The sequence below is a fragment of the Gastrolobium bilobum genome, unplaced genomic scaffold (assembly GCF_033153095.1).
Source record: "Gastrolobium bilobum isolate Gb01-03AN ecotype WA unplaced genomic scaffold, APGP_CSIRO_Gbil_v1 utg1487, whole genome shotgun sequence".
Classification (NCBI taxonomy): Eukaryota; Viridiplantae; Streptophyta; class Magnoliopsida; order Fabales; family Fabaceae; genus Gastrolobium; species Gastrolobium bilobum.
This window is the reverse complement of record NW_026899081.1, coordinates 87,087-222,821: the sequence shown is the minus strand read 5'-3', so window position 1 is coordinate 222,821 and position 135,735 is coordinate 87,087. Positions and strand designations below refer to the sequence as shown.

At 33.4% G+C, this 135,735-nt stretch overlaps 11 protein-coding genes, 1 non-coding gene and 1 pseudogene across 18 annotated transcripts; 6 read left to right on the top strand and 7 right to left on the bottom strand.

Moving 5' to 3' along the window:
* Positions 1–213: 213 nt before the first annotated feature.
* LOC133287018 (kinesin-like protein KIN-7D, mitochondrial) lies at positions 214–11,958 on the bottom strand. The gene is made up of 25 exons (XM_061484557.1): positions 11,560–11,958; positions 11,310–11,407; positions 11,067–11,156; positions 10,759–10,811; positions 8,812–8,877; positions 8,068–8,121; positions 7,787–7,846; positions 7,134–7,212; positions 6,957–7,024; positions 6,607–6,663; positions 6,396–6,500; positions 6,115–6,219; positions 5,763–5,870; positions 5,533–5,664; positions 5,245–5,427; positions 4,372–4,575; positions 3,647–3,787; positions 2,702–2,821; positions 2,526–2,576; positions 2,269–2,316; positions 1,990–2,136; positions 943–1,677; positions 552–681; positions 346–445; positions 214–240 (listed from the first exon to the last, which is right to left on the bottom strand). The coding sequence occupies exons 1-24, from the start codon at positions 11,904–11,906 to the stop codon at positions 360–362; spliced, it is 3,267 nt and encodes a 1,088-aa protein (XP_061340541.1). The 5' UTR covers positions 11,907–11,958; the 3' UTR covers positions 214–240; positions 346–359.
* Positions 11,959–29,159: 17,201 nt separating this feature from the next.
* LOC133287056 (D-ribulose kinase) lies at positions 29,160–33,252 on the top strand. Its single transcript, XM_061484608.1, has 9 exons — positions 29,160–29,293; positions 29,395–29,594; positions 29,795–29,934; positions 30,037–30,289; positions 30,463–30,595; positions 31,024–31,112; positions 31,468–31,745; positions 32,387–32,456; positions 32,593–33,252. The coding sequence occupies exons 1-9, from the start codon at positions 29,221–29,223 to the stop codon at positions 32,806–32,808; spliced, it is 1,452 nt and encodes a 483-aa protein (XP_061340592.1). The 5' UTR covers positions 29,160–29,220; the 3' UTR covers positions 32,809–33,252.
* Positions 33,253–38,530: 5,278 nt separating this feature from the next.
* On the top strand, positions 38,531–40,189 carry LOC133287032 (uncharacterized). Its single transcript, XM_061484582.1, has 4 exons — positions 38,531–39,195; positions 39,477–39,611; positions 39,697–39,838; positions 40,007–40,189. The coding sequence occupies exons 1-4, from the start codon at positions 38,531–38,533 to the stop codon at positions 40,187–40,189; spliced, it is 1,125 nt and encodes a 374-aa protein (XP_061340566.1).
* A 10,105-nt stretch (positions 40,190–50,294) lies between these two features.
* Positions 50,295–50,366, bottom strand: TRNAP-CGG (transfer RNA proline (anticodon CGG)). The gene has a single exon. It is a non-coding gene; the product is annotated as a tRNA-Pro (tRNA).
* A 118-nt stretch (positions 50,367–50,484) lies between these two features.
* On the top strand, positions 50,485–52,743 carry LOC133287060 (uncharacterized). Of its 2 annotated transcripts, XM_061484613.1 has the most exons (5): positions 50,485–51,052; positions 51,816–52,028; positions 52,117–52,176; positions 52,260–52,347; positions 52,434–52,743. In XM_061484613.1, the coding sequence occupies exons 1-4, from the start codon at positions 50,492–50,494 to the stop codon at positions 52,335–52,337; spliced, it is 912 nt and encodes a 303-aa protein (XP_061340597.1). In that variant the 5' UTR covers positions 50,485–50,491; the 3' UTR covers positions 52,338–52,347; positions 52,434–52,743. The 2 variants fall into 2 exon arrangements, with proteins under 2 accessions (XP_061340597.1, XP_061340596.1); XM_061484612.1 differs by having other exon boundaries at positions 52,260–52,742.
* A 189-nt stretch (positions 52,744–52,932) lies between these two features.
* LOC133287058 (protein DETOXIFICATION 46, chloroplastic-like) lies at positions 52,933–60,762 on the bottom strand. 2 transcript variants are annotated; one of them, XM_061484610.1, is made up of 15 exons: positions 60,522–60,762; positions 60,270–60,491; positions 60,073–60,167; positions 59,550–59,658; positions 59,363–59,418; positions 59,002–59,057; positions 58,417–58,555; positions 58,160–58,297; positions 58,008–58,076; positions 57,787–57,897; positions 54,230–54,358; positions 53,759–53,836; positions 53,327–53,398; positions 53,198–53,257; positions 52,933–53,113 (listed from the first exon to the last, which is right to left on the bottom strand). In XM_061484610.1, the coding sequence occupies exons 1-15, from the start codon at positions 60,718–60,720 to the stop codon at positions 53,012–53,014; spliced, it is 1,635 nt and encodes a 544-aa protein (XP_061340594.1). In that variant the 5' UTR covers positions 60,721–60,762; the 3' UTR covers positions 52,933–53,011. The 2 variants fall into 2 exon arrangements, with proteins under 2 accessions (XP_061340594.1, XP_061340593.1); XM_061484609.1 differs by having other exon boundaries at positions 60,270–60,762.
* A 4,409-nt stretch (positions 60,763–65,171) lies between these two features.
* On the bottom strand, positions 65,172–73,237 carry LOC133287031 (protein DETOXIFICATION 46, chloroplastic-like). The gene is made up of 14 exons (XM_061484581.1): positions 72,784–73,237; positions 71,903–71,997; positions 69,378–69,486; positions 69,195–69,250; positions 68,819–68,874; positions 68,187–68,325; positions 67,930–68,067; positions 67,779–67,847; positions 67,556–67,666; positions 67,166–67,294; positions 66,635–66,712; positions 65,816–65,887; positions 65,668–65,727; positions 65,172–65,270 (listed from the first exon to the last, which is right to left on the bottom strand). The coding sequence occupies exons 1-14, from the start codon at positions 73,235–73,237 to the stop codon at positions 65,172–65,174; spliced, it is 1,665 nt and encodes a 554-aa protein (XP_061340565.1).
* A 1,910-nt stretch (positions 73,238–75,147) lies between these two features.
* On the bottom strand, positions 75,148–79,605 carry LOC133287059 (protein DETOXIFICATION 46, chloroplastic-like; annotated as a pseudogene).
* A 2,644-nt stretch (positions 79,606–82,249) lies between these two features.
* LOC133287016 (protein DETOXIFICATION 46, chloroplastic-like) lies at positions 82,250–87,222 on the bottom strand. 3 transcript variants are annotated; one of them, XM_061484555.1, is made up of 15 exons: positions 86,867–86,994; positions 86,695–86,790; positions 86,480–86,574; positions 86,135–86,243; positions 85,950–86,005; positions 85,606–85,661; positions 85,003–85,141; positions 84,747–84,884; positions 84,593–84,661; positions 84,374–84,484; positions 84,000–84,128; positions 83,746–83,823; positions 82,847–82,918; positions 82,701–82,760; positions 82,250–82,619 (listed from the first exon to the last, which is right to left on the bottom strand). In XM_061484555.1, the coding sequence occupies exons 2-15, from the start codon at positions 86,753–86,755 to the stop codon at positions 82,518–82,520; spliced, it is 1,275 nt and encodes a 424-aa protein (XP_061340539.1). In that variant the 5' UTR covers positions 86,756–86,790; positions 86,867–86,994; the 3' UTR covers positions 82,250–82,517. The 3 variants fall into 3 exon arrangements, with proteins under 3 accessions (XP_061340539.1, XP_061340538.1, XP_061340537.1); XM_061484554.1 differs by having other exon boundaries at positions 85,950–85,975; positions 86,114–86,243; positions 86,695–87,222; XM_061484553.1 differs by having other exon boundaries at positions 86,695–87,222.
* Positions 87,223–94,719: 7,497 nt separating this feature from the next.
* Positions 94,720–103,768, top strand: LOC133287022 (squalene synthase 1-like). Of its 3 annotated transcripts, none has more exons than XM_061484567.1 (13): positions 94,720–95,050; positions 95,144–95,186; positions 95,647–95,736; positions 96,062–96,137; positions 97,397–97,466; positions 97,910–98,053; positions 98,134–98,238; positions 98,476–98,622; positions 99,371–99,446; positions 101,246–101,334; positions 103,235–103,326; positions 103,403–103,448; positions 103,524–103,768. In XM_061484567.1, the coding sequence occupies exons 1-13, from the start codon at positions 94,856–94,858 to the stop codon at positions 103,590–103,592; spliced, it is 1,242 nt and encodes a 413-aa protein (XP_061340551.1). In that variant the 5' UTR covers positions 94,720–94,855; the 3' UTR covers positions 103,593–103,768. The 3 variants fall into 3 exon arrangements, with proteins under 3 accessions (XP_061340551.1, XP_061340552.1, XP_061340553.1); XM_061484568.1 differs by having other exon boundaries at positions 103,400–103,448; XM_061484569.1 differs by having other exon boundaries at positions 103,235–103,330.
* A 1,201-nt stretch (positions 103,769–104,969) lies between these two features.
* Positions 104,970–112,669, top strand: LOC133287052 (squalene synthase 13-like). Its single transcript, XM_061484603.1, has 11 exons — positions 104,970–105,250; positions 105,332–105,374; positions 106,026–106,115; positions 106,770–106,845; positions 109,086–109,155; positions 109,475–109,618; positions 109,699–109,803; positions 110,010–110,156; positions 110,858–110,933; positions 111,738–111,826; positions 112,562–112,669. The coding sequence occupies exons 1-11, from the start codon at positions 105,056–105,058 to the stop codon at positions 112,667–112,669; spliced, it is 1,143 nt and encodes a 380-aa protein (XP_061340587.1). The 5' UTR covers positions 104,970–105,055.
* Positions 112,670–114,318: 1,649 nt separating this feature from the next.
* LOC133287050 (SH3 domain-containing protein 2-like) lies at positions 114,319–118,009 on the bottom strand. The gene is made up of 11 exons (XM_061484600.1): positions 117,829–118,009; positions 117,194–117,316; positions 117,022–117,091; positions 116,779–116,930; positions 116,281–116,382; positions 115,927–116,127; positions 115,751–115,813; positions 115,476–115,628; positions 115,308–115,382; positions 114,718–114,849; positions 114,319–114,547 (listed from the first exon to the last, which is right to left on the bottom strand). The coding sequence occupies exons 1-10, from the start codon at positions 117,886–117,888 to the stop codon at positions 114,733–114,735; spliced, it is 1,116 nt and encodes a 371-aa protein (XP_061340584.1). The 5' UTR covers positions 117,889–118,009; the 3' UTR covers positions 114,319–114,547; positions 114,718–114,732.
* A 1,730-nt stretch (positions 118,010–119,739) lies between these two features.
* Positions 119,740–126,950, top strand: LOC133287069 (subtilisin-like protease SBT3.9). The gene is made up of 11 exons (XM_061484625.1): positions 119,740–119,941; positions 120,082–120,176; positions 120,451–120,548; positions 122,540–122,695; positions 122,778–122,889; positions 123,558–124,101; positions 124,803–124,900; positions 124,985–125,224; positions 125,454–125,568; positions 125,648–125,873; positions 126,333–126,950. Exons 1-11 carry the CDS (start codon positions 119,855–119,857, stop codon positions 126,899–126,901), a joined length of 2,340 nt encoding a protein of 779 aa, XP_061340609.1. The 5' UTR covers positions 119,740–119,854; the 3' UTR covers positions 126,902–126,950.
* The last annotated feature ends 8,785 nt before the right edge of the window (positions 126,951–135,735 follow it).

The window sequence follows — 135,735 nt, the reverse complement described above, 5'->3', positions numbered from 1 at the left end:
TGATATAAAACAAAAATCTGTTGTATCACATTAAAAAACACACATTGTGCATATGTACTTAGCGCTGTTTACACCCTTTCCTTTTCCTTTCATCCTTTTTTTCCCACCCCTTCGTCCATCCCTATTATACAGTTTCCAGCAGTAGATAAAATGAAAGAAGAAATTATCATATACCTTTGAAACAGTTTTACATACAAGCAAATAATAAAAGAATTGCCCGGCGTGAAATGAGAAAGAACCCTGCAAAAATTTCAACATCCAAAAATGAAAAACGTGTTATAATTTTGTACTTGTGCAGTATCTGAGCAAGGCCCATAAAAGTGTTATAAAAAAATTGCAAAAGACCTCTATTAAAAGCCTCAAGATGTAAAAGCAAAAAGCCTATCTGCAATATTTGTGCGGCATATTGGACATTCAGAGCAAGCAAGTGAACAAGATTTACACACTGCAAAAGCAAACAAGAGGTTGTAATTCAGACAAAGTAATTGCGAAACCAAAGGAAAAATAATATAAAAAATTTGAGACAGTAGATAAGTTAGGAAAAGACTTACAACAAAAATGACGGCATGGAAGAAGAATTGCTGCAGTTGAAGATTCAAAACATACTTTACAAACATGGGAATTGGCATCTCCATTGCCAAGGTGCTTGAGTTCTTTTTCCTTTATATCTTGCATGCGCGCCTGAAATCATAAATTACAGATCAGAAATTACCTCTGGAGATTTTATGTTTCACAAGTTCTAAGACTGCAGTAAAAATTGAAGTAATGGTATGCTCAATCAGATCCAATCACCCCACAAATTTAATATTTATCATGCGATGTAAAAGTGGCACTATTTAATACTCAGGATCTAACCCAAAAAAATATAATAATAATAATAATAACGAATTCAAAATTTTCAGTGATAAAGAAACATACAAATAACTGTAGAATTGGGGTTACCTTAAGACGAACAACCAAAGGTTCTTCCTTCGGAATTTCATTGTCTGGTTTTGATACATTCAAAACCTGCTCCTTGAGGACAATATTACTTTCAATGTCATTAGTTTTCATATCATCTGTATACTCTTCCCCATCACCATCTTTTTTATCAATGTTTGATTCTGGGTCAGAACCCCCTTCTTTCTTTAACTTTGCAACCAGGACCCACATATTTGCTAAATCATTCTCCAAGGAGGCTTCTCTTTTCTTGGCCTCTTCAACCTTTTTCCTGCACTCCTCTTCCACAAATTCCTTTTCAGCTAATGCAACCTCGAGAGCTGCCTCTCGTTGTTTCCTACCCTGCAGTTCCATCTTCAAGTCATCAATATCTAGACTCCATGACTCAAACTCATCTATACCAGCTCCCAATATTTCATTAGCACGACTAGAAATTCTTCCCTTTCTCCCAGGTCTTGCATCGCTGCACTTGCGGTTAACACCATTAACCGTTTGTACCACAGCACTGCGATTGTTGGCCAGGTCTCGAGCAGCCATCAATTCTTTTTCCAACTTTGCATTCTGCAATGAAAGTTTTGTCACTTCCCCAGCCAAATTCTTCAGTTCCACAGCAGCAGCAGACGCTAGTTCTTTGGCATATGAACCTTCTTCAGAGATTTTAAGATTCTGCACATGCAACCCACTATTCTCTTCTGACAAGTGAACTTGCTCTAGCTTCAATTTTTCATTTTCAATCTCCTGAAGAGGGAAGAAAAAATGTCAGTTAGGCAATCCAACCGAATCAAAACTGTAAACTGGAAAACAAGAATAACTCTATTGCAGACGGTAGTATCTGCAAATATTTAGTTCACGCAGAATCCTTAAAAATGATTTTAAAGAGTAATCCTAACAAGTGATTTAATCAATAATAACCAACAGACTGAACACGGGAAGTATATTGACAAGCAGGAACCAACCAAAGAAACAAACTAAAACCAATTGAAAGATAATTTCAAAAAGCACATAATCTTTTTAGGCATGCTACTTCAAAAGAAATAAATTCTGAGCTACCTGGGATTGTATTTTCCTTTTCAACTCATCAATGTTTTCTCCAGATAAACACTGATCAGTAAGCACTAGCGAGGTACCACTAGTAACTGTTGCTAATTGCTGCTCTAGCAGCTTCACCTTTTCTTGCAATTCTGTGTTTTCAGAACACTATCAACCAAACAAAATAAAAAAAGAATAAGGGAGGGTGTCAAGATAGACAACTTCATAATATACGTGGTTTTTGCAGCATCTTCAACTTTAAGGACAGGGAAGCAAACAGCCAAAAAGATAAACACGCACCTTATTATTTAACTGTTCTTGAAGGACACGGTTGTCTGCAGATTTTATCTACAGATGTATATTTAAAAATATATGTGGTTATTATAAGTGAATAATCAATGTAACTAGCACAATTTGCAAATTCACATTCCATATTAAGAACGGAAATTGTAAAATGCAATTTTCAAAATACAAGTTGGAAAAAATCATTGGGTTATGGAAATAAATCGATGACTCAAGATCAAGAAAAGCTTTAATATAACTAACATAGTACATACCTCCAGCTCAAATGCCTTTTCATTACACTGAGTCATTAATCTTGTGACTGTCTGTCATGAGAAACCCACAAAGAAAAACAAAATTATAAATGAGCTTTATTGAAGCATTTACATAATTATTATGCAACCTTCAAATCTAGAAGATCATAAAAGAACTTCAATATCAAAATAGGCACCTGCTGCATTTCAACCAGTGATGAGTTAGCTATTGAAGATTCACCACTCTCGATTATTCTTTGTTCTAAAACCCTCATCTGTTTCCTTTTTTCTTGGATCTCTTGTTCCAAGTTCTCAATCTGTAATAAGAAAGCATGCACATGTCCGGGATAAAGGACTTCTAACAAGAATTACAAAATGGCATTTCAATTACAGCTAGGAACTGCATCTTTTGTTATAGTCTTAACCACTTCAATTCCAAGGATATAATGCAAAACATAAAGGCAACTAGCTGAAAGGACTTCTTGGTTCAGGCAAACATGGAATACCATAAAACTGCTTGGCATCGATAAACACATGCAACAAACTCAATTGAAAATGTAAGTACATTTATAATTTAGAAGTTTGACATATACTGAAAAGATACGAGAAACAGTTACGGGTAGGAGCATTGTATCCAATACAACACAAAAAAGTGAATACTACAATTTTCTTAAAAATAAAATAAAATTAGGATACCGGTAAAGCAAAATATAAATTAAATAATGCATCTAAATTATAGTTGGATATGTAAATATAGATGTATAATTCATAATCATTCCTATTTTCCCAATTCAAAATTTATAAAACATGATTCTTATTTCTTCGTCATTTCTCTTCCCTCAATTTTCCCTTCCCACTTCAAAGCTCCCTCCTTGGGTTACAAAAAGTTCATTTTGATGTATCCAGAAAAAAAAAATTACCTACAAAATAGTTAAAAAATATAAATATCTAAAAACTACCACGGCATCCGTATATAGAGTACAGGATACGCATTTGACTTGCGTACGCCACCAACTTTGGCATATCCTTGCTTTGTTCTAAATGCTTTATGGAAAGATTAAGTATCTTAAATATTTCATTAACTCTCTACACATCTACCAACATGTTTGAGTTCATCACAGTTTGACAACAAGGCAGAATACCTGAATTTTGGAGCTTTCAGGATCATTTATAGACTGCTCCATCAAGCGCTTCAGAGTACTGGTACTGAAAGCAATATCTCCAGCAAGCATTTTGACTTGCTCAACAAGAAGATCCATCTGATCAGACATTGTCATACCTCCCTACAATTCAATAAGCAATAAAAAAAATTAAAAAAAAAAAGCTTTAATAATAAGGTATATAATAACCAACCACTTTTAAACTTCTAAGAATGAAACTACAATGAACTACAACTATGACTAGTCAGCGTCCACCAATACTCTAATTAAAACATCAGTGCAACTTCAGTACAATGGAACTGTAATTCTGGACTGAAAATGAAGGTGATAAAATTAAATTTTTAGGCGGGGGCATTTTCAATTATTATTGCTATCAATGGTGATTTCATCAGTATTTGCATATAAAGGCAAGAAATCGTGCATGTGTAACAAGGGAACCCATGATTAGGTCCTAAAATAAATAATTTTTGTTAAGATCAGTTTGGCTGAGATATTGGGAAAGTACCCCCTTATAATACTTGAGAAATTCCCCAGCTAGCTTTTGGGGTTGCATTAGGCCAGTCCATTCTCAACTCTAATAATTTTTATGCACTTTTTTTTTTGTCAGAACTGTCACATATTGCCTAAAATGACGCATTTAACATGCAAATTATGAAATGAGATCAACGAACAGATATTGTTGAAGGGGAGGAGGAACATGAATCTACCACAGGTAGCCTTGTTCTGCTGATCAGTTCACCAGCTTGTGTTGATTCAGTAATAATACTGCTAGTTGGTGAGAGATCTTCATTCCATCTACTAGACGATCTTCTATGTCTAACATCATGAGAAAGATCAGATGATACTGTTGAAACATCTTTTTGACTCTCACTTTCAATCAAAACAGATCCATCATGTTGGGCATCATGTTTCTGGGGGAAAAAAGGAATAAGCTAGGTTTACATAATATTTAACATGTTCTACAAGAGTATAGTCATACAATGCAAGTTTCATTTGGAGGGAACATATCCTTCTGATAAATGAGAACATAGTTGAATACATATAGCTAATCAATCAAGAACCAATTCAACCTAAAGGCTTAAGCTTTTGGGTGGAGGTCAAAGAATGGTTCACATCACATACCCCCTCATAAGAACAATCTTTGGGCCCGAAAATTGAGAATGCTCAAACTTGTTTTACCTTGTGTTATAACTTAATTATGAAGAAAGGGACAAGGATGAAATACTAGACCAATTCACCAAAAAGGCTTTGATATATTGCCAAGAACCAACTCAACCTAACATCATAAGCAAGTCGGGGGGGACTGGAGAAGGACACCTAATGATTTATATATCTAACATAAACTACAAAAAGTACAGGCTTACTATTAATTCAGTGACAGAGGAAACAAACCGACTACCTAGCAGTCAACAACAACAAACTTGTCAGCTATGGAGATTTAGAATAAGAAAAGAAACTCAATCTGGTAATAATATTACAGCCAATAACAATGAGAAGTTCAAAGTACTTGCACTTTCAGAATGAATATTAAGAAGGATGGTAGAACACACTCCACACGGATTGAAGGAGGAGGAACTCACATCATCCTCGCCAACAGAGAGACTTCGATGGTGGTTGGGAGCATCAGTTAGATATCCAGGAATTGCATTCTTTGATGATACCAGAATGAGCTTGGTTAGTCTCTGGATCCTACTCATAAGAGCGACCTTCGCTTCTTCCTCTTCTTCCAATCTTGACTGCATTTTCACTTGACCTTCTTCTAACTACTCATATATCAGTATAGAATGAGAAGCAGATCATGTCACATAATCACAAAAAGTCTGCATAAAAATGAAAAAAATTAAAACAATGCGGGGGAAGCTATAAACCTTTTGCTTTAAGCTCATAATCTCCTCATGGTTGACACCGAGTAGCACCCCCTTCTTTAGCTGGTCAAGTTCTTGTTTGAGGACTGAAATTTCTCTCTGGTATTTCTTAATTAGAGATTTTTCGTCAATAATCTGTTTTAAAAAATAATTCAAGAATGAATCAGGAACCTCTTCAAGTACATGCTGATAGAGATCCAGTTATGTGGCTAATTAATAGCTTTATAGGAGACCTTATTGCGTGAGGCATATATTTCTACTCGTTTTGCCCTGCTTGCAAACTTCAAGGTATTATGAGTTTCCTCCATATTACTGGATGCTGGAGTTACAGTGCATATAAGCTGAAATTCCCATGTTAGAGCCAACGTTAGCATGGTGCTTGTGAAGACATTTTAACATATTTCATTCCAATATATTCATGATCCGAAAGAATGTGAAAGGAAAGTAAAGAAAATAAAAATTCATAGGCCCATTTAAGTGGCCTATTGAAGTAGAACAATGACTCGGCAATTGTGCAAAATAAAAGGGACAACAAATACAGTTAACAATTTGATCATTAAAAGTGTAGTAGAATCAGAAACTCACAGAAACATGGCCATGCCCACTAAGTGAAGACTGCAGGAGGCGGGTAAGCTTTGAGTCTCGATATGGAACATGAGATGCTTTGCCCTCGCTTAATTTTCCTATAACCTTTAAATTGAAACCACAAAATCAAGACCATAGGAGGCAGGCTTTCTGATCTTTTGCAAAGATATAAATTGCGAATTATCCAACTGGTGATCACAGCTCTCAGGTCCAAACAAAATGTCATAAGTCATAACAAAACTTCTTCATATCCAAAAATATAGGAAATGTAAGGCACCTACAGTTCCAAGGGTCAGAAGACTTTTGTTTATGTATGATCCTTCTTTTCTTCTTAATCCGGTTGTTTCAGTTTTTGAGCTCTCAGATCCAGCCAGATCAATTAAGTTCTGATAAAAGAAAACAAGCAAAAGAATGAGAATAGTCAACCAATAATGTGTGTGTGTGTGTGTGTGTGTGGTAATGTCTGAAAACTTGTAAATAAATTTCACATACAAGCTGAGAGAAGATCACTCCATCATAATCATCACCATCGGCACTGCTTTCAATCATCTGCAAATGTATTAGATAACAATAAAGATTAGATGTAAAAGAATAGTTCACCCAACGAGGTCCAGGAAAAAAGCCAAAATACATTAACTGAGCAATAATAAACATTTAACCAGCATGTAGAAAAGGCAAGTACAACCATCTCCACGAGCACATGTATGCATATGCCACTTAGCTATTTAAAAACTTAAGGCCTCAAGCTGTGATATAAATATATTGCCTTTGACAATTGGATGAAATGTAGAATGGGGTGCTTTGACACGAAATTTCAATACTACTATTCCAAGAATGCTTACAAGTGTAAAAATCGTGTGACTTCGGCTGCTGAACAGATTAAAATTGTTTGATCCAACATGACGATGCTCTGCCATCAAACAACATGCTTATTAATAATGTTTCTAAATCAACAACAAACCCTGAGTGCTTCATTACAAAAAACAATTGGGCAAAAATACATCATTATTAACATAAACCTTCTCCAGCAGCAATAAAGGAAAGCGCATGTCCAGGAGACAAAACAACTTCTTCCTTTATACCCTCCACATAAGTACCCTGAAATACAAGCCAACATAAATCATACGTTATATATCATACTAGTCTCAAGGAAACAAGAAAATTGTTTCAAGAGTTCAAAATAGACAATAGTTGTCTAGATCCTCTTCCATTAACAAATGTGGTCATTGAATATTTATTTTTTTTAATGGAAATTTTCACACATAATTTTAACATAGAAATGAATATTGTATTTACAAACACAGAAGACGATTTTAATTTATTAAAAAAAATGAATAACACTTCATACAATGAACACCAATGCACCTTCACTATTGCAATACAACCTTGTAAGGGAAGAAAGGAGGGATAAAAGAAAGAATGAGAATCAACCAAAAATAACCAGAAACCAATTATCATCAATCCATCAGTGTCCACACACTAAAACAGGTTTTAGTTTTAAGTTCACATATACATGCCAAGCCACATTCCAAATACAATTAGAATTTATAAATATCTGTGTCCGTGTATTGAGAACAGATTAAAAAAAAGTTCGTGGAAAAACATGGAAAGAATGAACCCAAAATTATACATAAAATTTCAATTTCAATTAAAATAAGAATAAGTAAGAAACCTGTGCATCTTCTCTAACACGCAAGTTTTGGCCAGTTGGATCAAGCAAGTCATTGATAACCTGATACCAAGCAAAAACAGTCAAGACATATCTTTTAAAAAAAACAGAAAAAGAAAAATTAGACAACATAATATGTCATGTGACAATAAGTGCCGCAGAGTGGCAAATGCTGGGAAAATTTAGTTGGGGTAAGGCAGAAAGTGTTGCAGTATAAGTATGAACTAAAGTACTCAATCATGTTCAGAACACAGATGGTAGAACACCAAATGCACTGTATTTACCTCATTGTATATTTCTAGATATGACACTCGGAGTAAGTATTCTCTTCCTGGAGTCTGCAGTAATCATATTTAGTCATTCCAAGATGGTTATAGTAATATAAAATTAATCAAAAAAAAATGGGATACTTCCATGATCATGCCAAGTTGAACCAGTAAAGATGACATACCAATCAAGATATAGATCTCAATTATCCTTGTAAGTTGTGAATAACTATCGGCGCATAAAGTCATTAAAAGAGCAAAGAATAATAATGTGTGTGTAAAAAACCAATTCAACCAAAAAGCTTAATTTATTAAGTGAAAATCAAATTTATGGTTCTATATCATATCTCTCTAATATGCCCCTTCATAAGAGCTCATTGGGCTTGAAGGGTGGAAAATGCATCAGGCTCCGTCTCCCTGTGATAAGAAACTCGACAACATTTAATTTATTATTTTTTTTAATAGAATGGAGACGGTGAAGATTGAACTTGTGACCACTTGGCAACTAAAGAACTAATTCAACCTAAAAGCTTAAACTGTTAGGTGAAGGTCACATTAATGGTTTCACTTTTATATTATATCTCTCTAACAATGTGAAAGACAATTAGAGGGCCAATTATCCACAAATACAAAGACAGTGCTTGTATTTCAAAGCATAAGATTTATAATGAAAATCAATGGCACAGTACTGCAAATTTTTCAAAATAACCAACATATAACAATGACGTAACCAACATTTACTAAGTTTGCACGAAAACTCACATCTTGGATAATGCTGAAAACATCTTTTATAGCCAGTGGTATGATACCGGGAGAATTTTGGTCTCCCTGCATATATCATTATTGAAAAGCAAATCAGAAACACCACATCTGAAGGGATCACATCAATTTAGAAAAGTGTACCATAAAGCAGTTTCTAGGTAGTAAGTGATTTGAAACAAAAACAATAAATATGGTATGGGAAACAGTGGTAAGAACTGCAAGTTAACCAAGCGTTTGAATGCTAAATTATGCTACTATAACTCCAACTTTGACATATGAAGTTGCAATACCGAATTAGACGACATATGTTGAAAACCATGTCATATGTCGAGATCAAATCAAGCTAACAAAAATAGTCTGCAAGTTAGATGTAATAATTAATGATCTAGTCTAAAAGTAAATGATTCAATTCAACTGTTCAAGTACAAGATCCTTATACAAAGTAAACTGGCATTACAATACAAAAAATTTCTGCTTTGTCTTAATGTATATATAAAGTACCAATTCAACCCAAAAGCTTAAGCTGTTAGGTGAGGCTACATTAATGGTTTTATATATCTTTGACACGCCCTCTCACACAAGAACTCAATGGGCTTGAAGGGTGGACAATGCACAGGCTCATTTACCTATGTTAAGAAACTCTACAAGACTTAATTAATTATTAACTAAATGGAGGGCGGTGAGGATCGAACTCATAATACTGAAGCTCTGCTACCATGTAAAAAACCAATTCAACCCAAAAGTTTAAACTGTTAGGTGAGACTACATTAATGGTTTTATATATATCTAACAGTATTGTACTTTTGTATCACTAAAACAACTCCTTTTCAAGTTTTTAGAATCATATTTTTAGTTACATTTCTTTTAATTCCACCAGTACTACCTATGTCTCTCAAGTCCCTTGGAAATTTTAGGTTTTCTATAAGAATTATCTTAATCCAAGAAAATTGTTGCGTTTGTAAAATGATAACTAATATAGTGCTCAATGGGTATGTAGTTCACCAAGATTGTGTAATATATGAAACAAGCAAATTGACTATCTTTGTCATAATAAACAACTATATCAATTGTAAGTAGGTCCAAAGGCTGAAATTGCTCCAGAAATTTCCTATAAGTTACCTTAGCCACATAATCATCAAACAATAGCTGAAAAAAACTTCTTATCTACATTCATCTCGAGAATAATATAAAAAGTAAATGATTATAAGAAAGTTGCTCTCATGTGCCATATCTACTGTTGTATTAGAAAATTGAGATCAACAAAAAAATTAATAACCTATCAAAAAGACCTGGCAATTGACAAATAACCTACACCAAATGATAACTACTCACTCTATTTCAAAATATATGTCATTTAAGGTTATGCACTAAGATTAAGAAGACTATGATAACAACAGTTACAGGAAAATATTACGTCATTTGATTAAATTACCCTGCATTGCGAGGCTAGAGCAGTAATAAAATTGCTCCAAAAGGTCACCATTTGAATCCGGGAAACAAACTCTTAGTAAATATGTAAGGAGAAAAGGCTACAAGGATCGCTCTCACTCCTATCCTTACTAGTCGGTGTGTAATGGAGTGGTTTAAATTTTAAATTAAATTAAATTACCCTTCATTAAATACTTACTATTACTCCATCAATGCTTTTTATCACTCTATTTCGTAGACATACCAACAGACAAAGATAAAGTTGAAAACATATAATTAATACTTAATTTAATTGACCAAAAGATAAATTGAAACAAAACAAATTTTCTAAAGCGCCAGATATTTTGAAACGGAGTGAGTAATAATCTAATAGCCTGTAATAAAAATCTGTATAATCTAAATGACAAACTTTAAGTTGCAATATAATGAAGAGGTAAAACACAACAATTTGACTTTCAACATAAAAATCCAAATAAAAAAAGATAAAAATCAATACACTAATTTTAAAGTGACACTTACATGCATAGTATGTGTCTTACCACTACTCGTCACACCGTAGGCAAACACAGTTCCTGCAATGTTTACCATAAGTTATCTTCCAAACTCAACTAACTCCATCAGCCACTTTAACACTAAATCGTTAACCAGTATATATTAACCATTGCAATCTATTTATTCAAAATTTCAAATAGATGCATCAGTTGAAACAAAAGCAGCATTCATCAATGCAATAGAATGACTCGGTAGTTGGTACTAAGTTTGACACTGCTAAAACATCGAATTCCCATGTTGATATAGTCTTGAAACCAGATAGTAACATTTCATACCATTGACCCCTTCCATGGCAGCTTTCACTACAGGTTTGGCTGCTACATCATACACCTCGTCGGAATTTGTATGTGGTCCAAACACTCTATCTGCCGCAAATCAAATCAAAATTCCAACATCAATAACCATGATTCTACAACAAAGCAAAATTATTGCCAACTTCCGAGCAGAAACCTAATCACTATCCTATCCATCAATTCCCCAAAAAATAACGTCAAAAAAAAATTAATCGAAAAAAATACCAAATGCATAAGCAGTAGCTGGATGATACTCGTTTCTCACAATCTTATCACCGTCCGCATACCACGCAATCTCGTCCCCTCTTTGGTACTCCCTATCACTGCAATCAAACGACACCATAACAACAACCGAACTACTCAGTCACATTTGATCTCAGATAACACAATGCCTAATAAAAAACTGAACGATTCGGTTTTACTCAATTGCACATCGAATGGATCTGAAACACTAACAGCCGATCTAAGCATTTACCTCAATGGTCTGAACCGAATCGTCACTGAAATGCTTTCCGCAGACCTGGATGTATCCAGAGGCTCCGCTATCACCTCCTCCATCCCGAACTCCACCGGCGAAGGACTATCATAACAGCTAGCACCGTAAACGGTTGACTCGCTGCGACCGCGACTCGGAGTCATGGATCGGCCACTGAGTCCACCACCACCACCGGAGTTAAAAAACGACGACGTAGAAGAAGAGCAGGAACGAGGCATTAACCTTCCGTTCATGAAAGAAGAAGATGAAGAAGCAGAAGAGTAAGGAGTGGAAGGTTTCCGGTGCGAAAATGGCGAGCTGCTCCTTGCTCGTGAGGACGAGGCCATTGAGTTGACTCGCCGAGTTAGTGAGTCAAGCAAAAATAGCAAAATATGAAGTAAAGAGAGGGGAAGTAGAGAAAGGAAAGAAAATGTGTCAGAACTCTCACATGGAGATAGGATCAAAAGCGAAGAACATTAAGTTCTATTTCTTTTCTTCTTTCTTTTTTGTCTACTTTGACGCTTTCAGTTTCGTCTTCTCGAAGACAAGTAGAGTTGCAGGGAAGAGAGAGACAGAGAGAGAGAGAGAGAGAGAGAGGGTTAGGTGAAGAAGAAGGTTAAAAAGTGGTGAGAGAATGTAGGAGATGGTCTAAGGGTAAATTTATTTACTTAATTGTAATATTGAGTTTTTTATGGGAACGATTTAAAAAAAAAAAAAAAAAGATTTAGTTTTTCCAAGTGACGACGTGGCCGATGAGCAGGTTGAGGGGTTTTTAAACTAGTGGAAGCGCCCGCGCAATAGTACAAGAGAGGAATGGCTTTGAAAAGTTAAGCCTGAGATTGAGCGGGAGTAACAATGGTCTACCATGTCAACAAATCGAAAAAGAGAAATACTCTTGGGTATTTAGTTGAGGAGAAATTTTTTAAATACTAGGAAAATGTAATTATTAAGGAAATGGTTGAAAACTGAGTTTGGTAGGAAAATGTAAAAAAAGTTGTTTGGTTGACCGAAATATTACCAGGGAAATTTATTTAAATTTGCAAAATCTATGTTCGGGAGAAACTTCGCACCTGTTTTTTCACTTTCCCAGTTATCTCAAAATACCACATCTCAAGTGGTATTCTGTAACAGTGAATTTCATCCAAAAATCAACACAAAAGTCATTTCCCCATCTATCTCATTTGCCTAGTATTTTTTTGAAAAAACCTGAACCAAACGTGGTATTCTCCAATATCCACTTACACTTTCCCATCAATCCCAAAATAATCCTTCGACCAAACACTACCTAGAATCTATAGTTACCCATGTTGTTAATTATTTACAGGGTTTAATAACATAAATTTTTTCTTTTATACTGACAAATTTTTGATATATCATATATATTCAATTGAACATTTATTTATTTTTATATTTGGAAAAAATTTACTATTTTTGAAAAGAAAATAAATTCCACATTGAAAAAATTTCTTTGAAAAAAAATATACCTAATTGGATATATCTGATACACCAAATATTTGTTTGTTTTATACATACATAATAAAAGTATACGAAGTTCATATTTTTTTTATCTTGTCCTCGCATAGATCTTATATTTTCTCTTTCTCTATTCTCCTCATATGGATTCACATAGATTCCACATATTTTTATGTGTATATATTTTATCTCTTATAATATGAGAAATAATATACCTTTATTTAAAACATATAATATTAAATAAAAATGTTAAAAATTTAATGGTTGATATATCAAAGAATCAAATAAATAAATTCAATTATTTAGATAGGAAACTATAATTAAAAATTAAATAATTCCTCCAGTTAATTTGTTCGTTTGTTCCAATTAAATAATATAACCCTTCTATCAAAAAAAATATATATATAACCCACTGTTTAAAAAAAAATTAAAAAAATAATAATGATTTGATGTGTCAGTAGGAGAATGTTTTTTTGTTCCTTTCACTTAACCCATAATTGAATGTGGTTATAAACGATTATATCTTTTTGTTATTAGTGCATATCCAAATGAATATATTTACTCAATAGTTATTTTTTTGGTTTGTTTGTTTTATTTTTTCTGGGCTTACGCTACTCTCTGTTTTATCAAAAAGAAATTATCTTTACAATTAGATAATTTTAGACAAAACTTCCATGACTATTTAAAAAATCAATCAAAAAATTTATAAATATCTAATTTCTAATTATGATAAAAAGTATTTAATTTTTGTTTCTATATTTAAATAAATAAAACACTAATAAAGAAACAATATTATGTTATCGATACTTATTAAGAAGTTTTTTCGATAAAAACACTTATTAATAAGATGCTTGAATAAGATTTTCTTTAGAGAGCGTTTCGTACGCGGTATTTTTTAGGATTCTCGAAAAATTGAATTTTTTAAGTTTTTAATTTTTGAATATTATCTTATACTTAATGTTTTTATTATATTTCTGAAAATTGAAATTTTTGAATAAAAAAAAATTATTCTCTACTAAACGCCTCCTTAATGTAATCATGGAAAAACATGTATATCAAAAGGATCTATTTGTTTTGCTTTTATCAAACCTCAGTTTATTTGTTTTGCTTTTATCAAACCTCAGTTTATAGTGACCTGGAATTAAAACAAATATGTCATGCTAGGGTGTGATTATTGGGGTTTACAAAAGTTATGTTGTAAGAAAAGTTATTCTGTAATGTTATAGAGATTCGTTTTGTGTGCCTTGATTTTTTTGTTTTTTTTGTTTCAAAAAAGCGAATCCCACAAAATATTTTGTGGGTAGAAAAAAATTATGTCATATGACATGATAGATACAAATCCATGATTATCATGCTTTGAGTAATTTGCTTATGGGCGTTAATTTTCCTATATTGCATATGATAAGGAGTAATTTCTGTAGATACATAATACACGGGTCCCATCATTTTTTTTCAAAAACAAGAAACAAAAATAAATGCACAAGTTTCGATTTATGTGCAGGAATTGTAATATATTTTGCTACAATAGATGATGATGTTTTCCCATTGCTTATATGTGATTATTCGAAGGTCGCTAAAACAAATTAATAACAATAAATGATATTAAAAATAAAATCAATAAATATAATCAATTATGCACATTATCGTTTAAATTTTTTTACCGGGTGAAATGATATAAAAGCTTTTATAACAATATCAAATGGTAGTAACTCAATTGGCGCATAGGAGCTAAGCAGGTGAGAGTGAGAGTATTTACAAAAAAAAAAAAAAGAGTGAGAGTGAGAGCATGTGTTTGAATCTTCCCATTATTATCTTTTGGAGGCGTTTAAAATCTTAACCCTGAATCCACCCCAAATTAAATTAATTGCAAAGCAATAAACGAATTGGAATATTTCAAAAAAAAAAAAAACTTTCATAACAACCTTCGAGAATGACAGAATTTAAAACACTTATTATCATGTCTCGCAATTCATTTGTGTGTAAGTGGAAATTCATACTTTTTCAATTTTCGTGTTTATTCGGGACAAATCAAATATGTTGAAAAACAAAGAAATGACACGGCAAATCACAAAAAAAAAATAATACGGTAAATATTTTTAAAAAAAGATAAATAACTGTCTCTTATCTATAACTTGTCTAATTTTTTATTTTTATTTTTGGTAGACATAACTTGTCTAATTTTATTTTATTTTTGGTAGACAACTTCTCTAAATTTACTTTGGGGTTTAATAGTCTCATTTAATAGGAACAATCTTCTCTTCAGCATCACTCACAAACTAACAATGGGACCCACACCAAAAAAAGAGAAAAAAAAAATTAAATGAACCCTGTAACATTTTTAAGTCAAGAGGAAAATATGCTTGTTTCCTTCAACACGAGAATAGTCAAATCCATTTACTTTTATTATTGAGTGATTCAAAAATGATTTTTTTTTTAAGTATATGTACTAATGCACCGCGCTTTTTTAAATCGTGCTCTGTTAATTATGTGGAATTCATAATTGTACATTATGATTACAGAGACAGTTTTATTGTATGATATATCTCATCTCTTTCTCTTTTTGCTAATTATGAAATATCTCTTCTTACGTACGAAAATTAAGGTATATTATGTAAGCAACATATATATATATATATATATGGCTAAAGGCTAAAGCACCATTTTAAAATTTTTGAGCAAAAGAATTGCTCAGTTAAAATTGATTGGATAATTTTTTTTAAAGTAATGCAGTCAAACATGTCACATATGCTGACGGGACTAGTCCCGTCACTGACACTGACGGGACTCGTGTCACGTCAGCGTCACGTAGGCAGTTTCATTATTGTAAAACTTCGGAAAGTCATAACATGTGGCTCGGGTATCCAAATCAGATGATTTTTTTTTATTTCACATAAATTTTGGAGATCTACGCAATAACATCTAATTTGACATATTTTATCTCCCACAAACATAGTTTGAAGATCTTCTGAATTTAAACGCGTGATTGTGGTACAATTGTTACCAATTCAAATTATGTTTGTGAGAGATAAAATATATTAAATGATATGTCATTGCGTAGATCTCAAAAAGTTATGTGAAATCAAAAAAAAAAATCATCTGATTTGGATACCCGAGTCACAAGTTATGGTCTTCTGAAGTTTTATGGTAACAAAACTGCCTACGTGGCGCTGACGCGGCACGAGTCCCGTCAGTGTCAGTAACACGACTAGTCCCGTCAGCATATGTGACATGTTTGACTGCATTACTTTGGAAAAACTTATCCAATCAACTTTAACTAGGCAATTATTTTGCTCAAAAATTTTAAAATGGTGCTTTTCCCACACATATATATATATATATATGGGAAAATTATTTCTCCAGCAACTTGAGATAAGTTTATCTCCGACCACTCCAAAACTATGTCGTTTTATTTATTTATTTCCTTATATTAATTGATTCACCTTTGAATGGTTATGATTCCTTTTTTTTTCTCTTCTTTTATCATCATTGATTCATCTTTGTACGGTTATGATTTAGTAGCCGGAGATAAGATTATCTCAAGCAGCTTGAAAAATGATAAGCCTTATATCTCAAGCAGTTTGAGATAAACTTATCTCGAGATGCTTGAGAAATATTTTTCTCATATATATATAGGATATTCTTACACCAGTGTAAGAATTAGAAGTCTCACACACAATCTTGAACATTGATCAACTTGTATCCAATGGCTCAGTTTACTAAAAAATTAGAGCACTTTATATATAAGTGAAATCAATAGACAAAATTGAGAATGTAACTTATACTAGGGTAAGATTATCCTGACCCACACACACACACACATATATATATGGGAAGGTTATATTTACAAACTTATTGTTTACAAATTCTCACAAACTACACTGAATATGACATGTCATGCTTCAATCAAGAGCGTATGACCAGTTATACTTAGTGTAATTTGTAAAAAAAGTTTGTAAACGGATCTTTCCCCATATATATATATATATATATATATATATATATATATATATATATAGAGAGAGAGAGAAAGAGAGAGAGAGGTAGGATCCTTTGACACCGGTGTCAAATTTAAAGTTTGACACCGGTGTCAAATTTAAAGTTTGACACCTCGTCTGAGAGCCGTTAGATCAAGAAAGATCAATGGTGTCACATGCTTACAAATCAAATTCGTTGATTTTTTTTTATCTAACGGCTCTCAGATGAGGTGTCAAACTTCAAATTTGACTCCGGTGTCAAATGATCCTACCTCATATATATATATATATATATATATATATATATATAGAGGATCATTTGACACTAGTGTCAAATTTGAAATTTAACACCTCATATGAGAATCATTAGATCAAAAAAGATCAATGGCGTCACATGTTTAAAAACCAGAGTCGTTGATCTTTTTTGATCTAATGACTCTCAGATAAGGTGTCAAATTTCAAATTTGACATTGGTGTCAAAGGTCCCTGCCTCATATATTATATATATATATATATATATATATATATATATATATATATATAGAGAGAGAGAGAGAGATGGAGGTTTGAAGTTTGTCCTTTTAAAAATGTTATAAAATTGTGTCATTTTTTGTTTGGTAAACAAAAGGCCTAAGCCCAAAAGAAACAAAAGAAAACAACAAAGTTACTAACTCCTACACATCATTGCCCTATACCTACTGACAGTGGTTAAATTACCAAGAAGCAAATGTTGAATACCAGGTGGAGGATCCCACCATATTTGATATAGAATATGATCTTCGGTATCCATAATAGATTTTGCCATCCAATCTGCATATAAATTCCCTTCCCTATATGTATGCACAAGAGCCACTGACCAGCTTTTATTAATCCATATCCGTATACGAGCTATCAAACGACACTCACGGACTGCTTCCGCTTTATTGGTAAGCACAGTGATCACGCTAGATGAATCACTTTCAATTATGATATTGCAATGTCCTGCACTCCAGGCCAATTCCAAACCCCGAAGGATACCCTAAAACTCCGCCTGGAAAGAAGAACAAAAGCTCAATTTGTAGGAGAAACCCCCCAAACCACCTCCCTTGAGAATTGCGCATCAAACCTCCACACGCAGCTAGACTAGGATTACCTCTAACAACTCCATCAATATTAATCTTCACAACTCCATCACTATGGAATTGCCAAGCAATATCAGCCATCATCATTCTCTTGGCTGGCATTTTATTAGCTACATGGCTCCAAGCATCATGAACATCCCTCACTAAATTGCAAATTACACTTCCCTTCGCAATAGGCAAGACATCACCATGCAAAGTTTCATTTCTCCAACACCGTCTTCCAACAAGTAACAAAAAAAAATAGACAACCATCCCCTACCATGAGCAGTCGCCTCAATATCCATATTAGAAGTTATCCACTGATCAACATCACCAAGGAAAAAATTACTTATCCTATTAGTAGGCACAAACTTAAGCAAAATGGATTTCACTTCTTGACAGTCTCGAAGCGCATGCAACAAAGTTTCTCTATCCTTCAAACATATAGGACATATATCAATACCATTACCCCAAAGAGCAGTACGGCTTCTGGTTAGAAGTTTCCCATGAAAAACTTTCACATAAAAATTTTCATCTTTTGCGGCTCATTCCATTTCCACAGCCGACTCCATTTATAAGGATTAATATCAAAACACACATCCTGTATTGAAAGCGCGTTGTAAATAGCCTTTACCGATATAATATTTCCACCATCCAACTCCCAAGTCTTTGTATCAGGCTCATCATCAACGACAGGTGGAAGAGTCCCTTGAAATATATCAATGATATTCCTAGGGAACCAATGCACAAGAGAAGCAAAATCCCACTCACCATCTGGCTTAACTAAATCAGCCACACGTTAATCTGCATTAAAAGTGGAACCCGTGTTGTTGGCTAACTCCTGTAAAGGTTGATCCACAATAAGCCATTTATCATTCCAGAAACAAATATCCTTCCCATCACCAACTTTCCATCTAAGTCTCCCCACTATCTCCCTCCAAATCCTGCACATATTTCTCCATAAAGCATAATCTCCATTATAATTCACAAAACAACCACCTCTCTTATTTCTGGATTCATATTTAGCTTTCAAAACATGAACCTAGAGATGATTTGGCTTATTCGAAAAGCTCCAAACTCTTTTTGCAAGTAAAACATCATTCATTACTGCTAGACGCTTGAGTCCAAGACCCCCATTCTCCTTAGGTAGCGTTAAGGTATTCCAATTAATAAGACGATGAGTTCTTCTACCTTCTTTATCTCTCCAAAGAAAATTTCTTTGAATTCTCTCTATACCATTACAAACAGTCACAAGAATCTTACAACTTTGCATTTGGAAATAAGACATGGAAGCCAAAATCAAATGAGACAAAGTAATCCTTCCTCCTTGGGAAATAGTTTGTTGCTGCCAAACATTCAGCTTTTCTTTTATCTTGTCAACTATCCTTGCATAAAGATCCTTTGAAACTCGACCATGTTGCATCATAGACCCTAAAAATCTACTCACATTCTTCACATGCTTGAACTTTAGATACTGGAATTATTTATTTTAAAAAGTTTTTTTATTACAAACTTAAACTTACGAGTTGTAACATTACAAAATTTCTTTTATTAGGATAAAAGAGTCCACCAAAATCTTATACTTAACTTTTCAATGTAAAAGAAAAGCATTTCAATTCTGCCATCAAACACATATATAAGTGCGCATTAACGTGACCAGTGTGATCTAAAGAAAGTTAACGTTTAACGGTTTAAGCGTGGGTGTGAGACATATGACTACGCAATGCCCTACTTAGATTTCATGTTGGATTCACGGCATCACTCTCTTGCGGTCGTGGTTGCACACACAAATGTTTAAGCGGAGCTCTTATGGATCAACAAATTCCGAGACACGTATAGCAGAGACCGATATATCATATATGTAAGATGAATTATTAATACCGGTGGTTAAAATCAAATTCAACTACCTTAGGTACCCGCTCGTGAATTAAAAACTCGCCCATGCATGTGATTTGTTGAGGTAGACCTTTCTCTGTGTACATTAAGAGTTAGGTAGCATTGGATATCTCAAATCCAAAGTGTATCTGTTCCGATCCCTTATCCCCTCCTTCGCAGTTATTATTTTTATCGGAAATCATATTTTCTCGTGTCAAGAATAATTTTCTCTTGTAGATGAGATAATATCACAAGTGAGATTCATAACTAAGAGTAGAGAGAAAAACAGATGTGAGATAATATAATACTACTTTTATTTATGAAAAATTAAGAACTTAAGTTCATATGCATCTTAATATTTATTTATTAAATAATTCTAAAAGCGATTTAATAAATTTTAAGTTTTTTTAATAATCTGAAAGTATCTCAATACAGCCTCCTTAAGCCACCTGATTCTCGGAATATGACGTCTAAGACTAACCTCTAAGTTTAAGTGTATGAAAGTTGGAATTATCCATAAACGCACAGTAAATTAAGTAATAAATAAGTTTATTTTATTATGTATTTAATTTTTTATAAGAATTTAAATATGATAAAAAATATTTGCAAAGGAGAATTATTATTTATTTTGGAGTTTTGATCGAATCGGATAGGATCATAAAAGCGAAAAAAAATTTCTATTAAGTTTTTAATACAACTACATATCCAAGACTTGAACTCGGAAAGAGGAAAATTATTTGATACAACAACCGTTAGTCTTATACTTAATAAATGTAATAAAGACTTGACTGAACCATAAAAAGAGTGTTTTTTTTTTCGGTAGTAAAAGAGTGTTTTAATTGATTAGATTTCCAGCCCTTGAACAGTACATTAGGTAAATAATAAGAGTACGCATGGCAAAAAAAATTAATTTATTGCTTTTCTAATAAAAAATTACGAATAAGTATTCGTTTTGAAATTAATTACGAAAATATAGCAGTCAAACACGCCCCATAGGGGCGTGACCGGTTAGAGAGAGACACGCCCAATGTTGGACGTGACCTAAGCGTGACTCACGCCCACATGGGGCGTGATCAAATTGGAGAGAGACACGCTCAATGTTGGGCGTGACTGAGGAGAGAGACACGCCTAATGTTGGACGTGTTTCACCAGGTGCTGCTACGTGTCACAAAAGTCAATAATTTGACCGTAAAACTTTGGAAGTCCATAACTTTTGACTCGGGTATCCGAATTAGGTAATTTTTTTTTGATTCCACATAACTTTTCGAGATCTACATAATGACACCTAATTTGACCTATTTTGTCTCTCACAAAAAAATTTGAATTTACAACAATGATACCATAATTATTAAAAACGACATGACTTTGTTACCTTATAATTATTACTAAAAATAATCTAACATCTTTATAATCATGAACGAAAACTTAAAAATCAAAATAAAACGAAAAGCACTCACTTAACTTTTTAATATAAATTATTCGATATTATGTCACCGACAGATGTTAACTTTTATTAATTATAAATTTCATAAAATTCTTCATTCAAAATTTTAATATATATCTCAATAACTTACATAATTAACCTTATCATAACTTACCATAATCATAAGGATCTTTATTATGAATGTTTCTAATCATAACAGTGGTTTTCTGTCCATTAATTTTTGTTTAAACGTTCTTATGGTATCATTATTGTAAATTCAATTTTTTTTTGTGAGAGACAAAATATGCCAAATGAGGTGTCATTACGTAGATCTCGAAAAGTTATGTGGATTCAAAAAAAAAATTAACTAATTCGGATACCCGAGTCAAAAGTTATGGACTTCCAAAGTGTTACGGTCAAACTGTTGGCTTTGTGCCACGTGACAACACCTGGTGAAACACGCCCAACATTGGGCGTGTCTCTCTCCTCGGTCACGCCCAACATTGAGCGTGTCTCTCTCCAACCGGTCACGCCCCTATGAAGCGTGTTTAACTGCTATATTTTTGTAATTAATTTCAAAACGACTACTTATTCGTAATTTTTTATTAAAAAAGCAATAAATTAATTTTTTTGCCCGCATGCATGTAGTAAATAGAATTCGGATATTGATTCAAGTAAATAAACTATAAAAGTTTTTTAACAAATGATGAGTTTAAAAACCTATAATCAGTTTTTGCTTTCCATAAGAAATAGGATTAAAAAAAAAATCATCGTATTGCATAGCTTAGTATGTATTTAAATAAATTTATTGTGGATTTAAAAAAAATCAAGGTGTGTGTTTTGGATTTTTTTTGTATAAAGGAAACTTATACCAAAACGGTATTATATTTTGGTTAAAGTTTTTGAGGGATCTTTAAAAGAAATAAAAATTTTAAAAATAATCATTTACTTATATTATCGATCCAACCACAAAGCTAGAAGTTATATATTAGAAACCGTCAAAAGTTTTTTTATGTTAATTAATAGTCAGTATAACAATGAAAAACGAAAAGGAAATTAATAATGATACGTGACTTTGTTGACGATTGACTATCGAATTAATTAACCCTTAAAGTTCATCTTTTAAATCATGAAATCAATGTTATTTAATTGTGTATAAAAAGATGTTATTTAGTTATTACAAATGCCTAATTTAATACTTACATAAATAAAGGACAACCCTAAGGGTTGGGTAGTAGCAGGAGTGGATCAACGTGTGTGCAATTGTCTGCACTTGCAGACATAAATCTGTGACAATTTTTTTTTATCACAAGGGGTTTAATTTGTTTATAAACGGGAGAGGTGACTTTTTTTTTGCAAAATAGAAAAGGAAGTTTTGTTTTTTTAATAAAATATTAATCCATTTTACAGGGCTTTTGTTTTTGAATAAAAAAAATTTAAAAATAATTTGTTACTCAATTTTTTTATTTTTTTCTTTGTATATATCTAAAAAAAATTTAATTGATTATATCCCTTTCATTTATTTAATTTTGAAATTATTTGAATTTGGTATTAAATGTTAACATTAACATGAAAAATAATTGCAATATTCAATATATCATAATAAATAAAATTTGTTTTTCTATATAACCCTAACCAGCAAAGGGACCCGTTATACCTAAGAGACTCTTAATTACTATTTTTTTTACCCTATGTTGAAGTTTTTTTTTGTTATTTCTCTTTTATATTCTTTTGTTTCTTAATACATTTAAATTTTTCTTTACAAAATTTTTTTGAGGGTATCGCCCCCGAATCCCTACCCCTGAATGTGCAGACATAAATAAAATTCTTTAGGACCGTCACTAGGTAGTGGCAATATGAGCCCCTGAATAATTTATAATATTATGAAAGAGGACAACGTTTGTTTAAGGTGACTTTATCTGTGAAGTGAGTAAGTAAATATATATCTACCATTCAATTAATTTAAAGTGCATCCGAAATTTAACTCACTAAATTCAAGAATAAACATGTATTTAGTTGCTCACTTTATAAATAAGTTTTTTTTAATTAAGAGAGCAGTGAGATACCAACAGTGTTGTTAAACTCGACCCGGACATCGACCCGGTCGGAGTACTGGGTCACTAGTTGGACCAGTTGACCTGGATATATATAGATATATAAAAATATATATAAATATGAACATATAAATTCAATTATATTCTTCATATCTAAAATGAATTAAACAATGTTCACTGAATAAGCTCAAAAACATGAAGCATAAATAAATAAAAATGCATGCTATTACTATGTCAATTTAAAATGCAACTCAAAATTCTCATAAACATACCTCTCAATAACATTGAACTCATATTTTTCAAATTCAATTACACTAAAATGACATATGTTACATTCTCTAATTTATTATTCCACAAATTGCTTCAGTATTAGAAACTAAGAGGTCACTGTAGAAGAGTATACTAGCAAATAAAATTACAAAAAGTTTTTAAAATGAGTTTTACATTTTTTTATAAGATGAAACAATTTTTCTTTTTAAAAAAAATGCATGACCCAACCGGGTCGCCGGGTCACCGGGTTCGGCCGGTTTTGTCCGGGTTTTGATTGGGTTTGACCGGGTCGATGCATGACCGGTCCAATGCTTGTCCTGAACCGGTCTGATGACCGGTTCACCGGGTCCCAGGTCGGCTGAGTTTTAAAACAGTGGTACAAGGCATCAGTTAGCGGAGATTTATTTTGGCGCTCCCAGCCCACAAAATATTGGGTGGGGCGGAGGAGAGAGAGAGTGAAAGAGAGATTGAGGAGAGAGAAAAAAAATTATGTGTCACCCCTTAATGAAAGACTACTGATATGTCCATGAAATGTGACTTAAAACATAGGGTTGCTAATATGAAAATATGAGAAAATAATACCTTTTGTATAATACTAACCCAATTACATTCAGCTGAAGTTATTTGAGTGAAAAGTAATGGCTATGTTTCTTATGTTTCAGACCCACAAAGTCAAAGGAAATGAATGGTTTACCAAAGCAGAAAAAATAAAGAGAAATGGGTTGTGGAGTTCAAATCAAAAAGGCCCAATTGACAGTCAAAAAGAAAAATTGGAAGAAAGAGATGTGAAAGGCGTGAACCACATTTGGAAAAAATAACCTAAAGCTAGCGAACCCTAACCCCCCATCATTCAAACCACCCATCTCACTTCAAACCACCAAGCCGCTCCAATCGGCCTTCCAGCTTGATTCTTACTGTCCATCTAACCGCAAAAGCCTTCCTTGTAGCGATTCACTCGACCATTGGTCTAGAAGTTTGATTCTAACCATTGCCCCTTAAAAAGCAAACACTGACCCTAACCGAATAGTGACCTGGAAGTTGTTACAATCGGCTAGTGGGATTTCTTTTGGTGGAGCGCTTGAGGAGAGCGTGGAGCAAGGAGTGCTCGTGTGACTCGCAGTGAAGGAGCGCGTGTAGAGACTATTGGTGAAAGGGCCCAAAGCCCATGCATGCAAATGAAGGAGTATAATAGCGAAAGAATAGCTTATTTAGGGGCTCTCTTCTTCTGCAATATCTCTTCCCCATTTTTTAGAAGTTTTATTTTAGCTTATGGTACTGTAGTAGGTTTTAATTGGTTTTGTTTTGTAAGATGAGCACAATGACGAGGCTATTTCTGTGAATAGTACTCGTACTGTAGAGTTTATATTTTTGCATTTTTATGTTCTTTGCATTTTCATTTATGTATTTAAGCTCTATCCTTATGGATATGAGCTAAATAGTGGAGGTTGGGTCTAGGTGATCCCCAACCATCAACGTTGTGTGGATATTTTTCTTTACATGCACTGTGAATGTTAAGTTCAGTTATTTAAATTTTGTATTTCTTTGTTGAAGAATTTTTGCATTTCGGCCGAGTGTAGAAGCTTTCTAGAACTGAGTTGTTGGAAAACAATTCTTTTCTGACCATGGTTAGAACGCATGGACTTGAATGAGGAATTATTCAAGGGTTTAATTTAGACATGAGTCAATCCACCACGCAACTAAGGCTATGTTCTTCAAGAACCCAGGTCCCACATGCATAGGGTTATGCTTGTGGCTGATTCTGGGTAAAATAACTTTTAAGGGATTAAAGATCAAACGTTAAGCCAGTTAGTTGAAAATAGGTGTTGAACATTTCGTTAAAAGAATTTATCCAGTGCAATGTTGTAGGAAGGGGTGAACCAAAGCCCAACCCAACTTTCTCATTGAAGTTCTTAAGGGGGTGTTTGGTAGAGGAGGAATTTTTTTTACTAGATAACTAGAATTACTGGAGAAATTGTAAGAAAGTGAGTTTGCTGGTAAAGTTGAAAAAAAGTTGTTTGGTTCGACAAAATATTACCGGGTAAATTAATTAAAACTCTTTCAATTCTGATTTTTCTTTGGTCATTTAAACTTTTAATAATTTTGTGAAAATATAATCAAAAAAGAAAATTCCAAAAATATTTTCCCAATTTATTTTCTACCTTCCATTTTGTGTATTAATCAAGTACCCTCAATTTTTAATCAGAAACCTTAAAGTTAACATTAACCTCTAATTTCTATTACTGTCTGTTTAACCAATTTAATTTTAATTTCTTTTGAAATTTAGTTTTGAGCAATTGTAATTTTTCTATTGTACTTTTTCGTCAAAAGATCTGTGTGGGAATAATATTGGAGTCTTAAATATGCCCTATATTACTCGTGTCTGCGTATACTTGCATATATCTTACATACTCTTTAGCAAGGCCAATAATTACGATAGTCCACCAGCATGTTAAAAATTTCCGGGCTAGCGGGGCATTTGCCGTCCCCACCGTGACTAATGTTCGTTTGGCATATATTTGAAGCTTTAGGTTCTGTGTTCACCAACAACTGCCCTGGGATGTTTTCATATGCTTTCCTTAGAAACACCCCTTTTTTAAAACAATAAGGGTGGGGGTGGGGGAAACAAATTCCTTCAGACACGTGGTCGTGATCAAAATAACTAATTGGTGTTGTAAAACAATAGAGAAAAAGAATAATAGGGGATAAACGACTGTGAAAGGGTGAAACTTAGCGTCATACTAGGTACCATTTTTATTTTTTTTGGATTATATCCGGTACAGCTGATAACCATGAGACTAATCCCTCATCTCGGATCAGCGCACAAAGCGGTAAATAGCTGACCACGGAATACTTTCCGTTCGCAAAAGTTGGGGTTCGAACCCCCAACCACTTACTTAAGGGACGAGATGCTAAACCATCACGCTCACCCACGTGGTTCCATTTTTATTTTTTTAAATTCAATTAACATGATTTTTTTATTATTATTTTTTTACCATTTTTTATGATAATCTTCCACTGGGACACCTCGGCACTTTCGGGGCAATAGCTCTAGATGAAAACATAACATATCCGTCATGTTTGTTTTACAGCTATAAAAGCCATTACTCATTCTATTTGGAAACAAATATTCCTTGTTAATTGTACACCATTTTATAACAATAAATAAGTGCAACCACCCTTTTTAGCTACAATGTACTAAAATTTCAACAAGGGGTATAATTAATAAGATATTCATGTTACAGTTCGATTAGTTTAACAGGTTAACTTTATAATTAAAATATGACTGAACCGAAGAACTGATTCATGGTCTCCACTAATTCAATTCAATTTTTAAAATAACAATTGGTACATTCTCCAACGAGTTGTGATCCAATATCTGATAAACTCGTCAATAGTCAACAATGTTCAATACTTTTACTCATCCGTTTCCTTTCTTTTTTGACAAACACGTTAAATTGTGTTCGGATCAGATACACTGACTTAGTCGGAATGGAGAAATGTTACGTATCACTAAGATATTAAAGATATATGGTATTTAAATTGTCATTCAATTTCTATGATGGCAATCAAGTTCGTTCATAAGAAGGGAGAGGAGGAGCGGATGAATGGGAAAAGAAAATGTGGAAAGATGATTTATTTTTGCTTCCAATTTAAAAGACCATCAATCAATTTACCAAAAAAAAGACCATCAATCATCATCCAGACGGTGATTAGTAAACTTAAAAATGAGAAGATATAAAAAGGTAAGGTGTAATCGTGGGGTCATCTCAAAGGAAAACAAGTAAAAAAGATGGGTTTGTTTCAACTAACCAACAACCGTGCCTGCACCGGTAACAAAAATAATTTAGTATAGAAGCGAAAGATAAACGCCAAAAACATTAGGCATTGTTGCCAATTCCGTGGTCGAATGATTATTCTTTTTCATCATTCTCATATATGTTGGGTACGATTCTTATTTGCAGGCACAAAGAAAGGTTCTCTGGCTTATTTTATTTTTCTGATAAATTAGGTTTTGGCATATAAATAGCTATTGTTATTTATGATTTCTAATTCTATTTACATTTTCCTTGAGTGCTATAATGTTTGCGGTGAGAATAATATAATGTATATTACTGAATATATTTCACATTAAGTGAATCAGGATAAATATATGTCTTCACTTTTCTTCCCTTCCTATCTTTTATGATTTACGATGGTGTGTGTGACTGTTTCAGTTCCAACAATATATATTGCGTATGAAAGAGTACAGGCGAAGAATAAAAACAAATGATTTCATTTCACTTTCGTAGACTCCCTTGCGTGGATGTTGTTAGCTTTATGGCACATGCACGAGGCAACCTTTTTATTTTCTAGTGGTCCTCTTTTTGGTGATGCTTGTGATTGAGATTAGAAGCAAGCTACAAGCTGTCACCTCCACTTCGAACCACACTAATAACCAGTGACTCACGTGCAACTAGGGACACCTTGAGTAGTTATGTTACTGCGGGATCCAAATTCCAATCCCAATTTTCATCTTTCACGTTTGAATGGCAATAAGGGTTTCATCACGCAACATCCCCCTTACCTAGGTATAATTTATTGCTCGATTCATAGCTCGTGGGAGTCTAACTTATATTTCCTTGATGGCCTTTTCAATATATTTCACCTGGAAAACCCATCCCTAATTAAAAAAACTATACACTTGTTAGCATTAATTGTTTTCTGCTTTTTCTAAATATGCTAAATATAACTGTATAGGTACAAAATATGCTAGCATTCCAACATCAATTGGAATATTATAATCACGCATTAATTAATAATGAGCTACAAATCAATTTGGTTATAGCCCCTCCTTATGGACTCTGTCTATCCCGACTGATAATAGTATCAAAGTTGTCCAATATGATAAAATTTACTATTAGTTATTAATGAGTTAAATGAAGTTCATGTAAGTGAGAAGACTCGTTAACCCAATATCTTAAGGTTTTGAATTGAAATTGAAATATGATATTAGATCCACTTGTCGTGTATAACTTAGCCCATTCATGATAATCTCCTGTTCTTTCTGAGAATATGTTTCTTTTAATATTTCTCTCTATGCTCTTAAAAATTGGAATATTAAGTGGACCAAGAACATATAGGATTCGTGAAAAACACACCATGGGCTATTTATTTTTTTCCTGCACAATTTTTTCTTCTAGTCGTCAAGTATTTTGATTTGATATCTTAAAAAGAAATAGATATAGAAATAGATATCGGCCATGGCCCATGGTCTTACATGAAAAATTGCCCAATGGGCTGATTCATGTAACAACCGGCACTACCCCAACATAATGATCCTATAGAGAGAAAATGGGCCTTTGTGGGAGCGGATAATTTCTCAAGCCAGCCCGCATAATTTCCTCTCATGATTTTTAACTTTCCGTGAAGTGACTTTGCCACCATTGTTCCTCCTCAAGTACCTTATCCGTGGGGAATGGGCAGAAAAAGCTAAGAGCTCATAAGATTGCAATATGTTAGGCGGTGTTTCAGTGACCCACCCAGCAAGCACCGTTTTATTCTCTTGGACATCAAACCAAAAATGTGGTATCTAACCAACCTTTCATCATTAACAACTGCTATTCTTTATTTTTATTTTTTTTCCCCTTTTGCCTCATATTCTAATGATATTTTGAACCTATTATCAGGAAATGGGTTATGTAATAAGGTAAGTAAACCAAGGGCAATATCAATGTCTCTCGGAAACGGAAATAATAAGAAGGGTGTTGGAGCAGCTGAAAGGCTCTATCTCGGGTTGGACTTTGGCACATCTGGTGCCAGGTTTGCCATTATTGACAAGGTTGGGACTATCCAAGCTGAGGCCAAGAGAGAGTATCCTCTGTACTCGGTATCATTTTAATTTCCTTTTGCCTTTTTTTAAGAAATTATTGTTGCTCAGTGTTCTTAATTTCACACCACAACATTCGTCTTATGTGCTACGAGTTCCACTGAAATAACAAGATGCATGCAAATAGTAATTTTATAATTAAATGCTATTAATGCTACTGCCAAGGTATACTGATATTCCTGTTTCTATTGTCTAGAAAGAGTGGAGAGTCACGTGACTGGGTGCGCTCATGGAAGGAGACACTTTTTTCGCTGCTTGAAGATGTTCCTCGTGACCTTCGCAAACACATTGTGTCCATTTCTATTGATGGGACTTCTGCAACTACAATCATTGTTGATAGGTGAATGATTAGCAATTTTACAATATTCTTTTTGTGTTAAATTATGATTAACTTAACACTACTTCTGAATTTTTAAGTAGGAATATGAATCTGGTGTTGCAGTGACACAGGAGAACCGTTGTGGAGACCTTTTCTTTACAATGAGAGTTGTCCTGATGCACTACCAATGGTAAAATCTATTGCTCCTCCAAACCATACTGTTTGCTCAGGTTCTTCAACTCTCTGTAAGCTCGTCTCATGGTGGAATTATGTTGGTTCAAACAAAAAATCTGCTCTGTTGTTGCACCAAGCCGATTGGCTTTTGTGGCTTCTTCATGGAAAGCTTGGAATTTCAGATTATAATAATGCTCTGAAGGTATCATTCATTTAATAAAGCGCTAGCATCTTCTGTTTTTTTACATCTAGGACATTTTTGTCTCCACCGACCCCAATTAATTTGGGATAAAGGTGTTGTTGATGTTGAGAACGTTTTTGTCTGTGTTTCCATTTTCAAGTTGAAAAATTTAACCGTTGTTTCATGTTTTGCAGGTTGGCTATGATCCTGAACTGGAATCATATCCATCATGGCTAGTCTGTCAACCATATTCTCATCTTTTACCTTCAGTTGTTGCTCCGGGAACTCCAATTGCTTGTTTAAAGGAGGAAATTAGAAATAAATTTGGTATGCTTTTTTTTTTATATCAATTACAATTGTAATGAAAATCCTACCTAGGAACCCTTTGGCCTTAGGGGTTATATTCAATTTAAGAGAGCCTTCCAAAGAATCAAATCAAACTTAAATGGTTAAGTTTTAATCCCTAGTTTGTAGTGTCACCGTTTATTAATATTGTTTTACTCCTTCCAATTTGATTTGTGCAACCTTATGTCAGTATTCTCTTCCCTTTGGATGATCTCCATCTTGAGAGTTGAGACACAATGCTTTTTCCAACTTGGCCACCAATAAATTTGGTGCCCAAGTAACGCAATTTTTTTTTTTTTGTATCTTATTTATTGTTGTGTTGTAATGGCATCAGAATTTCTTTAACTTCCTGGTGGAAATCTTTGCTGCTATGACCTTGAAAATCATATGTATAGTGCATATCCTTTCAGGTTTTCAAAAGGATTGTGTTGTATGCACTGGAACCACTGACAGTATAGCTGCATTTCTTGCGGCTCGTGCTACTCAACCTGGGAAAGCTGTAATTTTTTACTAAACTCAACTTTCTTTAATTATTAAGTATTTACAATGTATCATATCTCATGAGATACAACTTTAGATTTTTACAAAGTAAACTGAAATTTATGAATCGTTGATTAAATTAGAGGTTTTCTATTTTTCCAAATTTTGTATTCGGTTTAGCATCCAAAAGGAATGTTTAGCTTCAATAATGGAAACTTTGTTGTGCCATTATTTACTCTATTATGAGTTTGCATAGAGTTCTTTCTAACGAACCATCTGTTTCGAGATACCAAGATCCTGTTACTTATCTACGCAACTAAAGCCTGATTATCTTTTTTTACTTGTGCATTTCTCATAATGCCCTTCTTGATTAGGTCACTTCATTGGGTTCAACGCTTGCTATTAAACTATTAAGCAACACAAGAATTGACGATTCTCAGTTTGGGGTGTATAGTCATCGCCTTGATGATAAGTGGCTTGTTGGTGGTGCTTCAAACAGTGGTGGAGCTGTTCTTAGACAGCTGTTCTCAGATGATCAATTAGAGAAACTGAGTGAACAAATCAATCCCTCACAAACTTCTCTTCTGGACTACTATCCTCTGCCAAGAGCTGGTGAAAGATTCCCAGTAGCGGATCCAAATTTGGCTCCAAGGTACTAAATCTTTTTGCTTTCCGCTGGAACACTCAATTTTGTGAATTCGGATCCCATTTCACCATAGCTTGTTTGGAATCTGTTTTATGTCATTTTATTCTTTTTTTTTTCTTTCAAATAATTGAAATCCAGTCATTTGTAGGCTTTAAGACCTGGGAATTCATTTTGTTTTTTAAAGACTATTTTCTCTCTGCCATTTTGTTATGTTCACAAAGTATCATGTGAAGGACCAATAGCCAGCATTGAGGTTGTCTTCAAAACATCATTGTTGAAATATGTGATGCTTTGTAATCACATTTTCCATTATATGCAAGTTCATTCTTCTGAAAGGATTTAGTTTGTTAAAATGTATTTAATTTCACATGAACACTTGATTTATTTGGCATTCTGTCTGTTCATTTTGTCTTTTTTGTGGAGGACTGAGCTAATTTTTGTAACAAAAAAAGGACGTCTCAAGTTCAATATAAAGAATCAGCTTTAATGATTTCTTTAATGGTTGGTTCATTTTTGGGTTTTATGACCAAGCCAAATTTGGTTCTGCTGGCTATGCCACCGTAACCAAGGAAAACCCATGGTGCACACGCCACCACTGACAAAGACTTATCATTTTGCATAACTGATGGAGCTTAATTTTTTGGCAGGCTACTTCCACGTCCAGAAAATGATGTTGAGTTCTTGCATGGGATTTTAGAATCCATTGCGCGTATAGAGGTAGAAGTCTTGTTGACTCTCATCTTACACTTTGATTCATAGTTTTGCTTTTACACTTGGGCTGAGAAACAAGTAGGAATGCACTCATTTACTATAACCTAATGTGATTGTGAAGTACTCTTGAATGGTATTTTAGGCAAAGGCATATGGGTTGCTAAAGGAGCTAGGAGCTACCCAGGTAGACGAAGTTTTCACAGCAGGTGGAGGAGCCAAAAATGATAAGTGGACAAAGATACGAGAGAGGGTCCTTGGTTTGCCTGTTAGTCGTGCAAATCAAACAGAGGCTGCCTACGGAGCTGCATTGTTGGCAGTAAAGGGTGATCAACAAAATCACCACCATCTGTTTGGTTAAGGTGACAGACACTATCTCATCTTTGCGATGGTGAGTTTGAAGAGTAATTTGTCATTCATAAAGAGGGTGGAAGAATGTTTCAAATGGTGTTACATTCCCGAATTTCGAATCCAAATCATATGAACATGCCACTTAACATGCCTTTGAAGTGTTGGTCTATATTTGAAAGACAAAATGAACCTAACGCAAACCAGTTTTTGTTTCGTTTGCGATGGACCAGCCGGATTATGTTAGATTGATTTGTTGCATAAAGCCGTAAACACTTGGATTATGATTGGATAGATGGAGGTGGAGTGCAGTGATTAGTAATGTAGTGGAATGGTTAAAAGAGCGAAGTCCCTTGCTTGGCAGTGTTTAAGGATAGCTCATCTGATCTAATATTTAATAGGGAGATAGATTATTTGACTCTAATGTTTAAATCTTATTTCTCATATTGATTTTCGTTCATCCAATCGTTATAAATTAAAAAGTTATATTAATTAATTAATTATTAATTACATTACAAATGATAATCGTTGATTTTCGTCCACCAACAATTGAAATAAAGAATAAAATTTAAGAGTGATACTTTGGAGTCAAACGAATTCTCCCCATTTAGTATTATGTAAAATATAATTTTTTTCTTCCGGGTCTCGTGTCATTTAATCACAAAGACTTTTTTATTATTTAAATATCAGTTTCTTTTATACAAAATTATAATTAATTAATTTTTTCATATTAATAGGTTACAATTATCAAATCTAATTATATGTTTACTTTAATGGTTTTTGGTTTTAATGTGCATATATAAAATTTGAATTTCAAATCATTATATAAACATGTTTAAAATGTTTACCTTTCATTTTTTGCAATTTAAATTTTTTGTTCAATTTTTTTTAATAAATATTTATTTCCAATTTTAATCCAAAACTTTTCAACATATTTTTATACCTACGGCTATGGATATTTGGAAAGTTTTGGATTTTATGTATTATGTTTGAATGGTGATGATAGAACGTATTTCCGCGACGATAAAGCTTTAGAATGCTCTTGGAAAAAATATAGCTGTTTTACTTTTAGCATTGTCTTCGTCATTTTAGCTACTGTCACTCTGTAGGTCCTTCTATTTTTGGATTGCAATCCAATACTTAGTTAGCTAGAAAGTTATTCTGCCTTTTTGATATAGATGTTTATAAGAAGGATAATATATTAATTTAATCTTATGCATAAATAAAAAAATTAAAATGGAATCTATTAAGAAAAGGAGAAAGAAAGTAAAAAAAAGTCTCGTTTACTTTTTTCTATATACATAGGATAAAATTATTTTATGTAACATAATAGGGTAAAATGTGTGTCATTTAAAGAATATAAAGTTGTGTTATTCTAAGAGAGAGAAAAAGATAGATAAAGAAGAAAAGAAAGTTGACAAAAAAAATAAAAGTGCATGTCTCACTTCTTTGTGAGAGTAAAGAAATATTAGTCATGTCATTTAAAAAGATAAACACTCTTTCCAACGATAAATGCGAAATGTATTTCCTTTCCTGACATGAAAGTGTTTTATTTTTTCTTAGTTGTTACTTAATTTTAGGGGATTAATGTATCCGTTGCCGCGCTGGTGAATTATTCACGCCGCCGGCACCAGACCAGCCAGCCACTCCACTTCACGCCGCTTTGTCACGTGTCATGCAGCAGCTTGTCCTTGTACGCTGCTTGGAGAAGCTCGTCAGATAAGCCGCTGAAGGATATGATCATATCATACGTCAATCAAATCAAGCGGTGTCTTCTCCGAAATTAGTGCTTTTCCTTTGATTGATTTCCCATTACGATTCTTATTTTATTGGAAAAGTTAAAAAATTTCATGTGGTATTATTTTGAATTATTTATATCTCTATATGTTTTTTTTAATCATTTAACTTCTAAAAGTTTTTTCCATCTACATTTTTCATTAATATTGTTAGAAAATTTAAAAATAAAATCATTATGAAAATTTAGAACACTTAATAAAAGATTAAAATAAAAAAAATCAAATGTGTCAAAATAAAAAAAAAATAGAATAAGAAAAAAATAAATAGAAGAAACCAAATGTTATAATTCAGTTGGTGACGAGAGTGAGCAGGTGACGGTGAGAGCATGTGTTCGATCCTCTCAATATTGTCTTTGGAAGGAATTTAAAACTTCAATTGTGAATTCGTCCCAAACATGCTTGCCTCCCTTATAGGATAAATATGGTTTGTCAAAAAAATTAAAAGAAAAAAATTTGTATCACATTAAAAATCGCAACAGTGACACAGAAAAAAAATTAAAATTAAAAAAATGAAATTAGTTCAAATAAAAAAAATACTTAAAAGACAAAAAAATAGAAGAAAAAGTTAAGATAAAAAGAAAAAGAAAAAAAAGAAGTAGAATAAAAAAAATCAGAGTTTGAATTTTTAATATGTTTAGTTTTATTTTTCTTTGTTTGTGGAATGCAACAATGATTAATTTAGTAGTAAGCAGTGTTATTAAAACCGGACCGGCCGGTCCGACCGGTTGGCCCGGTAACCGGCCCATCAGCCGGTCCGGTTCTGACATTGGACCGCCTAAGTATTTGATCCAGTGGCCCGGTGATGAGCCCCGATTCAATCGGTTGAATAAAATACTCCATTTAATATATTTATTATATAACTATTAAGTTAAGAGAATTAATTCAAAAATTGCATCCAATAGGATTCAAACTCGTACCATTCAGGATATACAACATAGCAAATACCACTAAACTACATCAGGTTATTGTTTAGATGACACCATTCAAAATATTTATTTAAGTATAAAATATAAATTTATATATATATATATATATATATATATATATATCCGGTTCATGCAGTTCAACCAGTGACCCGGTACCTCGGCCGGGTCAATGACCGATTCGGTTCTAATAACATTGGTAGTAAGAGTAGTAAATTTTTTCAGTAGTAAGTATAATTATCCTCATTTATATATGTAGAGAAAAATATTTATCATTCTAAAGAATATATCTTTGTGTCATTTAGAGGAAACAATGTCATTTTGGTGCATAATTGATAATTTTTTATATTCTATCTCTTCGATAAAATTAGGAAGAGAGAGAAAGTGAAGAAGAGAGAATATAAAAAATTACCAATCATGTATCAAAATGATGTCATTCTATCTAAAATGACACACGTTATATTTTTTAAAAAGATAAACATTACGTAGAGAGAGAGAGAATTTGAGAGTTATAATTTTTAAGGAGAATAAAAATTTTGAACTCAAAATGAGATTAGTGGAATTTGATGGATTTTGGATATTAGTTGAAATTTATAAAAAAAAATTCTTTTTACATTAAATTTAATAAGTAATACAAATGAATTTTTTTATTTATATCTTAAACATACAAAATTTTAATTAATACATAATCAAATAAATTTTTAAATTTTGAATTCCATTTTCCTTTTTTAATTTTACACACTTTTTAGGTTTTTATAACATTTTTAAATATTAATATAAATTGATGTATATATCATAAACACTAAAGTTTTTAAGCATATTTAATAGATTTCAATACAAATTTTATTTAAATATTTATGACAAAATATATGTTTTATAGAATAAAATATTTTTTTAAATACTTTTTATATTCATTCTTGGAAATCATTTTATATACTTTCTTTATCTATAAAAATATAATATAATTAAAATCTATTTAAAAAAAAGTAGAAAATGTCAAAGTAGAGTAGAGTCAGCTTTATTAGCAGGCATTTCAGTTGTGTTTCGTTTGATCTGGAAAGTGCTACGAGTTACACCGATAACACTTTCTGGCTTTCTGCCGCGCATCCCCAGGGGCGCTCGTTCGAAGTTCACTGTTTGGTACTTTAGAGTCTTTGAACTTGATATGATAATATGATATGATAACTTAATTGCTCTGAATCTTCTCCTGATACTCACAATCACATGGGTCCCATATAATCATGTTTTTCTCATCTCTGTTACACTCCTCGCCGGATCTTCAGAATGAGCCGTGTAAGGCCAAACAAATAATAATAATTTTTTTAAAAAAAAAACTATTTCCATTTATTCAATGAATCAATAGACTAAATTATTTAAGAAAAATATTTTTTTTTGTTGGAGATGAATTATCTTATGTAAGTAAAATAAATTATAAAAAAATTCACAAATAATTGAAAAAAAATAGAAATGGAAGTCACTTTTATTATGTATATGTAAGAATTTAATTTATTTCATGTTGAATAAGATAAATCTAATCCATTATATATATGTATATATTTAGGGTTAAGATCATTTTACACTAGTGTAAGTTACACTCTTAATCTTGTCCACTGATCTTATTTATATCTAAGGGCTCAAATTTTTTAGTAATGTGAGCCATTTTATACAAGTGAATCAATGGTCAAGATTGAGTGTAAGACTTCTAACTCTTACACTAGTGTAAGAATATCCTGTACCATATATTTATATATATATATATATCGATGCTTTCGTAATTATAGATTTTAAATTTTCTTAACTATTTTAAATAATAAATAATTTAATCCATTCAAATATTTTATATAATTTTCTATGAGTATTTACCTCAAGCACAAAGAAGTGTATTTTATTTTTTATACAAACAATAAATTTAATATAGAACCAATTGTAAATAAATAAATGATAATTTGATTTAATAATTAATTAATAAAAAATATAACACTACTTTAGAATGATAGTTTTGAAATATTTTATGTGAATATTTTATGAGTATTTATTCTTTCTAAAAAGATTTATATCTAGTGAGTGAAAGAAGAGATAAGTATTTTTTTTTCAGATAAACAAAATTTAATTTTGAGCCAATTCAAAATAAAAAAATGATAATTTAATTTAATAGTTAATTAATAAAAAAATTCGATTATTCTATGTAATTTTTATACGAACTTTTTATGAGTTATCCTTTCTAAAAAAATTTAGATCTCGTGAATGAAGGCACAGTAAATATTGTTTTAATGTTTTTCATACAAACAATAAATAATTTAGAACCAATTGTAAATAAACAAATGATAAATTAATTAATAAAAATATAACTCTATTATAGAAAAGATAGTGGAACCCCAAAATTTATATTTATGTACATATTATTTTATATTTACATAATTTATATAATTTTATTATGATTAAGTATATTTTACTTTTCTATGTGTAATTATGCATACACCATAATTGTATCACATAGTAAAATGCAAGAGATACATGAATATAACTTTTTAATTCTTTCAATGTACACCGAAACTGACTTACATCAAATCCATGAGCATATTTTGGTATTGCTGGAGTACGTACTCCTTTACTAAAAGTAATAAAGGGTAATAGTTTAGGAGAAAATAATCCTACAAGGAAAGATAAAATAGTAAAAAAATATATTGATGTACCGAATTTTCAATACTACCATAATACTAAAGATATTTCCCAAATCCATGCATTAAATGCTAGCATATATTCGTATAATCATTACTCATATGTATTCCTTTTCCTTTCCCATTCTTTCATTTTTAGGGGCAACCAACAGTCTCCCTACCATAATAATCCCTATTCCCATTCTTTGCACGTTCTATGTCTCTCTCTCTCTTTTTAAATTTTCCTTCCTCAGAAGTTGAAATTGAAGTTTTCATATAATCAGCACTTATCACTGATCAGCGTCCTCAAACTTCAAATTTGAGGTAGGGAATTGAAGTTGAAGTCTCCTGTTGAAACCATGGTCCCTCGAGAGAGTTTAAATCCAGAAGCTCCCGAGTTCTTTCCGAACTTGCAGGTGCCATCGATTTCTTGGCCTAGTTTTCCCACTTTACTCTCTTCTCAACAGTACTACTTCTTCTTCTCTTCTTCTCTTTCACAAGAACTTCATGACCCACTCCAACCCCTCTGTGTCTATTACCCCGCTACAACACTTCCACCAACTTCCGTTATCCCTAGCCAGCTATTTGGCGCTCCTTTCTCGCCATCGTTATCCTCTGAAGCTGAACCAACTCGTTTTATTGACATGTCTGAAGATCCTAACCCTCTGAAAGACCATGTAGTGCAACAACAACCTAAGGAGGAAGTGGTGACTGGGTCTAAAGTAGCTGATTCGAAAGGACTTGTTCAAAAGAAGGTTTTTAAAGCGTTTATAAGTTGTGGAAGAAGAATTGATCGTTGCCGTTCAGATGAGTTGAGATTACAGGCTTACACATGGAGGAGGAAGGGAAAAGACATCGTTGAAGACAACAAATGTGGCCATTTAAAGAACCAACGGTTGTTTCATCCTCAAGATCAGTACTTTAGGTCTTTACGTAGGAAGAAACCATGTTGTCCTTTGTTGCCCGTGCGCGTTGATGGAGAGGAAACCACTGTTATGATTCGAAACATTCCTAGCAAGTACACGTATGTCTCTTTACATCCAATGACCCTTCATATTCTTAGTTTTTTGGTTCAGTGACTTTTTGTTTTTTTTTTCTTTCTTAAAAAAAGGGGTTAATCTTTAAAGCTTTGAAGTTTCTTTCTCCAAGCATAAGACGGTTTAGCTACTTAAAATTCTTGAGATTAGCGCATATTGTTGTTCAATATTCAATTTTAGCCATCATTTAGTTGCATTTACATTTATTAATGGTTAGTAGCATAACATTAGTATTTATTTTTATTTTTATTTTTCCTGATTCTCGCAGACGAGATATGCTGGTAGAGTTCTTGGACAATCACTGTATGTTGGAGAATCAAAGAGATAAAGAAGCTGAAAAAGAGGATGGCGAACAACACAATATTTTAGCTTTTGATTTCGTTTACTTGCCTATAGATTTCAAGTACGCTACAAGTACAAATATCTTATGATGTTCAGCTAGCTCTTTTTTATAGTGTGAACTTTTGATCATGATAATTTTTTTGCAGAACCGGGTTGAACAAGGGCTACGCGTTTGTTAACTTCACAAACCCCAAGGCAGCTTGGAAGTTTCTTTTAACAGCCTCTAATATGAAATGGGACATGTTCCAGTCACACAAGATACGTGAAGTTGTTGCTGCACGTCTCCAGGTATGGTCGAATGGACTAGACTCAAAATCATCATCATTGCTAATAAACCATAATTTTTTTATTTTTATTTTTATTTTTATTATTATTTTTTAATGAAACGGGTACTTTGTTATTTGCTTTTTTGTTTGGGATTAATTTATTGGACTCAATTGAAATGTGATAATGTAGGGAAAAGAGGAATTAGAGAAGCACTTCGAAACTATGCACTTTCCCTGTGATTCCGAGCAAGTGTTGCCTGTGTGCTTTACACCACCTCGGGATGGTGTAATCAAGGGAAATGAAAGGACGATAGGGAAGCTTGTCAAGCCTCAAGAAGTTTCAAGTGGAAGAAGAGGCTCCTATATCAGATAAGCAACTTTAAGGGGTTGTGTCATGACATAGCTTCCGTCCCTGGTTGATGACTTTTTCTATTTTTCTTGTGTTATCATCTGTAGCTCGGTTTATGTTCTTCTGTTCTGGTTGCTGTTAGTTACAAGGTTTTACTACCATTTCATATGTTGCTGTTATGAACTCTGTCACGTTTTATGTTGTGTACCATGCCACGAATAGTTGGGTGGAGCTTGGCCACCTGATCCTAAGATCCACTGGATCACCGAGGTTATGTGGTGGGGTCCACCCTTCTCGTGGATAAGATCGAGCCTTTTTAGTGCTAGGTGATGGATCAGACTATTCTCTATATGATATATGTGTGTGTGTAAAACCTTTTAGCTTGTACCCTATGAAATCTGCTTAGCCTGGTTTAAAGCTCAGGGAATAACTTTACATTGTGTTGTGTCATTTTTGTTTCTATTTCTGGCTATGTCGTTGTTTCTCGCAGTAGAATTTCAAATATTTGGTGCAAATTTGTGATTTCTAGCGTTGTGGAATCTTAGTCAGCGCCTGAAGGCATGGCATATGCCCCTAAGTCAAAGGTCTCCGTGTCTGAGGGGGCCGGCTGCTAAGTACTTCGATGCTTTATGTTCTTTTTAAGGATTGTGCTTGTTGGGTCAAAAGATTTTTGCCCTTTTGAAGCATTCAGAGTAAGTGGTCTGCCAAAAGGGTGTTTTGCTGTTTCGAAGTTGTACTAAAATGGTGCAAAATTGGTTGTATATAATCTCTGAAGATGGCCATTTGGAAAGTAGAGCTTGTTTGTCTTCAACTCTTCGACATATGGGAACCTTTTCATGTTTATGTTTCCGATAAAAAGGAATAAGGAGCTGAGCCTACACCTAGCTTCAACTCTTTATGTTAATGTTATTAAGGCGTGTGTTTGTCCTTAAAAGACCTGGGGGAGTTGAGATTCAACTATCTAAGATCTAGTTCCTGCAAATTACGAGAGGCGTCCATATGAGTACTATTGTCAACGTCAACTACACGTGAATGCTATATATGTCTCACACTCGAAAGTGATGGACTTTCCTTTTGATCGGTAATAGCTCAAGTGAGCATCCAATAAGTAAGAGGATTCATGAAATCTTTCATAATGGGTCAAGTGAAGATCAAATAAATAAAAGAGTCTACGAATTTAATGTCTTAGGAAAGATTAACTCGGTCCATTATAGGGGTGTTTCTTAGTGGTATAAAAGATATAGTTGATTGGCATATGCTGGATGATTTGCTGAATTGAGTATTTGATGGGCTCGCTCATGATGGATAATTATTTAGGTTTACTGATGTAGTGGATGGTAGTGTTTCTAATTTTGGGCTTCGGGTTTGCCCCGAGCTAATCAAGAGTTTGGCTGAAGGTTTCATCGAGGGGATACAGTGTATTAATGTGATTTTAAGGTTTTAGGATGTGATGTGTTAGATTAATTAATGGTGGATTGTTGTTTAAACTCATTGTTGTGTGGATGAATGGATCCCTTAATTTGAACTCCTTTGGTTGCATAAGAATGGTATTTAGGTTTATAGTGAATGGAGCATATTGATGTGGCTTTAAAATAGATATGGTGTTAGATTCATTTATGATTTATTGTTGCTTAGATGTGTGGATGATAGGTTTTTTTTTTTTTAAATTGGGTTTTTCTTGCAGTGTAGTAATGATATCATAGACGAGTTTGGCGTGTGCGAGTCAAGTGTTTGACTAGAGATTTCATTGAGGGATACATATTAATGTGAGTTTCTCATTTAAATGGGAGATTATTGAAATATTCAAGAGTGATTGAATTAATTTAATTTGATTGAAAATAAACAAGGTGCAGACCTCATAGATGGAAGTCCTAAAAAGTGGAAGAAATTTTGAACTCCCATGTCTTAATGTTCGGGATTCAGAATGGTCTCAGAGTTTATTTGTAATGGTTGAATTAACTCAGTCCATTAGGGATGTCTGGTGGACCATATGGCACCATATATATGGCAAATATACGGTGGTGGAGATTGAAGTTGATTTCATTAAATAAATAAAATAAAATAGATTATTCAGAATCAGAAATCCTACTTTCAGGGGTCTCGAATGGGTTAGGTGCGTGAATCTCACGCGTGCGATTTTTTCTCTCTGTTAGGGTTCAAAATGATGTCATCGTTAATTTCTCACGGTGGTCCTCCACCGATTGCTGCTGGTGGACAATCTCTCTCTTCTATTTCTCCTGTTAATTTGCGAAAAAGTGTGAAACGATCCAAGACTGGTGAGGAGTTCTCACCTGATGCTACGAACAGAGGTGCTGGTTTGAGGTTTCTCTCAAACAACCCCGTAGCTGGAACTCATCGATCCTTTGCTGATGCTCTCAGGAAAGACGAATGTCCTGCGGGGGAGGAGGCTTGAGGGATGGAAGATTTTATGGAAGATTTGGGTGAATCTCTTGATCCCCTGAAAGGGGAAATTTCTGACTGGGGGTTTCAAACAATTTTGGAAGCGGATGGTTCTGTTAGAATCCGGTGTTCCGATGAGGCTAAACAGAGGATGAGAAGCCCATGGAAAAATGCCCTTATCGTGAAGCTCCTAGGTAAGAAAGTTGGGGTCATGTATATGAAGAACAAACTCGAAAGTTTGTGGGCTAAGTCAGGATCGATTGTGGTTGCTGATCTGGGGAATGACTTTTTCTCAGTCAAATTTGCCAATCTGGAAGATCTCAGTATTGCTCTTACGGGTGGTCCATGGGTGCTGATGGGGCATTACCTTGCTATAAGGAAGTGGGAGCCAGGATTCAACCCTCAAAAGGCCAACATCCATAGAGTAGCAGCGTGGATACGTCTCCCTGGCATTCCACAGGAATTCTGTGAGTATCCTTTCCTGAATCATTTAGGAAATATTATAGGTAAAGTTATAAAAGTAGACAAAAATACCTCTAATGGTGAAAGAGGTAAGTTTGCTAGAGTCTGTGTTGATCTTGATCTCTCCAAACCGTTGAGAGGAGAGTATTACTTGGAGGATGATATTTTCAGGATTGAATATGAAGGTCTTTTTCTGATTTGCCTGAAGTGTGGTCGGTATGGCCATAATGTGGATAACTGTCCTGAGTGTGTTAGGCCAGTGGATGTTAATATTGGTCAAGACATCAGGAAGGAGGAACCAGAAAAGCCTGAGATGAATCAGGGAGTTGGCCCCTGGATGGTAGTTCAGAGGAGGAAACAAAAGAATCAATTTGCTGCTTCTAAAGGAAATGTGGGTCCTAGAACCTTTGGAGATAATATCACAAATATGAATAAACCTTCTCCCACAAGGAGAGTTTCTGGGAAAGGAAAGGACAGTGAGCAGGTGAGGGAGTATAACATGAAACCTGTTTTTGGAGGGGGTAATCCAAAACCCAAGGAGATAAAAAATAATTCCTCTCAGCATTCCTGCTTGAATGGCCGTGTGTATAAGCCAGTTTCTACTCTCAGTAAGAAGAAAGGGAGTAATAAAAACAATGATGAAACAGGGAAGACCAAGGAGGCTACTGCTGATTTTGTTTTTAATTCGGAAGCATCAGGTTCGGGGTCTAAGGAGAAATCAAAGGTGGTGCCCTCCATTCCTAAGGGGAAGTTGAGTGCTAAAAAAGGTAAATCTCCCAGTGGTGCTCCAGTGTTTGCTTGTGGTGCAGAGCTGGAAGCCCTTTCTTCTGTTGAAAAAAGTATCCATGGCCCTGTTGTGGGAGAAAAGTGTGAAGCTTCTGCTAAGTCCATTAGCAATTCTGGGCAGGAGCAGTCTGCATCTGATGTAGCTGGGAAAGACATAGGTGAGGATGTCTCTTCGGGTTCAGTCATTAGGATGGAAACATCTAGTGTTGAGATCATGGTAGGTATGGAAATGGAGAGAGATACAGATTCTGAGTTCTGAACAGATGATGGAGAGTAACCAGGAACTTAGTAATCCTGGTGCAAACATGATTTCTCAATGACTTGTTTAGTATGGAACTGTAGGGGGGCTGCTAAGAAGCAATTTAAAATAACCCTCTGCAATTTTATTAGAAAACATAAAGTTGGTTTGGTTGCCATCTTGGAACCAAGAATAAGTGGTGTTTTAGCTCAGAAAAAAATAAAACAGATTGGATTTAAGAATGCTGTGATTGAGGAAACTGTTGGTTTTTCTGGGGGAATTTGGTTGTTATGGAAGGAAGACTTCTGCTCTATTTCTCTCATCGAGAAAACTAACCAGTTCATTCATGTGAATTGCTATCTTAGTTCTGGGCTTTCTTTTTTGCTGACTATTGTGTATGCCTCTCCTAAAGAGGAAGTGAGAGAAGGCTTGTGGAGGAACCTGATTAGAATTGGTAGCTCAGTGGTGGGTCCCTGGATGATGATGGGGGATTTTAATGAGATTGCATCTACAAGAGAAAAAAGAGGTGGTGCCCCCTTTAATCTGACTAGGTGTTTGAAATTTTCTGCTGTTCTGAATGAGTGCAAGGTCATGGACATTGGTTGCAGAGGGTCTTGTTTCACTTGGAGAGGCCCTAAATGGCTGCATCTAAACAGAGTGTTTAAAAGGCTGGATAGGGTGTGTGCTAATGTGGAGTGGAGAAATAGTTTTGCTGATGCTTTTGTCAGAACTCTTCGTAGATTGAATTCTGATCATAGCCCTCTCTTGTTATCTCTGTTTCCTCCAGTGGTTAATAGGAATAGTAGACCTTTTCGGTTCATAGCTGCTTGGCAGGATCATTCCTCTTTCCCTCACTTTCTGCAGGATGTTTGGTGTTTAGATAAGCCTATTATTCACAGCCTATCTAATTTGGAGGACCAGTTGAAATCCTGGAATAGAAGGGTTTTTGGTTGCATTCAGATAAGGAAAGATTTCTTGCTGAAAAAACTTAATGAAATCCAGTTGAACAGTCTGTGTGATCTGGATGATACTAATGCTGAGTTGGAAGTAGCCATTCAACAAGAATTGAATCTGGTCCTTGAACAAGAAGAATCACTATGGTTTCAGAAGGCTAGATGTAAGTGGATAAAGGATGGTGATCGTAATACTTCCTTTTATCACACTACCACAATCATAAGGAGAGCTAGGAATAAAATTTTGGAGTTGAAAAATGATGCAGGGCACATTGTGAGAGAGGAAGCTAATATTCTCAATATAATTCTGTCATTTTTTGTGAAGCTGTATACAGAAGAGTGCTCGGACAGACCTTGGATCTCCACTAAGAATAGATGGCTAGAGTTGAATAGTGATGAGTTGGAAGGGCTGAAAAGGGGATTTTCGGATGCAGATATTACAAAGGTTTTCTTTTCTATGGGTGCTCTAAAAGCACCTGGACCTGATGGCTTCCCAGCTCTGTTCTTTCAAAAAAATTGGCAAATTGTGGGTAAGCAGGTTTGTGAGTGTGTGAGAGCCTGCTGGTCTAAACCAGAGAGGATCAAGGAGCTGAATAAAACTTTTTTGGTGTTGATTCCTAAGATCATTAAACCGGAAAAGATCTCACAATTTAGACCCGTTGCTTTGTGTTCAGTTATGTATAAGGGCATTAGCAAATTAATGGTGAATTATCTTAAGCCTCTCCTCCAGAAATTAGTATCTCCATATCAAGTTAGTTTTGTGCCCAACAGGCAGATTCAGGACAACATTGTCATTGCTCAGGAGATGATTCATTCTATGAGTAGGATGAAAGGTAAAAGGGTTTTTTTTGCTATAAAAATAGACCTTGAGAAGGCTTATGATCGAATTTCTTGGAGTTTCATCAACAAAGTCCTGAAGGAGATTAATTTGCCTGAAGCTATTATTCATATAATCATGTGTAGCATCACCTCTACTAATCTGGAGATTCTTTGGAATGGAGCTAAGGCTGGAACTTTCTCTCCTAGTTGAGGTCTTAGGCAAGGGGACCCCATATCCCCTTACATTTTTGTTCTTTGCATGGAGAAACTGTCTCACATTATAGCTGATGCAGTGGATAGAAGAGAGTGGAAGCGTATGACTGCAGGGAAAAATGGTCCTATCATCTCACACCTTCTTTTTGGTGATGATTTGCTTCTGTTTGCAGAAGCATCTTCAAGTCAGATAGCTACTGTTATGAATTGCTTGAATTCTTTTGGTGAAGAATCTGGTCAAAAGGTGAGTATGATGAAATCCAATATATTTTTTTCTAAGAATGTCTCAAACGAGCTAGCTGAGGAGATAGTGGAACAGAGTGGATTTACTAGAACAAAAAATATTGGTAGATATCTTGGTTATATGATGAAACATGGTAGAGTTAGCAAGACTCACTATAGTGATATCATGGGAAGAGTCCAGAGTAGGCTCAGTGGTTGGAAGACACAGTGTTTATCCATGGCTGATCGTGTTATTCTAGCCAAATCTGTAATTTCTGCCATTCCTATGTTCAGTATGCAGAATAGCTCTCTTCCGGTGGCTCTTTGTAATGACATTGAGAAGATCCAAAGAAGTTTTATTTAGGGAGATACAACCAATCATAGAAGTCATCATTTGGTTGCTTGGGAGCATCTGCAGCTGCCTAAGGAGCTAGGGGGTCTGGGGATCATCAACCTAAAGAAACAAAATGAAGCCTTCCTGCATAAGAGTATCTGGTCTTTGATCAATGCTCCTTCGCAACTTTGGGCTCAAGTTGTTTTGGCGAAATATGGTAGAAAGAAAGATATTGCTAAAGAGGTGAGTGCTAAACCTTATGACTCCCATTTTTGGCGAGGGCGTTGCAAAATCTGGCCTGCTGCACTGGAAAATTTGGTATGGCAGATTGGCAATGGTCAGAACATTCTTTTTTGGCTGGATAAGTGGGCTGGTCTTGATCACAATTTATTATTTTATGCTAACAAAGCCCCTGATGTTTCTGATTTAGAGCTCAAAATTGCTCATAGTACTTTTAATTCCTTAGAAGGTTGGAATCATGAGTACATTAGCAATTTTTTCAATCCAAAAATTTGTAATACCATTCTTGCTATTCCCAATCCGAAGGCTGAAGAGGAGTCAGACTGCTTATCTTGGAAAGATTGGAGTCCTAGTTTATCTCTTGTGAAGATGGCATACAACAGATTGATGGACTTCCCCCAAAATAGCATTGATGGTACTTGGAGAAGAATCTGGAATTGGAGTGGTCAAGAAAGAATTAAGCTATTCATGTGGAAATTAAATCATGGACGGCTTTTAACTAAAGAGAGGACTGCAAAATGGGGGAACAGCTCTGATAGATGCACCTCTTGTCCGGATAGAGTGGAGACATGCCTTCATGTGGTTCGAGATTGCATTAAAGCTAAACAATTCTGGTCTTTGCCATTAGTACAGCCCCTGCCATCTGGCTTCTTCAATGATATGGAGTTCAAAGATTGGATGGTGCTCAACTTGAGTCAGCACAAGGTTTGTTCCTTCGACTGGAGAGACCCATTCTTTTTTATCTGCTATTATCTTTGGATCTGGAGGAATAAAGAGATCCATGAGGAGAATTTTGTTAGACCTGGAGATCTTTCCAGTTTCCTTTCTAGACTTTTTGAGGGAAAAAACAACTTGAGCAGATCAAATAATAGTAGAACACAACTTATTGATCCCTTGCCCAGCTTGGCATCTTGGTCTCGGCCTATGGAGGGAGAGTTAAAGCTCAATGTAGATGGTGCAGTGGTGGGGGAGAGAGCAACCTGTGGTGGCTTGTTGAGAGATAGTCTTGGCTGTTGGGCTGGTGGTTTTTCCTTCTTCTTGGGTTCATGCTCACCTTTAAATGCTGAGTTGTGGGCTATCTTTTGTGGTTTGGAGGTCTCTTGGAACCTTGGTTACAGAATTATTACAGTTGAATCTGATTCTCTACAAGCTATTAGCTTACTTACTAATGATAGTAAGGTTACTCGAAAGCTACCTCTAGTGGCTAAGATTCGAGCATGTCTTCGAAGAGATTGGAGTGTGTTCTTGACTCATATCTCTAGAGAAATCAACAAGTGTGCGGATTGGATTGCTAAAAAAGCTGTTGATGATGAGTATGGTCTAAAGCTTATCTCCTCTCCTCATCCGGATCTGGCTGACCTTATGGAGGCAGATAGTTTGGATCCTGGTTAATGTGTCTCTTTATGTTTTCTGTCTGTCTGTTTAGTTTCTCTTTTAGTTTCTGTTTTTTGTTTGTTCTTTTGTTTTGGGGTTATGCCCCTTATATGTACCAAAAATAAAATAAAATAAAATAAAATAAAACTAACAAAAAAACTATTGTACATCCTTTAATTCATCTTTCGAACCCAGATGCTGGACCCTAGCCTCAGTGCAATGGTGTGTGGTTGTCGCTCTATAACTTGTATGCAAATCAATCGGATAATTAAGTTTGACGATATGGTTATGTAACATGTTATACATGAGATTATTTATAGTGAATCAGGACCGCTATTTTTTAGGTGGTTCTTTAGTGTAAATAGGAAGGTAAAATTGAAAAAGAAGGAAAATAATAAGGGTAAAAAAAAAAGAAAAAAGTAATAATGTGAGAGGGAGCACCAAAATATTCAATGATCCTGGACCATACTAAATATTTCCGTTATACAGAAGTAAAATGTAATGTCCGTTGTTTAGAACTATCCGTGGCTTTCAAATGATGTCACGCGTCAAAATTGGGAGCCAAATTCTTTCCGGTATTACATTCTCTCTTTTTTTGGTGTGGCGTATTACATTCTTTAAATTTGATTAATGTCTCAATAAACTCAATAGTTGTAAGTTGTTCGTTACTTCAATTAATTCATCAATTATAAGCAACCAATATTTTATAGAGTTTATTAAAGCCAAATACATATGCTTCAATAATACGAAAATATTTTCAATGTCGCTGATGTATCTACTTTATACTTCCTTTATTAAATATGAAAAAAAAAATTATATTATTTATACTTTTATGATTATTTTCCCTTATTTTCTTTCTTTTTTAGTAAAAAGTATTGAAAATATGCTCCGATAATACTAACTACCGTACTTTTCCTACGAACTTTTCACTTTCTGAACGTACAATCTTCTTTTACAAAATGATGAAAGTTAACTGCTCTTATTTATGAAAATATTGACTGTTTGCAAAAATAAATTAATAATTAATTATTTTATGGCAAGTTTGTAGGAAAGTTTACCACTAAAAGGAAATATTATTGCTTAATGGGTAGAAAGAAACGGGTGAATAGAAACCTAAGGATAGAATAATATACAAGAAGTAGTTTTTGAAATTAGAATAATATACAATAAATCAAAAAAGTATGAAAGACATTAATTTTAGAATAAAATATACAACAAGTAGTTTTTAAAATTAGAGTTTTGCCAAAGATGAACCGAGTGTTTGCTATATGATTAGAGTGAACATCTGCCACGTAGTCGATCGAGGTACTTTAGTCGGTGCTCTGCCATGTGTTATGATGAAAAGGTATAGTATAGTGCATTTACCTGCATCATCTCTAATGTTTAAGTTAGTATATGCAAGAGGTGGAGAGTTAATTAATTGCATTTGTAGAAAATATCACTAAATTATAGAGACAACTAGACAAGAAATCCAGACATTTGGAATGATCAAATTGAGAGCAGCAAATGAGGTAGTTCTATATTTTAATATTATTCATGTAAATTTAAGAGTAAATATCTTTTTTGGTCCTCAGCAAATTTTACGATACCCGCTTTAGTCCCTAGCAAATAAAAAGGTTAATCGTGGTCCCTAAGAAATTCAAAATGGATCCATTTTAGTCCTTTTAGGGACTAATATGAGTCTTTTTTGAATTTGTGAGGACCACGGTTTCAACTAATTGGGTCCATTTTAAATTTCTTAGGGACCACGATGGACCTTTTTATTTGCTAGAGACGAAAAAGGACATCCTAAAATTTGCTGAGGACCAAAAATGATATTTACTCTAAGGGTTAGCTTTTTCTACAATTAATATAGATAACCTATCTACATTAAGCCCAAAACGACATCGTTTTGAGACGAAAATCAAGGTATTTTTATAATTATAATAATCTTTTTTATTATAATTTTTTAATTTTTCAACCCAAAACAACGTCTTCAATTTAAAAAGTTAAAGCCTTACTCTAAATTTAATAACATTGAGCTTAAGGCTACTCCTTTTTAACATTATATTTTGATGACAAAAAATAAGCAAATTAATTTGAAAGAGAGGGGTGTTGCGAGAATCGAACTCGCGACCTCTCGCACCCGAAGCGAGAATCATACCACTAGACCAAACACCCTAACCACTGAAGGTTTTCATGGAGAAATTATATTTCATAAAAATAGCTAATCTTATTGTGCCAACTTCATAATTGAGCCAAGCCAATCCTAAAACCCACTAAGATAATTGAACATGAAAACAGAAATGGCTGTAACAGCAGCAGCACCAACATGTCATCTTCGGCATTTTCTTCATTCGAGACCATCATCACTATCACTCTCTTATTCTTCTTCTATTTCTTTTCTCAAACCTCTAACTGTTTCTTCTCCCATTGCTCTATCTACGCGCCTTAGACAAATCCATGTTCCACCGCTTCGAAAAACCCTTTTTCCCTTTCTCTTCTCCATCTCCACCTCCTCTTCCTCTTCCCTTACTGCTGTTGAAGCGGAAAAATCCGCAGAAGACGATGATGCAATGGAACAATACGGTGAAGAAACAGAGGTTGCAGAAGATGAATTGGAAACTGAAAGAGGCGATTTTGAAGATACCCAAATGGATTCAACTTCGTCTCCGTTGGAGAGAAATCGTGAGGAGAAATTGAAGTTGGAGCTGCCGAGTCTCACTGTGAAAGAAAGGAAAGAGCTTGTGTCATATGCGCACAGTTTGGGAAAAAAGCTGAAGACCCAGTTGGTTGGAAAGTCTGGTGTTACCCCTAATGTTGCAACCTCTTTCATTGAGACCCTTGAATCAAACGAGCTTCTCAAGGTATCAATTTCCTTAATTTCTCTATGCCAATGGTTACCGTATTTCAAGGGGTTGTGTTCTTTAAAATAATTCCCCAATTTTCCTTGCAAGTTGCAACCTAAGCTGGTAAATGTGGTTTTATTAAGCTAGTATTTCATTTTTTTGCTATGCTTCCAATTCATAAAATTTATTTCTCTTGGATTGTTTGTTTAACTTGTTGACTACTTCTCAAAGTAGTTTTCTCATGTTTAAAATCTTTACCTTACATTTTAATTACTACGTGCTTTTATGTTGTGATTTAGGACTTTGGACAGTTGATGGTAGTAGCTACTGATTCTTGCTTGAAGTTGCTAATTATTACAACTTTGGAACCATAAAATGAATTCTAAAGTAACTACTACCATCAACTGTCCAAAGTCCTAAATCACAACTTTGCAAAGCATGGACATACACACTGTGTTTGACAGCTTTCCTTTAGCCTCTGGTTTGCTGATTGTTACTGAAATGGTTTTTATATTGAGTGCTGGTGATTGCGTTACTTTGCATGCCTAAAACAAAATGCGGGATTGACTAATGTATTGGTGGATTTTAACTCGTATAACCACTACATTAGGTTGTTGTAGACTGCACAGAGTAATTTTTGTAGCGATTATAATCTGTCTATTGTGCCTTTATCTTGTGTATCTTCTTTGGCTTTCTAGCCATGTAAAATGTAAGAGTGTGAACTTGTTCGAAAACTGGGATCCTATTAATTTATGCATGCAATTTTGAATGGCACTTACAGATTAAAATACACCGGAGCTGTCCAGGTGAATTAGATGATGTGGTGAAGCAGTTGGAAGAAGCAACTGGTTCGGTGGCTGTTGGTCAGATTGGTCGAACTATGATTATATACAGGCCTAGTCTCACCAAATTGAAGGCAGAAGAAAAGAAGAAGCAAGTTCGTGAACGTTTTCATAAAAGAGTACTAAAATCAAAACTGGCAAAGGCAAACAAGGTGAAGATTGTGCCTTTGGTTTTTTTTTTTATGCATAGATTATTTTGGTCACTTGCTATGTTTTCCTAATATTCTTATGAAACTGCAGAGTACGGAACAAGCACCCAAATTATTTAGGAGAGGTTCATCATGGAATCATATAAACAAGGTAAAGGTTGCGCCTTTACTTTTTTATGCATAAATTATTGTGGTCACTTGGCACATTTCGCTGATATTCTTATGAAACTGCAGAGTAAAGAACAAGCACCCAAATTTTCGCGGCGTGGTTCATCATGGAACGCGAGAAGCAGTAGGTCAAACACAACATAATTTTGTCGAGGTTTGTTCTGGTGCTCGGCCTATACATGCTTGATGCTTTGCATGGAGAGAAACCAATGCTCAAGGTACTGGATATTTTATTGGCAGGGGAAAACTCTGTTGAAGATCATTTTGGATCAAGGAGCTCTTGTATACGATGACGGAATGTGCTTCTGACCTCAGCTGGAGAACGTGACATGTCTTGAGCTGTGTTTTGTTTGGTTTGTTGAAGGACCAAACAGTAGATTCTATTGCGATTAATATTTAGCATTTTGCAATTATTACTAAATCTGAAATCTTACTGATTACATTTTTTTTTGTCACTTTGAATTTTGCCTGCTTCCAATGTGCAAAATATCAGAAACCCTTATTAACTATGCTTGGTTCCAAGAACAATCGTTTTTTGGCAACGAAGGACTTAGACAATCTCTTTGTAATGTAAGAAAAAGATAAAGCAATTCCTGATTGGCATGCTGCAATTAGTGTAATTGCATTCTGTGTCCAGTTTACAAACGTTAAAATACATGACGAAGATTGAGGCAGTACCTTGCTGCACTGCATCGTATAACAATGTAGTTGTAATGTAATGTATGCTGATTTCCTAATACTGATTTGCGAGCAACTAAACGTACTTCTATCCTCGTAATGTGTGTCATGGACTATAAACATAAAACCGAGTTCCTAAACTAAGAAGTTCTTAGATTTTGCAGCTTATGCTGGTCTATATCTTCCGAGTATAAAATGCCATTGGGAGAAAGAAGGCGCTGGAGGGCCATTGAGAACCGAACCTAACAACCATTAAAGAGTTGCAAATCAGAATATTTCAAGAACTAATACCTTAACTTGATGCAAGCTCTGGAGCTTATTCTTACCCATTGAAATACTGCAAGGGCAAACCAACAACCTTGCAAACCGTATCTGCTACTCAAGATCTGGGATCACGACAAAATGGGTCAAGCAATATTACTAAGTACACCAGGAGATCAAGAAAAAGTCGTTACCAGTAATACTAGTGCACCCACGCAAAAGCATCCACTCATTGATAAACTTATAAATCTTAGATCTCTTCCAGCCTGCATGAGTAACGATACATCGAAGTTACAATAGCAGTTGTTATATAACACATGCAGGTGCCCTATTTTGAATGAGTAATTCCACATATCAAGTTAGGCTGTTGGTGACAAAGTTAAATTGTCGTGAAATTATGCATTAATTACCATATAATGGAATAATATCATAGTATCCGCTAAATTTCACTTATGTTCAAACAACAGAATTTAGTTGAGCAAGTTTTACGCAACAGAAAAAAGTAGAATATATGAGCCATTCCATGGATAAAGTCCTTGAACATCCTAGGACATTAAAAGCTTGTGAGAAGCAATAGTACTTCAATATGCCTACTTTCATATTTATAGAAGATGAAATGAACATACCAGCAACGTTCCCTCTAGGCTGTGAGTAGGTGGTGTCACAGCCAGTGCCACAAAGTATGGAATCAACACCTTATGCATCTGCATGGTTACAAATACAGTAGTTAACAGCTAACAATTGCCTGAATTCCATAACTACGTTAAAATTCCTAAAAATCTCTGCATTTCCCATTTGTTTTCTCTGTTGCTTATTTAGAGCTCGTTATGCAGACTACGATTCAAAGGGCAAGTTTTGGGACAATGGTAAGATTGCTCCTTTGAGACTCGAAGAGTCTAGGAAACTGCATCTTTGTAAAAATACAACGGTAAAGCTGTGTACTAATGCAGACTATGATTTAAAATAATAAGCTCTCAAGGAACAAAATAAACCAGGACAAATAACATACTGATGTTATTGATGTTTTGAAACATAGTTGCAAAGGATTAAAAATGAAAGAGTAGAGCAAACGAAGTTAAAAAAAAGAAAGAACTGACCTCCTGGATGACCATCTGATCAGAGGTAAAAATGTAGGGAAATAAGCAAGGAACTGATGTTCCAACAATCCCTAACGAAAACCCAAGTGTAGCTCCAATTATCACAAGAGACCTGAGAAGTAATCGGGCCTGTTGATATTAAATAAATTCAAAAAGAATGACTGAGAAATGAGAATTGAATATCATTTCATAAGACAACACTGATCAGCAAAGAGAACAGAATATCATTTTATAAAACTATTCTTCCCAACTAAGAGGAGAGCCTTGGAGCGCGGTAAAGTTGCTCCTTTGTAATCTGAAGGTCACGGGTTCGATTTTGGCAAATAGCCTTTTTGCAAAAATGCAAGGGTAAGGCTGCATATAATAAACCCTCACTCCTATCTTTTCAAAGTCGGGGAGTCTTGTGTACCAGGGTTTGCCCTTTTATCTTTCCCAACTAAAAAAATGATCCTTTTATATAACATGAACGTCAAGTAGGAATCAGAGAGATCAGAAACTAGAGATATGAGGACAGGTGTAACACCCCGTTCTAGAACCGGTTTGTTAACATCGCATTATGATATTAAGCGCAGTTACAATCACATGGGTTCAATTAAAATCCGGATAAATTTTTCATTTTAAAACATACCGAACTTATAATACCCAATATCGTGATCATAACCATATTACCTTGCGGAAACAGATAAATTAAGCTTAACATCATGTTCATTTTCCATTTTTAAACCATTAATTTACTTCTTATTTATTTCACAACTTCTACTATATTGTAGGTTTCTTCATTAGCTACCCGTGGCTTCAAACCGTGCTCAAATCGGAGCACTGTAGCCCAAGTTAGGACAATTTGAAGCAACACAAGAGAGTGTTGGTCACAGGCCCCGCGCGCTTCAGCGCGCTACCGGGCGCTCAAGCGCGCGCTACCGGGCGCTCAAGCGCGCGCTATCGGGCGCTAAAGCCTCCATCTGGGCGCTTAAGCGCACGGAGGCAGTAAGCATCAGGCATTCCAGTGTGGATGGGCGCTTAAGCGCGCATCAGGGCGCTCAAGCGCGCTATCCTGGGCGCTTAAGCTCCCATTGGGACGTTTTAGCGCGCAGAGTCAGAAGCATCTCCTCCTTCAGTGGCTAAGGGCGCTCAAGCGCGGACCAGGGCGCTCAAGCGCGCAACCCTGGGCGCTAAAACACGAGGGGACAGTAAGCATCCCAACTTTCTGCAGCAAAGGGCGCTTAAGCGCACGCCAGGGCGCTCCAGCGCGCAATCCTGGGCGCTTAAGCCCCCACTTGGGCGCTCCAGCGCGAGGAGGCAGAATGCATTGGCACTCGCAGGGGCAGCAGGGCGCTTGGGCGCGCTGCCAGGGAATTCCAATTCCCACATTTTTCAAGTCCAAGCCTAGGGGAAGATGCATCCCCATTACAAACCCCAATTGTCCATGCCCCAAAACTAAATCCTAGCACTCATCCAACCTCTCCTCATGAGATTTAGCTAGAATTTGGGCAGCATGACCTTTGTTTTCTCATCGTTTACCAGTTTAAACAAAAGGTACCTAATTGATTCTCAGCCCAACCAATTCAACAACTCAATACATAACAAGCATGCATATATTGAATTTCAAGTAGGCATCATTTACATTACATATCCTTTACAAATCATAGAACTTAGCTTACAAAACACTATGATCATTCCCTTGGCTCCCATCAACAAAAGGTGTAACTAAAGGCATGAGCATAGGCTAAGTTCATCCAATGAATCAAGATATACAAATGACCATGGGCTTTCAAAATAAAATCCTATACATGTCAACTACAAAAGGCATGCATAATCTCAAAGAAATGCCATATTTCATGCATAATCCAGATATGGCCACTTGCCACCAGAGGCTCCTGCAGCATCCTTACCTGAAAGGGGGTCCCCACAACACGGGGTGAGATATACGAATATATCCAGTAAACCAGGGGTCCTTGGAGCATCTCTCCACCCTACAGTTCCATATCAGTGTAATAGCAATAACAATAATAATGCAGTAAATACATATCTATGCAAAGTGCAATACATCTCCAGGAGAAATCCCTCGAGCTCTCAAGCTGTCCTAAGGAAACTCAGATGCAAATAGTCCTACTAGCCAGCTAACTACCAAGTATGATTTACGCATCGTCATGCAACATACCAACATAGGGAAACACCATCCTATGCCACACCAAATGCATACACATACGTATAACAAAGCATTACACTATTTTATTGCATTTATATACACAATCACAACCTCCACCCTTTCAAGGCTTGGTAGAACAGTCAAGGGAATTACACCCAAGGTCCGAAGGCTTACCTCAAGCTTCAATTCGACCTTTGTTCACCACCAATGTCAACAATACTCTACTCCAAAACCAACACCTACACATGGTGTAATGCAATCAACACATTGCATCCAAGAGTATTTCACAATCAACCATCAAATACTCAATTCAAAACACCACACAAGTGTGAGCTTACCAATTCCAATGAGCTACTCAAGCTCCATAGCTTGTTCAAGCGGTTGATCACTCACGGTCGGTCCAAATGTCTCAATCCTAGACATCATTAGGACACAATCAATCATTCAACTCACCAATTGTTCAACATGCTAGAATACTAACCAATCCAAGCATGAACTTTCCAATATTATGAACAATTATCAAATGACTATCTAGGCTCATTTCCACCGATTAAATGTCATTCCTAGCATTTCTTACAACATGCACTAAATCTCATTCTTCCTAGAACATAGCAAATTCAACTACATTTCATCAAAATCCCAATTTACTATTCATAAACCCTAACTCATGCAAATTTCAAGGAATCATGAGGTTCAAGGGTTAGAATCTTACCACCAATGGTCACACAACCAAGGATTGATGGCTCCTCAAGCTTCAATGGAGAGAATCACCCCAAAACCCCAACTCTCACCAAAAGGGGCGAATTTTGGAGGGTTGATATCTCTCTCCCCAATAACTCCCACTCAAAACAAAGCTAGGATTATGAAAGAGGGCGAGATTCTAAGCGATTTAGGCTTTTGAATCACTCAAATCGGTTAAGGTTTCCTCTCTCTAGGTTTTCTCTTCCTCCCTTTCCCTCCATCTCCTTCTCCTTCCTTTCTTCTTTTCTATTTCTGGCGTCGACGGGGAAATGGGGGGATTTGGGTTCTTTTTGGTTACTTTATCACTTAACATAGGTTAAGTGGTAACATGTGGGTATTGGTTCGTCTATCTACTCAACTCCATTAATTACCAAACTTTACCCAAAAGTCTGGAATATTATTCTAGGAATATTACTATTTTTATTTTTATATTTTGGGCACTTTCACCAGTACCCATTTATACCCCTTAATTTTCACTGAGTACACTTTTAACTCCAAAGTGACTCAGATTCATTTAATTAAGCATTATACTTAATTTCACTCAGTACAACATGTTTAATTAATTAATTACACTTGATTTACTAAATAACTAAGATGGGCTATTATAACAGGGGAGAAATCTTTGGGCATCTAAGTAAGTTTTGTGACAATGTGAATGAGAAACACTAACCTTGGACAAACTTCGGTTTGCTCCATATATCAATTCGGGCATAAATGATTGAGCAGTTTGGGAGAGAGGTTCACCCCATACTGTACACATGCTAAAAGTTTGGAGCATGACCTGAAGTAAGCGTTACTTATCACTGGCCTTGAATTTGGTTTTCTAAAAATGCACAGAAAGCAAGCAAAGGAAGGAATATGTCACAAAACAGGAGACAGAGTAAAACTAACTTGATGAGCAGCCACTGTATGCGTACCCATTGATGTAGCAAAATATATAAGTAGTGAGTAGAAAGCCACCTGAACATCAGAACTTTAAATTACATTAAAATGTTAGACTACTCCACATAAAGCTACAAATCCAGTAAAATACTAGATACAACCTTGGACATCATTGTCATAAATACAGGAGCAGCAAGCCCAAGTATCATCACAAGTTCCTTCCCCGAAGGAATGGAGAAGGCAAATGCATTGTATCCGTTCATGTTTAGAGTTTGAATCATCATATAAGCAGCAACAATCTAGAAGCAAAAGGGAAAGGAAAAAGCAATATATAATGACCTGAGTACTTGGAAATTAGCTGGAACCATATACAGTACAATTTAATTTATTATGATGCATAAGAATTTGTTCAGCATACTTGTGATGCCATTGTAGCCCATGCAGCCCCTGCAATTCCATAGCCTAAATAGGTGCACAAAAGTATATCACCAATGCCATTTACAACACTAGCAGCAGCCAAAGCCTTCAAGGGTCCCCAAGAATCTTTCATACCAAGACTGAGGAATGCGAATATTATTCAAATCATACAAAGCAAAGTTTGAGACTCCGTATTATATTAAGCTCTGCTAAGGGTAAGAGTAATTTAAAAAAGATTGCTCACACAGATAAAAAAATGTTAGGTAAAACCAGAAAGAGGAAAATTCATACTTTCATTTGAAATATAAGAAACAGACAGGATATCTTCGACATATGGCAGGAACTATTGATAAAATAACCTTGCTATCTCAGAAATGTCAAAGCAAGGAAATTTTAGCCAATAATTTCTAAGTAAATATCAAGACAAATTCTACATTATATTGAATGGCATTTCAACAAAATTGATATCAACTGCTACATGAAATAGAATGTCAAGACTCAAAAGCAGTATCTCAGATTTGACATCAAAATTTGCAACCTCTCACTTCATAGAATCACACATTAGAAAGCAATAGCATATTTTCACCTTGCACTCTGAGCAACCCATCCAACAAGTAAAGCAGGCCATGCCAAGCCTCGAATCTAACATAAAAAAGGACTCATTGTAACTGAAAAGTCATTGTCGTAAATCAAGCCAAGGAGAAAAACATAGCTTGATCATTTTCAAAAATAAATGATTAAGAAACATAAAGCAGAATCTTATTTACAAGCTTTGATCCATTCATAAAAAAAATGCTGTTATAATACCTTCCATCTCCATTTTCAAGAAAATGGAAATTGACGGAGCCTTAAATTACTTTCCTCCATAAAATGTTAGGTAGCTTTTTGAATTTATAAAACAAGAATAGCAGCCGTATAAAAGGATATATAATTGCATAAAAACAAACCTGTACATAAATGTTAGCTGCGGATACTATATGTACATTCTTTGGGCCAGTGAAAGCTGAAAAAGGCATCAAAAGCAAAACCATCAGCTACGGGATTGGCTCCGCCTACGTTTTCAGCACAAGCGAATTCTTGTTATCCAAAATGTATTGAAGAACACAAATGGCTAAAGCACTCAATTTTCAATACCAGTGAGTGTTGCAGCACCAAATAGCCTTGTGAACAAAAGCATCACAAAGCCACAAGCTAAACCAATAAAAAGCAAGACAGATATGTGATGCTGCACTTCTTCTCTATCCTGCACAAACATTTGTATTCGTGAAAAGCAATGTAAGTCCTAAAAGTGCACAAAGTGGTAGATGTGAAGATTGCAGTCTACATGATCAAGTAGATTTAGTCAAATCAATTAAGTAGGTAAAGCAGTGATAAACACATTACCACATATTTAAGTACAGCAGCATTGAATGTTAAGTTGTAAATATTAAGATTATAACGAAATGACATATATCAACCAACCTAGCTGACTCATTACTGCCTATACATGTTATAATACTGTGTTGTCCTCTCACACACGTTACATATAAAATGAAACATGTCATAACATTCATGAACAATTTTTTCAATTTGAAAAAATTGAAAAAAGTTTTTGCAAGAGCTAATCACACATTAATTTGACCACTACTAAACTAATCAATCTTTTTGGGAAACTAACCTGCTTGGCAAGGGCAGTAGCAACCATATTTGAAGTAGCAACTGATAGAAACATGAACACGTAGCTCATGTAATCACAAACAACTGTAGCTGGACCTGTTCACGGTAAATTAAAGTAAGATAACTCTGTAATTATCCATTGTTAAATGATAATCTAAATAATGTGAAATGATAAATGCGATTTATGAATATCAATACCTAAAGCAGCAAGTTCAATTGAGCTTCCCTGACCAATAACTGCTGTATCGATGAGACTCATTAGGGGCCCACATATCCAAAGCCCAGTTGCAGGTCCAGTAAACATGACAATTTCCTTCATCTGACTCCATATACCTTGCTTTGCTAGTTCCTTTTTCTCACCATGCCTAACTGTTTCTTCATCTCTGTCTTCTTCAGAAGCCTCACTGATTTGGCCTTCATCTTCGGTTGAAGTTTCAATGAGTTCTTGACCTCGAGTTGTGCTAGCGATAACGAACCGAGTGCGATGAATTGTGGACGCTGAGAGGCATAAATTTGGAGGAAGGGAAGGTGCAAAGGAATGAAGAGGAGGAAGATGATGGTTTGAAAAGGTTGAAGACGTAGAAGGTGAAACGATATTAGGGTTTCGGCGAGGGCGAGCGAGAGCCATTGATTGGAGTTTGAAAGCCATTTTTGTTCTCTGGTTTGGTGGAGGGAAGGGAAAGCCAAATTCTCCCTCCTACAAAATTCACGGCGGACAAACGTGACGGTTTTACTTTTCCTCGTTAACTTAATAACTTTTTTTTTTTTTTTGTGTAGTTAACTCAATAACTTTAATTGAATGAGAACTTGAATTTAATCCACATTAATGTAATAACATTAAAATCTATTAATATGTTCGTGTATCATTTTTTTATTTCAAAAAAGATAGGAGACTGTAACAATCAATTAGTATTATTATCAATGTTACTATCAATCAATTTTATCGTTATATCGATTATGTTGATCCAACGATTATATTTATTCCTATCTTTGTATAGTTATGATTTTTTATATTTAATACTTTCGCATTAAATATGAGAAAATCATTAAATATGAGAAATCATAACCATACAAAGATGGAAATAAATATAACTGTTGGATCAACATATCGATCTAACAATGAAATTCATTGGTAGTAACACTAATTGGTTGTTACAATATCCTTCCCTTTTAAAAAAAGCTATACTTCTTATTTTATAATAATAATAATAGGTAGTTTTAGTTTACCAAAATAATAATAATAGGTAATTTTACTCAAATACATTAAATTAAAGGAATAAGATATGTTACCAAAAAAAGAAAAAGAAAAAAGAAAAAAATATTATATCTACCTTTTTTCATACCTATTCTAAAAATATAGGTAGAATATCTTATCCCTAAATTAAAATACATTTTTTAGGATAATTTAATATCTTGATTTATTTATCGTTAAACAATAATATATGTTATTTTTTTTAAAACACTTAAACTTTATATCTTCTTTATAATTAAAATACTTATTAAAGAATTTATAATTTTAAATATTTTGTAATATATTTTTATATTTCACCAAAATTAAAAAAAAAATTGTGTATAATACATAAGATACTTACTTTTTTTTTTTTGAATAATCTGAAGAATGAGTGGAAATCCACTTAATCAAATAATAAGTTTTCAATTTATCAAAAAAAAATATATATATATATATAAGTTTTCTACTGTTACTCCATTAAATTACTTCGTAAAATAGAAATTTAACCTATGTTTTTTATACAATAATGACACTTGAATTTGAATTTATAACCTCAAGCAATTTTTTGAAGTCCCTTGTCATTGGTTTATTTATAGAGGTTAGAATTTAACCCATATTATATGATATTAACTTGATACCAAATTTTATGTTGCCACATCATTTAAAGGAAATGTTATACTTATTAAATAATATAACAACACATTTTTAAATAATCAAGTAATTCCTTATATTTATAAGAATTTTATCAATCAAAATTAAATCGACTTCTTTATTAAAATAAGAAATATAATGAGAGGGATACAAAACCTATTAAATCCCTTTGTTACAGAGAATTTCACTTTAACATTTTCTCCATTAACCAAATAAGATAATAATAGGAGTGTTCGCGGTCTGAATTGGATTGATTTTAGAAGTAAAAATCATCCGATCCATTTATATAATCATTCATTCGGTTTGAAATTTTTTTCAAATCCGATCCGATCCAATTTTGAAAATCCTAAAATTTGTACGATGATTATTATGTAATCTAGAAGCATTGTATAACAATAAGTTAGATTATCATCTTTTACTTTCAACAAAAAATTTATAATATGATTGCCTGACATACGAAGTAACCTAAATTTTCATGCTGTATAATAATAACCTATGTAATAAAAATATATTATATATCTTACCAAAAAAATAAAAAATAACATAGATCAAGCACAACCCACCTTCTCCAACATGATGAGTTAATGAGTCTTGGATTTAAAATTTTACTATATGGTTTTTGGGATATGATTGAGGAAAGGCCCAAGTAGGCAGATGGTAAAGTTGGAAAATAATTGGATCGGTTTGGATTAGTTCAGTTTTCAGCAACCCATCCAAAAATTAATCCAATCCAATTAAATTTTGCTATTTTTTTTCAATTTTTAATTTGTCGGTTCGAACACCACAGTTCGAATCGGTTTGGATCGGTTGATGAATACCTTTAGATAATATGTAAGCAGATAATTTAGGGGTCATTCATTTTTTTTTTTTAGTCAAAAATTCAAAAAAATTCTATTGTTTTGCTTTGAATCACTTATCTTTCTTGCTTTTTTTTTTGTGAGCAGTTATCCTTCATGTTTATTTTTTAATCACTTACTCTTTATAATTTTTTTCCATCCAAATCGATTGTTAACACAATTAAAAATTTAACTAATCCATCTATTTTATCTTCTTAAAAAATAAAATAAAAATAATAAAAATATGTTAAAAACTTACAACACTTATAAAAATGACTGAAAGTAAAAAAATAAAAAATAAAAATATGTTTAAATAAAAAAGAAGAAAATAGATCGAGGACAAAAAAAAAGAATAAAAGAAAAAATAAGGCCAAATATGTTAAAAATTTACAGTAACCTATGTAGCACCGATACAACACGCGACACGTGACACGACACGACACGACACTCCGACACGTCAATCCTAAAAAATTATAGATTTCGACATGTTGGGACACGTTTTAATATTAAATAATATTTTTAATTTATATAGTGTATATTTCATTTAATATTTAATAATTTAACAAAAAAATGAAACTAAATTAATAATACTCATCAACACGTTATAAAGATGGAAGCTTTAATAAAAAAAATAAGAACTGGGATGAGAGAGATATAATATCAGATAGAGAGATCAAATCATATTAGAGAGAGATCAGAGAGAAGAAGATACAACAAGAGCGTGATAGAAATTGACAACAATGATGCTGAGATAATCTCTTATCTACTTAAGGGAAAAAAAGACAAAAAGATAAAATTGATATGATCATGTGGAAGCTTTATTAATATATTTTAACTTTTAAAAAAAATAAATTTTTTAAAAAAAAAAATTTAAAAAAAATTTAAAAAATTACGAAAATGTCATTTGACCGTGTCGGACACGGTCAAATTTGCGTGTCGGAATGGTCAACGTGTCGGAAAAAGTCAACCGCGTGTCCGACACCGTGTCGGAGCGTGTCGCCGTGTCGGAGCGTGTCAGACCCGACTCTTCCTGTTTTTACAAGTGTCCGTGCTTCCTTAACAGTAGCGATAGAAAGAACTAAAAGTAAAAAAAAAAATCTGAATCAAAAAAGAAGAAAATAAATTGAAGACAAAAAATAAGATTAAATATGCTTAAATCAAAAAGAAGAAAATAGATTGAACATTAAAAGAAAAAAAGGAAAATAAGACCATACATGTTGAAAACTTACAAAACTTATTTTTTTTTTTCTATTTCTTAATAATGATAGAAAAGATTAAAAGTTAACATAATTAAAAATAGAAGAAAAAAGACCAAATATATCTAAGTAAAAAAAAATAGAATGAGAAAAAAAAAACCGAATATGTTGGAAACCTACGACACTGGTTTTTTTTTTTGTTCTATTACTTTTTTATTTTATTTTTTTTGTCTTATTTTATCTTCTATTTCTTTTTTGTCTTCATTATATTTTTCCTTTTTATTAAGATTATTTTGTATTTTTTTACTTTTAATTTTTCTGCTACTTTTGTATGTTTTATCTTTGATCTTATTTTTTTTTTCTATTATTTTTTTTAGTTTTAGTATGTAAATGTTGTAAGTTTTCAATATATTTGATTTTATTTTTTCTTATATTATTTCCTCTTTTTTCATTAGTTATATTTTTTTTCAAATAAGGATAAAATAGGTCGATTAGTTAAATTTCTAATGTTGTTAAGAATAAATTTGAATGGAAAAAATCATAAGGATATAAGTGATTGAAAAAATATATAAGAGAGTAAATGATTCAAAAATTTTGAAATTTTTTCATATTTCTAACCATAAACTTTTCATGAGTGGAATGGCACAAAACGCGTGTAAAAATTTCTTTTATGAGTAAAACAATGAATTTGAAAGAAACTGGCTGTCAATCACATTATTTGTCTGCATTTCAAACTGAAATTTAAGCTCCATAATCCATAATAATGCAGCAGATGACTTTATTTATTTTATTTTTTTAAATTATATCCTGGTAATTCATTCGTGATCTAAATCCATCACTTCGAAGGAGATATAACTTTAGGCATAAACTAAATTTTGAAATTTGAAACGATGATAAGACTTGGAAAAAAAATTTAAAATGTTATTTCTTGCCTTTTGTTCCCATTCTTACTATTCCCTTCAACCAAATAAGAGAAATTCTTAAATTATGTATATTTTTTCTTTCCTTCTTATTTTCTTTCACTCAACCAAAACAAAGGGATGAAAGAACTCCACAAAATGAAAGACATTGCTAACAACAATCGAAATGGGTGACTATTTTGTAATATACATCTAAAACATTTGCAAGCAACAGACAACATGCTTCTATCGTCTGTATCATGAACTGTAAATATTAAACGGAGTTCCTAAACTAGACAGTCCTTAACTTTTGGCTTATACTGGACTAAATCTTCCGAGTATAAAATGCCATTGGGAGAGAGAAGGCGCACCACTGAAGACCGAGCCTAATGACCATAAAAAAATGACATTACATAATATTTTCAAGAAAGAAGGGCAACGTTTTTCTCATATTTCAAGAGAAAATATTGTACAAATATAATTAAGTGGGCTCCATAATTATAAAAAAAGAAAAAAAAAATATTAGCTTGGGCTTCGACGGTTATATAGAAAAATTTTCTCGGTCATTTCCCAAATATAAAACCGAGTTCCTAAACTAATTAGTCCTTAGCTTTTGAAGCTTACGATGGACTATATCTCCTGTGTATAAAATGCCATTGGGAGAAAGAAGGCGCTGGAGGGCCATTGAAAACCGAGCCTAACCACCATAAAAAGAATTGCAAATCAGAATATTTCAAGAACTAATAATTTTAACTTGATGTAAGCTTTAGATCTTAATTTTACCCATTGAAATACTGCGAGGGAAATCCAACAACCTTGCAAACCGTATCTGTTACTCAAGAGCTGGGATCACCAAAAATTGAGTGTTCAGGCAAAATGGGTCTAGCAATGTTACTAAGTACACTAGGAGATAAAGATAAAAGGTCGTTACCAGTAATACCAGTGCACCCACACAAAGGCATCCAGTCATTGACAAACTTATAAATCTTAGATCCCGTCCAGCCTGCATGATCAAATATACATTTGAGTTACAATTTACACAACACATGCAGATGCCCTAATTTGAATAAATAATACCACATAGCAAGTTGGGCTGTTAAGTTAAATTGTCGTGAATTTTTTCATTAGTTACCAGCGAAAAATATTGTAACAACCAAGTTGTGTTACCACCATGTTACTACTATGTTATTACCAATCAATCTCACCGTTAAATCGATTATGTTGATCTAACGGTTATATTTATTTCCATCTTTGTATGGTCATGATTTCCCAAATTTAATATTTTATATTTATTTCCACCTTTGTATGGTTATGATTTCCCATATTTAATGCTTTCACTTTAAATATGGGGAATCATAACCATACAAAAATGGAAATAAATATAACCGTTGGATCAACATAATCGATCTAACGGTGAGATTGATTGGTAGTAACATAGTAGTAACATAACTTGGTTGTTACAATATCCTTCCCCTAGTTACCATTATGATCGAATAACATCAAGTTATTGGTTCAATTTCATTTATGTTCAAACAACAGAAATTAGTTGAGCAAGCAGAAATTAGTTGAGCAAGTTTAACGCAACACAAAGTAGAAGTAATGAATTTACAAAAAAAAAAAAAAAGTAGAAGTAATGAGCCATTCCATGGATAAAGAGTCCTTAAACATCCCAGAAGGTTAAGTTTATGAGAAGCAATAGTACTTCAATATGCTTACTTTCCCATTTATAGAGAAGATGAAATGAACATACCAGCAATGTTCCCTCAAGGCTGTGAGTAGGTGGTGTCACAGAAATTGCTAAAAAGTATGGAATCAGCACCCTATGCATCTGCATGGTTACGAATACAGTAGTTAACAGCTAACAATTGTCTAAATTTCATAACTATATCATAATTCATAAACATTTCTATTTGTTTTCGCTGTTGCTTATTTGTAACTCATAATGCAGTGTATGATTTAAAATCAATAAAATAACCACTCCCCATTAAACTAGCGAGGGTAAGGATGAGAGCAATCTTTGTAAGCAGTTTTACCAGTGCATAATTACAAAGAGAAGGTTTTTGGGATTCAAACTAGTAACCTTTCAGTCACAAACCACTGCTTCAAGTTTGTCCTCTTTTTCTCAATGAATAAAATAAACCAGGAAAATAGCATACTTATGTAATTTTTAATAATTGATTCACACTGCCCCATGATTTGAAACAATGTTGCAAAGGATTAAAAAATGAAAGAGGAGACATTGCAAATGTGTAATCTGAAGTTTAAAAATGAAAGAACTGACCTCCTGGATGACCATGTGATCAGGTGTAAAAATGTAGGGAAATAACCACGGAAGTGATGTTCCAACAATCCCTAAAAACAATCCAAGCGTAGCTCCAATTACCACAAGAGACCTGAGAAGCAATCTGGCCTGTTGACATCATAAAAAATCAAAAAGATGGATTGAGAAATGAGAATTGAATATCATTTTATAAAACAACATTGATCAGTAAAGAGAAGGGAGTATCATTTTATAAAAAAAATCCTTCCCAGTTAAAAAAATGATCCTCTTATATAACATGAACGTCAAGTAGGCATAACATAAGAGATATCAGAAACTAGCCATATGCGAACAGGGAAATCTTTGGTCATCACAGTAAGTTTTGGGACAATGCAAATGAGAAACACTAACCTTGGTCAAACTCCGATTTACTCCATACATCAATTCAGGCATAAATGATTGAGCAGTTTGGGAGAGAGGTTCACCACATATTATACACACGCCATAGATTTGGATCATGACCTGAAGTATTAATTGGAGTTATCAATGGCCTTGAATTCGGTTTTCTAAAAATGCGCAGATAGTAAGCAAAGGAAGGAATAGTCACGAAACAGGAGACAGAAGTAAAACTAACTTGATGAGCAGCCATTGTATTCGTACCCATTGATGTAGCAAAATATATAAGTAGTGAGTAGAAAGCCACCTAAACATCAGAACTTTAAACTACATTAGAAGGTTAGACTACTACAGATAAAGCTAAAATCTAGTAAAATACTACATGCAACCTTTGACATCATTTTCATAAATACAGGAGCAGCAAGCCCAAGTATCATGAGAAATTCCTTCCCCGAAGGAATGGAGAAGGCATATGCATTGTATCCCTTCATGTTTAGATTTTGAATCATCATATAAGCAGCAACAACCTGGAAGCAACAAGGGAAGCAAAAAGCAGTATAAAATGACTTGAGTACTTTGAAAATAGGTGGAACCATATATAATACAATTAAATTTATTAAGATGCATAAAAGTTTGTTCGGCATACTTGTGATGCCATTGTAGCCCATGCAGCCCCTGCAATTCCATAGCCTAAATAGGTGCATAAAAGTATATCACCAATGCCATTTACAACACTAGCAGCAGCCAATGCCTTCAAGGGTCCCCAGGAATCTTTCATACCAAGACTGAGGAATGCGAATATCAAAACAATAATTAAGTAAACAAGCCCTTGCTTAACATATTATTCAAATCATACAAAGCAAAATTTGAGACTCTCTATTATATTAAGCTCTGCTTAGGGTAAGAGCAACTTAAAAAAGGTTGCTCACACAGTTTAAAAAAAAAAAAGTTAGGTAAAACCGGAAACAAGAAAATTCATACTTTCATTTGAAATATAAGAAACAGACAAGATATCTTCAATATATGGCAGCCACTGTTGGTAAAGTAATCTTGCAATCTCAGAAAGTCAAAGGAAGGAAATTTTAGCCAAGTGTTTTCTAAGGAAATATCTAAGACAAATTCTACACTATATTGAACAGCATTTCAACGAAATTGATATCAACTGCTACATAAAGTAGAATGTCAAGACTCAAAAAGCAGTGCCTCAGATTTGACATAAAATTTTACAACTTCTCACTTCAGAGAATCATACATTAGAAATAAATAGCGTATTTGCACCTTGCACTCTGAGCAACCCATCCAACAAGTAAAGCAGGCCATGCCAAGCCTCGAATCTAACATAAAAAAAAAAAAAAAAGACTCAGTGTAACTGAAAAGTCACTGCAGTAAATCAAGCAGAGGACGTTCACCATAGCTTGATCATTTTCAATAATAAATACTTAAGAATCATAAAGCAAAATCTTATTTACAAGCTTTTATCCCTTCGTAATAAAATGCTGTTATAATACCTTCATCTACATTTACGAGAAAATGGTAATTGATGAAGACTTAAATTATTTCCCTCCGTTAATTGTTACGTAAATTCTTGAATTTATAAATCATGAATTGCAGCATTCATTTAAATAAAAGGATATATAATTGCATAAAAACAAACCTGTACATAAGTGTTAGCTGCGGGTACTATATGTACATTCTTTGGCCCAGTGAAAGCTGAAAAAGGCATAATTAGCAAATTCATCAGTTGTGGGATTGGCTCTGCTACCTTTTCAGCACAAGTAAATTCTTGTTATTCAACATGTAGTGACGACAAACGGCTAAAGCACTCCATTTTCAATACCAGTGAGTGTTGCAGCACCAAACAGCCTTGTGGACAAAAGCAGCATGAAACCACAAGCTAACCCAACAAAAAGCAAGACAGATATGTGATGCTGCACTTCTTCTCTATCCTACACAAACATTTGTATTCATCACAAACAGTACAAGTCCTAAAAGTGCACAAAGTGGGAGATATGAAGATTGCACTCTACATAATCACGTAGATTTAGTCAAATCAAATAAAGGAAATAAATTTAAAGTGAAACTATAATATTTCACTATAATATTTAACAATAATTTTTTATTTATTTTTTAATTAATTAAATATTATAATAAAGAGATAGAATCCCTTTACAAATTTTTTTTTGCAAATTACACTATGTACGACCGGTCGTACACTGCATGATTAAAGTATGACCGGTCGTACTTAGTGTAGTTTCTAAGAATTTGTAAACAAATTTTTTTTGTAAATATAACCTGGTCTATAATAAAATACTGTATTTCACTCGTAAGGACACAAAGTTATAAACACTTTTTCCCATAAAATAAATAGATAAAGCAGTGATAATCGCATTACCACATACTTAAATACAGCAACATTGAAGGTTAAGCTGTAAATATTTAGATTCTAATAGAATGACATATCAACTAATCTGGCGACTCATTACTGCCGGCACATGTTATAATACTGTGTTGTCTTTACATGCAAATTACATATAATGTCAACGACATCATCACCTTTATCCTGATTAATCGGATCGGCTATCAATGAACCCATATAAAAACAACAACTAATTAAGGAAAAATAAATAAGAAATAAAAAAATAATATATATATATAAGGCAGGATCCTTTGACACCGGTGTCAAATTTGAAATTTGACACCTCATCTGAGAGCCGTTAGATCAAAAAAGATCAACTACTCTGATTTGTAAGCATGTGACACCATTGATCTTTTTTGATCTAATGGCTTTCAGATGAGATGTCAAACTTCAAATTTGACACCGGTGTCAAAGGATCCTGCCTCTCTCTCTATATAGATATATATATATATATATAAGACTTATTGTTTCTCAAGCTGCTTGAGATAATTTGATCTCCGACTACTAAATCATAATCGTACAAAGATGGATCAATGGTGATAAAGGAAGAGAGAAAAAAAAAATCATAACCATTCAAAGTTAAATCAATTAATATAAGGAAATAAATAAATAAAACGACGTAGTTTTAGGGTGGCCGGAGATAAACTTATCTCAAGCTGCTTGAGAAATATTTTTTCCATATATATATATACATATGAGAGGTTATAGTTACGGCCTCTTCTCTTTATTACTTTTTACTACTAAATCTTAACCATTGATTTTCGTCAATCTAACGGTTGTAATTTATTAGGTTATACTTATTAATTAATTATTAATTTTTAATAAATTATAACTGTTAGATTGACCGAAATCAACGGTTAAGATTTAGTAGTAAGAAAAAGAGATAATAACTATAACTTCTATATATATATATATATATATATAGAGAGAGAGAGAAAGATATACTTACCACAAAAAAAGTTTACCACCTTTACAACCAACCTAATTATCATTAATTTTCATCAATTTAACAGTTATAATTTATTGAAAATTATTGGGTCGCATATATTAATTAATTAATAATTTTTAATAAATTATAATTGTTAGATTGACGAAAATAAACAGTGATTAGGTTGGTTGTAAAGATGGTAACTTTTTTTGGTGGTAAATATATCCTGTCTCTTTATATTTATATATATATATATATATATATATATATATATATATATATATATATATATATATATATATATATAAGGTTATAATTACTATCTTTTTTCTTGGTACTTGTTATTACCAAATCTTAATCGTTGATTTCCGCCAATCTAACGGTTATAACTTATCAGAATTAATTAATAAGTGTGACCCAATAAATTATAACTGTTAAATTGACGGAAATCAACAATTAAAATTTGATAATAATAAGTAGTAAAAAAAAATAAAATAATAATTATAACCTCTCTCATATATCACCCAATAAAATTCCATTTTGGGTGGTAAATGTCGCCCCATTCCCTCACATTCTCTCTCTATTTTTTTTTTATCCTGTTTGACCATTCTAGGGTCTTTTCACCCACCCAATAAAATTCCATTTTGGGGTGGTAAATGTCGCCCCATTCCCTCGACATTCTCTCTCTATTTTTTTTTTTCCGGATCTTTGAGAAAAAAAGATAGAAAAAAGGAAAAAAGGGCCAACCAGATTGTATTGCAATCTGATAGACAGTGACACCCCACGTTCCCAATCACACACACGCACGTGATCTAGTAGTGGTTCGGCAATTTTTCCAATCACACACGTGCGCCCGCACATGTACCCACACACAATAATTTAACTCAAGATTTGGATGGTGTACTGTCAATCATAGATCTTCTGTGTTTTGTGCATCAATTTTTTTGTAAGAAGACATGCATCTATTCACACATTACATTGACCAATACTAATCAATCTTTTTTTTCCAGAAACTAACCTGCTTAGCAAGGGCAGTAGCAACCATATTGGAAGTAGCAACTGATAGAAACATGAACACGTAGCCCATGTAATCACAAAGAACTGTAGCTGGACCTGTTCACGGGAAATCAAAATAAGATCACTCTGTAATTATCCATTATTAAATGATAATGTTAATAATGTAAGTGTTTTATTAATATCATGTCACATATATATCATGGTACGAGATTATTATGACTACAAGATCCAATCAGATTATAGAGCAAGATTTGATAAGCACTAGTCAACAAATTAAAAATTATTTATCAACAGAATTTTTTCTTCCATTTGAGCTCATTATCGCGAAAACGTTATGATGTGATTAATTTTTCATAAAAATATTGAATTGTTACAGGTAAACGATTTGTGTGGGAAAAGGTAATCATCAAACTTTGACCAATGTACCTTGTGGCTCAGATTGTTTGTTAACCATAATTCATAAACCTAGTTACTATGAAAAATACACTTGCTATTGCTAGTACTGGTACATCTGAGAATTCTTAATGGATTAGTTTAAATAGTCCCGGATTGCGGAACAAAGGAGTATCCCAAACCTATAAATATTGATGACGATTCTCAAATATCGCAGAACACAATGAGAAAAGATGAGTTAGAACACAATAGAAACAAAGATAAGGGTAACGGGTTCCCTACTCTTAACGGTCAAAGAGAATCCCAGAAGAATAGTTTTCTCTTATTATAGATATAATCATATATGAGATTCACTTATTTATAAAAAAATAAAGATTGAATTATACAGAAATCAATAGATATCTAGGAAAGAGAACTACTTTCCTAATAACACTAGAGTAGTTTTTCTCGTAATGTAAAATGATAAATGCGATTTATGAAAATCAATACCTAAAGCAGCAAGCTCAGTTGAACTTCCCTGACCAATAACTGCAGTATCGATGAGACTCATTAATGGGCCACAGATCCAAATTCCAGTAGCTGGCCCAGTAAACATGACAATTTCCTTCATCTGACTCCATATACTTTGTTTTGCTAGTTCCTTTTTCTCACCCTTTCTCACTGTTTCTTCATCTCTGTTTTCTTCTTCAAAAAGCTCACTGATTTGGACTTCATCTTCGGTTGAGGTTTCAATGAGTTCTTGATCTCGAGCCACACGAGCTGTTACGAACCGAGTACGATGAAATGTGGACGTTGAGAGGCATAGATTTGGAGAAAGGGAAGGTGCAAAGAAATGAAGAGGAGAAAGTGAATGGTTTGAAAAGGTTAGAGGCGGAGAAGGTGACATGAGATTTGGGATTTGACGAGGGCGAGCCAGAGCTATTGATTGGAGTTTGAATGCCATTTTTTGATCTCTGGTTCAGTGGAGGGAAAGAAAATCCAACGCAAGATGCAGAACTGATTTAGAATGGAAGCTTTGCTTTTTCCTCGTTAACTTTGATTATATAGAACTTAGATTTCATCCACATTAATGTAAGTGCATTAAAATCAACTAATGTGTTAGCCTCTCATGAATGTTAAACGTTCATATGTTTTTGAGTTTAATATCAATGTATTATTAGTGTACAATTTTTTTATACTATTATTAAAGAAAAAATTGTTTCTCCTTTTGAACGATATATCATTTCACTCTCACAAAGAGGTAGGATCCACATCTTTATATTTTTTTGTCCATTTTCTCTTCCTTTATCTATCTCTTTCTCTCACTTAAAATGATATACTTTACATCATTTTAAATGATACACATTTTTTTCATTATTAAATGATGTGTTGTCAAATTATTTAATAAATTTGACAACTCACAAAATTTTATACTCACTACGACACATCACTAAACAATCATGTAATTTCTTTTAGGGTATATCAAAATAAAATAAAATAAATATGATTTTTATTAAACAAAATTATTAATATTTTATAAAATGTAAGAAATAATGTGATGTGTAACAAGAGCTAGTAAATCCCTATTTTTACGGAGACTTATGCTTTAACCTTTCCTCCTTTAATCGAATAAGATGATCTTAGTATACTGTAAGCAGTTAATTACGGGCTTCAACTTTTAGACTCAGTTATTATTTCTCTTAACCATAAACTTTTCATGAGTTGAATGGTATAAAATGCGTGTAAAAATTGCTCTTTCATGAGTAGAACAATGAATTTAAAGGAAAGTGATTGCTTGGCGGCTTAAATCTTTGAGTCTGAGGCTCAATTACATTGCTTGTGGTTCCGTTTGATTTCAAATTGAAGTTTGAGTTTTGTAATATCCAATTAAAAAAAAAGGTCAACAACAAAATGACAACGTATTTGGAATGGTGGCATACCAGCCTTGAATTCTTAATTCTTTCTTTTTTTTCCCACGAGCTAGACATGGCAAATATAAAATTAATGAATTATTAAAAAAATAGCCATGAGGGTTACGTGAATTAGAAATAGCTGTAGGCAAATGATTTGGCGTAAATGCTATTGAAAACCATAGATTGAAACAAGCAATGAGGAGGGTGAAGAGAAATATAAAAATAAATTTTGGGGATACGTTACTTTTGTTTCGGATTCTCATGACTTCATGATTTGTTATTTTTTTATTTTTTTTAGTACAACATGATTTGTTACTTAGTGTTGAGTCCCACACATTATTCATATAGGTAAAAGTTTAAATTTTAAATTGTTATTATGAACTTTGAAAGCTTTATATGTTTTAAATATAGAGTTATTATATATGTGTATGTGTTTTGCAACCTCAAAATAATATTGTTTTAGTGTTTGAGAAAAAAAAATCAAGGATATTTTAATAAAATTTATGATATAAAAATAAAATAAAATATTTAAAATACCCTACATTTTTTTTTCTAAATCTAAAATTAATTTTTTTTTTATCTTGTATTGCTGAAAAATACTTTTCCCATATACATTGGAAAAATATTATTATCAATACATATTAGTTTATCGAAAATCAATAAAATCTAATTAATTATATATATTTTTATTTCGATTGGATCGATTCGGTTTTAAACACCCCAATGACACATCCCTTGATCAAAAGGGGTTATGGTGTTCAAGGTGGATTGAGTCCCTATTGCACGAACAAATACTCAGTGCAAAGGATGTACTGAAAATTTGTTCTCTATTATACGTACCCGTCACTTAAATTCATATGTGTGACTATTTTATAATACAACTAAATCATTTGCCAGCAACAGACAACATGCTTCTATCTTTACATTGTATCATGAACTGTAAATATAAAACGTTCCTAAACTAGACAGTCCTCAACTTTTGGCTTATACTGGACTAAATCTTCCGAGTATAAAATGCCATTAGGAGAGAGAAGACGCAGAAGGGCCACTGAAAATCGAGCCTAATGACCACAAAACAACCACATGTCATAATATTTTCAAGAAATAAGACTTGCACTTTGTGTAAGTTCTCAATCGGGTCTTACCCACTGAAATCCAGCAAGGGAAATCCAACAGCCTTGAAAACCATATCTACTGCTTAATATCTGGTATCAGGGTTAATTGGTGTTACGGCAAAATGATTCAAGCAATATTACTATGTACGCCAGGAGACCAAGAAAAAATTCTTACCAATAATACCATAGCACCCAGACAAAAGCATCCACACGTTGACAAACTTATAAATCTTAAATCCTGTCCAGCCTGTATAAGCAAATACATAATTTACAAACTTACAATAACAGTTGTTATGCAATGCATTCAGGTACCCTACTTTGAATATGAGTAATAACACAAAGCAAATTGGAGACAAAATTTAAATATTCATGGTTAGGAGAATAATCCTTGTTAACCCATTCTTCATAATTAAGTAGGCATATTTCAAGACCAAAAGGTTGTTTCCCGATGGAACGTATTAAATGTATAAAACCATTATTGAAACTCCATCCTCAGCCAAACAGTTTAAGCTTTTCAAGAGAATCGTTCTTCGACACTCCCATTTACAGTAAAAAATGTATGTCAAGTACTAATATCAACTAATACAAATCCGACCCCATAAGATTACTGACATATGAAAACTCCTTAAACAATTCTAACATGAATATACCAGCAATGTTCCCTCCAGGCTGCGAGTAGGGGGGGTCACAGCTAGCGCTATAAAGAATGGAATCACTGTCCTATGCATCTGCATGATCACAAATGTAGACGTTAACTGCTAGCTTAGGCCTAAATTCCACAACTATTTTGAATTCATAATAATATCTGCATTTCCATTTGTATATCTTGTCACACACTGAAGACAAAAGCGATTGTGAAAATTTCCAAGCTAAAGTTTTAAAATGCAAGAACTGACCTCATGGATGACCATCTGATCAGGTGTAAAAATGTAGGGGAATAACCAAAGAACAGATGTTCCAACTGTCCCTAACAACAATCCAAGCACAGCTCCAATAATAACAAGAGACCTTAGAAGGGATCGGGCCTGTTGATATTATAAAAATTCAGGGCACTTTTGAATATACAAGAGAGAATCTGCAATGCTGATTAGTAAGGAGAACAGAGTATCGCTTTATAAAACTACCCTTCCCAACCAAAAAGAAAGACCCTCATCCTGTATAACATGAAAGTCAACCGGGCATAAAGGAGAGATCTGAAACCATATATATGAGGTGAGGGGAGAGATCTTTCGAATTCAGAGTAAGTTTTGTCATTTGCAATATAACGAATGAGTAACACTAACCTTTGTCAAACTCCGATTTACTCCATACATCAACTCAGGCATAAATGATTGAGCAGTTTGGCAGAGAGGTTCGCCCCATACTGTACACGCCATGTAGATTTGAACCATGACCTGAAGTAAGAGCTGAGTTATCACTGGCCGTGAATGTGATCTTCGGAAAATGCGCAGATAGAAAGCAAAAGAATGGAGTTATAAAATGAGAGAAAGGAGTAAAACTAACTTGATGAGCAGCCATTGTTTGTGTGCCCATTGATGTAGCAACATATATGAGTAGAGAGAAGAAAGCCACCTAAACATCAGAATTTTCAGTTACGTAAAAAGGTTAGACTACTCCAGATAAAGAGCCATAAATATAATAAAATACTTGATGCAACCTTTGATATAGACGTCACATATACAGGTGCAGCAAGACCAAATATTGTCACAAATTCCTTCCCTGAAGGAATTGAGAAGGCAAACGCATTGTATCCCTTCTTGTTTAGAGTTTGAATCATCATACATGCAGAAACAACCTAGAAACAGAAAAGGACAGTACATTCTTATTTTAGTATATTGAAATTAGGTGGAACCATATATAATGCCATTATAAATTTTTGCTTAGCATACTTGTGATGCCATTGTAGCCCATGCAGCTCCTGCAATACCATAGCCTAAATAGCTGCACAAAAGCATATCGCCAATTCCATTTGTAACACTGGCAGCAGCCAAAGACTTCAAGGGTCCCCAGGAATCTTTCATACCAAGACTGCAAGAGCAAATGTGAATACCAAGACAAAGAATTAATTGAGAACCCAATGCTTACCATATTATCAAAATCATAAAGTTAAAGGTCTACTGAATATTACATTAACTCCTCTCATGGTTAGAGCAACTTTAAAATGGTTGCACAAACAGCATAAAGAAAAATTTAGGCAGTAAACCAGAGAAAGGAAAATTCATACTTTCTTTTAAAATATAAGAAGCATGAGATACCATCAACATACAGCAAGCAGTATTGACAAAGGATCCTTGCTATCGGGGAAATGTCAAAGCAAGTAAAGTTTTAGCTAAGAGTTTCTAATTAAAGACAAACTCTATCACCAAATTGAACAGCAAACACCAAATTGAATGTCAAGAGCAGTATCTTAGATTTGAAATAAAAATTTGCAACCAATCACTTCATAAAATCACAAATGAGAAATAAATAGCATATTTGCACCTTGCACTCTGAGCAACCCATCCAACAAGTAAAGCAGGCCATGCCAAGCCTCGAATCTAACACCAAAAAAAAAAAAAAAAAAACTTAATGTAACTATATCAAGCAGCGGATGTCACCTTTCCTTAATCATTTTCAACATATATAAATAATTAAGAAACAAAAGCAGAATCTTATTTGCGACCTTGTGTACCTTCATTTAAAAATGTGTTCTTATAAAACCTTTATTTGCTATCACAAGAAATAAAAATGGAAATTACTTACTTCCCTCCACGAAATGTTCTATGATTGATTGATTTCTTAAATTTATAAAACATTAATTTCAATTTTCAGTAAATTTGAAGGATATAGAAATAGAAGAAAACAAACCTGGACATAACTATTAGCTGCAGGCACTACATGTAAATTCTTTGACCCAGTAAAAGCTGAAAAAGGCATAAATAGTAAATTCATCAATCATGGCATTGACTCTACTACCTTTCTTGCACTAGCGAATTCTTCTTATCCAAAATGTGTTGAAGAGCACAAATGGCTAAGCAGTCATTTTCAATACCAGTGAGTATTGCTGCACCGAATAACCTTGTGAACAAAAGCATCAAAAAGCCACATGCTAACCCAACAAAAAGCAAGACAGATATGTGATGCTGCACTTCCTCTCTATCCTACACAAAACATATTTACTCATGAAAGACAGTGTAACTGTGTAAGTCCTAGAAGTGCTGCATGCAAAAAGTCATAGATATGATAAATAACAATAATAACAAAAAGTTTAGTTACATTATCCAGTGGATATAGTCAAACAAGTAGTTATAATTAGCTAAATCAAGTAAATAATTTGATAAAACGGTGGTAGCAGCATCACCGCATAGTTAAATTTTAGAGACATTGAAGGTTAAGCTATAAACATTTATTCATTAACTGAATATGAACCTTTTTTACGCCAAAATAAATAAATAAAGGAAAAAGTTCACCAATATCCTTGTGCTTTTACTCCAGAATCACTTATGCTACGGCGGTTTTTTTTTATCACATATGTCTATGTAGTTAGCAAAAAGGTATGTTTTTTATCATATATATTCCTGTGATTTTTTACTTTTTTATAACCCACAGAAACATATGTGATAAAAAAGACCATAGGAGCATACGTGATTCTGAATCAAAACACACTTGCTGAACTTTTCCCATAAATAAATAATAACCTGTTTAGCAAGAGCAGTAGCAACCATATTGGAAGTAACAACTGAAAGAAACATGAACGTGAAGGTCATGTAATCACAAACAACCGTAGCAGGACCTGCTCATGGGAAATGAAAATCATATATTATTATCCACTTTTAAAACGATAATAATTTAACTTAGATAAAAAGTGTACAATGAGATTAGAATATACCTAAAGCAGCAAGTTCGATTGAGCTTCCGCGACCAACAACTGCAGTATCGATGAGACTCATCAACGGATCACATAACCAAAGCCCAATTGCTGGCCCAGTAAACATTACAATTTCCTTCATCTGATTCCACACACTCTGCTCTGCTAGTTCCATTTCTTTATCTTTTCCCACTTCATAACCCTTATTTATTTGAGCTTTTTTGTCTTCGGATTCATCACTGAGTTCGTGACCTGTGACTACGCGAGCGGTTACGATCCCAAAACGACGACGTCTGGACCCTGCGAGGCATTGGTTTGAAGGAAGAGCAGCGTTGTTGAGAAGGGAAGGTGGAAGGAAACGAGGAGGCAAATGATGGTTTGAATATGTTGTTGATGGAAAAGATGAAATGAGGTTGAGAGAGGTGCGATTCAGAAGCAGTGAGAGTTTGAGTGCCATTTTTTGCTGTGTGGAAGAGGAAGCCAAACAGTGGTTCCAATCAAATTGAGCGTTAAGACAGAAAAGACGAAAAAAAGTGAGTTTGCAATAACGACACGATGAGTGAGCAATGATTGATGTTGGCCATTTGAAAGGAACGCGAGGATCCCCGCTCAAAGCTCCTGTCAATGACCGAATGAATTTCAGTTGCCATTATTGTTCTGCCCTTACTTCCCGCTACAGTATTCAAAATCGAATTGGCAGGTAAGAAAACAAATAAAGAATGTGTGTCACTTTTTTTTATTTAAAAGGTGAGTTTCTTATCATGTAAAATTTATTTTTCTCATCGAATATATACATATAAAGAATAGAAAAAGATATTGTAACAACCAATTAGTATTATTATCAATGTTACTATCAATTGTTATATTTATTTTCATCTTTGTATGGTTATGATTTTTCATATTTTATATTTATTTTTACTTTTGTATGATTACGATTTCTCATATTTAATGGTTTCACATTAATGACGGGGAATAATAATTATACAAAGATAAAAATAAATATATTAATCCACATAATCGATTTAACGGTAAAATTAATTCGTAGTAAGATTCTTATAAGAGTTTTATAATTCTCATATTGAAGGAGAATTGAAATCTCATGTTGTAGAGATAAAAAGTATGTGGAACCCATGTGTTAGAAAAAATTATATATAGGACTCATGTCAGCACAAAAATCGAAAGATGTGTAAGAAAATTGTAATTCTCGTGTTAAATGAAAATTATAAAACCTTCTTAAAATATCCTTTGCCGACAAAAATTGGTTTTGATATTTCTCTCGTAGGAAATTTTTTTTATCTCCGACAAGTGAGTGGGCCCTATTCGATTTTGAAGACTGTAGCGGGAAGAAAGGGCAGAGCAACAATGGCAACTGAAATTCATTCGGTCGTTAAACAGGAGCTTTGAGCGGGGACCCTTGCGTTCCTTTCAAGTGGCCCTACTTTTGTCGTGTCTCAATTTGATTGGAACCACTGTTTCACTGTTTGGCTTCCTCTTCCACACAGCAAAAATGACACTCAAACTCTCACTGCTTCTGAATCGCACCTCTCTCAACCTCATTTCATCTTTTCCATCAACAACATATTGAAAATATTTTGTTATCATTCTTTTCCAATCATGTGAACATTATATGTATAACAAGCAAACTTATCATAATCCCTCTCTGGCCTTCAATATCATACCAAAATTATGTGAATCTTATCGAGAATCACGAGACTCGTCAATGAACAAGGAATCCGAGTATGTTTCTTTTTCTAATACAAATCCGAGAGTATGTTTCTTTAATCAAGTTTAGCTGAGAAAATCGCGAACCGTTACTTATTGCGTTTACTTATAGAGGTTAGAACTTTGGTACAGCTGATGACATCACAAACAATGGTGAAAATCCATTTGAAGTCTCAGGATAAACACTAAGAAATAATTATGATAAACTGGCTGATTCTTCAAGAACTGAAAAGAAAACGCCGCAGAATTATTTTTGGGAAGTGTAATCCTATTGTGGTTGGATTGTGGGGAGTTTTTTTTTTTTTTAAAAAAAAAAAAACCTTTTAAATTTGTGAATAAAAAATTTATAATTAAAACAACGTCGTTAAAAATAGTACATTGATCTTATTTGAATAAATAAAGGAAAATGTTATATTTATTAATTTTTTTCTTACTACCTCTTATTATTTCCGTCAATCTAACAGTTATAATTTATTAAAAATTAAGTGTGACCCAATATATTATAACCGTTAGATTGATGAAAATCAACGGTTAAGATTTTGTAATCAGAAGTAGTAAAAAAAAAATAATAAATATAACATAAATAATATATTAATCTTTTTATTATGAAAAATATTTCTATTTCTTTATTTTTTAACCATTTATAATAACAACTTAAAGGTTATGAGTACATTACTTTTTTTTTTATGATTTGAATATTTTTCTTAAATTGCTTATCACTATTTTGTAAGGTTACAAAGTAAAATCTTGTTAAAAAATCTAAAACTTTTAGAATGAAATACGCACGCAAACAATTTCAAAGTTGAGTGCTGATCTGAATTGGCGCGCCCTTACACTTAACTATATTTTTTATAATTTAAAGAAAAATGTTCTACATCATATTATCTCTATATAGAAAATTTTATTCCATGTCTTTCCTACCATTAAAATTCTCTTCAAATACTAACTTAGAGAATATTACAATTACTATTTTTTTTTATTCATTCTACTTTTCAATTACTTATACTTTTAATTATATAAATTGTCCTTCATAAATGTATCTCTGTAATTAATCAATTCTTTTTTACTATTTACACTTACATACTTGATTTGTTTTAACAAATATTTTTTTATCAAAATAAAATAAAAACATATAATACTAACAAAAGCATTATCGTAAAGCAAAAAAAAATTCGAAATAATATTTTTCCTCATTTCCTCTATGTTTTATATTTAATTTATTAAAGACAAATTTGTTGTGATTTTAAATTCTTCATGAATAATAATCATCTAAATACTTTTAGAGGAATCGCTTTAATAAAATAAAATTCAACTTAAACCAAAGAAAAATATTAATGTTCTCACTTCTAAAAACAAATTATTATCAAAGTAATGTTCCAAAGTATTTATACATGTTTTTTTTTTCCTAATTTAATTTTTGCTATGTACGAATAAAATATACTAATATGATATAGAAACCAAAACCTAAAGTTCTCCCCACATGGATTGCAATAGGAGTCCACATTACACGTACCAGTATTTTTCTTGCACTGCATTGTGTTAACATTGAATAAATGTAATGTAATTGTAAGCCGTCACTTAATTTGAAATGTATTACTATATTGTAATACATTTAAATGATAGGCAATAACTAACATGATTCCAAAACTAGGCAGCCCTCAACTTTTGCAGCTTATACTGGCCTAAATCTTCCGAGTATAAAATGCCATTGGGAGAGAGAAGGCGCAGAAGGGCCACTGAAAACCGAGTCTAATGACCATAAAAGAAATGCACGTCAGAATATTTTCAAGAAATGATACTTGCAATTTAAGTCCTAGATTGGAGTCTTACCCACTGAAATCCAGCGAGGGCAAACCAACAGCCTTGCAAACCATATCTACTACTTAAAATCTGGTATCAAGGTGAATTGGGTGTTACGGCAAAATGGGTCAAGCAATATTACTATGTACACCAGGAGACCAAGAAAAAGTTCCTACCAATAATACTAGAGCACCCAGACAGAGGCATCCAATCATTGACAAACTTATAAATGTTAGATCCCGTCCAGCCTGCATGAGAAAATATACATTTGAGTTTCAAACTTACAATAACAGTTGTTATATAATGCATTCAGTTGCTCTACTTTGAATATGAGTAGTAAAACAAATCAAGTTGGAGACAAGTTAAATTGCCATGACATCGTGTGTAAGTTGCCATTATGGTCTAAAAATCTTGAAAAGAAAAACACACACAACCAGAGAGTTTAGCTGAGCAAGGTTAATGCAACCACAAAAAATAGAAGCACACAAGACATTCATTGGAAGAAGTCCTCAGACATCATAGAAGAGAAGCTTGTGAGAAGCAATAGCACAGCCATATGTTTACTTTCCCATTTAATGTGGAGAAGTTGAATTGAACTGTTGAAATCAGTGGGGCACAAATAGTAAACAGTATAAATAATGTCATATGATGTGAGATATATCTTGTAAAACAGTAATCTAATACTCCTTGTTATCAATATAAAACCAATCTTGGTAACAACTTAAACTTTTAGGAGAATTGATCTTTGACAGGATACAGAGCCACCAAGTGGTTAGGAGCTTGATTCTTGTTGCCCTTATTTTTCATAATTAGGTAGGCATGTGTATTTGTCAACACTTCCAAATCCAAAAGGCTATTTCACGATGGGATGTGTTAAAAGATATAAAACCATTACTGAACCTCTGCCAAACAACTTAAGCTTCTTAACAGATTGGTCTTTGACACTCACATTTATACAAAAATTCAAGGTCTAGTACTAGTATAGTGCAATTAATACAAATCCAACCGAAAAAGACTACTATCATGAGAAAACTCCTTAAATAATAAGAATCCTAATATTCTAACTTGAACATACCAGCAATGTTCCCTCCAGGCCGACTGTTGAGGGTGTCACAACCAGCGCTGCAAAGAATGGAATCAGTATCCTATGCATCTGCATGATCACAAACACACAAGTTAACTACTAACTGAGTAACTCGGGCCTAAATTCCACAACTATGTTTATTTCATAAAAATCTCTGCATTTCCATCTGTATATCCTGTCACACAATGAAGAGAAAGGAGATGGTGAAAATTTCCAAGCTAAAGTTTAAAAATACAAGAACTGACCTCCTGGATGACCATCAGATCAGGTGTAAAAATGTAGGGGAAAAACCAAGGAACAGATGTTCCAACAATCCCAAATAACACTCCAACTATAGCTCCAATAATTACAAGAGACCTTAGAAGTGATCGGGCCTGTTGATATTATATAAATTCAGGGGCACTATTGAATATACAAAACAACGTATTGAGAGAATCTGCAACACGGATTAATAAGGAGAACAGAGTATCATTTTATATAACTAACTTTCCTAACCAAAAAGAAAGATCTTCTTCCTTTATAACATGAAATTCAACCGGGTACAAAAGAGAGATCTGAAACCCATATATAATAGGGGAGGGGAGAGATCTTTCAAAACCAGTGAATGTGTAACACTAACCTTTGATAAACTCCGATTTGATCCATACATCAACTCAGGCATAAATGATTGAGCAGTTTGGGAGAGAGGTTCACCATTTACTGTACATGCCATGTAGATTTGAACCATGACCTGGAGTAAGAGTAGAGTTATCACCGGCCTTGAAATTGGTTTCTGAAAATGCACAGATAGAAAGCAAAGGGATAGAATTACAAAATGAGAGAAAGGAGCAAAACTAACTTGATGGGCAGCCATTGGATGTGTACCCATTGATGTAGCAAAATATGTAAGTAGAGCGTAGAAAGCCACCTAAACATCAGAATTTTCACTTACGTTAAAAGGTTAGATTATTCCAGTTAAAGAGTCACAAATATAATAAAATACTTTATGCAACCTTTGACATCATCGTGACAAATACAGGAGCAGCAAGACCAAGTATTGACAGAAATTCCTTCCCTGAAGGAATTGAGAAGGCAAACGCATTGTATCCCTTATTGTTTAAAGTTTGAATCATCATATACGCAGCAACAACCTAGACACAGAAAGGGAAGAGAAAAGCAGTGGACACTGATTTCAGTACATTGAAAATAGGCAGAACCATATACAATACCATTAATGCATTATGATGCATAAGTGTTTGCTCGGCATACTTGCGATGCCATTGTAGCCCATGCAGCTCCTGCAATACCATAGCCTAAATAGCTGCACAAAAGCATATCGCCAATTCCATTTATAACACTGGCAGCAGCCAAAGCCTTCAAGGGTCCCCAGGAATCTTTCATACCAAGACTGCAAGAGCAAATGTGAATACCAAGACAATGAATCAATTGAGAACCCAATGCTTACCCTATTATCAAAATCATAAAAAGTAAAGGTCTACTCAATATTACATTAAACTCTGCTCACAGTAAGAGCAACTTTAAAATGGTTGTACAAACGGCATAAAGAATAATTTAGGCAGTAAATCAGAAAGAGGAAAATTCATACTTTCATTTAAAATATAAGAAGCACGAGATAACATCAACATACAGCAAGCAGTATTGACAAAAGAGCCTTGCTATGGGCGAAATGTCAAAGACTCAAAGCAAGTAAAATTTTAGCCAAGAGTTTCTAATAAAGACAAACTGTATCACCAAATTGAACAGCAAACACAAAGTAGAATGTCAAGAGCAGTATATCTCAGATTTGACATAAAAATTTGCAACCACTAACTTCAGAAAATCACACATGAAAAATAAATAGCATATTTGCACCTTGCACTCTGAGCAACCCATCCAACAAGTAAAGCAGGCCATGCCAAGCCTCGAATCTAACACAAAAAATATTTGGTGTAACTAAATCGAGCAGCAGATGATACCTTTGCTTGATAATTTTTAAGATAAATAATTAAGAAACAAAAGCAGAATCTTATTTGCTAGTTTGTGTACCTTCATTCAATAAAAATGTTGATATAAAACCTTTGTTTACTCTTACAAGAACTGAAAATGGAAATCACTTACCTCCCTCCATGAAATGTTCTATGATTTCTTGAATTTATGAAACATTAATTACAATCTTCATTTAAATTGAAGGTTATATAATCAGAAGAAAAACAAACCTGGACATAAGTATTAGCTGCAGGTACTAAATGTCCATTCTTTGGCCCAGTAAAAGCTGCAAAAGGCATAAACAGAAAATTCATCAATCATGGGATTGGCCTTGCTACCTTTCCAGCCTTAGCGAATTCTTGTTACCCAAAATGTGTTGAAGAGCACAAATGGCTAAAACATTCATTTTCAATACCAGTAAGTGTTGCCGCACCAAATAACGAGGTGAACAAAATCATCACAAAGCCACATGCTAACCCAAGAAAAAGCAAGACAGATATGTGATGCTGCACTTCCTCTCTATCCTACACAAACATATTTACTCATGAAAGGCAGTGAAAGTCCTAGAAGTGCTGCATGCACAAAGTCATAGATAATTAGATATGATAAATAACAATAATACCAAAAAGCTTTCTAACATGATCTGGTAGATACAGTCAAACAGGTAGTAATTACCGCACAGTTAAATTACAGAGACATATGCTTAGTAATAAAGATGACATTAAGCACCATTTTATTGGAAGTGGCAAAGCCAACTAACCTGTTTAGCAAGTGCAGTAGCAACCATATTAGAAGTAGCAACAGACAGAAACATGAACGAGTAACTCAGGTAATCACAAACAACCGTAGCAGGACCTGCTCAAGGGAAATGAAAAATCATATGCATCATATATTATATTGCTCACTTTTTTAAAACGACAATAATATAACTAAGATAAAAATGTGCCTCGTGTCGTATCTTTGAGATTACGATACCTAAAGCAGCAAGCTCAATTGAACTTCCTTGACCAACAACTGCAGTATCGATGAGACTCATCAGTGGTCCACATAACCAAAGCCCTGCTGCTGGCCCTGTAAACAAGACAATTTCCTTCATCTGAATCCATATACTTTGCTCTGCTAGTTCCCTATTCTCGTCATTTCTCACCGTTTCTTCATCTTTGTCCTCTTCCGAACCCTCGCTGGTTTGGTCTTTGTCCTCTTCGGATTCATCAGTGAGCTCGTGCTCTTGAACTGCGCGAGTGGTTACGAATCCAATGCGACAATGTCTCGAAGCTGCGATGCATAGGTTTGAAGGAAGAGTAGATTTGTTGAGAAGGGAAGGTGCAAGGGAAAGAAGAGGTAAGTGATGGTTTGAACTTACTGGAGAGGGAAAAGGTGATGTGAGGTTAGGGTTTTTGACATGTAGTGAGAGTTTGTGTGCCATTTTTGTTGCCTGGAAGGGGAAGAAGCCAAACTATCCTCCTTCCACTAAAATTGTGGATTGAGGATAGAAAGACGAAGAAATCGAGTGGTTTGTATTTGTATGGCTGAAAAAGGAAACATTTTACATGTTCATGAAAACTTGGAAGAATCTTGAGTTGCATCAATTTGATATTTTGTCTATTTTTTTATTGACTACTTAATTAATTATTTTGAAATTTGATGTTTTTTATTTTGCATATTGATAGAACGAATATTGTTTCCATTATATTGATTAGAGTTATTTTCAAATAAAATTATTAAAAAGGGTATGGATTTAACATTGCTCTGTTTATTTAAACTTTTAAAAATACTGAACCCTAATTTTTATTTTTATTTTGGTATGCAATACAGAACCTAATTAAATATTCATAATTCAAAAAATATATAGGACAAAATATTGGTTATTATATATGGGAGTGTTGCTTTAGCTACTGTATTGATCATTTAAGAATTAGAAAAATTAAATGAGATACTATTTGTAATATTCAATAAAAATTATCGATTCCCTCCATTTTTATAAACTTTTTTTATTAGTACTTTAGGTCTCTCCTTTAAACATCAAAGCAGTGGGACCATCAGAATTTTAAAAAGAAAAATGATAGCACACCTTTTAAATTTTAATGGGTCAATAAGAAAAAAACCTTATATCCTACATATATGTATTTCCCTTTTTATTATATATATTTATTGGTATCAATAAGTTTATTGCGCATACATGAACTCTTAGGGTGTGCATGACAATCATTTTATTCGTTAATACTATTTTTGAAAAGAAATAATTCTTTTTTATTTCTGTGTCTTGGAACAGTTTCTAATTAAAAAAAAATATGTTTGATAACATGTTCTATTTTTATTTCGAGAATGGGAATAGTAAACACAACAAATAATATAGTACAAAATAATTCATATTAAATATAAAAAAATTTGGATTATCACTTTCCTTTCCATATGGTGTGATTGTGGTGGTGGGGGTGGTGGCGGCGGCGATACGGTAGTGGTGGTAGCAATGACGTAGTGATGATAGTTGTGGTGGTGGTTGTAATGGCAGTGGCTGCAGCGATGGCGGTAGTGGTGGAGATGGTGGTGGTGGAGGTGACAACAGTGGTTGTGGCGATGGCGGTAGTAATGGTCGCGGCGGCGGCGATGCGGTGAGGATGGTGGTTGGTGTTATTGGTGGCGGCGACAATGGTAACGGTGGTGTGATAACTCAAGAAAAATAATAATAACAATAATAATAATAATAATATTGTGTACCCTTATGTGTATAATTATATCATGTCAGACATGTTGGGTTTAGCATTAAGTGGTGTTATAAACATTGATATATTTGGTTGACATTGAATGTTAGTTGTTATCATTTAATTGGTAATATGAACAGTTATTTTCATTTAAATATTACCATTACAATATATTAAGGATAACTAACATAATTATGATGACCATTGATATTACTTGCAGTTTCAATAATTGAAATAAGTATGATAACTTTTGATATTACCATAATTAACATCTTAGTTACAAAACTTCAGCTATAAATAGGGGCTTAACCTAACAAAATCAAATCACTTTCAATCCTCAACATTTCCACATATTCTCTTATTCTTCTCTTTCTTCTTATTTCAAATTTTTATTTTGTTATTATTATTCTGGCTACCGACCGTGCTTCTCTTCTCTAATTGCTTTTTCTACTATAAGCCATCAAACACGGAGACCAGGTAATCCTGATCCCTAGGTGCTTTTAGGTTAGTTTTATATGGAATTTGTTGGGTATAACCCTAATGCTTTAGAAATAATAGATTAACTTTTATCAGAAATCTTGTCTAATGTAATCCTGATCCTTAGGGCATCTTAAATTAGTTTTAGATGAAATTTGGTATGTGTAATCCTCTTGGTGATCATAGGATAAATTTTATATTAAATTTGTTAAATGTAATATTAATCCTTGGGAAATTTTAGGACGTTTTCATATATTATATGTAACTCTTTGAGTATTTAAAATAAATTATTTTAACCTTTAAAAATTAATTGGATTAATTATTGGACTTTGGCTTTACTCTAATAGATGTGAATATTTGAATTATGATTTGGAAAATTATGATATAATGATTGGATTTGGGTTTTACTTCGGTAGATATTGAATATGAAAATTATGATATACTTGGATAATGAATTTGAAAATTATGATGGATTTGGAAACAATGATATTCTTGAAAAATAGAATTTGGAAATTATACTCTTGATTAAATTGATGTGGAAATTATGAAAAATATTTGAGAAAATTTTCCAATTATAAGGGTTGTGGCAAGATTGAATTTTATTGATTGTGTGAATGTAATAAATAATAGTGGAAAGATAGCTTTTGGGATGGTACCTCCTGAAAGTGATGAACACAACCTTTGGGCTTTATGCCTTCAATATTACATGATGTGACAATGATATTTTCCGTTCTTCTCAAAGTGGTATCTGACAACATGGTTTCCCGGGATACTAGTAGCAACTTTGGGAAGAGGTGTGCACATTAGGATTTGATATTTTGATGATGGCCAATTTTGATTATACGTGGCTGACAACAAGATTTCTCGGGTCTACCATGGTTCTCTTCCCACTAAATAGACTAAATTAAGATTAATATAATTAATATCGAGTTGATACTTGATTTGAATTTTTGAGTTATATTACTTGATTTGATTATTATGAGTTATATTTTCATTTTTTTTGTATATTGGATTGGGATTACCAGCTTTGCTGACTGTTTGTGTTTGTTTGCCTGCAATGATTCTTCGGTGGAGCAGATTTTCAGTGAAACAAGTTGCAACGGATGGGGCTAGCTGTGGGCAGTGAGGATAACGACTCAGATATTTCTAGCTAGTTCCTAAGTTTAGAAATGTTATGAGATTTAATAAATGCATAAGACATATTTCCTTTAGTTAAAATTTAGTCTTTGGTTTTGTTTTAATGTAATAAATTTAGCCTTGCACTTGTGCATAGTACAAGTGCGGTGGTAACATTTTCCAAATTTGGTTAATTTAAATTTCACAGTTATTTATGATTTTATAAATTTCATGTTATTATAAATTATTAAAAATTTGGGGGTGTTACAGGTGGCATGGTGGTGGTGGTTGTGATGGCATCATAGTGGTGGTGGTGGTGATGGCAGTGGCTACGAAGGTGGTGGTAGATGGCGATGATGGTGGTGACGGTAGTGGCTGCAGCAATGGTAGTGGTGATTGTAGCGGTGGCGTTGTGGTGGTGGTAGTGGTGGGGATGATGGTGGCAGTGGCTTGGTGATGGCGGTGGCGACAGTGGTTGCAATGATGACGGTGGTGACAGTAACAGTGATAGTGGTGGCGGAGGTGACGTTGGCATGGTGGTAGTGATGGGTGGAGGAGGTGGTGATGGTGGCGGTGGCATCGTGGTGGTGGGGGGTGCGACACTAGTGGTACGGTGGTGGCGGTGGTTGTGTCGGGATGATGGTGGTGGTGGTGATGATGGTAGAGGTGGAGAGTGATTGAGAGAGATAAGTGTTTCTCATTTTGTTGTGCGTGTGAACAATAAAGCTGAAATTTTCGAATTCTTTTTTTTGTTTCCCAGCACAAAAATTAAACCGGATCATCCCGGGAACAAAAAAATAAATCGATTTTACTAAACGAGTTTTCTATTCATTTTTGTTTCCGAGAACAGAAATTAAAAAAAAAATTGATTCCGGGAAGGTTGTTATGCACACCCTTAGGAAAGCTCGTGGCACGGATGCTCGAGTTCAAAGGCGGAGATATATGGCGAGCTCGAGTGGCCCAAATTTCTCTAAAAAATGGTACTGGGGAGGATCAAACACATGCTTTCACCTAGAGGTGTTAATAGGCCGAGCCGAGTCGAGCTTTGATCTTAAGAGTCTAAGCTTGTGTTTAAATGTGTCAGCCTGACCAGGCCTGTTACCTGTTATGAATATAACTATCGGCATGTGGCCTAGCTTATTTACAAAAAATGAAAGCCTGGTTTAGGTTGTTTAAAAAAAAATAAGGCAACAAAAATTTATCCAAACAAAAGATACAATCAACAATACTAGTAATTTCATAAATATCCATAAATTCAATGTATATCAAAAAAGCATAATATAGAACAAAATCATTCAAAAAGTCTGTTTAACCAATAAAATGAGGCGAAATGGATTAAGGAGAGAGAAAGAGAGGGCTATTACAAGTAATATAAAAAATATAAAATAAAAATAAAAATTAATATACTAGGCTAGCCTGAGAGGCTCTAAGACCAAACTTTTCAATTGGAGCCTGAGACCTTTTTATTAAACGAGCTTTTATACAAGTTCAAGTCTGGTTCCAACAACCAATTTTAGACATGTAAGCTCAGGCCTTCACAAGCCGAGTCAAAGGCCCCTATTCGTTTAGCACCCTTACTTTCAGCCCCACCTGCTCAGCTCTCATCATCTCATGTGCCAACTGAACTATCATAAGTTTTTTTTGTTATCTTTAAAGAACTAATATGATTGACCTTATCTATATACAACCATAATAATTATTAGGGGCCATCTCAAAACAAAGATTTATATCTAAAATTATAATTTTGTAAAAATTCTATAGGAGACCTAATGAGATTTGTTGATATTTTATAAACAAGAAAATTATATACAAATAAAATGTATCTCTTTAATTATTAAAATTATCATTATTATTTTTTGCTATATTTTTAATGTTTTGAGATAGCATATATTTAATAAAACAAATTAAAAAAATCTTATATTGCAAAATCGCACATAAATTTATCAGGCAATCAGTGCCTCTAAGAGCTACCAATATCCCTTGATGTGAAAAAGATCTTGATATTTTGTCAATTTCATAAAAAGCTCTAAAGTCTCAACTACTCTAGTAATGATAATCACATATACCTACTCTAGTACTAATTTATCAATAAGGACTGAGATTTGACAATTAATTACTGGACTTTCTTATTTTTTGAACTATGAGATCTGTTTACTTTTTAATCGTTGGTTAGCTTGCTGGAGAGTGTTGTTCTACAATATATCTTGATAATTATATTTAAATAATTTTACTGGATTCTAACAGTTTGTCCAAGTATCATTTAGGTACAATGTATTTCCACATACATTTTTTTAATTTATTTATTTATCTATAATTTATTTAAATATTTTCTGGATCTATTTTTATTGTAGATGAGTTTAACAATATGAAAACACGTAGAGTAAGAATCAAGTGAAGTGATCTTAATTTCTGTAATGAATTTCTTTTAATTTTTTTGCATATTAAGTCTGTATTGTATTTGAAGTACTTTTATTTACGAAGAGATATTTTTTATTTTTTGCTCCATCTCAATAAAATTCCTGGATCCGCTAAGGCTTGATATTTGTCAGTTTCATTCACTAAATAAAGCATTATTAAATTAAATGTTAAAAAATTAGTAAATATTATGTATATGTACATAATTGATTTTATTTAAAACTGATTATGATAAAATTAGTTATTTGTCTGAATATTAATTGAAAAACATTTTTAAGATAATATATTTTACTTAAATTATATAAAAAGCTATTCATATGTAATAAATTATCAAAACAAGCATGAAATTATTTAAAATATCACTTGTTAAAGGATAAACAATATTTTTGTGTCTAAATTATAAAATAAGAAAGAATAAAGAATAAAAAAATTAAAATAATATTTTAGAAAAAAAAAATTAATGGAAAAAACCAATTAACAAATTTTTATCTTAAAATTTAAATATTTTACTTTAAGGAAAAAAAGCATATAAGTGTTATACCAGATAATTAATCTTTACTAAATTTGCACAATGTCCAGCTTAAATAATGATGAATAAATAAATTTTTTGATAAATCAAAGATGAAAAAGGTATTTTTTATATCAAATTATAAATATAATTTTTTCGTAATGATAAAATATTTATTCTATTTTTCTTAAAATAACATATTATTCTCAATTTATCTTATTTTAATTGAAATTCAAATTATTTTAAAATGATTATACATATAATTTTTATAACATGAATTTACATTTTAATCTATAATACAACAAAATTATTCAACTAAAAATCTTGAATCAATTACAGAATATAATTTTGAATTTTAAGATGCGTTATTTATATAAAATATTAAAACTATTTTTTATTATTATTGATTATTAATAATATTTTTAAATTATTTATTTGAAATCAACTTTATAATTAATTGTGGATATTATTTAATATTAACGAAATTGGGGCTAAGATTTTTTTATGAAAATATTGGTTCAGAAACATAAAAAAGAGTTATCATTAGTAAAACAAAAAAAATACCAACAACATACAAAAAACTATGCACAAGAATAATAATAGCAAAAATTATCGATAGAAATCAATAAAGATACTTATAAATTTTTCCAAACTTATAGATAATAAGACAAAAAACCATTTTGACACAATTTTTTCTATTCCAGCAAAAAAAATATTGAAGATTATGGCATGTAAAAATAATAGAGTCACGCTGTCAGCATGCGCCTCGCGTCCCGCGTGGCCTGGATAAACAAATCGGTTCCAAAGAAATGCAGAAAAAGTGACAAAATAGCAGATCGCAGAATATTACACATAAGATGCTGGCGTGGGCCATCCCATTCTATTCACAAGAAAATATATATTTTTCATTCTGATTCATGTAATTTAGCAATGAAAGTTTATATTAATATTTAATATATTTATTTTTTTCATTTCGACTATTAAAAAAATGAAATGACAATGAAAAATAATATATCAAAGTGTTAGTAAATATTACCATTCATACCAATTAAATTCTTGAAATGATATTTAGATAAAAAAGTACAAATCACATTATTAATTTTCATTTTTAATTATGAAAATTATAATAATTAAATATTCATTAATCAATAATATGATTGACTTAATAAATTTAACTTAAATATTCACCCTTACCTTTAGAATTTATTTTCTTGAGGATGACTTAACGTCTTAGTTTGCTGTCTCTTGAAAAATAATACATATGATTTTTATTTTGTTTTGTAAAACTAGTAATACTAGTTAGTTTTTTATTTATTTTTTTATATTTATAGAACGAATTCACTTGTCATCGAAAAAAGTTTACCACTTTCATAATTAATTTAATTATCGTTGATTTCTGTCAATTTAATTGTTATAATTTATTAAAAATTAATAATTAATTAATAAATTATATTTATTAATTTATTATTAATTTTTAATAAATTATAATAATTAAATTGACAAAAATTAATAGTGATTAAACTAGGTATAAGAATGCTATATTTTTTTGGTGATATCCTGCCCGTATACCTTTTAGAAAGTTACTGGAACATTTATGTAAGGATTACCCGGTGTTAAATTCTTCCTAAAGTAGCATATCATAAAATTTAGATCCACTAAACTAAACGTGCAGTTTAGAAAAATAGTGTAACCACTGGAGCGAATCTTACACACCGTGACCGTACAAAACACGACGCGAAATAGTAGAGTATTTTTCAACCTCAAATATATTCAATTTCCAAAATTATAATATTCACGAGGCACAGGGGAAGAAGCCATCATTGTCGCTGGCGAAGATCCATTATATAATTACAAAAGTTCAAATAAACATGAAATCTTGTTATTGAAGTTTGATTTTGGAAGATTGTTTGTGAAGAAGATGGGAAGTTTGGGAGCGATTCTGAAACATCCTGATGACTTTTACCCGTTGCTGAAGCTGAAAATGGCGGCGAGGAACGCCGAGAAACAGATCCCTCCGGAGCCACACTGGGGCTTCTGTTACACCATGCTTCTCAAGGTTTCTCGCAGTTTCGCCCTCGTCATTCAGCAGCTTGGTCCCGAGCTTCGCAACGCCGTCAGTTACTTGCATTTTCCCTTTCATCAACACCGTTCAATCGATCTGCTTCTCCTTTTCATGTTTTTCTGAATCGACCTCTGGTTTTTGCAGGTTTGCGTATTTTATTTGGTTCTTCGAGCACTCGATACCGTTGGTTTGTTTTCATATCTTAAATCATCACGCTACTCTTTGTTCATTGCCTTGTGTATTTGTTTAATAGCTTATGATGATGAATCATAGATATTGGTTTTAATTACTGTGTTACTCATGTTTAATTTTTCCTTCTTTATTCATTTATCTATTTTTTGAAGTATTGGATGTTATGGAGGGATTAATATTGTTACCATACGCTTTCGAAAATTCGGGCTATTCAATACATTGATTGTTTTATCTCAGATTATTAATTTGGCAACTATAAGCAAATGATGTATGCCTTCTAATGTCATACTGTACGGAAACTATTCTAAGTCTTTATTTACCTACTGTTCATATTGCTGCTATTGCCTTTGAATGATGTATATTTGAACTTCAAACCATTCTTTAGAAGGATTGTTCCATTCTTCAGAAATCAAGAGACTATCTATGTTGTCGTAACATTTTTATTCATTTGACAGAGGATGATACTAGCATAGCTACAGATGTCAAGGTGCCAATACTAATAGCTTTTCATCGTCACATATATGATCGTGATTGGCACTTTTCATGTAAGTGCGCTTTTCTTTTTGCTCCTTTTTCTTTAGAAAGAAAAAATAATTTCTTGCCAAGTGAGATAGGACCCAATATAATTTTAACAACCCTCTTCCAACCTGTTGTATCCTTCAATTGTAATCATTCACTTTAACCATATCTGACTCGTTTTTCAGAATTTGAATTGGATTTTAAAATACATATTTTATTACTTCCCATAGCAATTGCTTTTAGTGATATTAAAGACAACCTTCATCAATTTTCTGGAAAATGGTTTTTTGGTACCGCTGCCTCAAATTTATTGATGCTGATCTCTGCTCTAATTGTTTTTAATGTAACAAGGTGGCACTAAGGAGTACAAAGTTCTAATGGACCAGTTTCATCATGTTTCAACTGCTTTTGCGGAACTTGGAAAGAAGTCAGTACTTATCTTTGCATATTTACCTAAAATGAAATTTAAGATTCCATGGTATATATGTTGTTTCCCAGTTGCTGTTTTGTTGAGAAATATAGTCCCACATTGGTTGTATGGGCAACTAATGTGAGGTTTATAAGGCCTTGGGCACTCTCACCCTTAGAGCTAGCTTTTGGGATGGTGACCTCAAGGTTCTTAACATGGTATCAGAGCCTCGCCGTCCCCCACTTTCTCTTGTGGCGTTTCTTAGCACAGGTAGGCTGAGCCTGTTGCATTGTCCACGCTTCAAGCCCAAAAGGTTTTCGTGTGAGGGGGCATGTTGAGATATATAGTCCAACATTGGTTGTATGTGCAACTAATATGGAGTTTATAAGGCCTTGCGCACTCCCACCCTTTGAGCTAGCTTTTGGGGTGGTGTATCCCAAGGTTCTTTACATGGTATGTTGAGATATATAGTCTCACACTGGTTGTATGTGCAACTAATGTGGAGTTTATAAGGCCTTGGGCACTCCCACCCTTTGAGCTAGCTTTTGGAGTGGTGTATCCCAAGGTTCCTTACATGTTTATTTCCATTTTTTATCCAATCAGCCGCAGCACTTTGGGTTTTATTTCCAATTTTCTGCCTATTATTGTCTATTACCCTGGGTGAAGTGGCGTGTTTACTGCTTATCATTAAGGCATGATACTGATTTCATTTGGAAATCATCTTACGAATCGCATTTTTGAGATTCAATTTGTTTTCTTTTTTCTGTCTGGAATATCAAAATATGAATACAGAACTGTTGTGGAATGCAGTTAGTGACTTAGTATGGAGTTCATAAAAGTCATGCATATTTTGATGCAATTACTTATCGATTATTGAGTACAGATTGATGGATAACTATGGTGCTTTGTGTTCATGATTGATAAGAACTTTCAATTGTTTCCATGTTATATTACAGATGTTTCTGTATTTTATATTTTTTCACCAGCTGTTACAAATTTGGTTATCTGTCTATTCCTTGCTATACTCTACTTGATCTCTAGTAGGATTGCGTATGAAATGTTTTTTAAGACTGAAAGAGGGTCTGCTTCTTTAATTTGTCTGTGTCTGCATATTGTTCAAATCAAAAGTATTTAATAAGTGAGCTGGGTCTGTGATATGTGCTATATGTACTATAAATTAACTGCCTTTATTAGCTTCTCTTAGGTGTATATGTGATCAGAGTAATGACTGTGCATTCTACTATGAACAACTACATGTTTGTCAATTATTTTTGCAGCTATCAGGAAGCAATTGAGGATATTACGAAAAGAATGGGTGCTGGAATGGCCAAATTTATTTGCAAAGAGGTTTGTCATACGTGTCTTCTGTTCTGCATATATTCTTGACATTTTCATAATTGTGTTAGTTTAGTTACAGTTAATATGGTTAACCTGTGTGATTAATGGGGCAATATATAAAGTTTGTTATTCCTTTAAGCTACGTGGTATCTGGTTTTTGCTGCTAATTTTTAATGATTTTTGGTGCTTCAAACTATGTTATCAAGATTTTGTTTTTAGGCAGATGAAAGTTTAGGGAGAGGGGCAATGGAATGAAGGTCTAGAAAGTTGGTAGTCAAGTAGTGTTTCTTCAGTGCAAGATTTTTCTTAATAATTTGATGTTACACTCTTATCAGAGCATCTACCTTAAATTCTTATTTGCAGAGCACTATGCTGCACATGTTTTCCTGCCATGTTTTCAACATAGAAAGATCATCTTGATTTACACCAGGAGACTTTTCTATAATTTGCAGGTAGAAACAGTTGATGACTACGATGAATATTGTCACTATGTAGCAGGACTTGTTGGGCTAGGTTTATCAAAGCTTTTCCATGCCTCTGGTTCAGAAGATCTGGCTTCGGATTACCTTTCCAATTCAATGGGCTTGTTTCTTCAGGTATCATGATAGTTAGATATAGAAAAACAATATGTTCACAATTATTTACTTGCATTTCAGTTAACCTTTTGAGGTTGCAGAAAACAAACATTATTCGAGATTATCTGGAAGACATCAATGAGATCCCCAAGTCTCGCATGTTTTGGCCACGACAGATCTGGAGTAAATATGTTAATAAACTTGAGGTTTGTTTCTATAAGAATTTATACTTTTTCTAATCTAAATCATTCTTTTATCTTTTTCTCTCCCATTTCATGATTCTCAGATGAATTTCTTATCACTTGATGATATGATAGTGAAACATCTTTCCTGTCATACTATTATGTTATACATACATGAATACCTTTTTAACTTTTTTCTGTCTGAGTGCGTACATGTATGATTTTCTTCTTTCTTACACCTATTTGAATTTTATAATCCAGGATTTGAAATGTGAGCAGAACTCTGTTAAGGCAGTGCAATGCTTAAATGACATGGTCACTAATGCTTTGATGCATGCTGAAGATTGCTTAAAATACATGTCTGCTTTACGAGACCTGGCTATATTTCGCTTTTGTGCTATTCCCCAGGTGCGGTTCTTTTGCTTAATCACTTCTGATTTAACTGCTATGTAACTTATGTCACTCTTGTCTTGCAATGGTATAACCGTATAAGATTATTTATCAGCAAGTTTAATGCTTGAAATATTGTCTATCGTGCCATGTTTAATATAGTTCAATCAATAACAGCTTCTTACTCAAGTTCAAATGAAATATGAAAAAAATTACAATGTTCTATCAGTTCCTTTTAAGTTTAACACTGCACTAAAAATTTGTGAAATAAAACTACCATACAAATCTTTATATGCATTAAGTGTTATTGCAACAATGTAGTACTGAACCTTGAAGCAGAATACTTGATTTTGATTGTAATTTCATATACAATACATGTGATAGATGTTCTTCCTATGGCTGATTAATTTTCTCGATTGAGAGTCAGCATTGATTTAATTTAGATAATATTATGCAGAATAAGAAAAAAAATCCTTTCAAGCTGCAGATGTTCATGTTCTTGAAGCAGAAGCTGTATGGTCTTAGGTGTTGGCCTCCCATTTAAGTTCAAACAATTATAGTACTTTTGTTGAGGATTTGCTAGGTTTAATCTGATGTTCTTATTATTCTTGATACATTTAGACAGTTCCTTTTTTGGTTAGTTTCTAGTTTTGTATTATTTCCTGTTGATATGCATTTTATGTTTGATGATATTGTTTATAGTTATAGCTATTTTCATACTTTTTTCCTAGCAACTTCAATGCTTGTTTGATATATGCTGTGACAGATAATGGCAATTGGAACACTTGCATTATGCTACAACAACATTGAGATCTTCAGAGGTGTAGTTAAAATGAGGCGAGGTAAGATAACAGATATATTTTTATACTAATTTCCTTGTAATTTAATTTTGAGGCACTCTCAACATGAAGCTACAATTGGTGTAAAGCAGGGGAAAAAAGGTAGGTAAAGTGCTATGAATAGTGAATTGCTGCACTTTATGCTGAATCGATCTTGTCTAATTGCATCTAGGTTGAATATTCAAATCTAAATACTTGCAACTATTAATACACATCTCCTGCAGCATCTCTACTTATGGATGCTGGTTAAGTACCAGAAGGTCAATTTGCAGATTGTGAATTCTAAGATTCATGAAAAAAGCACAAATTAATCTTCAACATAATAAAACTTGAATCAATAATGTAGAAAGTGACGAATATCAGCACTCAAAGCCAAATAACTCATCATGCTCTCAAGAGTTAAAAGTCCAAAATCATAAGTAAATCAAGGTTCAAGTAATGTGCTTGTTTGAATTAGCTTATTTTGGGCAGATAATTTTTTTTTTTTTGGCAGATTTGTGAGAGAACTTAGAATAAAATAGGCTAAAATATAAGTTACCCCCTTGAACTTTGACCATGCTTCAAATTACCTCCTTGTACTTTTAATTGTTTCAATTAACCCCCTATACTTTATAATTGTTTCAAATTAACAATTCTGTTAAAAATTTTACAAACACTGTTAAGTCTCATATCTCTTGAAACCTCCTCATATGCCAGCAAATGTAGATAAATCTCTTAACACAATGAATTTTACTTTGGTAAAGAGAATATGCAGAATGAATCAGGCGACGTCAAGATTCCAAGAATGCATCAACCATTGCATTTGCTGCTCTGGACAAAATTTTCATGCAGATAGGTGGCTTCACTCCTGCCAGGGCCAGAAATGAGCTAGGTAGTGTCTAGATTCCATCCCCACATATCAAAGCAGAAGCCACAGCTGATGCAAATGTATTAGCATTAGCCTTGTCAAGCTTCCGCCAGATAAATAAGATCAAGCTTCCAAGACACATATCAATGGCAAAGTAACTTCCAATATAAAAGGGTATAGCCATGGCCATAGAAACAGGAATAAATCTAGCCCACTTGTTTCCAACCAGATCTCGAATAAGATTGATAACTATGGCTCCAACAAAAATTACACCTCAAAGGGTGAGGCAGTATCTTGGCAGAGCTGAGAAGCCATCAACCCCCAATATTGCAATTGAGGAGGATTTTGACATTTGGGACTTAGGGCACGTGGGAAGTTTAACAGTGTTTGTAAAATTTTTAACAGAATTGTTGATTTGAAAAAATTATAAAGTACAGGGGGTTAATTGAAATAATTAAAAGTACAAGAGGGTAATTTGAAACATGGTCAAAGTTCAAGGGGGTAATTTATATTTTAGCCAATAAAATATTACTTCCCCAAAAATAAGCTAAAACAAACATGCACATGCTTACCAGGTAGGAGACCGCAGTCATTAAAGTAAAAGATGAAGACGATAGTTTAAGGTTTCAAAGGGGCTGTGTAGCATCAATGTGTGTGTGTGTGTCGAAATAGGGGGTGAACTGGTGGTTTTATTCGTAATAAGGTATTTTTCAAATTTTCAGCCCTTCCCATCTCCCCCACTCTTTGAAGCGAACTGATAATACTATAACCTGGATATTCAATAGTTTAGGCATTTATACTGTTTCCTTTTCTCCTTTTTCATTTGACAAGATTTTGTTTTATCGGGGAATTAAAAATAAGGACCAACATTCGTCCTTTTTTTTGTTGTGAGTTTTTTTTTTTTTTTAAATGCTAAACTAGTTGTAATCTCTTCATTTTGGTTATGATTTTATAGGTCTAACTGCCAAAGTGATTGACCGAACAAAGTCTATGGCTGATGTCTATGGTGCTTTCTTTGATTTTGCTTCTATGTTGGAGTCCAAGGTATGAAGCATTCATGGTCCTAAACAAAGTATGATTAGGTTTGAAACTCAAGAACGTGGAAGCTACTCATGTTGCATTTTTGCGCCTGATACTGACCCCACTATATGCTTTATAACAGAAAAATACATTAATAATGCCAAAATAATTTTTGGAAAAATGTGTTGTAAATGGGATGAGCAAAGTTGTTGATGCTTAGACTCCCTTGTATATGAATTTTCAAGCTATTTTTCTTGAAACATTGTAGTAGCAATACTGCAATAGATATGTGCCAAGTCGTTTATTGAACAATTAAGTGTTACGGACCTTGAGGTCATCATCCCAAAAGCTAGCTCAAATGATGAGAGCGCCCAAGGCCTTATAAACTCTACATTGGTTATATGGGCAACCAATGTGGGACACATAACATTGCTATTCCTTTTAAGGGCCGTCGTCCATGAGGACTTTCACTCTATTGACACTGACCCGGTGGTAGCCCATTCCCTTTTGGCGGCTTCATTTATTTATCAGTATTCAGTACAACACCTCTTTGGGAGGTATGACACGTTAATCCAGTCTATAAGTAGCTCTTTCCGTGGACTCAACTCTCAATGAAAGCATCAATTGTTGCGGACCTTGAGGTCACCACTCCAAAAGCTAGCTCAAAGGATGGGAGTGCCCAAGGCTTTATAAACCCCATATTGGTTGTATGAGCAACTGATGTGGGACTCGTAAAATTGCCATTCCCTTTAAGGGCCGACGTCCACGGCGGCTTTCAGTCTATCGACACTGACCTAGTGGTAGCCCTTTTCCTTTTGGCGGCTTTACTCATTTATCAGTATTCAGTACAACACCCCTTTGGGAGATATGACACGTTAATCCAGCCTATAGGTATCCTTTTTCGTGCCCTCAACTCTCCATAAAAGCATCAATTGTTAAGGAATTTGAGGCCACTACCTCAAAAGCTAGCTCAAAGGTTGAGAGTGCCCAAGGCCTTATAAACCCCACATTGGTTGTTTGGGCAACCGATGTAGGACTCGTAACATTAAGTCTTGGTTGGATTACATAGTCTCCTAATTTCTTTGCATGCGTGGTTTATACTATCCTAAATAACCTGTCAAAGGATCATAGTTGTCTTAAAGCCTTGCAAGGGAGAAAACAATACCTTGAGTCTTCTGACTCTGTTCATTAATGGACATGTTTTGGCCACCCTACACGGCCCAACACGATGGGCCAAGTATTCAAAGATCCACTAGATGACACCCTTTGAGTGAGCATTTGAACCTCACCACAGGAGATTTCCCTCTCCCTGCACAGCTCATCGTACACCTATGATGGTGAGGCAATGCTGCACTGCAATAGTGGAGGCAAAGGCTAATGGTTTGGTTCATCTTTTCCTCTCTCTCTCATCATTAGAACCCCTCCTCTCCAACAGAGGAAGCACTTGATCTCTATTACTTTCATGAATTGTTACTCTGCTGAATTTTTGAGCTACCGTAGCCTATACACCTCCCTCTTCGCAGCCCTCTCTGCAATAGCACTTGTGGTGACTCTCCTTGTGCTTTGGTCAATACCACTACTTCTTTGAGCACCTTCCTATTGACATACTATATCCCTTGAGGGATAAGGACTTAGCTCTAAATCCACGACAGTTAAGGACGCGCACAAAATTTTCCTGGTTGGGTGTGTTTAATCATTTTCCCACTAAAACAGTAAATAACTCTTAATCTGCATCCTTCATTCCATAACCCTGAAGGAAAGATTGGTTGTTGAGTATCCAAAATTTTAAAATGCAGATACTATTGCTGCCAATTTTTTTCTGTAGCACATTCCAACATAGAATTAAAGCTGTTTTTCAGTTTCAAGGACATCTTTTCAAAGCTGGCTTTTTCCAACTAAAAAGATTCAGTATTTTCCATTGTAGGTTGACAAAAATGATCCCAATGCAACAAAAACTTTGAGCAGGCTGGAAGCTATACAGAAAACATGCAGAGAATCTGGTCTCCTAAGTAAAAGGCATGCACGTATCTGAGTAGCTTCAAAATTGTTTTTACCATTGACAGTCTAACTAACCTTTCATTGATTTAAGCAGGAAATCTTTTAATATGGGGAATGAGAACAGATATAGCTCAACCATGGTACGTATTTGCTTTTTCTTTTTGAATTCGATCCTAAATTTATAGAATATACTCTGATTTGAAGTATCCCTGCAGATTATCATACTGGTCATGCTGTTTTCCGTCATTTTTGCTTACCTCTCTTCCAACCACCAAAGTAACTAGTATAAGTTCTACTGTTAGTTTTAATGTACTGTAGAATTTGTAAGAAATTAACAAAAATTATCGGTTATCCTTTCTGATAAAATTGTTCACTCCTTTGTATTTTGTAACAACTGGCTTTGTTGCCTTTCTAATCATCGATAGCAACGAAGCACTGATAGCTAGCAATATTCATTTAAATGGGGATTTGGATTATCTGGGGTGTGTTACCCTTCTTTTCATTTTAGATTATCTGTTGAGTCCTATAACTTAATTGCTTTTAACTAAAGACCATTCTTTTAACTGAATGAATTGCTTTTTAAGTAAAGACCATGAAAAATTCTAAAGACCATGCTTTCAATTTTACTCGTTTTCATTTTAGTTATTATTCGAGTCTTTTAACTAAATTGTTTCGAGTAAAGACCATGTTCCTCGATATTTTGTTTGTGATAAAAAAGATCCATTATATATCTTTTTTTTTTTTTTGTGGTTACAAGGAATTGAACACAACACCCCCTACACTACACACACTCCTAAAATAAATTATGTTTGTGAGAAATAAAATATATCAAATGAGATGTCATTGCGTAGATCTCGAAAAGTTATGTGGAATCAAAAAAAGAATTACCTGAATTGGATACCCGAGTCAAAAGTTATGGTCTTCAGAAGTTTTATGATTAATTTTTTTTTTTTGAAAAAAAAAATGACATGTGTCAACATTTCATAAGAGACGTCCGGGCGTTTCTCTTTAGGGTGAGACGCCCAAATGAGGCGTTACATGTGACGCTCAAGAAAGGCGTCACATTGTGCAATAAATCCGTAATTATTTCCAAAATTTTAATAAATGTGTAATTATTTTATTAAAAAGCATTAATTAAATTTTTTTGCCATATCCTTCCACAATGTCGCCCATTACTTGCCCCCTCATCCTCCGCTCGCTGCCTAGGCATTGGGCCACGCAGTACCACTTCCCAAATTGTTTCCAGCCATGTGGACGTGTATGGTCTTGAAGATGGGGAATTGTAACCGGACCAATCAATGACTCCAGCCCAATTGACTGAAACCAGCAACTTTTATTGGGCTCAGAGATAGGAGGAATTTACAGATGCCCAAGCGCTTATCAAATTTCTTAGTGGGTTAGATATGTTAGTAATCCAGCCCATTATTGATGATTGTAAGCCCAATGTTGGTAACAGAATGCAGTTGGTTATACACTCACACAAGATGAATGAGAAGGCATGAATGTCGTCTCTCTTTCTCCTTCTCTCTGTCTCTCGAAAACTCCCTGGTTACATTGGAGGCATGCAACAGGGAAAATACACCACGCAAAACAAGAGTTACGTCCAAAAAATGATAAGATGTAGCATGTGGCTCCTTTCTCTGGTTCACTCAACTCATAAAAGGCCTATGCCACAACGTAAAGATGTTCATGGTTGATAATCTTGTTATTTAAGTTTTAAATTTGGAAGATTAATGTTTGTGAGAAGATGAGGAGTTTGGGATCGATTCTGAGACATCCAGATGAGTTTTACCCGTTGCTGAAGCTGAAAATGGCTGCGAGGCACGCCGAGAAACAGATCTCTTCGGAGCCACACTGGGGCTTCTGCTATACCATGCTTCGCAAGGTTTCTCGCAGTTTCTCCTTCGTCGTTCAGCAGCTTGGCCCCGAGCTTCGCAACACCGTTAGTTCCTTTCATCTACACCGTTCAATCGATCTGCTGCTGCTTTTCATATTTTTCTGAATCGACCTCTGTTTTTTGCAGGTTTGCGTATTTTATCTGGTCCTTCGAGCCCTTGATACCGTTGGTTTGTTTTTAAATATTAAAACACCACGCTATTTCTTTGTTCATTACCTCAGTGTCTCTGTTTCATAGCTTGTGACGATGAATTATAGATTTTTTTTTTTTTTTAGTTCGGATATGTGGATCGAGTGTTTGTTGTATGGTCCAAGGGAGAGTGTGATTGAGTATTGTATGAATCGAAGAGTGCATGCAGGTGAGTGTGAGTATATGTGGCAATCATAGCGATAATCACGTCGCAGGAGTGGATAGTGGGTAGTGGGAGGTAGTTGTACAAAGACGAAGAAAACACTGAAAACGTGAACGTTTTGTCCTGTGCTGATAATGTGAAATGGGCCATGTGAGAGACCTATATACCAGTCCAAAACAGTTTTGGTTACTCTGAGTTACTTAAGATGTGTTACATGCTCCATGTTTAATTTTCCCTTCCTTATGTTTTATTTTAAGGATTTCGGAAACTAATTTGTCTTTATTTACCTATTGTACATATTTTGTCTTTAGAAGGATTGTTCCATTCTTCAGAAATTAAAAGATTATCAATTGTTATCAAAAAAAAAAAAAAAAAAAAAAAAGATTATCAATTTATCATCTATCTACATTGTTGTAACTATTGTTTTTTTTTTTGGGTACAATATGTAACTATTGTTTTCTTTTACAGAGGATGATACTAGCGTTGCTACAGATGTCAAGGTGCCAATACTAATAGCTTTTCATCGTCACATATATGATAGTGATTGGCACTTTTCATGTAAGCGCGCTTTCTTTTTTGCTCCTTTTTCTTTCAAAACAAAAAATAATTTATTTCCAACTAAAATAGGACCAATATAATTTTAACAATCCTCTTCCAATCTGTTTGTATCCTTTCATTGTCATTATTCATTTTAAACTACATATTTTACTATTTCCCATAGCAATTGCTTTTAGTGATATTAGAGACAACCTTCGTCAATCTTCTAGATAGTGGTGTAAATAACTAATACAATCCAACAATTTAAGTTTAAAGTGATATTGGCATTAATAATTTTATATTAACCGAACACCACTTACAACTTAAGTTGTTGGGTTGAATCAATTGCATTATATGATATAAGAGCTTATGATATAGTGGCCACAAATTTGAATCTCACCATCTCCGTTCTCTAATAAAATTTAAAAAGCAAGTTAAAATTAGTACAGGATAAAAAATAAAAATAAATTAGATATGTTCATTATTCACACTTCAAATTCAAGGACTCTTCCCTCTTGCACGAGGGGATATATTAGAGATATTATTATAAAATTATAATGTAAACATTACTTAGCTTAAACTTTTCTGTTAAAATAATTCTTTAAATAGCTTTACAGTACCATGCTTCAACTTTTATTAGTGCTGATCTACACTAATTATTTTCAATTTAACAAGGTGGCACTAAGGAGTACAAAGTTCTATTGGATCAGTTTCATCTTGTTCAAACTGCTTTTCTGGAACTCGGAAAGAAGTCAGTACTTATTTTTGCATATTTACCTAAAATGAACTTTAATATTCCGGGGTATATGTGGTTTTCCACTTGCTGTTCATTTCCTTCCATCTTTCATTTGCATCTTTGATCCAATTTGCAACGGCATTTTAGGTTTAATTTCCAAATTTCTTTTGTCATAAAGGCATGAGAGGAGTGTAAAATAAATCATATCGACCAAAAGAAATTTTGAATTCAAATACTCAATCATAAATAATCGTATTTTTTGAAATTAGTTTAAAAATCAAATATTTTGTGATTCGATTTGGTTATCTTAATGATTAAGAAAACATGTCAAGCCGAGTTGTAATAAAAATAATCGGGCTAGATTATTCTTTTTTTCTTATGCTTAAATATTTCTAAAGTGCATGTAGATAAGTTATCTACATTCGCTCCCAACACGTTGAAAAATTAAAAAATTATAATAAAAAAGAATGTTATAACCTTGAAATAAATTATAATTACAAAAATATTTTGATTTTTGCCTCAAAACGACGTCGTTTTGGACTCAACGTAAATAAGTTATCTACATTGACGGTAGAAAAAACGAATCTTATTTTTATGTTTACTTTACCTACCACTCTCCAACACTATTAGATTAAAATATCAGCTAACTTTAAGGTAGATATAAAAAAAAGAAAAGAATAACTTATACCTAAATAATCATATTATTTTTTTAAAAAAAATTATTTCCTTCACCATAAAAATGATATTATTTTGGGTTTAAGAAAAAAATTATATTTTAAAATTTTTACTTTTATCTTATATTATGAATTTTATTAAAATATTTTATATTTTTCACTCAAATCTCAAAATGATTTGGTTTTAAGATGGCACATGTAACTTTATCATTCTTTAATAATTTAGAAGCCAAATATTTTTTTTTTAAAGGGTTATATTTGGTTGTGAACGGAGACCTTTATCGGTTCGGTTACGGAACCATGCCGTTCTCTGTTGTAGCGTATCACTACTGCAAGCATGCACATGCAAGTAGTCAAGTTGTTAGATTATGCAGTTGTTCTGTTAAGAAGTAGTTAATTTATCTTTTGTAAATTAGCTTACGGTTGAGTTCAATTTTTTTCTTTCCCGCGCTCTTGCAGAGCACTGATCCTTGTATCTCAGCTGATATAAATCAGCTCCCTTTGTACAGAACTTACTAGTAATGTCATTTTCATACTTTTCTATAAAATATGAGAAGAAGCGATCTGGCATCTCGGGATAACTCTTCACGACGACTTCGTAGCCATGGCCAGGGCGAAGATCCGATCGGAGGAGGCGGCGGCGGCGGCGCGGGATGATTTGTTTGGAGGGGAAAATTGACTTAATTTGACTCTCAAATCCATTGCTTTCAGGTTTCAAGAATAAGAAATTTTGAAGGAGTAATATATAAATTCAATGCTCCGAACTGGATTGGCAACCAGTTAACCGAATCGTTTGCATAAATAAGAACCGGTTCAGCTTTTAAAGTCATTTCACTCAATTCGGTTCTTTTAGGATTGGTTTCGTGCTGTTCCCAGTTTGTTTTGGTTCATTTCGTTTTTGTGATCAGCCATATCTGGAATATCAAAGTATTAATATAGAAATGTTGTGGAATGCTGTTGGCGTGGAGTTTATCACAGTCATGCATATTTTAATGTAATTACTTATTAATTACTCAGTACAGATTAATGGATAACTACGGTGCTTAGTGTTCATGATTGATAACAACTGTCAATGGGTTCCATGTTTTATCATAGAGGTTTCTGTGTTTGGATATTCAAGTGTGTTAGAGTACCAAATTAATTGATAACGGATGAAGTGAAGTTGATATAAATGGGAGAATTTATAAATCCAATACCTTGAGGTTTTGGGTTGAAATATGGTATCAGACTAATTTGCTACAATTGGTGTAACTTAGCTCGTTGATACTATTTTATATTTTTTCACCTGATGTTATAAATTTGGTTATCTGTCCAATCCTTGCTATATTGTACTTAGTCTCTGGTAGGATTACGTATAAAATTATTTTTTAATACTTAAAGAGGGTCTGCTTCTTTAATTTGTCTGTGTGTTCATATTGTTCAAATCTGAAGTACTTAATAAGTGAGCTGGGTCTGTGGGATGTGCAAATATGGACTGTACGTTCACTACCTTTATTAGCTTTTATCAGGTGTATACGTTATTAGAGTTACGACTCTGCATTCTATAATGAACAACTATATGTTGGTCAATTATTTTTGCAGCCATCAGGAAGTAATTGAGGATATTACTAAAAGAATGGGTGCTGGAATGGCCAAATTTATTTGCAAAGAGGTTTGTCATACATGTCTTCTGTTCTACATGTATTCTTGACATTTTTATAATTGGGTTGGCTTATTTACATTTGATATGGTTAACCTGTGTGACTGACGGGGAAAATATATTAAGTTTAAACGAAGCAGCTATTTGATATTATTTTTAGGCAGATGAAAGTTTAGGAAGAGGGGCAATAAATAAAGGTCTAGAAAACTGATAGATCATCTATCTTAAATTATTATTTGCAGAGCACTATGCTGCACTGGGATTTCTGCCATGTTTTCAACATAGAAAGATCATCTTGATTTACGCCAAGGAACTTTTCTCTAATTTGCAGGTAGAAACAGTTGATGACTACAATGAATATTGTCACTATGTAGCAGGACTTGTTGGGCTTGGTTTATCAAAGCTTTTCCATGCAGATGGTTTAGAAGATCTGGCTTCGGATTACCTTTCCAATTCAACGGGCCTGTTTCTTCAGGTATCATGATAGTAAGATATAGAAAAACATTATATTAACAATTATTTACTTACATTTCAGTTAACCATTTGAGATATCAGAAATCAAGCGTTATTCGAGATTATCTGGAAGACATCAATGAGATCCCCAAGTCACGCATGTTTTGGCCACGGCAGATCTGGAGTAAATATGTTAATAGACTTGAGGTTCGGCTCTATAAGAATTTATATTTATTATAATCTAAATAATTCCTTCATCTTTTTCTCCCCTATTTGATGATTCTCAGATGAATTTCCTGTCATACTATTATGTTATACATACATGAATACCTATTTTACCTTTTTCTGTCTTTGAGCGTGCACATGGATATGATTTTCTTCATTCTTAATCCAATTAAAAATTTATAATCTAGGATTTGAAATATGAGCAGAACTCCGTTAAGGCAGTGCAATGCCTGAATGACATGGTCACTAATGCTCTGGTGCATGCTGAAGATGGCCTAAAATACATGTCTGCTTTACGAAACCTGGCTATATTTCGCTTTTGTGCTATTCCCCAGGTGCTGTTCTCTGCTTAATTACTTCTGATTTAACTGGTATATAACATGTCACTCTTGTCTTGAAATGATGTAACATCATTTATCAGCAAGTTTTATGCTGGAAATATGGTCTACCTGCATATCATGCCATGCTTATTAGTTCAATCGACAACAGTTTCCAACTCAAGTTCAAACGAAATATGAAAAAAATTACAATGTTTTATCAGTTTCTTTTAAGTTTAACATTTCACAGCAGATGTGTGATGATAAAATAATCATACAAATCTTTATATGCATTTTGCAAAAATGTAGTGATGAACCTTGAAGTGGAATACTTGCTTTTAATTGTAATTTCATATACAATGTATGTGAGGGTCGGCGAGTCTAGCTATATAAGCTTGCTGATTTAATTTTGTTGATATGATGCAGAATAAGAATATTTTTTCTTTCAAGCTGCAGATGTTCATGTTCTTGAAGCAAAATCTGTTTAGGTCTTGGCCTCCCATTTAAGTTAAAACTGTTATAGTACTCTTGTTGAGGATTTGCTAGGTTTAATCTGATGTTAATTTTATTCTTCTTCATACATTTACACAGTTCGTTTTTTGATTAGTTTCTATTTCTGTATTATTTCCTGTTGATATGCATTTTATGTATTTAGCAATAGCTATTTACATAGTTTTTTCCTAGTAACTTCGATGCCTATTTGGCATATGCTGTGACAGATAATGTCAATTGGAACACTTGCATTATGCTACAACAACATTGAGGTCTTCAGAGGTGTAGTTAAAATGAGGCGAGGTAAGAAAACAAATATTTTGATACTAATTTCCTTGTAATTTAATTTTGATACAATTGGTATAAAACAGGGATAAAACATTGAGGTCCTACGAATAGTGAATTGCTGCACTTGATCCTGAATCAATCCTCTTAAACCTATACCTTGGAATCTGTTTGTTATGGAATTCCTATATGCAGTTGTGTCAAAAATTATTTTTGTACAATGAGCCTGCTCAATGTCGTTGAACATATTCTGTTAGATTCTCAGATCTGATTGCATTTAGGTTGTTCAAATATACATATCTAAATACTTTGCAACTATCAGCACGCATCTTCTGCACCATTCTCCACTTACGGATGTTGGCCAAGTACCGGAAGGCCAATGTCCTGATTGTGAATTTTAAGATTCACGAAAACAGCACGAATTCATCTTCTACATAATAAAACATGGATCAATAATGTAAAAATGACAAATATCAACACTCAAAGCCATATAACTCATCATGCACTCGAGTTAAAAAGTACAAAATCAAAAGTAAATCAAGATTGAAGTTATGTGTGTGTTTGGATTAGCTTATTTTGGAGAGTTAATGGCTTTGTTTTTGGCAGATTCATGTGAGAACAAAAAAATTGATAATACGATAACCTAGATATATATTCAATAGTTTAGGCATATGTACGTTTCCTTTTCTCCCGTTTCATTTGACAAGATTTCGTTTTTATCATGGAATTAAAAGACCAACATGTTGCTATCGGTTGTATTTGCCCTTTTAAAAAAAAATGCTAAACTAGCTTTCATCTCTTCATTTTGGTTATGATTTATAGGTCTAACAGCTAAAGTGGTTGACCGAACAAAGACCATGGCTGATGTCTACGGTGCTTTCTTTGATTTTGCTTCTATATTGGAGTCCAAGGTATGAAGCATTCATGGTCCTAAACAAAGTATGGTTAGGTTTGCAACTCAAGAATGTGGATGCTACTCATGTTGCGTTTTGCGCCTGATAATGATCCTAACGTATGCTTTATAACAGCAAATGCCAAATAAAGTTTTGGAAAGATGTGTTCGAAATAGGACGAGAAGAGTAGTTGATGCTTTGACTCCCTTGTATATAATTTTCTTATCTGAAAGCCGTTTTTCTTGAAACATTGTAGTAGCATTACTGCAATAGACACGTGTCAAGTCTTAGATGGAACATTTAAGCCTGTCACAGTCCTATGCGCAGTTTATAAGTTTTGGTTGGATTGCAAAGTCTCCTAATTTCTTTACATGCGTAGGCTATTCTACCCTGAATAACCTGTCAAATGATCACAGTTTTCTTAAAGCTTTGCAAGGGAGAAAACAATACCATAGTCTTCAACCTCTTTGTTCATTAATGGACACACGCCCGCACAAAATTTTCCTGGTTGGGTGTGTTTAATTATTTTCCCACGAAACAGTAAATGACTCTTAATCTGCATCCTTCGTTCCATAACCCTAAAGGAACGAATGGTTTTTGAGTGTCCAAAATTTAAAAATGCAGATATTGTCGCGGCCCATTTATTTTCTGTAGCACATTGCGACATAGAACTAAAGCTGTTTTTCAGTTTCAAGGACCTCTTTTCAAAGCTGGCTTTTTCCAACTAAAAAGATTCAGTATTTTCCATTGTAGGTTGACAAAAATGATCCCAATGCAACAAAAACTTTGAGCAGGCTGGAAGATATACAGAAAACTTGCAGAGAATCTGGTCTCCTAAGTAAAAGGCATGCACATATCTGAGTAGCTTCAAAATTATGTTTTTACCATTTACAGTCTAACTAATCTTTCATTGATATAAGCAGGAAATCTTACATTCTGGGGAATGAGAACAGATATGGCTCAACCATGGTACGTATTTGCTTTTTCTTTTTGAACTCGATCCTAAATTTATAGAATATACTCAGATTTGAAGTATCCCTGCAGATTCTCATACTGGTCATCCTGTTTTCCATCATTTTTGCTTATCTCTATGCTAAGCACCAAAATAACTAGTGTAAGTTCTATTTTTGGTTTTAATGTACAGTAGAATTTTTAAGAAATTAACAAAAATCGTCAGTTTTCCTTTCTGATAAAATTGTTCAATTCGTTCTTTTTTGTAACAACCAGCTTTGTTGCCTTTCCAAGCATCGTTAGCAATGAAGCATTGATAGCATGCCTTATTCCACAGAATGTGAATTTACACGCTCGCAAGCAATATTTTGATGGCTGCAGTTGACTATCGTGTTTTCTAATTAAAATCTATAGTCTACTATAGTTCATATAGCTTCCTGCGTTTATAACTTTACCCTTATGTTCACCCATGATATTACTATTATTACGCGTGTTATCAGTTGATTGTATACACTATACACGGATCAAGTTGGAATGCCAAATGAATGTTACCGGTTGAACATGCATAAGTAGGTAAATATCTATTCATCTTTCTTCTTTACTAGGCTTTAGGTTAAAGGGTAGAAGTTCTTTACCACTTGAACTAATGTGTCTTGGTAGTTTAAATTTTAAATATGCCAATTACTTGAGCTAAATTGGAAAGAATATTTGTAAATCCTCTAATTTTGGCTTGGATGACCGTCGAAAAAGGGAGGTTAGTTAGTTAAAATTCTATATTATATATGAGTTATGTTTATCTTATTTTATGAGATAAGCAACTTTCTTACGCATATAAAAAAGGGTTGAATCTCACCACTATTTTTTTTTTCTCCTCTTACTTGTGGATCCCACTTGTAATTTTATTTCTACAACATGTGGTAACTATTTTCTTACAACATAAGAAAAATATTTTCCATTATTATATATATAGCTGAAAGTAACATATAGATTAAACGTGTCTATAACTTGAAAACAATTTTAAAAATACAGGTAAATTAAACTAAATTGATTCGAAAATAAGTGACAAGAAGAGCCGGAAATGTCCAGGCATTCATTTAAAAGAATTATTTAAATTTATAATATAATACCCTCTACTAATTTGTTTTTCAAATATACAAACAAAATGAAAATTTTGAAATTTTATGGAGTTAGGAATGACATTTAGAATGGGATTTAATGAATATCTATAAAAATTACCGTATGAATATGGTATTTACATGTGGATTTGGATTTGGGCTTCAATATAAGTATAGGTATGGGTCCATGTATTATAGTACCCTCCTCACCACACTTATAATATATTTATCTAGGAACATATCAATTTATGTTGCTGAAAAAATAATAAATCTCACTTAATTTAATAGTTGATTTTCGTTTATCAAATGACTATAAATAATTGAATTATTCACAATAAATTACAATAGTTAGATGTAAGAAAATCAATAATTATATATATATATATATATATATATATATATTGGATATATATGAACATGAACATTAAAGTTACTATTCGTGTATATATTAAAGTTTAAATATAGTTCTTTTTCTTTAAATACAAATATGGACATAAATATTCAGGGTACCCTACAGAAGACCCTGCCTATTATCATCCCTGTACATATTAAAATTTGTTAATAGTACTTATCACTTCTAGTAGGTGTGGATAACCTGATATTCAATGCGGGACATGCTTCGACCGTATATGCTTATAGCTGCAATCAAAGTTGGTCGGAATCGCTCGACAAACTGAGGAGGAAACAAGTTGAGTGCAATAAAATAAAAATAGATAACCAAATATTCATATATAAGTAAGAATTGATAATCACAACGGAAAAGTTGGCATCTATACCACACATCTTTGTTTTACAAAAGCACTGCATACACACATACAAAAATCCCCAGGTTAAGAAACTAACCTAACAGGAAAAAATTTAGAACACTTCAGCCACCTTGCTTGCAAGAACCCGCTCCCGTCTTTCAATGTAACCAAACGGAAACCAACCTGCTTTCCCTTTGCACTCACCCTCGGCCCATCCGTTGTTCGTCACCTGTTAAAACCACAACAACCATATTGAGATCCAAAGATAATCGCACCAACTTGAAAAACAAAGATTTTACGCTAGCCACTAGCATGTCAACCACAGCTGCCTGAATTGGGACAACAGGCCACGTCATAAATGGATGACCAAACAATCATTCAATGTTGAATCGGTGATAATCAATCATGTTCTGACTTCATATTAAGTTACCAATTCTGTCTTAGGCTTAAACTGATAGGAGAAGGGCTTCACTACTATTACATAATAACGGTATAAATGCATTTTATTTGGTTATTCCTGTACCAGTCTTGAAAATAATACTAATTCATTACGATAAGTGAAATGATGGTTAAAAAACAAAGCAATCCATTAGAAGCACCCTCCCCAGCCAGAGAGAGAATGGGAGATAAGCCATTTTTTTTTTCAAAGAAAGCTATAGTTATGTTCAGATTCAGCAAGCTATGAACCTTTCGAACAACAACATAATCACCAACGGATAGATTCAGCTCAACTTCAGACACAGCAGAGTATGGAAACATAACCTGCAAGAAGAATATAAGTTACAAAAGGAGAAAGCGGTCACTTGCTTTTCAATATTTAATATCCCTGTGCATACAAAACGGTGTCTTACTAACCTCTCCTAAGAAGTAACCCATGCTATCTGTTGATCCATTATGTGTCTGAGAAGCATAGACACCATTCACTTCTTCATATGATGGGGGTGGTGGCATGTTGTTATCCATACTAGGAGTAGGAGGGGCTTCAATTCTCTGTCGCTCTGATATCACCTATCATTAATATAGCACATAATCATATGTTTATAGCCAGAGAAAATTACCAGTCAGATGGCATATTTGCCTTTTGTATGGCAAATAGAATGGTAAAATGACCAAGTGATATGATTGCGTACCTCTCCCTCAAGCTGATCAAGTATTTGTAGGACTATTTGATGATATGCACGCTCTGCTTCAACCTTCAAGAAGAAATAAAATGCGGGATTATTTAGAAGTTATGATTTGTTATATCTCAGATCCAAGATTTCATTAAATTAAAAAGTTGCATAATCATAAGGAAAAACTTTAATACCATAGCTATAATACGCTGAAGGGTTAACCTCTGCTGCTGTGCTTCAACAGCAGCCAATGCGGCAGCTGCTTCCTTCCCCAGTATGGCCATGTTTGTCTTCAGATCTTGCAGCTTTGCTTCAGCTGCTTCTAATTTCATAACACTCTCAGCATTGCCTGGCATTTCTCTTACTTTTGCCTGGCGTTTAGAAACTTCAATAGCCTGTCTAGGTTCAAAAGACAAGATAGGAAAAATAAAATCATCAATGAAACATGTACTGAAACACAGGAGAAGAAAAGGACTAAAAAAAGCGGAAATGAAAAAGGAAGCCCATCAAGTTTTGAAAAATCAAATGAAAGATAAATTCTAGAATACCTGGGCTTCAGCTTCCTGTCGCATTCTGTCATAACGTTGAGCAAGATGCCGAGCATCCTCCAATGGTGCTCCCACAACCATTGCCCTTAAGGGCTCTGCAACCTAATCAGAATGGAGTATGACTTCAATCACAGAATTATTACGCTGAGATGGCAAGCACACACTGGATAAATCAACAATATGAGCCACCATTATGAAATAGAGTGAGATAGATGAACTTGATATATGAGTATGGCTATTAAATTCAATTCAATATTGGACTTGGATCAGGCCTACATATTCCTTTTTCATGAGATTACATAAATTTGAATATCAGTAAATCCCATTCATATTCAGTAAAACAGTTCAGTTAGGGAAAACCCCCATCATTACTTCTGTGAAGTCAGATTTGACCCTTATAATCTTACAATTACAAGTAGCTGCACGATGAACTCATACATTACACTCCAAACACACCCCACACATATACCTACCGAGTCACCGACACATATATAGTACCTGTGTGCCAAGAGCTTTTAATAAGTTTCCACGCTCTTTCTCCATTTGAGCATGGGCTCGTGCAAAACTTAGTGCAGCTCTGCACAATGTACTACCACTGGTACATGTATTTTCCCCACCATATTTCCTGCTATCTTCTGACAACTTTGTTCCTGTTAAATAAGAAATATAGGAATTCAATAACATTTTTCTGCAAACTAACTGCAATAAAATATAAAAGCTTCACTAACCAATATTTATTACCTATTTCAACTTGCTTGGACCCAGTAACAATATAACCTTCTACACCACGGACAATATCCCTTTGATAATGCTGAAAATACAATAGGTACCATTATCAGTCTAGGAGAGATGAGACAAAATTGAGGTGAAAAATAAACGAAAATAGAGGATTCGCGTCAAAGAACCAATTAACCTTCCCCGCACGTGTTGATATATAAAGTTTCTCAAGTTTCTGGTGTAGCTGGAACTCTATCTCATCGGTAACCACATTATCTGAACCTCCATACCCGCCAGCCCCAAACTGTTTCAGAACAGCCTAAATAGCAATATTTCAGAATCTTCATTAACACGCATGATAAAGGAAGCAAGCAAAATGAAGGAGCATTTGAGAAACAGGAACACAAAAATAAAATAAAATAACTAAAATAAGAAACAAATTAGAGCTTAATCATCATAATTAACGGTACAGAAACAGAGATACACGCCAGGCTCGGTGATTTTGAAATCTGTTACCGAGTTCAATGCATAAGACACAAGCTTAAAATTCAAATTTAATCTACAGCTTTTCGTTATTGATTTTCGCAATGCAAGTGCCGAATTCGATTAGATCCGATACACTGCGGTATCATATTCACGAGAACAAAAAATTACACGGTTATAACACAAAACTAAAAAGACCAGAACGAAAATCGAATCAGAAAAAGAAAAATGCAATAAAACCGTAACAAATGGAAAGAGAACCATGGGAACATACAACGAAATTCACAGAAAGAGAGAATAAAGCGAAAGATCTGGTGAAGAATAGAGACATAGGTTTTGCATGAGAACCTGTTGTTGGCGAGCGACCTGTTCGCGAAGCTTGGAGGCTTGCTTTCTAATAGCATCCATTCAGGAGAGAAGCGAATGAATTGAATCAAAGCCACAGTATTAGTTTCAGTCTCATAAGCACCAATCCACCACCAACAACATTAACACTATCTCCATTCATTGGGCTTTGGATCCTTCCTCGAGAAACTTGTTCGTTTGGAAAAACATTTTTTTATTTTTTTATTTTTCATTTATTTTTTAAATTTCAATTTTCACCTTTTGAAAAGATAAAACGTCTCCCCTGTCAAACGCTGAGTTAATAAAAATTAGAAATTCAGTGAAAGTTGTGGAGTTTGATCTTTTCAAAAAAAATAAAATAAAATTCTTTTCTTTTATTTCTCACCCGTTCTAGCAGGCCGCATTAATGGGCCATTTCGGAAGCCCATTATATTATAAGTGACAATCTTTTTATTTAGGAACATAAATGAAATTATTAATAATTAAAATTATCAACAAATATTTTGAAATAATTATAAAATTGAAAAATGTTAAATGTTATCATGATATTTTTTTTTTTAAATGTCAATACCTTTATACAATGGTGGTACGTTTTTTCAACCAAAAATAATCGTAACGTTTAAATAGATAATAATATATGACGTAAATATTATGTATGATAAAAAATAAAAAATAACATTTTTCTAAAATTTGTGGTCATATTTGTAAAGGATAGGTTATTTTATCTATTTTTTTTTCATGCTTATCTTGACTATCAATTTTTAACACCATTAAATCAGAATTTCAATAAAAAAGAGAAATGATAAATATTAATTAAAATTTTAATCTAATAATATTTATAAATAATAAGTACCCACGAAGAAAAAGAAGAAGAGATAGGTAAAATAACAAGTATTGAAAGTGTAACTTATGCCATAACTAATAGCTAAACTTGAAATGAACTAACTCAATGAGTCGAAAAAATCGAACAGAACAAATCTATTGTCGATTGGTTCAAAAAAAATTTCCCCCAAAATCAAACTAACTCGTATGTATGTGCCTACCTCACTCGGAGTTATGGGGTTTCTACCAAGGCACTTGACAACAAATCTGCAGAATGAATAATCTTATTTCTCAGCTAATAGCAAAAAGATACTATTAGCTAGTCTTTCTTCCAAAATGGTTAACTGGGAAGCACAATCATGTTAGGATCAAAGGGCATGGCTTGATTAACCCCGGCTTGGAAAACTGTCATGTTGCCTTGTCGAGATCACATTTCACATATCATAAGCAATAAATAAAATAGGATGTTGACACCTGTAAAGAATCTTGGGATACACCACCCCAAAAGCTAGCTCAAAGTCAAAGGGTTTTTGGGATACATCACCTCAAAAACTAGCTCAAAGTCAAAGGGTGAGAGTGCCCACATCCTTATAAATGCCACATTAATATATCTCAACACGCCCCCTCACACGAGAGTCCATTGGGCTTGAAGAGTGAACAATGAAACAGGCCCAGCCTCCTACCTGTGCTCCACAAGAGAAAGTGAGGGACGACGAGACTCTGATACCATGTAAAGAACCTTGACATACACCACTCCAAAAGCTAGTTCTGATGGTGGGAGTGCTCACGGTCTTATTGCACATGCAACCAACGTGGGACTATATATCTCAACAACCATCAAGTGTCCCAATTGTGAATAGTGTAGTCAACGCCAAAGGAAGTGTTTGCTTCATCCACAAAGAGACGTTAAAGTACTAAATAGATAAAAGCTCATTTTCATGTCATGAATCCCCCAATAGGTATCCAAAGAAACGAAGATTCCAAAAATAAATAATGGAGCCAAAAAGCTAACACAGAGCCCACCACTGAGTAAATGCTATCAGTGGTGGTAGAGAGCACAGGTACTTAGTGGGAATTCCTTTCGCACCTACAAATAGTACCACACACACACATACACACACACAATCAAAAATCTTCAGTATACTAAGCCAAACTATCATTCAAAGAGTGGTATTATTTGGTTTTTCATTCTTGGTTTCGCTCCCTCATGGCTCTTGCTTGGAATTTAGCCATTGCTTTAGTACTTCTTGCCCTGCAACAATCTTGTTTTTGTGTGGCCTCTACGTCAAGCAATGTAAACTCTGTTATTCCTATTTTTTACTAATCATATTTTCATTTTTCTCATGGTAGCATCTTGGAATAGCTATAGGGGTTCCTTTATTTTTCGTTTTTCATCCCTATTTGGTTCTCATTCTTATTCTCGGTTCTTTGTAGGTTCATATTGTGTATATGGGTGACAGAATCCACCAGAGTGAGCAACACCTAGTTGAAGACTCCCACCTTGACATACTTTCACATATTCTTGGAAGGTTTCACTTTAAATCATTTTTTTTCTTTTTCAATGAACTTGCTTCAGTTCAAAACTCCAAATATGTTCATTTGTGCATCAAAATAGGTATACCTTCCACTGCATACCTTCCACATACTTCCTTGCATATTGTTTTCCGGAAAATAATTGAAACAAATGGCGTTTGGATTAATACAATGAAATTTTATTAAAGAATGCTGATTGGACCTGTTTGCAGTTTTAAAAATTAAAATTGATAATCTGCTATCCTTTTTTTTTTTCTTTTTTTTTAACAGCAAAAGCGCGGCTAAGAAGTCCATCCTGTATAGCTATAAGCATGGTTTTTCTGGATTTGCAGCAGTTTTACGTCAGTCTCAAGCTAAGCTTCTTGCAGGTACTTCACAGTTTTAGTCAATATGTGACAGCATTGGTCAATACTTTCAGTGCAAAAATATAATTAAATTAGATTTAAAAATGAGAGTGAAAGTTTTGAAGATTAATATTTTATGAAAAGTTCTATTACAAAAGTAAAACCATTCTTTCTAATTTTAAGGGATACCAGACTTCAAATTTTTTCTTCGTTTGGATTAAAATCTGAAGAAAATTATTGACATCAAATTAGCAAGTTTTTCTGGCCTTCATCTTCACACGAAATCACAAGTGTTGGCCTATAAATTCTAGGGAGATAGAACAAGATAACGAGCGTGATATTGATGTTTAACACTTGACAGAGGTGTTGAGGCCACAGTCTCAATCATGGCCAAGTATTGAGTAAATTTTTAGTATTCCTGAATTATGGTTTACTTAATTTAAAAGTAAGTGTGCTACATGTGGAATTAATAATAAACAAATCACTGGAATAATGCTTTTAGGTGAGTATGATTTACTTAACTTAAAAATAAGTGTGATACATGTGGTATTAATAATAAACAAATTAGAGAATAATGCATTTCGGTGAGTATGATTTACTTAATTTCGGTGAGTATTAAAAATAAGTGTCATACATGTGATAATAATAATATACAAATTAGAGGAAAAATTCATTTAGGAGAGTATGATTTACTTAATTTAAAAATAAGTGTGATGCATGTGGTATTAATAATAAAAATATAAGTGGAATAATGCAGCTAGGTGAGTATGGTTTACTTAATTTGAAAATAAGTGTGATACTTGCAGTGTTAATAGTAATAAAATATGTAGATTCAATGCAGTTAGGTGGGTATTTTTTCTAATCTCAATCAGTGATGTATTTAGGTTGATTGGCAAGTTTGTCTCCGCCAATACTCGGGGATTGTTTGTGTTGATTGGCAAAACAAGCTTTTATTATCAAAAAAAAAAAAAAAAAACAAGCTTCAAAAGCTTTGTGCATATACAGTCATGAAAATTTTAACCATCCAAACCCCATATAGAAAAAATGAGAAAAATTTCATTCAATTTAAGTTCAATTAAATAAGGATATCAATCTCACTAAAGCTGCTCATCCAAGAATGAATCCCTCATAGTATGCTTTGCGCTTGACCTCTATGAAGATCTTGTGCATCATAACACCTTTGACTAACTGTCCTGCATGATGAGGTGAACAATTTTGTGAGGATGGACCTTGAGACTTTTAATAGCGTGGATATTTTGTGAAGCAAATCTAGTAAACTCTCGTGATATGTTTTGTTAGAGTATAATATAAATTATTAAAGAGACATTTACTTATTAGCTTAAGATTTTGAGTTAAATTGATTCTTTACATGATATCAGAGCCAATGACGGATCTAGGGGAAAAAGTTAGGTAGTGCCAAAAGATCTGACCAAGTAGAATCAGGTGGTACTAAGGTTGTATTATTTTTAAAAATCCAATTAATATTAAAGCTGTATCAAAAAATTTAAAGAAAATTTATACCATTTTAAAAAATTAGGTGGTACCAAGGCATCATCTACCTTCCAACTGGCTCCGCCATTGAATTCAGAGCCTTGTGTTTCGAGTTCGATCTTCGCTACCCCTCATTTTTTGTGGAATTTTCTTAGCATTGAGCTTGTGCATTGTCCATTTTTCAAGTTCAACGGGCTCTCTTGTAAGAGGACATATTAGAGTATAATATAAACCATTAAAGAGTCCCGGTCAGTTTGTTACATTTACTAGAATGTTTTAAAATAATGTAAAAAAGAAGTGCCTAATGAAAAGCCAAAGCACGAGAATGAGTTCAGTAAAACGTTATGTAAAAACTATACGTCTATACCTATGAAATATATTTTAAAGGAAAAATTGAAAATCTCTAATTCCAATTATTTTGATTGATACCATTTCTACATTGGCGTGAGAACTTTATCATATCTCAATCGGTGATTGCCAACCTGTAATAGTTTTCTTTCCTTGTCTGCACTTTTTACATGCAGATTTCCCAGGAGTTGTCCGTGTGATTCCAAACAGAATTCTTAGTCTTCACACAACAAGAAGTTGGGATTTCTTGAACGTCAAGCAGGATATAGTGACTGGTGTTCTTTCTAGGGGTCAATCTGGAAAAGGCACCATCATTGGCATCCTGGACACTGGTTAGTATAGAATTGTTGTATAAGCATGTCCTTGATAAAATCATAAAATGGGACTGTGCTTACATAATTTTTTGTTCCATAGGTATTTGGCCCGAGTCTGAGAGCTTTAGAGAAGACCACATGGATAATCCTCCTCCTCGTTGGCGCGGTATATGCCAAGTAGGAGATAACTTTGACCGCTCCCACTGTAATAGGTTGATCAAATTTATTTCTAGGCATTTGATTTCCTTTATTTTTCCTTTGTGACATTTTCTTTTCTTTGATGTGAATATCACTTTCATAATTTTGCATGCTATATGATGTAAGTGACTAAACGACACAGTTTAATTGTATATCTGTTGGAAATTGACAATCACACGAATCGAAAAAATAGAAAAGAGAAAAGGGAAGAGAGATTGACACTTGTTCCACCCAAAATAGACTACGTCCAGCCCAGCTTGTCTGTACTATATTCATCTCACCACCACTCGTTATAAGTCACTCAATTTACAAGGAGAATATAAATAAGATTAGAAAACCTTAACAAAAGTTATTCATAGACACAAGTCCAAACTATTAAAAAAAAAAAATTACAATAAATTAGAATCCTACAATAGTACCTAATGTTTACGGGCCTGTAGGGCTGCGCCCCGGACCCTCACCGGGGCAGCTTCCCCAGACCCCTGCCAATAAGAACCCTCGTGAGTACGTGAAGTACTAGTCATGCCTAGACATGTAGTTCTATACTATATCTGTAAAACCAGTAGCTCATATAACTGCTTGTTCAGTTTGACCATTGGCTACTACTATTTTAATTTCATCCTTTCTGTTTTGTCATGATACTGAAAGGTATCTACACTCTTGTCCTTCCATAAAATGGCAGGAAAATTATCGGTGCACGCTGGTATATCAAAGGGTATGAAGCTGAATTTGGTAAACTAAATTCAAGTGATGGGGTAGAGTACTTATCTCCCCGAGACGCATCAGGACATGGAACTCACACGGCATCAACTGCAGCTGGTGCTCTAGTAGAAAATGCAAGCTTCATGGGACTAGCTAAAGGATCAGCAAGAGGTGGTGCTCCATCAGCTTGGTTAGCTATCTACAAAATTTGTTGGTCTACTGGGGGCTGCAGTTCTGCTGACCTTCTTGCAGCATTTGATGATGCAATATTTGATGGAGTAGACATTATTTCAGCATCTCTTGGCTCATATCCTCCACTTCCTACTTATGTTGAGGATGTTCTTGCCATTGGTTCCTTCCATGCTGTAGCTAAAGGAATCTCTGTAGTATGCTCTGGTGGCAATTCTGGCCCATATACTCAAACTGTTATAAATACTGCCCCATGGGTTATTACCGTTGCTGCCAGCACCATCGACAGGGAATTTCCATCTAGATTTATCTTGGGAAACAATCAAACTCTACAGGTACTTCATCTTTGTGCTTTTTCTGGGTAGAAGTTTCATTGCAAAATTCTTCAAAAACTTAATGAATATAAAGCAGTTATTATTCAAACAAGGACCGGGATGTTATTTAGCAACACAAAATGAGCAAAATTTAGGATTTTCAGATGACAGTAATGAACCTCTTCCTCTGTATGAATATATGCTTGACATGTCAAGTATGAAACAAAACTACATCTCCTCTTATCTATCATTGGGTTCATCTACCAACGACCCCAATTAACTTGGGTTAAAAGTGTTGTTGATGTTGATGATGTTGATATAATTTGTTCATTTTAATTCTTGTGGATGTCCTATTTGTGCAAGTAGTTTGTTCATTTTTTTTTTTCGTTTTGATTCTTAAGGATGTCCTTTTGTGAATACTAGGCTTGTAATCTTAGATTCAAATGGAATTCCATGCTCAGGTGATTTAATATTGTCTAAAGATTCCAATCACTGACCAAAAAAAACCTTAATTGCAATTAAAATTAAATTTCTATAGCCTAAAGGGATATTTTATTAAAGTTTTATATAAAAATTTTATTCTAGTTTCTGACGGAAGCACTTAATTTTAAACCTTGAAACTGAGCAAACAGACACCAACATTAATTTTTATTAGTTAGCGTCCTTGCTAGAATAACCGTTTTCAGTGCAGACACAGAACTATATTTTGTTTCCTCGTATAGGGTCAGAGTTTATATACGGGGAAAGATTTGAGCAAGTTTTATCCTATAGTGTACGGAGAAGACATAGCAGCTTCGGATGCAGATGAAGAAAGTGCAAGGTAAAGTTATCTTCCTACTTGTTGGCGTGATATATATGTGAAACCCGGAATGTGAAAGTGCATATTTAATTTTTTTCTGCTCAGAAGCTGCAATTCTGGAAGCCTCAATGCCACCTTAGCTAAAGGAAAAGCAATTCTGTGTTTCCAGTCTCCGTCACAGAGGTCAGCCACTGTTGCTATAAACACTGTAACGGAAGTTGAGGGTGTTGGTCTCATATTTGCTCAGTTTCCCACTAAGGATGTTACTATATCGGGGAGTAAGCCCTCTGCCCAAGTTGACTTCATAACTGGAACTACAATTCTATCATATATGGAAGCAACTAGGTAATTAATCTGGCAAAGCAACATCTATTCTTTATTATGCAAAGTCTGGAAACATAATAACATGGTCTTGGGGTCATTGACCGAATTATGTAATTAATAATGGTTGCAATTTGGCATTCCATTGGTTCTTTGCATTTTTAATGCTTTTGCACCAACAGCTAAGAAGTTAATATTTCCTGCTAGCATTACTTTTATTCTAAATATATTCTGATGAATGCATATGTTGTAGGAATCCTGTAATCAAGTTTAGCAAGACCAAAACAGTTGTTGGGCAACAGATATCCCCGGAAGTGGCATTCTTCTCTTCCCGAGGACCAAGTTCTCTTTCTCCTTCAGTGTTGAAGGTTCTGATCATTCTTCTATCAAGGAAATAGTTTTTGTCATATGAAAATCTAAAGCTTTATCTTCATCAATCTGGTGCAGCCTGACATTGCTGCTCCTGGAGTTGATATTCTGGCGGCATGGTCACCTGCTTCTTCTGCCCGGGTGCTATCTGATGCAAATCAAGATGAGTTACCTCCTCTTAACTTCAACATTGAATCAGGAACTTCCATGGCATGCCCCCACATAACAGGTATTTTGGCACTTATAAAGACTATCCATCCAACTTGGAGCCCTGCTGCAATCAAGTCTGCACTTATCACAACAGGTAAAAAGGGCTCGCTCATAAGAAATTTTATCATTGGGGAAAATATTTTTCTGCTCATTGGTACATTATATATATATACTTACTTTCATAGATGTTATACCGGAGTCAAAAGATTTCCCGTATATATATATATATATATATATATAAAGGTAGGATCTTTTGACACTTGTGTCAAATTTAAAGTTTGACATTTTATCTGAGAGTCGTTATATCAAAAAAGATCAATGGTATCACATACTTATAAATCAAAGTCGTTGATCTTTTTTGATCTAACGGCTTTTAAATGAGGTGTCAAACTTTAAATTTGACACCGGTATCAAACGATCCTACCCCATATATATATATATATATATATATATATATATATATATATATATATATATAGATATATATATATATCACAAGTCCCTTTTCAAAGTTATTGATGCCCCTAACTTTATCCCCATTTTTTGAATGAAGCTTCTGTGAAAAATGAATACAATCAATATATTGGAGCTGAGGGAGCACCACATAAACAAGCTGACCCATTTGACTATGGTGGTGGTCATGTTGATCCTAACAAAGTGACAGATCCTGGTCTTGTATATGACTTGGAAACCTCAGATTACTTTCTTTTCTTATGTTCTATGGGCTACAATGACACTGCCATAAGTTTATTAACAGGGTATCCTACCAAGTGCCGTAAATCACACAAGTTCCTGTTGAATATGAACCTGCCTTCTATAACTGTTCCCGAGCTTAAGCAAACCTTGACGGTATCAAGAACAGTCACTAATGTTGGCCCAATTAAATCGGTCTACATTGCTCGTGTTGTAGCTCCAATTGGCATATCAGTAACAGTTGAGCCATCAATCTTAACGTTTAGTTCTAAACGAAAGAAAATGAAATTCAAGGTAACGTTTTCTTCGAAGCTACGAGTTCAAAGCAGATTCTCATTTGGGTACTTGTTCTGGGAAGATGGGTTACATCAAGTGAGGATACCATTGGCTGTCCGATCTATAGTAGAAGAACTTTATGCAGAAACATAATACCATAATTATTACCTTTGTAACGTAATGGTAAGAAACATATACTCATGTGATGACTCTGTGTTGCCTTGCATTACACACAACGTTCATATTTTTTAAAATTGACACAACATTTCATATTTAATTGCATTCTGTGTCTCACACTATAATTATTGGTGTACCAAGTATGTTATAATTAACAGTTGATTGATGACCAATATAATCTCACGTGACCTTGTCATAATAAATGAAACATGAGAAGATGCACTCAAACCAAACCAAACATCACTCCATGATCACCTCTTTCTCAGGTTAAGAATTCAAATATTTTTTCCATAGATTAATCATCAAAATTAAATATTTATAATCATATATGTAAATACGGGTGTTCATCAACCGATTCAAACCGCGATGACCGAACCGAAAAATCAAAAACCAAAAAAAACCTGCAAATTTTAATTGGATTGGATCGGTTTTCGGATTGGTTGATGAAAACCGATTCAATCCAAACCGATCTAATATATTAATTTTCTTCTACCTACTTGGGTCTTTCCCTAATCATAGCCCAAATTTTCTAAACCCAAGATCCATTAACCCATCAACTAAACCCAAGAAAAAACCTAGTCACGTCTCATCAACAAAATTTTATCTGTGTAGAGCTTCATATCTTATTGCCAAAAAAAAAAACTATATTATCGTTTACTGATTTTTTGTATTTCAAAAAAAAAAAATTTACAAAGCCAATATATACAAAAGATGTCATTTGCACAATAATCATGAAACAAATTTTAGGATTTTCAAAAAACCGATCCAATCCAAACAGAAAAAAATTGGATTGGATCTGATCGGATTTGAAAAAAAATTCAAACCGAATGGATGATTACATGATCAAACCGAAGAGATTGGATCGGATAATTTTTGCTTCCAAAATCGATCCAATCCAGACCGCGAATACATCTATGTGTAAAGAACTAATTCAACCTAAAAGCTTAAGCTAGTGGGTGAGGCTATATTAATAGTTTTATATATCTCTAATACGCCTCCTCATATGAGAGCTCATTGGATTTGAAGGGTGGATGATTCATCAGACTCAGCGTACCTATGCTAAGAAATTTCACAAGAGAAAGTGGGGGAAGTGAGAATCGAACATGTGACATCTAAGCTCTAATACCATCTAAAGAACCAATCTAACCCAAAAGCTTAAGCTAGTGGGTGATGTTACATTAATGGTTTTATATATCTCTAACAATATGATTAATTCATTTATTATTTAATGGGTTTAGAATTTGTTCTAGACCAATAAATTGAGCTTGTTCCATAGGTCGAACCTCTCACTTCCACTAAAGGGCTAAAGATCTCTTTACACTTGATTTTCTGATAGTGGATCATCTTATGTGTTAGTTAGAACATATCATATCAGAAGATCTTAATAATTTATCGATAAATCAATAGTAATGATTTTATCACTTCCTATTCTAATATTTTTTCCGTCTCATTTCCATCGTCATTGATTTGTCCATAAATGATTAAGATCCTTCCACGTGACATAGTTACGTTAACTAACACATGAAATGATCGATTCCTTGATTCCCATTTGACACTCCCTCCCTTACACATGTGACACTCTCACATGAGAAGTAATGCTGTCTCACACCTCTATGAAGTTCATAGGACAAAACGATTTTGGCTCACCCTTTTCACATCAAGAAGGATAGGAATCATTTCTATGAAGTTCATAAGAGGAATCATTTCACCTTCCACTTATGCTTAGTCTTCATCTTAGACCCAAAACGGTTGATCCTCCATTTGATCTCTAGTTTATATGGTATTAATACAAATGAAAACAACCTCTTATTATCCCGTAACAAGTTGATCGATGCCGATTATGTTAAAATTAATATTGAAACAATAAAGTTACCGATATTTGTTATTTATTAAAAATTAAGAAAATTAATTTTCAAAAAAAAAAATGAGAAAAAGTTTCCTCGAAAATTCAAACTTAATAATTTTTTTTACGGGTAGGATATTGTAATAACCAACTAGAGTTACTACCAATCAATTTTACTGTTAGATCGATTATGTTAATCCAACGGTTATATTTATTTCCATCTTTGTATGGTTAGGAATCCTCATATTTAATACTTTATATTTATTTGCACCTTTGTATAATTATGATTTCTCATATTTAATGCTTTTACATTAAATATGGAGAATCATAACCATATAAAGATGAAAATAAATATAACCGTTAGATTAATATAATCGATCTAACGGTGAAATTGATTGATAATAACTAGGGGTGTAAATGGGCTGGGCTTTGACCTTCCTGGCCCAAGCCTACGTAAAAAAAATTTCAGCCTATCTGGCCTACTGGCCTATTAAAGGCTTTCTTTGTAGGTCAAGCCCGGCCTATTTTTAAAAATAAGAAAGCCTGACATGGCCTACAGGCCTTGTAGGCCTCCAACTGTAGATACTAAGCAAAGAAAATAATTGTATAGAGCAAAGAAAGTTCCATTCATGCATGCACTAGTATTTCTCATAAGAAAAAAATGACAAACAAGAAAGAGTCAACATAATACCCCAGTTCTAGAATGTATATTATAGAGGAATAGAGTCAAAGAAATGGGAAAAATAAGAAAAATACAATTATTGGGTGCTGAAATAAAGTCTACAAGAGAATGTCATTCATCTAAAAATCTTTAAACCACCATCAAGACAAGGGAAAGAAGAGTATTATTGAAAGATCTTCATCAGTAACATCATAATCCAGCAAGGTACCCATTGCTTCATGGTATTAAGCGCAACAGCATGTAAAATTTGGAGACATTAGACAAGTTTTTCTTTCATAAAATAAAATAGCACAAAAAGTAAGAGATGACTATGAGTCTATAATGTAACCATAAAATGAGGGTTGGTATTGGTACTTTGCCACATAAAATAAATATTATTACATTATTTTATTTTAATAAATCAAATAGGCCAGCCTACAAGGCTTTAGGTCAAGTTTGACAAAATTGGCCTATAGCCTATTTGTTAAAAAGGCTTTCTTATAAGCCTAAGCCTACTTTATTTTTCTGAAAGGCCGAGCTAGGCCAGGCTCAATGTAGGTCAAGCTGTAGGCTGAGCTAAGCTATCCTGACTCATTTACACCCCTAATAATAACCTTAGTGAGTTGTTACAATATCGTACTTTTTTATATCGACTTTAATTTCTTTTTTGAAAAGAGTTGATCCTTAGTATCTTCACGAGTTTCAATTCTTTGAAGCCAGTATCGAATTAATCCCGAATTAAAACTGGAAATTTGAAATAGTACCTTTATTTTAACGCAAACTACTTAATAATCTTGAATGATTCTTAGCAATCAGTGCTACCATGAATCCGCTACTCCACAACTGGTTTCAACTTCCAAGTCGCACGCGCAGACAAGTGTCAGGTGGTTTTGAGTGCTCCACTCACATAAATTATAGACTTCACAAAATGGACTAACTGTCAGACATATTTTTTTTGAAGCCCTAACGAGTGACATCTTTGTCAAATTTTCATTTTGAGTTTAATTGGAAACTTGGAGTTACGTGTACATGAGACCAATCTTATTAAAATCGGCTCGGTCATTGATCTGGTCGAGGTACCGGGTCACTAGTTCAATTAGTGGGTCACTGGTTCAACCGCATGATCCGGTAATTACATGTAATTTTATAATTTATATTAAAAATTATAAACATACTCAAATATCTAAAAAAAATGATAAAAATTTCAAATATTTTAATACAAAAAATAATAAATCACATATCATTATCAAATAAAAAATCAAATAAAAATGTAATGATCGTGATACGGGGCTTTAGGTTCAGAAAACAACATCTCTAACTATAAATAATTCAAAATTTTATGCATAGTACATAATTGAGATAATTTTAGTATTGTATGTATATAACTTATGTAAGTCAATAAGCCAAAAAATATTCAAATATGACTATTATGATTAATTTTTGAAAAAAACAAAAATTTGGAATGTTTTTTTTTTGTGGGACCGGACGGATCACTGGTTTTTATGAAAACCAGCCGGGTCAGACCGGATCGGATCGATTCTGATGCATGGTCGATTCGTTGCTTCAACCGGATCGGTTATATGACTGGTTTACCAGTTTCCGAATCGACCCGGCCGTGTTGGTCCGGTTTTAATAAGTAAGCATGAGAGTGTCCCATGGCATGGGAGTAACGCGTCCGATAGATACCATTGACATCAATATCAAATCACATGCATAATAAATAATTTTACTTTCTAGTATTGCATTATATTAGGGTGGTAATTCGTGTCATTTTCCTGTATGTATCGGGTTCAGATAGGATATAAATATGAAGGAAAATTTTATTTTCACCCATTGTAATTTTGTAATTTATTATTTGATCCTCTATGGTTTTAAATATATCACATAAATTTATTATGTTTAAATAATTTATTATCTAACTCCCGTGGTTTCAAATTTTCACTTAGACACCTTATAGTTAGAATTTTTTTTATTTATAATCTTTGTGGTTATAAAAATAAAAATTTAAAATAAATTTTTCCTCTTTTTTATTTTATTTCCTCACCTAATATATTTAGGGTTTAAAAACTTAAAAAAATTCAATTATTTTATCAAGAAAATAAATTCAAATCAAATATTGTTTTATTATATCTATTTTACCCGATATCATTATAAAATTATCTAAAGAAAGTAAATATCTTATTTTGATAATACATATTTAATTTATCTTAAATAATATTTTTTTAATTTCAAATATATTTTAAAAATAAATAAAAAATTAAAATAATTTATAAATTAATTTCAGAATAAATAACTTGAAACATCCTAAATGCATTACATGAGGATATAAAATAAAAAGGAGAGAAAATTTATTTAAAATATTTATTTTTTAAACCACAAGGGATCTAAGTAAAAAAATTTGTACACACAAGGAGTCTAAGTGAAAATTTGAAACCATCAGGAGTTAAATGATAAATTATTTTAGCACATTGAGTCTAAGTAATAAGTTTAAAATCACAGAAAATCAAATAATAAATTACAAAACTACAGTGGATGAAAATGAAATTTTTCCAAATATCAATATTTTCGTCAATACCAGAGGCGAACAGTGTGTCTGCACATGCAGACACAAAAATTTGATTTTTTTTTTCAAATGAGTGGGTGATTTAGGTAAAGTAAAAAAAAAAAAGATTTAGGAAGATTGAAAAGAAAAAAAGTAAACATAGGCCCAACCCAACCCAACCAACTCATATAATTAAAAGCTTAAAGCTTAAACCCTATCTCATTGCTTTGTCTCTTCTTCTTTTTTTGAAACATAAATCTTATTAGCTCCAAACCTTAATAGACATCAATTGATTCCTGAAATTCAATCTTCATCAAGTGGAGGAGAATCGCACAAGATTTTTCACGCTTTTTTGTGAAACAAAAGTGGCTAACTTTGGATCAAATTGACATCGACGGAGGTGAATTTTTGATCAATTAACCCTTACAATTAATATTTAAAATTTTCTTTAAAAAAAATCTTCGGGAGCACTGCCCCGAACCTCCACCTTAAGTGTGCACATATACTGGGGCTTAGCCCCTCTTTATTTACAAAAAAAAAAAAAAAAAAAAGTGTGCACATATAAAAAAAAGTTCTGGATCCGCCACTGGTCAATACAATAAAGATTTTCCTTAAAATATTTAATCCGAATATCACATATTTATTTTGTGAGTTGATATGAATAATTTGTTAATTTTAAAGTGTGTTGCTTTTAAATAAGTTAACACAATACAACACGATACATATGACTAATCAATTATAAGATATTTCATTTATTATATAAATTAACACGATACAAATAACTTGTATAATTGACATTATTTTTACTAATATCGTATTGACACAGTACGAATAATCTGGAGAGAAAAAATTGATGTAGGATATTGTCATATTTGTGAGTTGATACATAATACGGTTCGAATCTTTTTGTTTGAGATTTTGCCAACACTAATTTGAAAACAGCGAATACCAATTTTTTGCATCGTCTTCCTATTGGTTAAAAAATATCACTCCTAAATGAGTGTCTGTGTGTGTGTCAATTACTTATACATGAAATGATTTATAAAACTCAAGGTTATTATGAAATTAAAATACGGACTATTGATTCGTAGATGTTTAATAAGAATTAAATATTACCAATAACTTGAGACCAATGTCCAATATACTTTATTAATAAAATTAAGAGAAATGTTATATTTACTATCTATTTTTCCTTACAATATCTTGCAATCACTTTTATAGTTGTTTGATCAAAATTAAACCAACAGTTCCCATTTGATATAATTTTATAACCGTTGATTTGATTTTGATCCAACAATTATAAGAGTGGTTATAAAGAAAAAATATGTTGTAAATATAACTTTCCTCTAAAATAATATTTATTATTATTGATGGCATACACTATATAGCTCATTCAGTAATAACTTAAAATTAGAATTTTTGAGATATTCCACTTGGTTCATCGCTTCGCGATTAATCCGATTCAGAATGGGTCTTGAGATTAAAGCTTTAACCCCTCCCAAATATGATACTGAGGAGGACTGAACACATGCTCTCACCCCTACCTGCTTAGTTCCTTAGTGTCAACTGAGTTATATATTTTTAAAAGAAAAATATATTTTATAGTTTATTTTTATTTAGGAGTGAAAAAAGTACATATATACACATTGTGCATAAAATAAAAAATTAATAATAGAAAATTACGATGAAAGAAAAATATTACACAAAAACTAGGACGCTACGAGGAAAACAAATTGACTATTGAATAACTTAGATATATATTGAATAGGCACTTTTTTTTTCCGGACGTGTTAGAATTGTTATATACTCAAATAACAATAATTATGTTGGAAGAAATGATTTAGCTTACGTAAACGGTGCAATTCACGTAACCGTATTGCATACTAAACGAAGCAAATTAAAATTATACGACGAATACAAATTTAACGATGTAGTTTATGTAATGATTTAATTCATACTAGACGAAGAAATGATTCTCATAATCAACTCAAAAAACCAAAGCTCGTAAAGATATCGGGCAAATCACCTCACCTCAAAAATAATAATAATTAGAGTTAGGTTAAAAAATGATTTAGTTTACCTAAGAAATCATTTGACCAGTTTATTAAGAATACTTAGTAACAAATTTCATATTGTTAATAACTAATAAGTGTTCCAGAATAATTATATACTGTCCTAAAAATATATTTCTAATAATTTTACTAATTACTTGAAGAAATAAAACATAATATTTTTTATTTTTCTTTTAATATTTAATGTTTTAAGAAAATAGCATTACTCTGTTTTTATTAAAATATTAAATAAAACATATTAATCACTTTTTAGATAATGTTTTAAGGACACTGTTCAAGAGAATTCTAAAGTACATGACATTCTCTCGCTATACTAAGAAGATGGTTTTTTTGTTATCAAAAAAAAAAAAAAAGATGGTTTTTTAGATTACCAAAAAAAAAAAGAAAAAGAAGAAGACGGTTTTTGTTGACGTTAAGAACTTAAAACTTAAAACAATTAAAGTTTTCAATATCTTAAAATTTAAGCAAGTATTTAATTTTTTAAATGATTTTAAAATAATGATAAATGTTTCTATGTCCTATATAATACATATGAACACATATATATTAATACAGAAAAATATTTCTGCAGTTAATGCAGATAAGTTATCTGCATTTACCTCCAGAACGACGTCGTTTTGGGATTGAAAGATTAGAAAATTATAATTATAAAGACTATAATAATTCTAAAATAAATTAAAATTATAAAAATACCATGATTTTCGTCACAAAACGACGTCGTATAGAACTTACTGCAGATAACTTGTCTGCAATAAATGCAGAAAAAGCGAACACATATTAAAAATAGGCACATATGATTATGACAACAATTTGAATGCTTTTAAGTAAGTCGTTAATAATAGTTCCCCTTATACCTAATTCTAAATGGTTTATATGAAATTGTATTCAATATACTAAAGTATACTGTAAGTGATGAAGCCATATCTTTTATAGAAAAAATCATTCTTTAAATTATTTATTTAATTTGACGTTAAACTTTTAATGCAAAACTATTCAATTTCATTTTAAGACCATTTAAATTTTAAAGCAACATATTCAAGAAGTTTTGAGAAGATATTTTTAACCAGTATTGTAATACATTGTATAAACTAAAATTTTATTTGTATACATTTGCAGCATAAAAAAATTATATTATTATTTAATAAATGTGTTGTATTTAATGCTTTTAATAATTTATCTTATTAAACTCATTAAATAATACGGTTATATATCATTAAATGGTTTACACTAATCTTAGAGAAACATTTTTGGGAGACTTTTGGCCTTCATCACATCAAGGCTTGTTCTCCTTAACCGGAGGTCTCAAAATATGATTTTGCTAGAGCCGCTCTTTACTATGGGTCCGACAATATTCAAATTGGTTTAGTCAGTTAATTGATGAACCAATTGATATATCAAATCTCATATCAAAATTCTGTATTCTTTTTTAATATAAATTCTAAAAATATAGAATTTTCTTTTCTTTTTTTAGAACTCAAAAAGAACATATCCTATTTTTATTTATTTAGGATTAACGTTTCTCCTTCATATACCTAATAATTGAAAATAATGATTTCAAATTAAAAGCTCAAATAAAATGAATACAATAAAGTTGATGAATGCAGCGACATCTCGTCACTAGAAATTCTTTAATGCTTCGTATAATGTTTTACAAATCAAACCTCCGTGACCAATTGGTTAAATTATTGGTTA

Coding starts and splice junctions, on each gene's coding strand:
- LOC133287069 (XM_061484625.1), top strand. CDS start 119,855: ATGGCTCTTGCTTGGAATTTAGCCATTGCTTTAGTACTTCTTGCCCTG. Junction 124,102..124,802: donor GAAACAATCAAACTCTACAG/GTACTTCATCTT, acceptor TTCCTCGTATAG/GGTCAGAGTTTATATACGGG. Junction 125,874..126,332: donor GTCTGCACTTATCACAACAG/GTAAAAAGGGCT, acceptor TTTTGAATGAAG/CTTCTGTGAAAAATGAATAC.
- LOC133287058 (XM_061484609.1), bottom strand. CDS start 60,720: ATGGCTTTCAAACTCCAATCAATGGCTCTCGCTCGCCCTCGCCGAAAC. Junction 59,659..60,072: donor CTACTGCCCTTGCCAAGCAG/GTTAGTTTCCCA, acceptor ATGTTTGTGCAG/GATAGAGAAGAAGTGCAGCA. Junction 54,359..57,786: donor CAAACCGAAGTTTGTCCAAG/GTTAGTGTTTCT, acceptor TAATATCAACAG/GCCCGATTACTTCTCAGGTC.
- LOC133287022 (XM_061484568.1), top strand. CDS start 94,856: ATGGGAAGTTTGGGAGCGATTCTGAAACATCCTGATGACTTTTACCCG. Junction 97,467..97,909: donor CCAAATTTATTTGCAAAGAG/GTTTGTCATACG, acceptor TATAATTTGCAG/GTAGAAACAGTTGATGACTA. Junction 103,327..103,399: donor TCTGGTCTCCTAAGTAAAAG/GCATGCACGTAT, acceptor CATTGATTTAAG/CAGGAAATCTTTTAATATGG.
- LOC133287031 (XM_061484581.1), bottom strand. CDS start 73,237: ATGGCATTCAAACTCCAATCAATAGCTCTGGCTCGCCCTCGTCAAATC. Junction 69,487..71,902: donor CTACTGCCCTTGCTAAGCAG/GTTAGTTTCTGG, acceptor ATGTTTGTGTAG/GATAGAGAAGAAGTGCAGCA. Junction 65,271..65,667: donor CCCTCGCAGTATTTCAATGG/GTAAAATTAAGA, acceptor TATGGTCATTAG/GCTCGGTCTTCAGTGGTGCG.
- LOC133287052 (XM_061484603.1), top strand. CDS start 105,056: ATGAGGAGTTTGGGATCGATTCTGAGACATCCAGATGAGTTTTACCCG. Junction 105,251..105,331: donor GCCCCGAGCTTCGCAACACC/GTTAGTTCCTTT, acceptor TGTTTTTTGCAG/GTTTGCGTATTTTATCTGGT. Junction 109,619..109,698: donor CAACGGGCCTGTTTCTTCAG/GTATCATGATAG, acceptor TTGAGATATCAG/AAATCAAGCGTTATTCGAGA.
- LOC133287056 (XM_061484608.1), top strand. CDS start 29,221: ATGTTAGGCGGTGTTTCAGTGACCCACCCAGCAAGCACCGTTTTATTC. Junction 29,595..29,794: donor GAGAGTATCCTCTGTACTCG/GTATCATTTTAA, acceptor TTGTCTAGAAAG/AGTGGAGAGTCACGTGACTG. Junction 31,113..31,467: donor CTACTCAACCTGGGAAAGCT/GTAATTTTTTAC, acceptor CTTCTTGATTAG/GTCACTTCATTGGGTTCAAC.
- LOC133287050 (XM_061484600.1), bottom strand. CDS start 117,888: ATGGATGCTATTAGAAAGCAAGCCTCCAAGCTTCGCGAACAGGTCGCT. Junction 116,383..116,778: donor TAAAAGCTCTTGGCACACAG/GTACTATATATG, acceptor CATTCTGATTAG/GTTGCAGAGCCCTTAAGGGC. Junction 116,128..116,280: donor GACAGGAAGCTGAAGCCCAG/GTATTCTAGAAT, acceptor GAACCTAGACAG/GCTATTGAAGTTTCTAAACG.
- LOC133287018 (XM_061484557.1), bottom strand. CDS start 11,906: ATGGCCTCGTCCTCACGAGCAAGGAGCAGCTCGCCATTTTCGCACCGG. Junction 2,577..2,701: donor CACTGGTTGAAATGCAGCAG/GTGCCTATTTTG, acceptor TTCTCATGACAG/ACAGTCACAAGATTAATGAC. Junction 2,137..2,268: donor AAGAACAGTTAAATAATAAG/GTGCGTGTTTAT, acceptor TTTGGTTGATAG/TGTTCTGAAAACACAGAATT.
- LOC133287060 (XM_061484613.1), top strand. CDS start 50,492: ATGGCTGTAACAGCAGCAGCACCAACATGTCATCTTCGGCATTTTCTT. Junction 51,053..51,815: donor AATCAAACGAGCTTCTCAAG/GTATCAATTTCC, acceptor TGGCACTTACAG/ATTAAAATACACCGGAGCTG. Junction 52,177..52,259: donor CATGGAATCATATAAACAAG/GTAAAGGTTGCG, acceptor ATGAAACTGCAG/AGTAAAGAACAAGCACCCAA.
- LOC133287016 (XM_061484553.1), bottom strand. CDS start 87,145: ATGGCACACAAACTCTCACTACATGTCAAAAACCCTAACCTCACATCA. Junction 85,142..85,605: donor TGGGTTGCTCAGAGTGCAAG/GTGCAAATATGC, acceptor TTGCTCTTGCAG/TCTTGGTATGAAAGATTCCT. Junction 82,919..83,745: donor GCCTGGAGGGAACATTGCTG/GTATGTTCAAGT, acceptor TTTCTCATGCAG/GCTGGACGGGATCTAACATT.
- LOC133287032 (XM_061484582.1), top strand. CDS start 38,531: ATGGTCCCTCGAGAGAGTTTAAATCCAGAAGCTCCCGAGTTCTTTCCG. Junction 39,196..39,476: donor AACATTCCTAGCAAGTACAC/GTATGTCTCTTT, acceptor TGATTCTCGCAG/ACGAGATATGCTGGTAGAGT. Junction 39,612..39,696: donor TACTTGCCTATAGATTTCAA/GTACGCTACAAG, acceptor ATTTTTTTGCAG/AACCGGGTTGAACAAGGGCT.